This window comes from Gossypium raimondii, chromosome 12, assembly GCF_025698545.1.
Source record: "Gossypium raimondii isolate GPD5lz chromosome 12, ASM2569854v1, whole genome shotgun sequence".
Taxonomy (NCBI): Eukaryota; Viridiplantae; Streptophyta; class Magnoliopsida; order Malvales; family Malvaceae; genus Gossypium; species Gossypium raimondii.
This window is the reverse complement of record NC_068576.1, coordinates 14408305-14552483: the sequence shown is the minus strand read 5'-3', so window position 1 is coordinate 14552483 and position 144179 is coordinate 14408305. Positions and strand designations below refer to the sequence as shown.

Sequence of the window (144179 nt, the reverse complement as noted above, 5' to 3'; positions counted from 1 at the left end):
GTTTAAATAAATGTTTGTGATTTTCAAGTTATTTAAGGGAGAAAGGGAAATCACGTCAACAATACTAAAAAATATGAATAAATCAAACGTTGCACAAAAAAGATAACTGAAATTTGGCCTCTATCAGTCAATAGCACCAAAATAAGAAAAGAAAAAGTAAAAGAGGTTTGGAGCAAACTCTATTATTATTGAAGTTTAGGGTTAGAAAGATAGATAGATAAATTTGCCCCTCTTTTTGCCAGGAGCTCATGTTTTTTTAACTATTTTTGTAGGAAACGTCCAGCTTACATTAATGTGATACTACATAATATTTCGAATTTGTGATATAACTTTTCTTTTTATTTATAATTACCAAAAGGGTCTATTTGATAGCATTTAAAATATGGGTAATTTGATTATTGTTTGAGATTAATTTTATAAGCGGATATTCATTAATATATATTTGTTATAATAGTACTTCAATGTTTTTCTCCTTATAGTTTTCAAATTGTCATGTGTCTATCTGAATGAGTTTTTTAATGAAAAAATGAACTTTTTTATATATTATTGGTGAAAATTTTTATTTTTGTATGGTAGTTTCTTCCAAATTCTTGCAACTTCATATAGCGACAATTTTGACTTTTCGGTCATGTGTTATATGGGTTTCCTACAACATTCTTCCAGATCCGTTGAACTTTGGCTTTTCGTTACTTTATTTTTAAGTGCACATATATTATGTTAGTGTCTCAAATTGATGAGACGGTTTATGAGGTGTGTCAGGGAGAAGTATTCATTGGTATTTATTATTACTCACTCATAAATTTGTCATATGTGAAGTTGGTAAATTTTATTAACAAAAATTTTTAGGTTGTGATTTGTGCTGATACTTTGAACGTATGCAAATCCATCTAAGATATCTAAATCGTTTATTGCAACATATTTGGATTGGATCAAGGAAATTGACTTTCCTGTTTCAAAGAAATTGGATCGGATTGGGTAACTCAGAAGCATATCTTGAATCTTCAAGACTTATGGTGGACTTATTAAAGGTATTCTCGGAGTGAATTATCATGTTGTTTTAATGGGAAGATTGATTATAATTTATCTAATATGTTAGCCAACTTCAAATCCTTATAAATTGAGGAGACTTGTATAGGTAATGTACCAAACTGAGAGCACTTATTTTTGTTCATTAAGGAACATTTCTTTGGAGTGCATTGAGGACAAAATCAAGTGTGTTATGTGGTTTATGTCTTAAGTTTTTAGGGGGGAACTTAGAAGAGAATTATTTAGATCTTAAGTGCAAAAGTGAGGATTCTAACTTTTGGAGTGTTAGAGCTTGTAATCACTTGTTGTACAAAGTATTAAGATAGTAGATTATCTTTCTAGGCAAGGCCCCACAGACGTAAGGAAATCAAACTAAACATATTATTGTGTTTTACATTGTTCTTCATTACTGCTTGAAGCAGTTGACATTGCTTAGTTTTGCTTGCAAATATCATTTTTAGTTCTACCACTTGGTATCAAAGCAAACCACTTAACACATTTAATAGATTTCTAGCATTTGTATTTGCATGCAATGGAAGGTTCATTAATGTCTCGTCCCCCCATGCTCGATGGTGCAAATTATACCTACTAAAAGACAAGAATGATGGCTTCTATCAAGTCTATAGATGTAAGAGCTTGAAGACCTGTTCTTACTAGTTGGGAACGCCCACTCACTGAAGTCTCTGGTGTCAAGACACCTAAATTTGAATTGACCTAAACTATTGTAGAGGACAAACTTGCTAATGCTAATTCAAAAGCTCTTTATATAATTTTCTATGGTGTGAATGCCCAAGAGTTTAAGAGGACTTCTAAGCATACCATTTCCTAAAAAAGCTTGAGATATCTTTGAAACAACACATGAAATTGCTAATAGGCTAAAACAATCAATGTTGCAAATGCTCATTTCAAAATTTGAAACTTTAAGGATGCAAGAGAATGAGACAAGTGTCAAGTTCTATGCCAAAATATGAATTATGCCATATATATTGGTTTACTTTTAACAGAAATTAATTAAAATAATTTGAGTTGCTTCGGTAAAAGAATCTAACATCTCATGTTTAGATCCGGCGATTGGGTCAGGTAGGGTGTTACCTTACAAATATTGTTTTTAGTTCTATCACTAACTTATTTCAATAAAATCTTTGTAACAACCTATTTTTCAATGGTGTTGGAACTAGTAGTTTCAAGAACACAATTCTGACTAGCTAGTCAATAAATATTATTTATTTAATATTTATGAGTCTATTATAGTTTAAGTATTAAAATATAGTTTCAGTATTATAGTTAGTAAATATAGTTTCATATTAAATGGCTACAAAAATCTGATTGACGGACTTAAGTGGTAATTATACCATATAGATAAATAGATGGTCGATTCATGCATGTTTATAATTGAAATTTTTATTGAATTAAAAGGGTAAAATGGTAAATAGGTAATTAAAAACAAAAAAAGAAAACCAAGTTACTATCTTCTTTATTCAAACATTTCCCAATCGAAAAAAAAATCATTTTTGTACAAGGAACATTTGACCAAGCTTTGTTCTTCATGCATGGTATGTGTTTGATTCCCATTTTTAATGATTCTTACGTTTTTGTGATTGTTGTAGCTTAATCTAGCTAAGGGTTAATTCGTAAAATTTTTAAACTTTTTGAAATGTGCCATTGTTGAGTTTGAACTATTTTTCAAGTTCGATGGTAGATTTATAAGCTTGATAGTTAAATGAGATTGTTTTGTAAAGCAGTTTTTAATGATTTTAATGTTTAAGGACTAAATAGTTAAAATTGCAAAACTTCATGGAATTCTTGTGAAATTATGATAATGATAGGCTGTTTAGAGACTAAAAGAAATTCGGCTAGAATGAATAAGGATTAAATGTGTTCAATTTGAAAGTTTTGGGTTTAGGGACTAATATGCATAAAGTGTGAAGTTTAGGGGTAATCTTGTAAATTGTTAACAAAGCGGCTTATAATCATAAGTTTTATTATTTAAGTTGTTTGAATCGATTAATTGAATTAAAATTATTATTTAGATCAAGAAACAATCAACCAGACTCAAACGGTGGAAAAGCTAAGTTAGTGGAATAGTTGTCGGCATCGTATTCGTAACCGTTTCTCTTTAGGTAAATTTGTATATTGATTGAACTTATTAATTGCTGTTTTGGGTGAAAGCTTGATTTATATTTATGTTACGTATAGTTTAACATGATTATTATGTGGTAATTATTGATTTGGATTAAATTGCATTAATGGCTAAATTGACGATTATGTTTGAAAAATGAGAACTATATGTATGTGAATTTGAGAAGGTATAATATGTGCAAATTTAAATTATTTGAAAATGAAATGTGACCCGTATGAACCTCGTGAATGCTTAGGATACAAATAACATGTCATTAGGGGTTATTTACAGTTTCGGGTGTTGGTCTTGGATGCCCTACCGATGGTTGAGGTCTTCCATTTGTTGTGGATTCTCCACAGTTCGTGTGAGCAGCATCGTGTAGCCTAACATCCTGACCCATAGCTCATGTGAGCAGGCTTATTTCACATCTCGTGTGAGCAGGCTCATTTCACATCTCGTGTGAGCATATACAGTTACAGTTACAGCTTGTGTGAGCATTTTTTTTGAGCATCTGACATTGTTTCATTTGGTTCATCGGGTGATAAACGTGTAAATGAAATGGATATATGAATTCGCTATATGGAATTAGACATTGATTGGTGGAATTTAACATAGGACATTGAAATGGAATGTGATATACAACATGAATACGAAATGGATGAATTGAGTTATATATGTTATTTATGAATGTTATATGATATGATATGGTTATAAATGTTATATTTGTGAACTTGCTAACCTTTTGAGGTTTGTGGTGTGTATAGGAGACAAATGAGCTTACGAGTTGTTTAATGAATTTTTAGGTATGAATTGTTTAGTTGAATCCTATTCAGTAAGTTTGAGTTTACGTTATATACGAGCTTACTAAGCATTGATTGCTTATGTTCGTTGTATTTCTTTCTCTGTAGGTTATCGAAAGTCAAGGTCAATTGGAAGTTCAAGTCGGAGCGCACACTATCCGTTCTTTGACTCAGTAGAAGTTTAATCATTTTGGTTTGGTTATAAATGGCATGTACTAGGAGTTTAAAGATCATATGTAAATAACTATGTTGTGTTATGTTTGGTTTTGCAAATATGGTAAATGTGCTTTTTAATAAATACTTTTAGTTTGGTTTGCTCATGTATATATAAGTGGTGTGATTCATACTCTTGAAAGTTTGGTTTTGAATGTGGATTGAGGTTATGAGATGCTTGATAGATACATGTTTTGTAATTTGAGTAATGATGTGAATTTGGAGTTTAATGTTCGAATTGTGGTGCTAATGAGGGCATATTGGTTTGGCACTTAGGTTGAGTGTTTTGGCATTTTTTAGGCATGCTTGAATGTGTTTTGAATGTGTGAAAATGGTTGGAAATGGTTTGGCTTGGTACCTAAGAAATGGTTGATGAATTGACTTGTTTTAGAAGTTATTTTAGGTGCACACGGCCTGGTACACAGACTGTCACACGGCTGTGTGCCACACACAATCACCCTACACGGCCACGTGGCCTATTGATTTTTGGTGTAGGGTTTTCCACACGGTCATAGGTTGTTACACGGTATGGAGACATGACCGTGTGTCCCCTTAATGCGGCTTGAGTTCTCATACATGATTTGGTCACACAATCATGTTTTTGAGCCACATGGACTGGCCATACAATCGTGTGACCACTTTTTGTAGTTTTTTTCCATATTTTTTTTGTTTTGTTTTAGATTCTATTTGTTTCCAAACTAATTTTAGGGTTATGTAAGCTTTATCTAAGTCATGTATTCGTATATATGCTATGAGTAATTATTGTTTATGGAATTTTGATATTTAAATTAAATTTCGAATTGTATTAGATTGTTATGGAATTTGTTAACTATCGTAATACTCTTTAACCCTAATTTGATAACGGAGATAGGTTAGGAGTGTTACAATCTTGCCCAACAAAAACAAACTTCTACTCCTTAGCAACATACACCTCCTCAATAGTGTACTTTTGCTCCTTAGTAGCTACTCATTAATAAATTTTTCATCCTCGACGGAAAAATTTTCCTTCTTAGTACCAAATTTATTATCATTAGCAACAAACCCTTTCTTCTCAATGAAAACTTCTCTCATTAGTAGTAAACTCCATCTCTTCAGTGACAAGGTTCTTATCAGCATTAAACTATCCTTCTTCAATCGTAAGATTCTCCTCATCAATAACAAGCTTTTGCTCTTCAACAGCAAACATTTTACTCTATGGCAACAAAATCCTGTTTTGTATAATTATTTTCACTAATTTTCTCCCACTTAATTAGTAAAGCCCAATCCCTCAAGGAATGCAATTATGTCAAAAAAATTGGCTTTCACAAACCTTCTTTATGGATACTATTACACTAAACAAATTGTATTTCACAAAACTCCTTCAATGGATAATATTACACCAAACAATTTTACCTCTACGTAAAATAATGGTAAACAAAAAATCATTCATAAAATACAATTATACCAAATAAATTCATTTTGATAGAAATGCTCCCAACCACATAGTATAGTAGAGAAAAAAATCTTTTAGAGATTACTATTACGTCAGACCATTTGACATTCATAAAAATGCTCCCAGCCATGAAGCGTAAAGTAAAATTCCTCTAATGGATATTATTACACCAAATAAGTTGACTTCCAAAAAAATGCTCCTAACCATAGAGACTAGTAGAGTGAAATTCCTTCAGGGGATACTAATATGCTAAACAAATTAGCATTCATAGAAATGCTTTCAACCACAATCTAATAAAGCAAAATTCCTTCAAAGGATACAATAACATCAGATCACTTGAGTTCCAAAGAAGTAATCATAACTACAAAACCTAAGAGTGAAAAAAAACTTACTGCTTAGTAGCAAAATCCTACATTGCACAACTCCCATTCCCAGCCACAAAGCCTAATTGAGCAAATATTCCTAGCCACGAAGCTAGTTGAGCAAGAATTCTCCAAAGGATTACGTCAATTCACAAACTATGTGCAAAATATTGCTCCACTAGAATTGGTTGAGCACAAATCCTACAAGGGATATGACTAAATTTTTTACGCTTCCACATCTTCAATTTGCTCTTGCTCACCTCAGTCTTCACTTAATCACTTTATAACCAACCTTAGACCTAGGAGAATTATTATTATTTCAAGATATTAATAAAGCCAAATATACGAGTCGTCAAACATTTTCAAGCATTAATGAGCTAGCCAAATATAAGACAAAACTAACCCATTGCATGAAGCCACTTGGCAAACCAAGAATAAAGGATGTGCAACCCTTGGACCAAACATATTGGCAACAATTTTCCTTTTAAAAAAAGGACTCTCTTTTCTCCATTTTCTTTACTAAACTTATTTCCTTGCTTTTCTTAATTATCAAACACTTATGTTGAATTAAGCATCGGAGAGTATTTTAAAGCACAAGCTTCGGTGCCTCCTAGCTCACCTTTGTCTTGCAAAAACTTAAGACACTCCAATCCCATTTTGTTTTCCTCTAAGAACATCTCTAATCCAAATCTATAACCAAAAAAAAAAAAAAATCTCTCTCTCTCTTACTAGGCATATTTCCCTTACTTTTCTCCATTACCAAACATTTATACTGGCTTAAGCATAAAAGAACATATGGAGCACAAGTTTCAATGCATAAAATTCGGAAGCATCCAATCTCATTTTGCCTTCCTTGAAGAACATCTCGAAACCTGATCAATAAGAAAATGTACAAATAAATTCCACAAACAGTATTAAGAATTTATCAACGATTTCTTTTTCAATTGAATTTAAAAAAAATATATATTTTCAAATATATACTCTCCTGTCTCAATACTTCAACTATTTGAAGTATTTTAATTAATTATATTTTATAAAAATACATTTAAAAACTTTTGTATAATAAAATATCAAAATTTTATCCATAATAAAATTTAAAAATGTGTAAAATTAGAAAAATTAACTATTAAAAATAAAAACGTGATAAATTTAATGAGACGGGGAATACCATCTTGAGACTAGCCAAAAGAGATCATTTTAATAACTATCCTATAAGAAGTCAGTTTTAATAATAAATTATTTTATTACTCGTTGAATAATCAATGTGCAAATGAGCGAGTTCAAACTAGAAAAACCATTCAAAAAGTTGAACCTAATCATCTATTAGTCATGTGGTATTTATATTTTGACTTTTTTTTTAATGCATTAGTACTATTTATTTATGAAATTCAACCAAGGATCATTACAAATGAACTGAATTCATGTAAATGTACAAATGGGGCGATGGAGCTGTTGTCTACATTATGGAAAGCCAGAAATGAGCCTGGCTAGCTTGTATTTATAACTCACTATTTATATACTTGTAATAAAATTATATCATATCAATTTTTATGGTATTTTATGTTGCCACCGTAGCCTACTTTACCCAACTTGAAATTCATTCAAAAAAGGAAAAAGTAAATGAGAACGTGAGCCGCCGTCAAAATGACAGTTTTTATGGGAGAAATGGAATAGCGAAAATAGAACGGGAGAAGTGGGATGCTGTCGGTTGTCTAAAATTACAACAGGACCGACGTGATCCAATGAGGCGACGGTGCCCCCACGTCTAATTCTAACAAATATGAAGCCGGAGGAGGTTTCGTAGATATTGTAAAAGGAAAAGGAATTATAGTCCCATCACAAAATCAAAGTGCACACCTTGCAATGATGCAATGTACCAGCTGCGGCTTTTAGTGTTGCATCTGTCAATATCCATTCTAAATGCATTTGGGACCTCATGGGTCCTTCGGGGCCTGCCGCCCATACCTACTCTGCTTTCTTTGAATTTCAACCTTCCCGCTGCTTTCGCTCCTTCCTAATTTCTCAACTTTGTTGTTTGCTTTTGATTACACTATAATTAAATGGTGGTTTTTTTCCCTTCTATTTGCGGAGTATTATTACTAGAGATGACACTTCGTATATTTTGAATTAATCCGTTTTATATGGAGTTTGAAAAGTGACTATAGGACAAGACAAGTAATTTTTTTCTTTTAGATAATAAATATAAAACTATTGTGATAATAAATTTAATAACATCTACCCCATCCATTGCCATCTCTAATTCACTACAGGAATTTAAGGTTTTAGCGGCGTTTTTCCAATAAGTAAATTAATAGCGGTGTTTATCAGAACAACGCCGCAAAAAGTCAAGCATTAGCGGTGTTTATAAGAAAAATGTCGCAAAAGATCAAGCATTAGCGACGTTTATGAGAAATACGCCACAAAAGGTCAAACATTAGCGGCGCTAGGAGAAAAATGCCACAAAAGGTCGACAGTGGCTAGGAGAAAATTGCCGCAAAAGGTCAAGCATTAGCGGCGCTAGAAGAAAAACGCAGCAAAAGGTCGAGCATTAGCCGCGCTAGGAGAAAAACACCGCAAAGTATAATTTTATTTTAAACGAAACGGCACCGTTTTGCTATACTCAGTTTTATCCCCAACTTACACTTGAAATCCCTTATTTTTTCCCCTAAAAATTTTCCCCAAACCCTTAATTTCCCAAATCAAAATCCCCAAATTATCATCCGACCATCCGCTGCATCACCGTCGACTGTCCCCTCTGCCGCATCGCCATCAACACTCGTCTGCCTCATTGCTGTCGACATCCTCTGCTGCATCGCCGTGTAAGTCTTCCTATGTATGTTTCAAATGCAAAGAACAGTCGGGGTTTCTGCATGCGATTATTTTGGTTAAAATGGAAACGTTTTTTAATAAGATTGCTCTTCATTTGCTTAGAAATAGCTCCCTCGTTCTTTCATCTATTGTTCGGATTTGATTTTAGCATCGAATTTGATTTTGGCATGCATCAGATTTCATCTATATACGTGTTGAACACATTCCCATATTCGAGACTCACACCTGAGTTTGAGTAACATAGGAATTACAAAATGACTTGGTTCTAGGTGGTGATGGAAATTCCTGCATAGTTATCCAACATGGAAATTTCGTGCTTTGCTGTTTCACTTATCCAACATGAAGCTAGAATACGAACTGTTGTGATAATTTACGGTCTCAAACATGATAAAACTGACAGCTTGGAAAACACTAAAAGGTTCATTTATTCCTTGTTGACTTATTATATTTTATCATTGAGACCGAGTGCATATACCCTACTGCAATGTGAATTCATGGTGGACATATTGTTATGGTCATATTTTTACTGAACCTTACCAAAGGTGGGTCTGTAGGTTCTCTCTTTGCTAAGCAAAGGATTCTTGCAACCAAAACAGAGGAGAATCAGTCAAATAGATAGTGTCAAGCAGGCGGCGCAGTGGTGAATCAGTATAAATCAATGCTGTTGGATCTGTGGTCAGTGATGTTGATTCTGCGCAATGATTGGCCCTCAACTAATTGAATTGTGGTATGTCCTTATGATCCTTTTGCTACTTCTGTAGATTGTAGAACTCGTGAATTGCTGCCACACACTTGTAATGCCATTGATCGAGCAAATGTAGATAACCAGTAAGTGTGCCATCGATTCTGGCTTTCTATTTGGTAAGCAATCAAGAGACAACCCATGTTTTTGATCAATAGAGAGCATAATGATTTTGTATTTGGTGTTTCATGCTCGGTTTGTCCTGGACTTCTTAAAATCATGAATAGGCAAATTGCCCCAAATCCAGATACATGGCTTAAAAGCTCAAAAGAATCAGAGGATGAGACATGCCTTCGAGCTTTTGTGGTCAAATTTTGTTATAATACAAGGAGAAAAATTATGTTTCGTTTGGCTGGTTAGTGTAATAACGTGAAGAAAAGTTTATTTAGCACTTAAGTACTAAAATAATTGTAATGACATCAGTACTAAAATAGTTCACTGTTTGATAGAGAAAAATGTTGAACAAGTGTATGAAATACCACTTTTATCCTTAATGAAGGGAAAAAACCTAATAACTTAATTATGTTTTTCGCGACTTGATAAGAAAATTTAAAATGTACTTCTATAAATAGTCTTTATTTTTATTTTTCAAAATGATATACCAAATATATTATTTTATAAAACTACATGCTAAAGTTTCATAATTTTTTATGTGCCTATGAAAAAAGTTTAATTCAAAGAATATTTTTAAATGGTTTTATAAAATATTTATAAAATAAAACTCAAACAAAATTTGGCATGTAATTTTATAGGAATAATATATTTGGGAAAAATTGAAAGTTATTGCTACTTCTTTTGAATACTTTATAAAATTTTTAAATTATATAATTTTTCATAAACCCCTTGATATCTATTTATTAAGAAATTTTAAATAAAAAATTATCTATTTATTAAGATTTTGGGGAGGATATGCACTGCCAGTTTCTTGAAATTTTGGACTTTATTTATGCAGGTGTAAAAATTTTAGATGTTTATTTGTGATTTATTATATATATGTCTACTGATTGTTGGAAATGCCGGAAAAGTTGAAAGTAAAAATAGTGCAAAGCCTGAAATTCTCTCAAGCATATGCGAATTGCTGTGTTTTATAAAATTGGGCTTATGAACTAAAGATGTTAATTACCTTATCTTCATTGTTTGCATGTATAATTTTATCCTTAACAATGTTTTAGAAAAAGTTTTGTTATTGACTCGGAGAAGGGAAAAATAGTTAATAGTTGTTGCAGTTTGCTTTGTTCGCAGCATTCTCACTCGTCATGTAAGTTAATTCACTCGTAATTTTACTATTTATACTCTTTTATTTTTCATTTATTTTATTATTTTCGCTATTATGGAGTTTTTTTTTATTCTTCTTGTAGCATCCCAAAAATTTTGGGCGTGCTTTGCTCACCACAATACTAGTTGTTGGAATCGACTCTACCATCTAATTTACAATTTCTAAAACCTGACAAATTTCATTTTGTGAAGTATGAGAGTGCCTTATGTTTGTATGTTAGTTATTATATATTAATTCTTCGTTATGAAAACTTTAAAATCATTTTCCATTATCAGTGACTGTTTGTGAAGTATGAGAATGTTTTATCAATGGATTTAGATTTTATACAAAATTTCACGAAAAGTTAAAAAGGACTCAAAATTATGGAATAATAAATATAAAACGATTATGATAATAAATTTAATAACAGCCACCCATCCATTGCCATCTTTAAATACTATTTACATCAACGGCAAGTTCACAATTCCCTACGTCTAAAGACTTTATGATGCTACAAAAAGACTACATTAAATTACATTATCGTCAAACTGAAAATTGTCGGCTGCATGCAACTTTTAGCCAATGAAAATTTGCCTTTGGTTCGTTGAGAATGTACTGTTTCCAATTTTATCAAAGGTGATAGTTTTTTTTTTGAAAGAAAAGAAATGCTCTACAAAAAAAAAAGGAGATATTTCAAATAAGTGTAAACTTTTCTTTCTATCAAAAAATGCAATGAGATCAGTTTCAATATATATATTTAAGGATATATTTAAGAGATCAACTCTCCACTTTCTGCAAGAGTTGAGCTATGCACCTGATTATTACTAAGTTTAAGCACTTCGACAATGAATCTTTGATAGCCCCCAATAACTTTCATGTTGTCTATCAACATTAATATTTTATCATAATGCCTTTCTTACATCAATAACACACCATCAATGATGTCCCACAATTCGGCTTCAAATACTGAACAAGTTCCCAAATGACAGTTAAAACATTACTCCTTCTGCAACAGTGCATCCCATGTTAATGTTAATAGCTCCATCTGATCTTAATTGGATCCACCTTTCTGCCTCCACTAGACCTACTCTAGATAATCGCCTCACAGAATCCCCATTGCGAACAGGAAAATATTGCTTAGACCAACTATAAGCATTTTTGACATTTTCCTCTTCACTCCATGGCACACCCTGAAAGATACAAATATTTTTGTTCTTCCAAATATGCCACGCAACAATGCCAAAGAAACTCGACCACTCAACATTCCTCATAATTAAATTATGATGAATTTGCAAATTAGATGTAAGTTAATCCTATAAATTACCTAAAAAGAAATATGTAACAGCCCGTTTTTGAGTCTGATCGGAACAGTGGTTTCGGGACCACTTAACGGAGTAAAAATATTTATTATATTATTTTAATAAGTTTTACAACATGATGGAATTATAGTATAAAAATTTCATTAAGAAATTTTATCGTTTAAATACTTAATTTGATAAAAAAGACTTAATCGCATAAAATGTAAAAGTAGCATGCTATAAGTTAAGAGTATTTATTTGCTGATAAGTTGAATGAGAAGTCCTTATTATGTTATTGGACCAATGATAGTGGTACTGGTCATAAATGACCTTAAAATATGTGAATTATGCTTTTATTTCATTAAGGTTAATTTGGTAAAATGGTTATTAATATTGAATTAAAGTAAAAACAAAACAGAAAGTGGCAGTCTTTTTTTTTTCTGTAAGATTTTGAAGTTTAGAAAGCCAAAGTCATGGCTTTTACATTCGTCCAAGCTTAGATTCTCAATTAGGCTATGGTTTTTATTCTGTTTTTAATAATTTTTACGTTTTTGAGATCGTTGCTTTGTATTCTAGCTAGCCTGTACCTCAATTTCTGAAAATTTTGATGATTTTGAAATGTGCCATTGTTGAATACTAGTATATTTTGAAGTATTATGCTAGATTATTGATGGGTATTGAAATATATACAAGTTTTATAAAGTAAATTTTGAGAAAAATGAGCATTAGGGATTTAATTAAAAAAATAGAAATATTATGTTAGAAATGTGAAATAAATGAAAATATGGGCTGATTAGAAGATATATAGTATTCGACTAAGAATACGTATAAAGAAATTTCGTATATTTTGTGTATTTGTGAATTAGGATCAAGATAAACAAATACCGGAACTTGATCGGGGGAAACAAAAGTTAGAAGGGTAGACGAAAGTATTCGAGCAAAGACGAGGTAAGTTCGTGTAGCTAGAATTGAATTATTAAATATTTGTAATTGTCCAAAAATGAATGTATGTAAGTTGAATGAATGATCCTCTTGAATTTTAAATTATCGATATACTATTATATTACTGTTTACATGAATGCAAATGAAATGTTACAAATACTATATACGTTATATAGATTTGGTATAATAATAGGCATTGAATATGAAATTTTGAGTATTTAAATGTATGTATTTAATTATATTATATATATATATATATATATCTACACATATGAATTGAGAAATTGAGCTATTGATTTTTCATTGCTTAATTGATGAAATTGGATAATACCGAGCCCGTTTGAACTTTAGAAAATCGTCGGATACGAGTGACTTGTCACTAGGGTTACCGTTTGGTCGAGCTCTTGCATTTGTTGCGGACTCACCACAGCTTGTATGAGCTTACCGTTTCAGCTCTACGGAGCTTACCGTTTCAGCTAGATAGAGCTTACCGTTTATCAGCTCGGAATGACCTTACCGATCATGGCTCGAAAGAGCGAAAATGACAATGGATTGACGAATTTCTGATAAATACACTTATAGTGTATCACCCGTGTATCCCTCGATGTTCTAATAGGTTCAACGGGCATAATTACTGTTACTGATCATATGAATAAGTTATATAATTATTTGGATGAATTACCATTGATATGTATAAGTTACTATTGATACGGAAAAATTTTTGTTATTACTGATGAATTACAGGTTACACGAATAGGATGGAATTGATATAAATGCTATATGATTTACATGAATTATTTGTTTTATGAATATATGAATTATAGGGACGACATGATATATTTAGCTATATGACTAACTCGTGGACGGTAATGTGAATAGACTTTGTGGACAAATGAGTTGATTTTAATTGTTTTAAATGCTTAAATGTTAAATTGGTAAGTTTAATTTTATATTATACGGCTTACTAAGCTTAATGCTTACTTCATTTATTTTCTTATGTTCTATAGATTTCGGAAGCTAGCTCGATTTTAGACTAGGTCGGAGATTTGCTATCACACTATCCAAACGATTTTCGGTACTTTTTGACCTTATGTAAATAATGTAAATATGGCATGTATAGTTAATTTTTGGTATGAATTTTGGGGTTTGATCAAGCTATGTGATGAGGGATTTACCAAAAAAAGCCAATTTTTTTTATAAAATTACCGAAATAGGCCGTTTTTTTAATTATTTACCGGACTCGGCCATTTCCCCTAAAATCGCGCCACGTCGGAGCGATGTCAGGGGACGGGGCAGAAGGTCGCGTCCACATCGGTAGCGACTGGCGACGTGGACGCGATGTGGACGCCACGTGAATAAGGCTCAACGGTTAAAAAATTGACCGTGCCCCCCAACAGTCAAATTTTTTTTACTATATAAACCCCCACCCTTTTATTTTCACAAACAAATTCAATATCAATTTCTTTCAAAATTCTCTCAATTCCTTTCAAAATTTCTCTCAATTCCTTCAAAATTTCTATCAATTTCCTTCCAAAATTCTCTCAAACTCTCAAATTCCTTCCAAAATCCTCTCAATTTCCTTCAAAAATCTCCAAATCCATATTAAATTTCTTTTCCATTAAGTTTCATTTTTTAAGAAAATTTTAAAATTTTTATTTTTTAAATAATTTTAAATTTTTTAATATTTTCAACAATGGCCGGATCATTGATTCGTCTTGATAGGAATTACATATCGGTGGAGCAAATAAACATGGTAAGTATTAAATTTAAATTTTAAATTTTTTTTAAAGATATTTTTATTTATGTATTTTTAGATATTTATTAATATATTTTTTGTTATAAAAGGCTGAAGATCGGGTATTGGAATGCAATATTCGGAATATGCATGCTCCATCACCGTTAGTAGAGAACTACCTGCGGGAAGCGGGATTTTGGCACGTGGCGACGGTAGGCCGGGGATGCAAGTTGGAGCCGAAACTGATCAGTATGTTGATCGAGAGGTGGAGACCTGAGACGCACACATTTCATCTTCCATGTGGAGAGTGCACTATCACTCTAGAAGATGTCCATCTGCATTTGGGATTGCTTGGTGGATGGGCACCCAGTGATCGGGTCCGCCTAATCTAGCAATTGGGAGGCGGTGTGCTACGAGCTTTTGGCGCGCTGCTCGGATAAAATGGATGGAGGTAAGGTAGAGATGGGTGGTTACGTGCCACCTTCCCGTGCCTGAATGAAAATTCAACCGAGATTGAAAGAATCCGATATGCTCGATCATACATTCTTCAAATAATTGGAGGCTATCTCATGGCCGACACATCACGGCCGTGTACATCTAAGGTGGTCTGCTAAAACTCGTTGATTTTAGAGCACGGTGAATTTAGTTGGGGTCCGCCAGATTGGCAACATTATATCGGGAGATATGCGGGCGACCAAACCGAGGAGAGCAAAAATCGGAGGTTGCCTCACACTCTGCAATCATGGGCACGGTTTCGCTTTCCATTTCTACGCCCTCGAGTGAACCACCCATATACATTCCCACTGTAACGAGGTAAATTTTATATTACATTTTGAAATTGATATGTAGATTTTGTAAGAATAAAAGAATGCTAAAATTTATTTAATTAGGTGGAACCATCCGCAAGTTATCGTGGAATACCGATCGAACTTGAAGATATACGGCTTCTATTGGAGCAACTCTCGAGGTATAAGTATTATTGCAAATAGATATTTCCATACATTCGCTAGTGGATTGATATTTAGTATTTAGTATTATGTATATATGTAATATTTCTATCATGTTCATGTAGTTTCAATGGACACCATACGAGGATTCGACAGTCCGGGCAGTAATCTCGGAAGAGTTTTTACAAAATTTGAACGCTTGGCACGTGAAAGTGGTGTTGATCAACTATGCAACCGTGGAGCCCCACCGCATGCATGAGTCCTACGACGCTTGATGTAGACAACCGATCCTCGGACCACGAGGAGTTTGACGAGCACCACAAAATCGACCTTCGGCTATTAGGTACGGATTGGCCGTTGTACTGGTCAGTGTACACAGAAATGTGGGAAAATCGGAATGAATATCTACCTACTCGGGAACCAATCATCGTTCCCGAGTTAGCGTGCATTCCAGAATACATGCCATGGTTTAGGGCCCATGGGAAGCCGTATTTACTTACGCCGGAGGAGAGGCGGCGGCAAATACGTGTCGGAAGGGAAATGTGCGGGCCTCAAAATCCAAGGGGACAAAACTACGAGGGCAGCCCCTCAACGAGGCCCAAACATTCACCCGGTTCATCATCAGCGACCATGCAATCACCGTCCCCAACGAGAGCACCAACGCAGTCACCTGGCGCAGCAATTCAACAGATGATACCCACGCATTCACCTTTCCCTATGATGCCAGGTATGTTTCCTAGCCCTTATATGTACCCTAACCCGTACATGTATCCTTTTCCGAATCCTATGGCAGGTTGGAGCCAAATGCCCGGATCAGCTCCATTTCCTGTAATGCCGAGCGAACCACCGATAACTAGGCCATCGGCGCAGGAGGGGTCGCAAGGGGGGCCGTCGGGGAGCTCTCCTTTTTACCAATCGCCAGCAACGCATGGCTTTCAAACTCCGTCGCCGTTCATGATGCAAACACCTCCACATACACTATTCTTTGAAGGTGGATCATCGTCCCAAGTCCGACAACCAGATGCCGAACCGGAAGAACCAGAATCCCCACCGGAGGAACAACAACCGCCGCTGGAAGCTAGAGAAAGGAGGAATCCAATACAGAATCGTTTAACGACCGCCATGTGGAACTGAATCCCCCGGTCATAGACATTGATTACCGTATTAAAATTAATCATTTGATGTAATGAATTAGAAGTTTATGACGATGTAATACAAATAGAATTTTTTCCGAGTTATTTTGACATTATTTGATTAAAATCCTAACCCTACTTAATTAAAAATCCTAATTTAATTAAATTAAAACCCTAACCTAACCTAATTTAATTAAAACCCTAACCTAATTTTATTAAATTAAAAACCCTAACCTAACGTACTTAAATTAAAAACCCTAACCTTATTCAATTAAATTAAAAACCCTAACCCTACTTAATTAAAAACCCTAACCTAATTTAATTAAATTAAAACCCTAACCCTATTTAATTAAAACCCTAATTAAATTGTAGTTTTACATAATGTTGGATTTCGTAAAATATTTTGACTGGTACTAACATTTAAGAAATTGTAGTAATTTGATAATTTAACCAAAATTTAATACAATTATCAATACATAATTGAATAAAATGTAATTTCTTCTATAATTACATTCAACTATTGCGATTAGGGCATGATCGACTTGTATGGCCTGGGTTCCTACACCATCCGCACAATTTCTGTTGACTAGCTGTTTCTCGGATATCCATATTGTTCCGTATTCTAGTGGAGAAAGGTCGACCTTTCGGCTTGCGACGCAATTCTCTATCCGGTAACAGCTTAAAAGGAGCAAGAGATACGGGCGGCCACTTACATTCATCTGGGACCGGTGGGAAAACGTGTCTCCATACGTTGTACATGTTTTCTAATTTGTACACTTCGTCCACATAACTCAGCGGATCCAGATGGAGATTCTGACAGGCTGTTCCGTATTTTGTAACACGCTAACCGAGTGTCGGCCAGGGGTCGTGTATACATCTCGAACACCGGACGGAAGTACATCATTTGGTGACGTAAATTGTACATATAACTCAATATAAGTTGCTCCGCTAGCAAGATGAGTCTGCACCATTGCCTCCAAGCTACGAGCACCTTTTATGTCGAACGAGTCATATGTCACCGGATCAACAGAAGAACAAAATCGATACGTCATTGACAGAACTTTCATTGGCGTGGTTCCGAAGATTTTACGCCTAATTCTTTTACGGAGTTCTGTCAAATCTATGTTTTGGCTAAATGACAGTCGCACCGTATTCTCCGACAAAAAACAACACCATTCTCGGTGTGGCAAACCTCACCATCGTAGTAAATAACAGCACTAATACGTTCACTCATTTTGAAACTCTAAATTCCCTAACCCTAACCTAAAATGTTTCTGCTCTGAGTTATGCATTCTAAGAAAATTCTCTGCCTAATTTATAGCCTCAGCCCAAACTTGCTACTATAGCGAAATCGCGTCCACGAGGGCGCGATTTGACACTATTTGCTCAGAAACGTCAAAAAAAATTATTTCCTACATGACCAACTGTAGCGAAATCGCGTCCACGAGGGCGATTTCACAATTCTTCTCATATAGCATCCTCGGTATCGCCGATTTTATACTATTTCCTCGAAAACGTCAAAAAATTATTTCTCACATGACCATCAGAAGCGAAATCGCGTCCACGAGGCCACTATTTCACAATTTCTTCTTAAATAGCATCCTAGTAGAAGCGATTTCCCACTATTTAACCGTAAACGCCAACTCGAAAAAAATTTTCCGGACCCTAACTCTTAAAAGCTCGCACCTAAACCCTAAAAGCCATAAAACCCAGCGTAAAATCAAGGTCAAAATCGCGTTCCGATATCGCGCTAAGTGACAGAGGTTGCGTCCACATCGGTAGCGACTGCCGGCGTGGAAGGAAATCGCGCCTCAAGGGAGCGATTTCCTTCCACGTCGCCAGTCGCTACTGAAGTGACGCGACCTTCGCCTGCCCCCGACATCGCTCCGACGTGGCGCGATTTTGGGGTAAATGGCCCAGTCCGGTAAATAATTAAAAAACAGGCCTATTTCGGTAATTTTATAAAAAAATTGGCTTTTTTTGGTAAATCCCTCCTATGTGATATGGCTTGAGTTGGAAATGTTCAGTTTAGAATGGAAACATTATGTGTTATGTTCATTTTGGGTGCACTTTGATAAATGGTATTTTGGTATATTTGAATATATAATGCATTGGTTGTGATTTGATATTTGCAGGGAAGGTTCAATAGTTATAAAGGGGTTATATTCAAATTTTTCTAAAAAAAATAAAAAAATGAATGAAGTCAATTAGTAAGAATTTATATGAATTTATGATTATATATGTTTGTTATTTATTTAAGAATTACTGTATATTATCCGAGATATCTGGTAATGCCTCGGAACCCGATTTCGGCGACGGTTAGAGGTTAGAGGTGTTACAAAATAAGTCTGCTTCTTTGGTGGAATGATTTGGGACCATATATCTTTTGCTACAATGCAATCTCTAAGAGCATGAATTACATCCTCCAATTCATTACATATATTGAACATCTCGTTCTGCTACCAATTTCACACCTTAGCCGTTTCGCCTGAGTAAGCACTTTTTGAGAGTCAACCAAAGAAAAAGTCGAACCTGTTGAGGCCCCTGAACCTTCCATGACAGATATTTTAGGATTATTGAAATTTCTTTTCTTTTTCTTTTATTATTCAATGTTTGAATTGCTGTTTAGTAATAAAAAGTATTTTGCTTAAACTTTCGAATACCGAGTAAAGTTGGCCATGAGTAAAGAAGGTACAAAAATCAGATTTCACCCATAAACAAATTTCATACAAGCTACGTATATATTTTTAAGTAAATTACAATTAAAATCACTAAATTATTACCTCTTAAACAATTTTACTTGAAATATACAAAATCTTACATTCTCAAGTAATATAACATATGCACTAAATTATTTTATATTCCGATAATATTATTATTAAAAATAATCATTCTGAACGAAAATTAATAAATTATATTATAAAAGTGAAATGCAAAAAGTTAGAAAACATATAATGTAAAGTTTAGGTAAGCAATTTGCTCAAAGGCACAATCACAAAGGGAAGTTGCGATGTGTTAGGTGAAGTTGACAGTAATCCACCCACCGGGGGGTTGGCTGGCTGGCTGTTCTTTAGGTTGATGATGATCATGTTATTAAATTACGAGTATTATTAGTAGTTGGATGAGATGAGCTAATTAATTGAGAAAAATCAATCAGACTAACATTTAACCACACTTTTGATTGAAAGACGGTACACCAACGGCACTGCACTTCTCTTAAGTCACTTCGCTACTTCACCAAAGAATCAATCCGGGAATGATTAGTCAAGGATGTAGACCCCAATTTGTTGTGGGTGTATTCATTCCAAATTTTATATTTATTAAATAATTTGATTTTTTTACAAGTGTAGAAGATATGATTCATGTTTAAGATAAAATCTGGGCCCGGCCTAATATTACCACTGCCCTACAACTATGTATCCCCATCTAGGAATGGGCCTCCACTCATTCTCATGACTTTGACATTAAGTTCAATTTCTTTTTCGTCCCCATTTCTAGAGGTTTTAATGGGCTGTCATAACAAAATTTCAGGTTCGTTTGATAGATTTGGGCCCGATTTGACACGAAAAATGAGTTTAAAGTTTTGCTCAAACTCGGTTTAGATAAAAAAAAGCTAAAACTTGAGCTCGACCCGACTTGCCCGTTTTAAAATTTTTTTATATAAAAATAAATTTAGAAAATATAATACATCAAAAATACTAAAAATATTGAAATAAATGTTTCACAACAAATTGAAAATAAATTAGAAAAAGTCCTTATACTTAAATAGTACTAAGATAAGTGCAACTTAATAAGCCTCTAAAGTAGTAGTAAAATTAACAATAAAATAAGAGTTATACAATATCCAAACAATAACAACAAAATAATAGTAATGTAATATTGAAATGACAATAAAACAGTAACAAAACAGTGGAAAAATAACATCAATTTTTTTTGTAAATCCGAGCCGGACCCGGGCGAAGAAAAACTTACCTAAAACTCAACTTATTTTCTAAATGGGCCTTATATTTTTTGCCCAAACCTTTTTTTTTTTGGACTTATATTCTTACTCAATTCCTTTTACTTTTCAAATATACCTTTGAGTCGTGCTGGATGACTTCATCCATGATTAGTTCTTCGTATGACGTTAATTTTGCAATGAAGTTGGCACCAATTCATTGAGATATATATTCGTTCAGAAAGAAAAAAAGTACATATACATATTATGAAATATAGCCAAATAGAATGCGTTTCTTTTATCTCTCCCAGCTTCAACATAGGACAGGTATTTGTTTGGTCCCGTAAGTCTGGTTGAATTTGATATCCACATGAAATAATTTTATATATGTTATGAAATCCACTCCAAAATTGGCACTAAAATCAGGTTTAGAGTTTATGCCATTTCTTCTTTCACCTTCTAAAAATTTAACCTCCCAAAAAACCAAGATTATTATCTGAACAATAAAATGTTCAAATAAGTTTTTCAAACTCGAGTTAAGTAAGCAATTCTTTATATACATATATACTAGGATAAAGTCTCAAATTTATGTTAGGGGTTAAAATTAAATTATAAATTTTAAGGGTTAAAGTACAAAGTTATCATTATATTAACTAATCTAGAATTTTAAGGTGAGCAAACTGAAATTTCATCAGTTTAGACAACTAAGATTTAATTTTATCATGGTATTAATATATAATTTTAAACATAATTCTATGTTATTCATAAGCATCTCTAATTATAACTCAATTCTAATTAAGAGTTTGAATATTTGAGTTAGAAAATTACCACATATGATCAAATTATTGAGATGTTTACTTGTAGGAGAATAATTGATGTATCGTCGGTGCATAAGTCTCATGTATTGTCAGTGAATAATAACATGACACCTTAGCATTAAATAAAACAAAAAAAAATGGAGGGCTTATAAATAAATATTGATAACTTTATTTAAACATAATTAAATCGTTATTAATTATAAATAAATGTTAAAACCCTAAACCCTTAAACCCAAGATTCTAAATCCAATAGTTATTAATATTTTTATAACAGTTACAATTAAAGTTTAATTATGTTTAAATAAAATTATTAGAATCTTTTTACAAGTACTCCATATTTTTTGTTTAATTTAATAATGACGTGTCATGTTATTATTCATTGATAGTGCATGAAACTTATATATCAACAGGGCATCAAATATTATTCCTTAATTATATATTAGTGTAACACCCCTAACCTGTTTCCATCGTCAGATTAGGGTTACAGAGTCTTACAAGGCAAAACAGAACATTTCACTTCATTTCAGAACAATTAAATAAATAATTTATAAGCAAATAAGAAACAAAATCAATTTATGGTATAAATACACTTACGGGCCTTAAATCGAGGTTACGGGGGCCTAAAAATAGTTTGGGATCAATCTAGAACTAGTTTGAATTAAAACAGAAAAATAAGCAAAAATTTGAAAATTTTGGAAACAGGGGTTACATGGCTGTGTGGAATAGCCCAGGCCGTGTGGCTTCCCCACATGCCCGTGTGGCCAGATCGTGTAACTAACTGTGACCGTGTGAAAAATCGTACATTTAAAAATTAATAAAACACATACATCCTAGTCTTATTCCACACGGCCATGTGACTCATGTTTCTAAAATTTTCAAATTTTTGCATATTTTTCTGTTTTGATTCAAATTAGTTCTGGATTGATCCCAAACTATTTTTAGGGTCTCGTAAGCTAGATTTAAGGCTTGTAAGTGTATTTACACCATAAATTTATTTTGTTTGTTATATATTTATAAATTATTTATTTAATTATTCTGAAATGAAGTGAAATGTCCTGTTTTGCCTTGTACCACTCCGTAACCCTAGTCTCGCGATAGAGACGGGTTAGGGGTGTTACATTTAGTGGTATCAGAGCTACGATTTAGTCGATTCTCAGATTGAACATAGCGTGTGTGAAGTTTAGAAATTACACCATATAAACCTGTGATAGTGTGATATTATTGATCCGATCTAACCTCTATTTTTCGTATAGATTATAAAGATGCTAGCAAAATCTGATTGTGCTGACACTGATGAAGTTAACATAATGTTCCAACTAATGAACAAAAAACAAGTCGTGGTTTACCAATTCCACCAATGTTAGAAAATAAAGTTAAAAGTATTTTCTTCGATTTAATGGGTTATTGGTTCACGAAATTCATGCGAACCAATCCTGTGGCTCAACAACCTCCACCCCCTGTAGCACCCCTTGTTGTACCTCTTGTGGTACCTCTACCTTCTCAAACAATTGAAACAAGTAAACGGGTTCCTATTGATAAAATCCGAAAGAGTGGGGCTGAAGAATTTAAAGGTAGAACATATGATGATCCAACTAAACCTGAGTATTGACTCGAAAATATTCAACGAGTTTTTGATGAACTTGCCTGCTCCCCTAATGATTATCTAAGGTGCACTGTGTCGTTTCTTAACGATGAAGCATACAGTTGGTGGACCACGTTGACAGAAGTAGTACCGAAAGATAGAATTACTTGGGATTTCTTCCAAGCTAAGTTTAGAAAGTAATATGTCAGCAAAAGATATTTAGATCAAAAAAAGAAAGAATTTCTTGAATTGAGGTAGGGAAATAAATTAGTAGCTGAATACGAGAGAAAGTTTGTGTATCTCAGTAAGTATGCTCGTGAAATTGTGCCGAATGAAAAAGAAATGTGCATTCATTTTGAAGAGGAACTGAGACTCGAGAACTTTTTGTTTTATCCGGTCGTGCTCAAAAGATGGAAGAAGTTTATAACCACAAGAAGTTAAGAGATAGAAAAGCTCAGGATTTTAGTAAAAGAAGCTTTCCTAAATCATTTTTAGCACCCTTGTCAAAGAAAAACAAAGAAGAAATTCACCGTACCACTTTGGCATATGGGTTTTCGAGAAAAAATAAATCGATTCAAAATGATTCAAAATATCATGTTAAGCCTGTCGATAGTGTGAGAAGTGTTCGAAATGCTCCAAAATCGGCTTTTAAACATTGCGAAAAACTTCATTGAGGGGAATGCAGAACGAAGATGGGTCTATGTTACAGATGTGGCTCAACATATCATTTTGTATGGAATTGCCCCAGAATGGCAGGAGATAATGATGAATGAAGTGATAGACAGATGTCGACACCTCAAAAGGGTAAACGTCCTGGTCAAAGTAGTAATACTGGAGTTAATCGTACTGAGAATAAAGATACAGTTGCCCATTTTGAAGTTAGAGCGCCTGCATGAACATACGCTATTCGAGCCAGGGAGGAAGCTGTAGCGCCTGATGTTATTGCTAGTATTTTCTATCTCTTTGATGTTGCTGTATATGCACTGACTGACCCTGGGTCAACTCACTCGTATATTTGCATCGTTTTAGTAACATATAAGAATTTACCTATTGAATCAACTGAGTTTGATGTTCAAGTTGTAAATTCACTGGTTAGAGCGTGCTAGTTAATTTAATATGTCGTAAGTGTCCACTGAAAATTCAGGGTTGTGAATTTCCTACTGATCAGATGTTGTTACCCTTCTAGGAATTCGATATTATTCTGGGAATGGACTGGTTGACATTACATGATGTTGTGGTAAATTGTAGATTGAAACGGATTAATTTAAGATGTCAGACGTGTGAAATTATTATAGTTGTGTCAGATAGGTCAAACAGTGTTACCAGAATTATTTCAGCTATTTCGGCATAGAAATTGATTCGTAAAGGCTGCATGACATTTTTAGCCTATATACTTGATACTCGAGATTCGGAGTTGAAACTTCATCAGGTACCGATTGTGAATGAGTTCATAGAAATGTTTATTGAAGAGTTACTGCGATTGCCGCCAGGATAGGAAGTTGAATTTGTTATTGATCTGACGCTTAAAGTTGCGCCAATATCGATCTCGTTGTACCAAATGGCACCAGCCGAGTTGAAGGAACTTAAAGCACAGTTACAAGAATTATTAGACAAAGGTTTTATTTGGCCGAATGTATCTCCTTGGGGTGCACCTGTGTTGTTCGTGAAAAATAAAGATGGGTCGTTGAAACTGTATATTGATTACAGACAGTTGAATAAGGTTACAATAAAGAATAAATATCCTTTGTCTCATATCAATAATTTGTTTGATCAGTTGAAATGTGCGATAATATTTTCAAAAATAGATATGAGATCTGGTTATTATCAGTTGCATGTAAAAGATTGTGACATACCAAAAACTGCCTTTCGAACTCGTTATGGCCATTATAAATTTCTGGTGATGCCTTTCAAATTAACTAATGCCCCTGCTGCTTTTATGGATATGATGAATCAAGTTTTTTAGCCTCATTCAGATAGATTTATTGTTGTATTTATTGATGATATATTGATTTATTCTAAAGCAGAATCCAAGCATTCTCAACATATAATAACTGTGTTATAGGTTTTGCGTGAGAAATAATTATATGCAAAATTCAGTAAATGCGAGTTTTGGCTTCGCGAGGTTGAATTTCTTGGTCACATAATTTCTGTAGATGGGATCTGTGTCAGAGTAAAGTTTCCGCCATTGTTAATTGGAAAGCTCTGAAAAATGTTACAGAGGTACGAAGTTTTCTAGGCTTAGCAGGTTATTATCGCTGCTTTGCTAAGAATTTCTCTAATTGCTTCACCAATGACGAGATTGTTACAGAAAAATGTTGAATTTATTTTGTAAGACAAGTGCCAAAAGAGTTTTGATCAGTTGAAAAATATGTTGACAGAAGTGTAACACCCCTAGCTCGTATCTGTCGTCAGAACATGGTTACAGAGCATTCCCAGAATTTACAGAACACGTAACAAGCATTTCATATCATTTAATATTCATATCATAAATCAAACATAATGTCCCTTATATGAGCCCTCGAGGCCCAAAACATCCATTAGAAACAAGTCGGGACTAAACTGGGTATTCAAAATTTTGTTTTGGAAAACATTAAAATTTTTCTTAGGTATATGGGGACACATGCCCGTGTGGTCAGGCCGTGTGTGCATTCAAAATAGAGGCACACGCTGTATCCCAGCCCGTGTCCAAATTAGGGTACTCTCTGACTTGAGTCACACGGTCAAGCCACACGCCTATATGCTAAGCCGTGTGAGCATATTGACTTGCATTAAATAGGTGCAGGGGTCATACGACCAAGCATACGCCCGTGTGCAAGGCCGTATGAGGAATTTTGAGCATTCTGTTTTGAAAATTTAAAGGTTCAGAGGGCACACGACCGAAACACACACCCATGTGCTAGGCCGCATGTCACAAACGGCTGAGACACACGCCTGTGTCTTTTCCCGTGTGGACGAAAATAGGTTATTTCCAAGCCACATTTTTCACCCAAACTTGTCTTCCACCTACACTAACACGTTAACTCATTCACAAGCCAATACAAGACATTTAAATCAAGCCAAAACCAAGTCTTATGCATGACATATTACCTTATATATTATCTCAAATCAATCATCAACATACCTATATGTTTTTCATCTATCAACCATACCAAACACTCACCTCAAACATGATATAGCCTTTTATTTACACATCAAAACATGTTCATCACAAGCCATTCCAATGGCTAGTTACAACCAAAACATTTACATACCGATATGGGCTAATTAACCTATACATGTCATTATAACCAAAGTTATTTTACTATATATACCGAAATGAGCTGAAGGATAGTGTTAGTGATCTCCGCCAAGCTTCCAACCCAACGAGCTTTTGAATTACTATAAAACAGGGGAAATAGAAAAAAGTAAGCTTTAAGACTTAGTAAGTTCGTATAACATGGAATTTAACTTACCAATTAATTTACATTTAAGGTAAGCAAACTAAATATGCTCTAATCAAATTGGCCAAATTCCTAAACACATATCCTCATCAAGCATGTTAGTCATGTAATTCATGTAATAGCCCATCATCATGGATGAACAAAGTCATCAAGTAAGTTCAACATACATGTAATAATCATTTCATGCTTCAGTATATCAAGTAATATCATTTCCATCTACTTCATGTATATAAAGGTAACAGTTCGTTTCGAATTTATATTCATATCAGAATTTTTCCAATTGAATCATTTAAAATATCGATGGATACACGAGTAGTACACACAAAGTGCACAAATCAGTAATCCGTCAATTCATATTCGGGAATGCTCATAAGCGCACCTAATCAAGAAGCTCTTTCGAGCCATATAATTGGAAGCTCATGTGAGCCAATAACGGGTAGCTTCGCAACACATGGAAGATCACAACCAAATCGGGATGCTTATAAGAGCAATTAACGGGAGGCTCGTGAGAGCCATATATCGGGTAGCTCAAGAGAGTCAATATCGATATGCTCATGAGAGCTAATAACGGGACGCTCTTGCGAGCTGTGATGTGTCCGCAATACATGCAAGACCACAACCAATTTAGTAACCTTGTATCCATTGAATTTCTTTTGTTCAAACGAGACTTAGCACTTGTCAGACATTATCGAATATGTGATCCATTCTTATACTTGGAAATTTTATACATTTCACATACATAACATTCAATTCAAACATATAAATATACAATTTAATTACACGAACTTACCTCGACAATGTTCGTGTACACAAAAGCTACTAATTCGTTACTTTCTCTTTTCTAGGATCTAACTCCATATTTGATCTATCTGGATCTATACGAATGAAATTAACATCAATTTATATTCAATTCAATTCAATTCACATCTTTGAAAAAATTACCATTTTTCCCCTATACTTTTAATTAATTACAACTTTGCCCTTAGTGTCAGAAAATAAAATTCATGCAATTTATTCCTTATTTCAAGCCTAGCTGATTTTTATATGTCACAATAGCATCCCATGTATTTCATAAAATCAGAATTTTTCCATGAATTTTCTATCTTTTCAATTTAGTCCCTAAATTACAATTTCATCAAAATTCTCTTTACAAAAGTTGTTTATCTATCAACAACCTTTCATTTTCTACCATAAAACTTCATAATTCATGCATACTCATCCATGGTAAAACTCTATTACTTTGATAACTTTGCAAATTAATCCCCGAGATAGCTAGATTAAGCTATTATGATCTCGGAAACATGAAAATTATTAAAAACGAGACAAGAATACTTACCCAATTAAGCCAAATAAGCTCGCTCAAAACTCAATTTCCATGGCTAGGGTTTCCATGTTTTTGTTTAGGAAAGATGATATAAAATGATGATATTTTTATAATTTAATCATTTATCATATTTTATTATTTCACTTTCCAATTTAGTACTTTTCTTTATTTAATTTTCCAACGATGACTAATCATACTTATCTACTAACTCCTCTAAATGGTCTATTTACCATATAAGGACCTCAAATTTTGAATTCCATAGCTATTTGATCCCTTTAACTACTAGAATTCAACTTTTTCACTTTATGCAATTTGGTCCTTTACATTCAATTAGACATGTAACGAATAAAATTTCTTTATGAAATTTTTATACGATATTTAAATCTTAATGCAGACCATGAAATAATATTAAAATAATTTTTTCTTACAGACTCGAATTTATGGTCTCGAAACCACTGTTCTGATCTCACTAAAAACGAGTTGTTACAACTCTCCCCTTAAAGAATTTTCATTCTCGAAAATCTTACCAATAAAGAGGTTCGGATATTGCTTTCTTATAGTTTCCTCCGGTTCCTAGGTAGCTTCTTCTATTTCGTGTCTTTGCCAGATGATTTTTATTAAAGCTACCTTTTTATTTCTCAGTTCTTTCACGCCAGAATTTTGATTGGTTCTTTGCTGTAAGTCATGTCAAGTTGAATCTCGATATCTGTCGAAGATATAACATGTGAAGGGTCTGACCGATACCGTCGTAATATAGACACATGAAAAACATTGTGAATTTTGTCAAGTTCTGGCGGCAAAGCTAATCGATATGCAACAAGTTTTAATAATTTCATACGGCCCAATAAATCGTGGACTCAATTTTCCTTTGCGGGCAAACCGAAGAAATTTCTTCCAAGGATAAACTTTCAGAAATATTTTGTCGCCAACTTGAAATTCTATCTCTTTACGTTTAAGATCCGTATAAGATTTCTGACGATCAGAAGTTGCTTTCAAGTTATCTCGGATCACTTTCACATTTTCTTCAGTCTCGCGGATCAAATAAACTCTATGTATCTTTGTAACACCCCTTATCTAAGACTGTTGCCGGAGTCGAGCATGAGGCGTTACTTGCCTTAACTTAAAAGTTCGGGGCATAAAATTTTACTTTTGAATTGATTTCACTATTCACAACAAAACTGTCCACTTGCGCAACAGTTACTAAATTAATTATAACTTGAGCTACAAAACTCAAAATTTAGATCCGTAAATTTTCTTTGAAACTAGACTCATATATATTTTACCTTAAAGTTTTTCAAAATTTTTGGTTTAGCCAATTAGTACAGTTTATTAGTTGAAATCTCACATATTTCACTTATCGACTGTCCTGACCTCTTCTCACTAAAATTTAATTATCCCATTGTACAGGCTTCATATGGTGTTCTCACTTGTTTCTAAATAAAATAATCTCAATAAGGAATCTATAATTATAAATTACAACTCATAACTATTTTTTTACAATTTTTAATGATTTTCCAAAGTCAGAACAGGGGATTCTGAAAATCACTTTGGCCTTGTCTAACTAAAATGCAAATATCTCAGAATACATAATTCCTTTGTCTACACTGTTATTTTTATATAAAAATAGACTCAATAATATTTAATTCTATATCTCATCCACCCTATAATTAATTTTCTACTATCCTTGGTGATTTTTCAAAATCACGTCACTACTGCTGTCTCAAAATTGATTCACTATCAATTTTTACATTTTCATGATTTCTATGCATAATTTATCACTCTTTTCTTGCTGAAATATTGCTTCTCAATTGATAACATAATATGTTCTTAACTCTTATAACTCACATTAATTTGCTATTTATGCTTTTACCTGAACTTTCATGAAACATAATTTGTTTACTAGCCCGTTGAGCCACATTGGAATAATAAGGATACTTGGGTCTCTTTTCTGATAATAACATGCCAAAGCCATGTCCTAGACATGGTCTTACATGGGATGTTTTCTGTACTGCCAATGCCATATCCCAGATATGGTCTTACATGGGAGTTCTCATATCGGTGCCCATGCCATGTCCCAAACATGGTCTTACGGGGGACCTCTCATCTCGATGCCAACGCCATGTCCCAGACATGGTCTTACATGGGACCTCTTATCTTGGTGCCAACGCCATGTCCCAGAAATGGTCTTAGGACCTCTTTACCCAAATGTCATGACATTTGTATCCGATACATTCCTTATGTTTCAACGAGACTTTTTAACACCGATTCTCCGTCATCTCATACTTGAGTCAACATTAAATAAATTCATGAGATAAATATATAATTGCTGGAAAATGACAAAATTAATAATAATTATTAAAATATTATATTTATTTATCGTAAACTTACCTCGGTACAAAAATGTGATCAAATCTAACACTTTGGTCCTCAATCTTTTTCTTTCCCCGATCTAGCTCCAGATTTCGTTCTTCTTGATCTATAATAGCAAATTTAGCTTATTTAATACTCACATTCATCAAAACAGTGCTTGAATCAATTTTGACAAAAAATACAATTTTGCCCCTAAACTTTTACATATTTACACTTTTTCCCCAAAGCTCGGAAATTAAACTTCATCTCTTATTCTTATGTTTTATAACATGCTAAACATTTTCCCCTTCTATGATAACATCAAATTCTTACTCGAACACTTATGAACATTAGGTATTTTTGCTGATTATGTCAATATACTCGTTTTCACTTAAAATCGACTAGCAAAAGTTGTTTAACATAATTCCTAGCTTCATATTCTACCATAAAACATCAAAATAAACATATTTCACCTATGGGTATTTTTCCAAATATGAACCCTAGGTTAAATTATTGCTAAAATAAGCTAAATTAAGCTATCGGGATTCCCAAAACGTAAAGAACATTAAAAACAGGGCTTGGAATCACTTACTATGAGCTTGAGAAAGTGAAGAAACCCTAGCTATGGCTTCCTTCAAATTTTAGCAGCAAGCAAGGATGATGGACATAATTTTTACATCTTTTTCCCTTTTAATTCTATTTATTTACTAAATGACTAAAATGCCCTTACTTAAAAAAAATCCTATTTCACTTATCTCTTGTCCATTTTTTTCTATCACTAACTAATGGTCTAATTACCACATAAGGACCCTTAATTTATAGTTCCATAACAATTAAATACCTTTTACATATAAAACTCAACTTTTGCACTTTTTACAATTTAGTCCTTTTGACTAAATTGAGTGCCTAAACGTCAAAATTTTTGAACGAAATTTTCACGAAATCTTTTCGTGAAATTGTAGGCTATAAAAATACAGTAAAAATAATTTTTTCTTCATCGAATTTGTGGTTCTGAAACCATTGTTCCGACTAGGCCCTAAATCGGGATGTTACAATCTTTTTCTCATTGAGCTCAGTCCAATACAATGAAGTTCTACATTTACGACCATACAGAGCCTCATACAGTGCCATTTTAATGCTTGACTAAAAACTGTTATTATATGGGAATTCAACTAACTGTAAATATTTCTCCCAATTGACTTCGAATTCTAGTACACAGCACCGAAGTATATCTTCAAGAATCTGAATCACACGCTCTGACTGACCATCGGTCTGAGGATGAAATACGGTACTGAAATGTAATTGTGTACCTAGAGCTTCTTGTAAATTATTCTAGAATCTGGATGTAAATAGCGGATCTCTATAAAAAATATTAGAAACTGACACACTATGTAATCTGACAGTCTCAGAAACATATAATTCAGCCAATCTGTTAAGTGAAAAATCCATACTACCGGAATAAAATGTGCAGACTTCGTCAAACGGTCGACGATTACCCAAATGACATATTTCTTTTTCGGAGATAGGGGTAACCCAATACAAAGTCCATAATAACTTTTGCCCATTTCCATTCCGGTATCGTGACTAGCTGTAACAGTCCTGAAGGTACCTAGTGTTCAGCTTTAACTTGCTGACATATCAAACATCGATATACAAATTTAGAAATGTCGCATTTCATTCCCGGCCACTAGTACATCTTTTTCAAATCATTGTACATTTTATTACTCCCCGGATGAAAAGACATAGTACCATTATGAGCTTCGTGTAAAATTTTCTATACAATTTCTGAATTCTTTGGTACACAAACTCTGCCTCTGAACAACAGACAATCATCGGATCCTATTTGAAATTTTGAGTCAGAATTCGTTTCATACTGTACCTGTTTAGCTTGCAACTCATTATCATTTTTCTGAGCATCGCAGATCTATTGTAGAAACATCGGTTTAGCTTTTAACTCAGTTAAGATTGAGTCATCATCAAACAATGACAATCGGGTATTCATTGCTCATAAGGAAAATAGAGACGTTCTACTCAAAGCATCTACAACCACATTTACTTTTCTCGGATAATAATCGATAACCAAATCATAGTCTTTCAACAATTCAAGCCACCTGCACTGTCTGAGATTCAAATCTTTTTGCAACATCAAATACTTTAAGCTTTTATGATTGGTAAATATATGACACTTTTCACCGAACAAGTAGTGCCACCAAATTTTCAGCTTAAATACAATAGCTGCCAATTCTAAATCATGTATCGGGTAATTCTTTTCATGCGATTTGAGTTGTCTGGAAGCATAGGCTATTACTTTACCCTCTTGCATCAAGACACACGCTAAACCATTCAATGATGCATCACTGTATATCATAAATTCCTTACCCGATTCAGGCTTAACTAGAACTGGTGCTTTAGTCAACAAGGCTTTCAACCGGTCAAAACTTTACTGACACTTATTAGACCATTCGAATTTCACATCTTTCTGTAATAGCCGAGTCATTAGTGTAGCTATCATTGAAAAACCTTCTACAAATCTCTAATAATATCCAGCTAATCCTAGAAAACTTCTGACTTCAGATACATTTTTCGGTGGCTTCCAACTAACAATAGCTGAAATTTTATTTGGTTCAACTCTAATGCCTTCATCAAATACTATATGTCCAAGAAAACTAACTTTCCAAAGCCAAAATTCACATTTTCTAAATTTAGCATACAGTTGTTTGTCACGCAAAGTTTGCAGAACAATTCTCAAATGCTCGGCATGTTCAGCCTCATCTCGGGAATATACCAGAGTTTCATCAATAAACACCACCACAAATCTATCTAAATATGGTCTGAAAATTCTATTCATTAAATCCATAAATACAGCAGGTGCATTAGTTAAGCCAAACGGCATCATAAGGAATTCATAATGTCCGTACTTGGTTCTGAAGGCTGTTTTTGGCACATTTGACTCGTTCACCCGTAACTAATAATAACCAGAACAAAGATCAATCTTCAAAAACACAGTGGCACCTTTCAACTGATCAAACAAGTTATCAATACGAGGCAATGGATATTTATTCTTGATGGTAACTTTGTTGAGTTGTTGGTAATCGATATAATCTTAAGGATCCATCTTTTTTTTAACAAATAGAACTGTTACACCCCAGGGTGAAAAATTAGGTCGAGCAAAACCTCTGTCAGTCAGTTCTTGCAACTATGCTTTCAACTCTTTTAACTCTGTAAGAGCCATTCTATATAGTGCTATAGATATTGGTGTTGTTCTCGGTACAAGATCTATAGCAAATTCGACCTCTCTAACTAGTGGTAATCCAGGTAATTCCTCTGGAAATACATCAGGATACTCACAAACCACTGGCACTGATTTAATCTTTAATTCAGACACTTTAGTATCCAATACATAAGCAAGATAAGCATCATAACCTTTTTTGACATTTTTGTGCTGACATGACTGATATCACATTAGACAACCCATCCAATTTATTAGATTCAATACAGAGCATTTCACCATTTTGACAATTCAACACAATATGTTTTTGTTTACAGTTTACCACAACATCATGCTAAGCTAACCAATCCATACCCAGAATTACATCAAATTCATCAAATGAAAATAACATCAAATCAACTAAAAAATAGTAATCTCGTATCATTAACGGACAAATCTTGCAAATTTTATCCACCATCACATACTGGCCTAGGGGGTTTGATGCTTGAACCACGAATTCAGTGGACTCGATAGAAAATTTTTGATTAGATACTTAATTCATGCAAATGTATGAGTGAGTTGAACTGGGATCAATTAAATTAGTTATATCAATATCAGTAGGAGAAAAAGTACCAGTAACAACATCTGGTGCAGAGGCATCCTCACGTGCACGAATAGCATAAGTTCTGGTTGGTGCTCATGGTTCAGATATGATAGTTGAATCTTTTGTCGTACCCGACTACCACGCATATTGTCGGGATAACGAGGTGTTCTACCTCTTGTAGCGGGGTTGCTCGATCTTGATGTTTGAACGATATCTTTTTCAAGCTTTTTCGGCAGTCTCTGAGATTGTGGTCAAAGGAACCACATCTAAAACAAGCTCCACTTTTCATGCGGCACTCTCCAAAATGCAGTTTATTATAGTGCTTGCATCTGGATTTGGTGTTTCTAACGCTACCCGCACTTGCTACAGATGCAGCTTGGGATCTTGAACTGGAGCGTTGAATACCTCTATCTCTACCTGAATATCCCGTAGAGGTAATGGAATGGTCATAATATTTCTTTGATTTCTTCAATACCGATTGATATGACTTTCCCGTAATTCTTTTACTTGAAGTTCTAGCTTCCATCTCAACTTGCTTTTTCTCTTTACTAAGATCTTTGGCTTTATATGCCCGGTCAACCAGTACAACAAATTATTTTAGTTCAAGAACCCTGACTAATAATTTTATGTCTTCAGTTAAACTTATTCAAACCACTTACACATTGTAGTTTCAGTCGGGATACATTCTCTGGCATATTTACTTAACCGAACAAATTCTCATTCATACTTAGATATAGTCATGCAACCTTGTTTAAGTTCCAAGAATTCTTCACGTTTCTGATCAAGAAGCCTCTGACTGATATATTTCTTTCAGAATTCGATTTGGAAAAATTCCTATGTAACTCACTCTTTCAGTACAACAGAAATTAAGGTGTTCCACCACTGGTAGGTTGAATCTTTTAACAGAGATACAACACATTTCAAACATTCATCCGATAAACAAAACAATTCATCGAGAACCCTATTAGTAATTTCTAACCAAAATTCAGCTCTTTTAGGATCATCTTCAGCTATAGCTCTGGATTATTCTACCCCATATTTAAGGATTTTATCAACATGAGGCTTACCAGCTCCAATAAGTTCTGTACTTTTAGGCATTTCAGGAACCAATTTAGGAATAGGAGGGGGTGGAGGTTGTTGTACAGCCGAATTTATTCTTACAAATTTTGTAAACCACTCATTCATCATTTAGAGGAAGGCTTCTTTTACCTCTCCTCCTCAGTCCTCAGATACGAGTCTTCTACTACTTGAGGCTGCTCTTTGCACAGAAGCTTGAGCATTACTTTGAGCTTTTTCGGAATTGGCTCGGTTGGATGACATTATATTAAAAACATATTTTAAAATGGTCAGGAGATATCACACTTTCACAGGTTATAGAATGGCATGTATAGCTAGACTAGTACATGCTACGTTAGTCCGAGAATCGACTAAACTGTAGCTTTGATACCAATAAATGTAACACCCTTAACTCGTATCTGTCGTTAAAATAGGGTTACAGAGCATTATCAAAATTTAAAGAACACGCAACAGGCATTTCATATCATTTAATATTCATATCAGAAATTAAACATAATGCCCTTTATATGAGCCCTTGAGGCTCAAAACATCCATTAGAAACAAGTCGAGACTAAACTGGGTACTCAGATATTTTTTTTTGGAAAACATTAATTTTTTTTAAGTACAGGGGATACACGCCCATGTGGTTACGCCGTATGGCTCACACAGCCAAGAGACACAACCGTGTCTTAGGCCGTGTGTGCATTCAAAATAGGGGCACACAGCGGTGTCCCATCCCATGTCCAGATTAGGGTGCTCTTTGACTTGGGTCCACGGCCAAGCCACACACCGGTGTGCTAGGCCGTGTGAGCATACTGACTTGCATTAAATAGGTGCAGGGGTCACACGACCAAGCCACACACTCGTGTACCAGGCCATGTGAGTAATTTGGAGCATTCTGTTTTGAAATTTTAAAGTTGCAGGGGACACACGACCAAAACACACGCCCATGTGCTAGTCCATTTTTCACACATGGCTGAGACACATGCTCGTGTCTCTGCTCGTGTGGATGAAAATAGACTATTTCCAAGCCACATTTCTCACCCAAACTTGCCTTCCACCTACATTAACACTTTAACTCATTCACAAGCCAATACGAGACTTTTAAATCAAGCCAAAACCAAGTCCTATGCATGACATATTACCCTATATATTATCTCAAATCAATCATCAATATACCTATATGTTTTTCATCTATCAACCATACCAAACACTCACCTCAAATATGATATAGCCTTTTATTTACACATTAAAACATGTTCATCCCAAGCCATTCCAATGGCTAGTTAGAACCAAAACATTTACATACCAACATGGGCTAATTAACCTATACATGCCATTGTAACCAAAGTTAGTTTACTATATATACCGAAATGAGCTGAAGGATAGTGTGAGTGATCTCTGCCAAGCTTCCAACCCAAGGAGTGTAACGCCTTAAAATTTCTAATTTTGTTATTGTGAAAATATGACACAAATATCTGTCAGCTTTAGTGGTTATGTGTTCTGGGAGTGTTTGGGAGGTCCCAAGTTCAAGCTTTCGCTTGGGCAAATTTTGGTATTTTGAATGAATTAGGCATTACTCTTGTTTAGTAGGCTTTCATTTGATTGTTGGGTAAATTACATCAAAATGGGCCTACTGGTCTGGTGGTTAAATGGTGTGTTATTATAGTGGAGGTCTTGTGTTCGAATCCCAATGCAGGCAAGGGTATTATTTTTTTGCTCAGATTTTGGGATAGAGTTGTGTAATAGGGGGATTCTGAGTAGCGGATATGTAGTGAGAATTAGGGGAGAAGATTAAGGGGTTTTGGGGATTATCGAGATTTTTTTTCCCATAACCAAATTTTGACTGTTTTTTCCAAAAAAAAATTCTGCCGTCTATTCTTCTCCCTCTCCTCTTACCGAAATTCTCTGAGTTTTTCCATCTTTCTCTTCTTTATCTTCTTCTTGATTTTTCCCTAATCCAGTTATTTTCCTTCACTTTTGCACGCGGTTAGTGGTCGTTTAGTTTTGGTAAGTGTTTCTCTTTGTTTCTGTCATGAATCTCTTAACGACTGAAGTGGTAATGTTTTTTCTCTGTGATTTGGGCGTAGGGGGAGGCTCGGATAGGTGAATTCAGTGTTCTCATCTTAACAATAGTTAAACGGAGGGTTATCGTCGGTGGTAAGTTGGGTTTCTGTTCGTTTTTGGTTGTCAATTCGCTTGTAAATCTATTAAATTGATGTTGAGTGTCTTGATTATAGGCTTTGGGGTGCTCAGGGACTGTTTAGCTTCAACCAAAACCAGGTGTGTACCTGAAACGCAAAAAAAAAATGATTTAGTGAAAAGTCGAAATTGCTTGCTGTTTGGACAGCAGCAGTAGGCTAACTTTGAAAAATCACCGTAAATTGTGGAAATTGAATTAGAGGATGAAAAAATTATGGAATTAAATCTTATTAAGTCTAGTTTCTCATAGAAGAAACATTGTAAGTAATGAAATTGTAAATCATGAGATATAATAAGTTTTGTGTGACAAGTCAGAATGAATTCAGGTTCCCTTGTTCTAACTGTTGAAAATCATCAAAAATTGGAGAAAAATAATTAGGGGTTAAAATTTACATCTTTAAATTATTACTGAATCTATTTTCAATAGAAATAAATGGTAACAACATCCAAACTTTTTACTAAGAGATAATTAATTTTTAGCAAAGAAAGGTCGAAGCTATCAAACAGTAGAACAAAGGTAAGATTGAGGATTTTACATTGGCTAAACCAAAAATTCTGAAAACTTTATGGTAGAAAGGTATTTGAGTTTAGTTTCAAAGACATCAAGAAGACCTTAATTTGGAATTCTGTATCTCAAGATATAAATAATTTAGTAACAGTGAATCAAGTAGACAACTTTGAAGGAACATGTAAGTAAATAGTGAAAACATATATGAATATGTAGTTAACACGTGTTACATTAAAAATGGACCACGCGGCTAAGGCCAATTTGGGCTGAGTGGGCCACACGGGCGTGTGAGCCCATTTTCACTGAATTGATTGCTAAGGTTGCACGGGTCGCACAAGTCAACTGTGAACCTACTGTAGGGTCGGTAAGCATTACTTAGACCCCTATATTTGTGATCTGACTATCTGATTTCTATACCGAGCATGAAATATGAGATCTGAATGTATGTACTATTAATTGCATACTGGCATGGTATATTTTGTATGTTGCATTGCATCGGGGTGGGTTGATGATATTTAGAGGAAGTGTCTGAAAGGCTATTAAGCCTGTTATCTGACAGTTCAGCTACAACCTTCTGATTATGTGCCGCATTTCAGTACAACATGGTGTGTAGGGATGGGTGGGTTGATTTAATCCCCACATGGTGTGTAGGGTTGGACGGAGATGGTGTGTAGAGGCTGGTAGGTAGGATTCAGATTTAGTGTATCTGCATTCTGTATCTGATATGGGCCAAGGCCCTAATGTATTTCTGAGACTGTATCTGGATGGGCTAAGGCCCCAAACTAATTTTGTAATGGGTATGAGCCCCAGACTGTATCTAACTAAATTCTATTGATTATCTGTATGCATGTTTTCTGGGGGGATTACACACTGAGTTTACGAAAACTCACCCTTTCTCTATTAAATATGTACAAGTAATCCCTAGACTTGACGGGTCGGTGCAGCGAAGGGCTCGACGGTGGCCACACTTAAATTTTAGAGTATTTTCCATTAATTCGTAAAATTTATTACTTATTTGGGGTTTTTGATGTATCTTCTGGACTATGGACTGGTTGGCTTTAAATATGGGACTTTATACTTTTTTTTATGGATTTTTTAAAACTGCAACTCCACAAAACATGGTTTTTTTTGAAAACTAAAGTTTTTCGTAAATGGAAACGATTTTCCCTAAATTAATTGGTTACAAAATCTTCCGCTAAGAGACAAGTTTAGCAAATCAACTAGTTTTTTTCAAAATAAATAAAAGCTAACTTACCGTAATGGTTTTTAAACTTGACAATCTTGTCTTCAAATCCTTTTCTATGTGACATCTCCAGATTCAGCCATAATGTCTAGGCCGGGTTTGAGGTGTTACAACGAGCTTTTGAATTACTATAAAAAAGGGAAAATAGAACAGAGTAAGCTTTAAGGCTTAGTAAGTTCGTATAACATGAAATTTAACTTACCATTTAATTTACATTTAAGGTAGGTAAACTAAACATACTCTAATCAAATTGGCCAAATGCCTAAACACATATCATCATCAAGCTTCTTAGTCATGTAATTCATATAATAGCCCATCATCATGGATGAACAAAGTCATCAAGTAAGTTCCACATACAAGTCATAATCATTTCATGCTTCAGTATATCAAGTAATATAATTTCCTTGTACTTCATGTATATACGGGTAATAGTTCGTTTCGAACTGATATTGTTTCATGTATATACTAAGTGTACAAATCTGTAATCCATCAATTCATATTCGGGAATGCTCATAAGAACACATAATCGGGAAGCTCTTTCAAGCCATATAACTGGAAGCTCATGTCAGCCAATAACGGGTCACTCCGGAGAGCCATATATTAGGAAGCTCCGGAGAGCCACTAGTCGGGAAGCTCATGAAAGAACCTTTAATTGGGAAGCTCTGGAGAGCCATATATCGGGACGCTCATAAGAGCTACAGTGTGTCTGCAACACATGCAGGATCACAACGAAATCGGGATGCTCATAAGAGCTATTAACGGGAGGCTCGTGAGAGCCATATATTGGGTAGCTCAAGAGAGCCAATATCGGGATGCTCATGAGAGCTAATAACGGGACGCTCTTGTGAGTTATGGTGTGCCTGCAACACATGCAGGACCACAACAAATTTAGGAACCCTGTATCCATCGAATTTCTTTAGTTCAAACGGGAATTAGCACTTGTCAGACATTATCGGATATGTGATCCATTCTTATACATGGAAATTTTATACATTTCACATACATAACATTCAATTCCAACATATAAATATACAATTTAATTACACAAACTTACCTCGACAATGTTTGCGTACACAAAAGCTACTAATCCGTTACTTTCTCTTTTCCACGATCTAACTCCATATTTGATCTATCCGGATCTATACTATGAATTTAACATCAATTTATATCCAATTCAATTCAATTCACATCTTTGGAAAAATTACCATTTTGCCCCTATACTTTTAATTAATTACAATTTCGTCCTTAGGATCGGAAAATGAAATTCATGCAATTTATTCCTTATTCCAAGCCTAGCCAATTTTTATGTGTCACAATAGAAGCCCATGTATTTCATAAAATTTAGAATTTTTCCATGAAATTTTCATCTTTTCAATTTAGTCCCTAAATTAGAATTTCATCAAAATTCTCTTTACAAAAGTTGTTTATCTATCAACAACCTTTCATTTTCTACCATAAAACTTCATAATTCATGCATACTTATCCATGGCAAATTAATCCCCGAGATAGCTAGATTAAGCTATTACGACCTCGAAAACATGAAAGTTACTAAAAATAGGACAAGAATACTTACCCAATTAAGCCAAATAAGCTTGCTCAAAACTTAATTTCCATGGCTAGGGTTTCCATGTTTTTGTTTAGGAAATATGATATAAAATGATGACATTTTTATTGTATAATCATTTATCCTCTTTTGTTATTTCACTTTCCAATTTAGTCCTTTTCTTTATTTAATTTTCCAATGATGACTAATCATACTTATCTTCTAACTCCTCTAAATGGTCTATTTTCCATATAAGGACCTCAACTTTTGAATTCCATAGCTATTTGATCCCTTTAGCTACTAGAATTCAACTTTTTCACTTTATGCAATTTGGTCCTTTACATTCAATTAGACATGTAACGGATAAAATTTCTTTACGAAATTTTCATACGATATTTAAATCTTAATGCAGACCATGAAATAGTATTAAAATACTTCTTTATTTTGGACTCGGATTTTGTTTTCGAAACCACTATTCCGATCTCACCAAAAATGGGTTGTTACAAGAAGCTCCTGTACTGTCTTAGCCTAAATCTGTTGTTTATAGTTATGCATCGCTTAGTGGCTTAGGTTTTGTTTTGATGCAAGCTGGAAAGTTTTTAGCTTATTCTTCTCGACAGTTAAAATCACACGAGAGATATTACTCGACACACGATCTGAAATTGGCTACAATTATTTTTGCTTTAAAGATTTGACGACATTATTTTTATGGTGAGAGATGTCACATTTACACTAATCATAAAAGCCTGGAATATTTGATGACTAAAAAAAGAGTTGAATTTGAGATAGCGACGGTAGCTCGAGTTGTTAAAAGACTATAATTTAGTAATTGATTATCACCCTATAAAGGCTAACATTGTTGGAGATGCATTAAGTCAAAAAATCATTGTTTGCTTTGAGAGTGTTGAATGCTCAGTTGATCTTGAATCATGATGGTATATTCAAAGCTAGACCAGTGTTTCTTCAGAAAATTCGAGAGTTGCAAAATGATGTCCTGGAGTTAGTAGCTAAACGATATCATATTCAGACTGATCCATCTACAGAATTTAGTGTTTGGGGGTATGGTATATTGTACTTTCACAATAGATTGTGTGTTTTGAATAATCTGGAATTGAAATGAGACATTTTGACTAAAGCTCACAGTAGTACGTACTCTATTAATTCAGGTAGTACGAAAATGTTTTGTGAAATGAAACAGATGTATTGGTGGTCGGGTATGAAACGAAAAGTTACTGAGTTTGTAGCTAAATGTTTAGTTTGTCAACAGGTGAAAGCTGAGTATCAGGTACTATCTGGACTATTACAACCTGTTATGATTCCTGAATGGAAATGTGAGCGAGTCACGATGAATTTTGTTTCTAGATTGCTTGTATCATCAAGAAAGAAAGATTCAATTTGGGTTATTGTTGATAAATTGATGAAGTCAGCTCATTTTGTTCAGGCCAGAACGGATTATTCATTTGAAAAATTAGCTGAGTTGTATGTGTCTGAAATTGTTAGATTACATGGGGTACCAATGTCTATTATTTCTAATCGAGACCCTAGATTTACTTCTAGATTTTGGGGTAAATGTCACAAGGCTTTGGGTATAAAACTCAATTTCAGTACAACATTTCATCCGCAGACAGATGGACAGTCAGAACAGGTAATACAGATTCTGGAAGACATGTTATGGTGTTGCATTCTCAAGTTTAACAGAAGTTGGGAAAAATATTTTCCATTTGCTGAATTTGCCTATAATAATAGTTATTAGTCCAGTATTAAAATGAATCTGTTTAAAGCTTTATATGGTAGAAAATCTATAACATCGTTATTGTAACACCCCTAACCCATTTCCGTCGTTAGATTAGGGTTACGAAGTATTACTAAACAATCAAAAACATTAGAACCTTGTATCATTCAAAATTATAATCATATCATAAATTATTCATGCACATGCATATAGTCCCTGAATAAAGCCCTCAAGGCCTTAAAAATAGCCTAAAAACAATTTGGGACAAATTTGAATTAGTTTGGAAAGTTTAGGAAAAAGACATAAAATCTACAAAATAGGGGTCACACGACCATGTGCCTCACATGGTTGAGATGCATGCCCATGTCTCAGGCCATGCAACAATCGAACTAGGGACACACGACCATGTCCCAACCCGTGTTCTGACCCGTGTAACTCTCTAAGTAAGGTCACACAGCCGTGTTACACGCCCGTGTGCCAGGCTGTGTAACTCACTGACTTGCACCCTAAATAATTTATCAAATGACACACGATCGTGTCGCCAGGCCGTGTGTCTCACACGACTGAATTACACGTCCGTGTCTTAGGCCGTGTAGACCCAAAATATATCTTAAACAACAAGTTTACCAATTCAAGTTTACTTAGACTCTAAGTAATCCATTTATCACCTGAAAGACCTATTCAAAGCGACATTAATCAAGCTAAAAACATGCTAAATCAACCATCATAATTGCCTAACCAATGTATCCTCATTGATACCACAAGTATATACAATTTTACAACAAAAGGAACTATCATTCAAGGCATTTTCAATCATACCATCTCAGATTCAACCAATATGCCAAACATAGGCATCTCAATCACAATATTCCAAACACACTTACCATGAGCTTGCACTTAAACATCATAACTCATTCACATATATCACATAAGTTGACTATTTGCACTTAAGATCATATTTTAACCTTTTACATATCAAAATAATAGTAATGACATACAAGCCTATTACATGTCATAAAATCCAAAATGAATGTTCCAAAAACTATGAAAAATGAGTGGATAGTGTGAATTGAGTGCCAATCCAACTATCCAACCTTCAAAGTCTCTATAAGAACAAAAAATAACACAAGTAAGCTCATTGAAGCTTAGTAAGTTTGACATGCTAAAACAATAAATCTTACCGAAGTAAGTACAATAAGTCAAATAATAATACAACCATATGTGTGTTCCCTGTCATCCACAATCTCAACCAAGTGAATTTCAAAATTTTATTCAAAGTCCAAATACATAACATAACCATCAAAACCACAAAACAAGTTACATTACGGAGATTACAATCTGATGAACGACTTACGAATACGAGTACATCAATATTTCAACTGAAACACACAGATGCCCATAAGAGCTAAACCATCTGAAACACACCAAATGCTCATATGAGTCAGTGCACCCGATAACACACTAATGGCTCCGAAGAGCAAGTCCAACAGAAACATACCAAAATAGGGAGTATAACATGAGAGTTTGCAACAAATGCTAAACCTCAGTCTACTTGGGAAACAGATATATAGAACACTCCACAATAAACTCCACTCCAATCCGCCATAACATACCATATCTTAATTGTACTCTATCCCACGTTTAATCCGATCCAAGTATTGAATTTCAAGAACTTTTCTCAAATATCTTTACATCATTTATAATCAAATATATCTATTATATCACATTATACCATCAAAAATTTCATATAAATGTTAAATTATAAACTATATGAACTTACCTAGACTGAGTTGTAGTAGTTGCAGAAGTTTAGGGACTATTCTGTGATTTTTCCTTTTCCACGAATATCAACAGGGTCTTGATCTAAAATGTAAGATTTCTCAATTATTAGCTTACATTTCACCTTCCAATTCACTTTACATTTTATACCCTTTTATTTTTTAAAATTTACATAATTACCCCTAACTTTTACAACTTTTCAATTTAGTCCCTTAACTCGAAAATCATCAAATTAACCCTTTTTCTCAAGTCAACATTTTATCTGAATATACTAGGCCCTTATACATCATTACTAGACATCAAATTCACTATCAAACCCTAAAATTTTGACATTTTCACAATTTAATCCATATATCAAAATCTAACAAAAATCACTTCACAAAATCACCAAATACCACATCAAAGCTTCAAATACATAGTTATCATAAAAAAATTCAAGATTCATCAATGGAAGCTTCTAAAATTATTAACAGATTCAAAAACGAAGGTACAGGCTAGTTGGACCTAGTTGCAACGATCTCAAAAACATAAAAAACACAAGAAACGGGTATCAAATTCACTTACATGCAAGGAAAATAGGTTGACCGATTCTTCAAGCTAAGTTTTTGGTGGTTTTCAACTGTGGAGAAAGGAAAATGAAGAAGAAAGACTTTCTTTACTTAATTTTATTTTTTTATTTTATTTTAATTACAAAATTACCATTATACTTAAATTATTTTCAATTTTTCATTAAAATTCACTCCAAAATCGTCCACTATCAAGAAATAAGGTTTATTTGCCTTATTGGCCCTTCCACATTTATTAGTTAAACTATTTGATCATCTAAATGCAATAATTACTATGTTTTGCACATTTTACAAATTAGTCATTTTTCTTTAATTAACTATCTAAACGTTAAAATTTCTTAACCAAATTATAATACGACTCTAATGGCTCCATGAATATTCTAAAAATAATATTTACGAGTCTATACGACAGAAATTTGTGGTCCCAACATCACTGTTCCATCACCATTGAAAATTCGGCTGTTACAGTTATACTAGTACGAGTTGAGTGAATCCAAATCAGTAGGAATTGATTTGATTTGTGAAAAGTAAGATAAATTTCGAGTTATTCGTGATTTCTTGAAAGCCGCATCAGATCGTCAGAAGTTGTATGTAGATTAAAGGAAAGGATATAGAATTTGCCATTGGGGATGAAGTGTTTTTGAAAGTCTCACTCTGGAAGAAAGTACTATGTTTTAACAGAAAAGGAAAATTGAGTTTGAGGTTTATTGGGCCATATGAGGTGATTGAAAGAATCGGTCCTGTAGCTTACAGATTGGCTTTACCTCCTGAGCTTGGAAAGATTCATAATGTTTTCCATGTTTCGATGCTGAGACAGTATAGATCATATCCTTCCCATGTGATTACCCCCAGTGATATTTAATTACAAAAGAATATGTCGTATTTCTGAAAAATCAGTGAGAATTTAGCTCGAGAAGTAAAAGAACTTTGGAATAAGCAGTTATCGCTAGTAAAAGTTTTGTGGCATAAGCATTGTGTTGAGGAAGCTACTAGGGAAATCGAGGACTTGATGAGATTACAATATTCTAACTTATTTTCATGTCACAATTTCGAGGACGAAATTTTCTAAGGGGGGAGAGTTGTAATAGCCCATTTTTCAGTGGTGTCAAAATAGTGGTTTCAAGACCATAAATTTTGACATGTCAACCTGTAAATGTTAATTATATTTACGAGGTCATTAGTGTCGTGTTAAATTTGGATCTAGTAATTTTAATGTTTAGATAGTTAATTAAAGCAAAAAGATTAAATTGTAAATACTGCAAAATTCAATTAATATTTAGTTATTAGTTAAAAAGGGTTAAATTTAAATGTGGGGAAAGCATAATGGCAAATATACCATTAATTTTGGTAGTGGACGGCATGAGGTAGTTTGGTAAGAAATTTTAATTAAAATAAGGTTAAAATAATAATAAAACAAAAGCAAAATAAAAGTAGGGGTTGTCATCCTCTTTACTTTTTTCTTTGGTTTGGCCGAAACACCATTTTCTCTAAGGCTTGGGAGTTTGGTTTTTATTATTTTTGAATGCATGTAAGCTCAATTTGTACTCATTTCTTGTAATTTTTATATTTTTGTGATTGTTGTATTAAAATCTAGCTAGTACAAGGACTAATTTGTGAAATTAGCAAAGTATAGAAATTATACCATTGGTGATTTTAAATTATTTGGATGTTAATTGGTAGAAAATGATGTTTTGAGTGTTTAATAGAAATATTTTTAAGTGATTTTGTATAATTTTCAAGTTTAAGGGTTTAATTTAAAATGAATTAAATTAGACATGATTTTCTTGTGAAATTTTAGCATGTGAGGGCTGATTTGGGATATTTATAATTTTTATAATGGGTATAAAGTTTAATTGTAGAAATAATCATGTTTTGGTCTTAGGGACCAAATTGAATAAAATGTGAAAATTTTGGGTTAATGTGAAAAGTTGTAAATAGAAAGTTATATGTAATAAATTGAACGGTATATTAAATTGAGGCTACTAATTGAAATAAATCATATCATAGATCAAGAACAAGTAGATAACCGAGGAAAAAGGAAAGTACCTAAATAGTCCCTGAATCTTTGCCGTTACTACAGTTTAGCCTTGGTAAGTTCGTTCGATTTATTTTGATATAAATTGCAATATAAATTGAATGAGTTGTTGAATGTTGAATGTTGAAATGAATGTTTTACTATTAATTTAATATGAATTGAGGTAATAAATTGCTTGGATTTGTTTTTTTACAAAAATAACTCCTGAGTTGGACGAACGTAGGATAGAGTACGATTGGCATGTCAATATGTTATAGTACGAGCTGTTCAATATTTGTTTGAGATGAGATGATGATTCCTGTTTGTTTTTTTTTCACTGAATACACCGAAGTCCAGCATTTGTTGTGGACTATCGTGTTATATTTACAATGTTTCTGGCGTGTTACCGAGGGGCAGATGTAAAGCCTTCGGGCTTGGCACTTGGTACCGAGGAGTGTTATTAGTTGGATTAGATCGTTTGAGCACTTGGAGTGTTTCAGATGGATAATTGTGCACTCATATCCATATACCGTTCATCGGGCAATGTTTCTTGTTATTGAATTGTTGAACAATTATTCATGAATCTCTTGATAGCATTGCGGTTTGATCGTGAATGATCTCGTACTTGTTTATGTATAAACTCACCTATTGTGGATTATGGTTGATAGGAGACTCTGACTTTTAATCTTGTTATTAAAATTTTTATATTTAATTCTGTAAGCTTTATCATTTTAACTGTTGAACTTACTAAGCTCTAATGAAGCTTACTCGTGTTCTTTTCTGTTCCTTATAGATGACGTTTTGTAGAGTCAGACGATCGAATCAACTTGAAGATCACACTATCCAGATACATTTTGCTAGATTTTGATACATTTATTTTGGGTTATATGGCATGTAATAGGTGCTTTTGTATATGTTTAGATACTTATTACAAATGTTATGTTTTAAGCTTGGTATAAGTTTACTTGTGTATGTGTCTTTAATCTTGGTGTGAATATGTTCATATAGAGTTGTTTTGGTCATGTGATATAAACCTTATTTAAATGTTTGAATCATGGTGTGAACAGATGTGAATGATTAAGAAGAAATGATAGGTTTGGCATGAGTTTCATATATGAACTTATGAATTTGAATGCACATTAGTTGATGTGTCATGTGAATTCAGGTTGATAATTGAATTGCGGTGTCAATGAAGACACATTGGTTAGGCACTTAGGTTGATTATTTTAACATGTTTTAAGCTTGTTTAAATGTGTTTTTAAAGTATGGAAATGGTTGATTTTGATTTGGATTGGAACCTAAGTGTTAGAAGAAAGTTTGCCTTGTTTTAGAAGCTTTTTAAGGTGCATGTGACCTTGTAATCCCTGTTTCCAGAATTTTTAAATTTTTGCATATTTTTTGTTTTGGTTCCAATTAGTTTCACTCTAACCCAAACTATTTTGATTCAAAAAATGATATAAAAAACAAATGAGGTTTTGGTTGAAATGATAAGGTTGAGTCATTGAAGTCTATGGTGTCTTATGCTTGATTCTCATTGTGTAAGTGTATTTTTCTAAATTTTGTATAAAATATAAAAAAAATCCTCGTAATAATATTTCTTACTTTGTAAAGGGAATGAACGTTCAGTAACTTCCTAACTAAGTTGAGACTCGATTAATGGGTGACACCAACTCAATCAAGCATGTAATGAATACTAGATTATTACAAACACATAATGTGGGTGAAGATTTTATGTAAAAATATACTTATAAAAATTGATATAAAGAATAAATGAGGTTTTGGTTGAATTGGTAAATTAAATCCTATCAAGTGTATTTTTTAAGATTTTACACAAAATATAAAATTATAAAAATACTCTCATAATAATTTTTCTATTTAATAAAATTAATGGGTTTTGATAATTTTTCATCTAAATTAAAATCCAATTAATAGGTAACACTAATGTTATACCAAGCTTTATTTGATAATATATTTTGATATAACAAATTAAAGTGTTTTTAAATAAAAGTTAAAATTTTGAACCTATTACTTTGAACTCTTAGAAAATTTTTAAATCAACCTTTAAATAAAGTTAAAATAATTTCAATCATGTCACACCCCAAAATTGAGCTGAGAAGTTTTGAGGGTAAATCAAGAATTTTGGCTCAGAATGGGTTCAGAAATTTTGAATTGTGGTAACCCGAAATTGTTTGTTTATGGCTTTTTGAAAATTGAAAAGATTTTTGAAAATAATGTTTAAAACATTTTAAATTTTGAAATAAGGACTGAGTTGTAATATGGTCTAAATTATGAGTTTTTAAAAGGCAATTAAACAAAATTTTAATTTTCACCCGATTTTCCCCTCCATCTTTATAAAACCCACATTAGTCTCTTCTCCATTTAATTTTGATTCCCAAACTTTATTCCCTTGATTTCTTTCGTTCTCCCAACATTAAACCTCCATAGTATTTCAAGAAAAAGCACTCAAAACACCATAAATTCCTCCAATGTTAAGTTTTTGGGTTTTTCGAGTTTTCGATCAAACATTTGATTTTTCATCAACTAAGGTAACAATTCGATTCCTTATTAGTTTTTGATGATATTTGATCTTTTAAATTGATTTTTTTAGCCATTAAATCTCATGTTTTAAATAAAAGTCGAAAATTAGGTCGTTAATGGCGGATTTCAGGATTTTGGGTAAAAACATGGTTTCAAAGTGTTTTTCAATTAGTTTTGACATGATTAGAATATTTCTAATTACTTTAAAGTTTCGTTGAATATTTCCAATGTTTTAATGAATTTTCTTGAAAATTTCCATAAATATGTCAAAAATTTTGATACTATGAATTGGGTAGTTTTGAGTAATTTAAAGCTTGAGAATCAGTCGTAGGTGAATAATTAGATGAATAGAATCAGTTTTAGGCAAAAAGATTAAGTATAGACCGAGATAATTTAAATTTAAATTTGTTATGTCGAAGGTTTTGGTTACTTGAGAACTTAGCTTAGACTTATGTTTTTTATTGCTTGAGTTGAGTCTTTAACTAATTTTTGAATGTGTTGTTGTGTGAATTATTGTGTTAAAGCTTCAGATTCATTAAGTCCATCTACGAGTTAAGGAAAGGCTAGTTTGAGCTTTTAGCATTTCGACAAAAGTGTATTTGGTGAATGTTTGGAATCACTACTTGTAGACATGATTCATAGTGTGAATTGGGAGCTTAAGAATAAACTAAACCCCTATCCTAAGTTCCGAGTGTAAGCTTTCTATTTCCCTTACTTTATTTTGGCAATTATGTGATTATGTGAATAATTGTGGATTAATTACTATGATGCAATATTGTGATATGAGACATGTGTGATGACTATTGTGAATTATGTTGGGTTGTGGGCATGATATACATGCCTAATGACAGTGATAATGGTATGCTAATAGTGCAAATATGTAGCGAAAGCTAGCAAAATTTCGGGAAGTATATATGTGTTAGATTATGGAATGTGATATTACTATGACAGGTAATATGTGAGAATATTTGTATGTGATATATGATGTTTAACACCAATATTCCGTTTCCATTGTCAGAATAAGATACAAGATGTTACCAGACAAGTTGGAACAATTAATAATGAATTACATTCAATAATTAATTAAATTCCATAATTACAAGTAATACTCAAAATGAAAGAGATCATTCAGTTTCGGGTCCTAAATCGAGCTTTCTAAGCTCTAGAATAAGTTACAAACATTCAGTAATCAATTTAGAGAAAATCAAAACATTCTTGAAGAAATTAAAAATTTTCAAGTTAGGGGTCACATGGCCGTATGTCCAGGCCATGTGATAGAGCCTAGCCCGTGCGCGATCTCACACGCTCGTGTGCATGGACCCTGTAACTCTCTGATTTGGATCACACGGCCGTGTCGTAGGCCGTATGACAGCTCGTGTCCTAGGTTGTGTGAGCCAAAAAATGTCCAATTCCAAGCTAAAACTTCACCCTTTTTTCTTAGGTACCTAAACACATTCAAATACACAATTTCCATGCCGAAACCAACTCCGAACACACTTAAACATGAAAATAAATTCAACCTATATCAACCAATGTGCCATCATTTCACCTCAATGCATTTCATCACACTTCACTTCCAATTTTGCAAACACAATCAAATTATATCTATACATAACAAACATCCATTTCATTGCAAACTTTAAGTTAAAAATTTACCAAAGCATCTCATACTTTTACCATCAAGCCACATTAAGTAACATGTAGGTTTTTCACAAGTCATTTAAAACACATCACAAACATAGGTATATTACATCAAAACTCTATAAGTGTCATAACCTATATAAATAGCCTATTACATGCTATATAAACCAGCCAAAATTAAAGTCTACCAAGATTCCTGGATAGTGTGATTTCCACGTTGATCCACCCTTCCAAGCCCACAAATGTAATCTACAAAATGAACCAACAACAGGTAAGCCTAATTAAAGCTTAGTAAGTTCGTTCGAATATTCATTAAATTGAATCCTCAGCAATCACTATTTCTATGGAGTAGGTACTGTTGGTAGCAATATTTCAGTGTTCATTTCCAACCATCAATACTTATGATCCCATTTAGTAGAATCAGTGTATAACTCTTGTTGAGTAGCACTCAGTATAATCAGTAAATTTTTACTCGCTGGAATAGTATTCAGTATATTTTCAGTAGGTTTTGCTCGATTGAGCAGTATTCAGTATATTCGGTAAGTTTTGCTTGATTGAGCAACATTGCAGTATATTTAGTAAGCTTTGCTCGATTGAGCAACAATTCAGTATATTCAGTAAGTTTTCCTCGATTGAGCAACAATTCAGTATATTCAGTAAGTCTTGCTTGATTGAGCAATAATTCAATATATTTAGTAAGTCTTGCTCAATTGAGCAATAATTCAGTATATTCGGTATTCCATTTTCATTCCAAAATAATATAAACATTTGATATATAACCCAGTAAGATTTCATTTACATAAAATATAAAGTCATTATTAGTTTAACTAAGTATACGAACTTACCGGACTGATTTGTAGAATTTCCAAAGTACAAGGACTACTCTATAATTTTCCCTTTTCCACGATCGTCCACACGTTCTAGATCTAACACAATAGTTTCATTCAATTAACTAATTCAGCAGTAAAAATAAATCACTTAATGCAATTAAGTACCTTTTTGACAATTTATAAAATTACCCACAACTTTTCACTTTTACTTAATTTAGTCCTTAAGCCCTAATCATGTAAATTAATCATTTTTTATTTAAACCCAATTTCAACCTAACAACATTCCATGGTCTTCTAACAGTCCTTATCCACTATTATTTCACACTAAATACAAACACTTTTATCATTTTAACAATTTAGTCTTTAAACGTTAAAATCATTAAAAGTCACTTCACAAAATAGTCCACCCAAAAATAAAACTTCATAATCCATCATAAACTTCAAGAAAAAACTCAACTCATCAATGGAAACATTTATAACATTTAACAGTTTTGCAAATTAGTCCTTGGAATAGCTAGATCAAGTTAATACGAGTTAAAAAACATAAAAATTACTAAAAATGAGCATTAAAATGCTTACCAATCAAAGCTTCAATCAAAAAGAGCAAAACCCTAAGTTTTCTAATCTTTTTCGTGGAGAAGATAAGAGGAAATTGTCAAATTTCTTTTAATTTTGATTTTAACTTAATATATATTGGTAATTTTGTAATTTTTACAACTTTCTTAATTAACTTTAATTAATCAATGCTTAACATTAACTAAACCATCCACCTATACATAACACCAAAACCATCCACCTATACATAACACCGTCTCATTCCACTAACTAAATTTCCATGGTAAAATTATTCATTTAGCCCCTTTAATTTAATTACACAACTTTTTCAGTTTTTACTATTTAGGCCTTTTTACTGACTTTAGAGACCTCACAAATATTAATTAAATAATATTTTCGAATTACTATGTTGAAATTATGATCTTAAAACCACTATTTTTGACACCACTAAAAATCGGGCTGTTAAATGATGTACTGATTTTAATGCACACATATGTGATCGGATATGTGATGGCACAATGAGCATTATTGTGGCACTTAAGGTGCAATTAAATGTGAATCTGATAAGCATGAATTGTGTACAAGTTGTGATTTAAATTGATGAATATTAATAGAGATTACGTGTATTAAATCAGTAATTAAAACTGTGTAATTGTGGATATTTTTGCCTTGTGATCTCTTGAAACCTTTGGATTGTAACACCCCTAACCCACATCTGTCATCTGGTTAGGGTCACGGGCACTACTAACCAATCATAACATTTAATTACAACATAAACAACGGTGAAAGCTGACTATTAACATCATATTATTCAGAGAGCAGAACATGTTAACTTAATACTTCCATATTATTATCTTATACATTCGAGTAATGAGATATACTATGCAATGCTAAATCTAGTCTTCCAGTATTTACACTTTTATCACTATTTATCCCTTCTTAAAAGTTAGAAGTTAGGTTCCCAGCAATGTTATTTTAATTATTTCCATTAGTGCATTAAATTAGACACTGCCTACTGTCTTCGATGATATTAGTAGAATGACCTACTTCATCTAATTTAGGTTCGCTATTTCATTTAAAACCAGGGTAGAAATACTTTGACAGTCCTTAATACAAGTTTATGGGACCTTAAAAATAGTCAGAAAACAAACAAGGGCTAAATTGGAACAACTCAAAAAGTGTAGGGAAAATTTGAAAAAAAACTTAAAAAATGGGTCACACGGCCTAGCCAAAGCCATGAGGCTTTCACAGTTGGGACACACAGCTGTGTCATAGCCCGTGTCTAACAATGCTACTTTGATTTGATCAAACAACACCGGTTTGATTTTCAACTCAGCTATCAAGCTTCCATCATCATTGATACTAAGTTGAGCAACCATCGTTCGCAATTCAACTACTATCTTCCTACCCAATGCGTCAGCAAGGACATTAGCTTTACTAGGATGGGCACACACCCATGTGCTAGCCCGTATTGATTTCCCACCCTGCTTCCCAAATACACGAAAAAACCTAATTTTTAGACTTTCGAAGCATTCTAAAGTTTATAAATACCCATTAGAAGAAGACATAAGGGAGCAATCAAAGAAGATCGAACAAAACACTCGAAGAACACCATCGAAATCAACTCAGAAGCGGATCTCCATCAAGAACGAAGATCTCCTTTTAATTTCTTTCAAAGTTTTATTGAGTTTCTTTATGTCTTGTGGTTTTTTTGACTTTGAGATGTTTTCATTCAGGATTATGAACTAAATTCCCTAGATATGTAGGGAGGATGAAACCTATGATGAATCATTTTATTTAATGTCTGTTTTTACGTGATAAATACTTGATTCTTGTTCTCAATTATGTATGATTATTTCTTGTTTTAATATTTTTGGGATATTAATTAATGTTTAATGTGCTTAATGCAGTGGAGCAAAAGTCTCCGTTTAAGAGTAGATCTAGCATAATTAAGTGGAGTTGCATGCAATCCTAGAAATAGGACGACATAAATCTACCGGATTAGAGTCAAATCTAATAGGGGAATCTATAGATCGAGTTAATGCAATGATAGGGGTTTTGAATTAGAAAGAGATTTCAATTAATCAACTTAGAGTTAGGTGTTTTGACTCTTGAAAAAGATATTAACATAATTTAGGGAATTCTACGGATCAAGGCACAAGTAAATAAATCATTTAATTCATATTCATAATAAAAGGTGAAGTCTAGGTGGATTCTTTCTTGGGTATTGTCTATCTTATTTGTTAATATTCGATTATTTCTTTTATTCACTTTCTCTTGTGTTCTTAGTTAAATTAGCTTAGTAAATTTAGATTAAAACACATCACCCCAAATTTTCGGCTAAATAATAGAAAAACAATAATTACTAATACTTTTAGTCTTCATGGATACGATATTCTCTACTCACCATAGCTATACTATTGTTCGATGGGTGCGCTTACCTTTGTCATATTTATAGTTAGTTTAGTGACCATCGCTTAATCTTATTTTATAATTTAATTTTATTAATTAGTAAACTTATTTGTTAAAGAGTTTTTTTATATATGGTAAACGATTGTTTATATAATATGACCGAGCACTCATTGTCAATGTTTTTTTCTCAATCATTCTCTTTACAACCAGGATGAAAATTACAATTGTTAAATAATTATATAATCATTTGGATTTCAGTACTTGAGTTTTTATGATTATAGCTAGTTTGAACACTCCAATATCTGTGGACGATGGGTTTAATGAATATGAAAGTGCTCCCAAACATCAAAAGTCTACCACTTCAAAGGTGTGGGATGAAACGACAGAGCTTGAATGTGAGAAAAAAGAAAATTGAATGCAAAATGTAATCATTGTAAGAGTATCTTTTTTGCTAAATCTTCTAGTGGAACCTTTCATTTAAGACGTCATCTAAATAGTTATTTGAAAATTTTTAATAAGGACATCACTTAATACACCATAGCCACTCAACCATCCTTAGGAGGTGGTCCATCTATAAAAAAAACTACAAGTTTGATGCTGATTAGTGTCGTCGAGCTGTTTCTACTTTTCTTATGTGTGGCAAGCATTCATTTAGGACAGTTGAAGAACTATGATTTAGATACATGATGAGAATTGCTAGTCCTAATTTTCAGAATATAAGTAGACGTACAGTTGCTAGAGATGTCCTAATATATTATGCAAAATAGAGATATCATTTTAAAAAAGAGTTGGCTAAAGCACCTTGTAACACCCCTAACCCGTATCCGTCGTCAGAACAGGGTTACAGAGCATTATCGGGGTGTATGGATCAATCAGACAGAAATTTCTACTGTTTCATTACATATCAATATTCATAATAAAATCAATCAAAATCATATTTGCTGTACCTTATACGAGCCCTCAAGACCTGAAAAACATATTAGAAACAAGTCGGGACTAAATTGAAAACTCAAAGAATTTTTTAGAAATATTTAAAATTTTCAACATTGCAAGGGTCACATGGCAGTGTGGCCATGCCGTGTGAGCATTTGAAACAAGGACACACGGTCGTGTCCCAATCCGTATCTGTGCCCGTGTAACTCTTTGACTTGGGTCAAACGGCCAAGCCACACGCCCGTGTGCTAGGCCATGTAAGCATACTAAAGCCAAGCCACACGCCCGTGTGCTAGGCCATGTAAGCATACTAACTTACACAATTTAAAAGATACAGGGGACACACGGTCGTGGGTCACACATTGCTGAGACACATGCCCGTGTCTCTACCCGTGTGGACAAAAATAGGCCAATTTTCAATCCACATTTCTCACCCAATTTGACATCAACCTAACTTAATATTTTTGCACATCAATTATCACCACATAAAACTAATAAACCCTTAGGCACCTCAAATGTTAACTTAAAAACATATCAACCAAGTATCCAAACATACCTAATTAATTTACCTAACCAAGCTACCAAAGTTCACTACCATTCAAATACATACATACATATAACACTCACACTGACATCACAATTATACCTTAATCTCATACCACTATATAAGTTGATTATATAAACAAAATATTATTTATAATATTTACATAAGCTAATTTTTGACCAAAATCATATAAAAGCCTATACATGCCATATAAATTGTATTTAATGTTTCAAAAACTATCGAGATAAGCTGGATAGTGTGACTTTAGTGTTGATCCGATTGTCAAACCTTCTGAAAAATCTATAAAGACATTAAACAATACAAATAAGCTTAATGAAGCTTAGTAAGTTCGACTGTTTAACAAAAATTTTACCGAACCTACTATAACAAGTCAAATAAATACAATCATTCATGTCAATTCCCTATCATTTACAACTTCAATTGCTAAATACATTCGTATTCAAATCAATGCAAAAATAAATATCATGTCTTTCAAATTCATTAAATAAATCACTTTACCAAAATCTTTCCATTTGAAGAATGACTTATGGATATGAGTACATCGTCAACAAAAGCTCATAAGAGCTGGTTCTCCTGAATAAGTCAATAGAAGCTCAAAACCTGAACAGAAGCTCGTAAGAGCTGAATAGACGCTCGTAAAAGCTAATTCACCCAATTACGCCAAACAGAAAGTAAAACACGAGAGTTCACAACAAATGCTGAACCCCATTTTACTTGGGTAAAATGATGATATCTCCTTCCAATACCATCTTACAGTAAATTACAAATGTACTTAAATCCCGCGTTCCATTCAAACCAAATATCAAATTCAATATTATAATTCCAACAATAATTAATTTTCCAACAATAGAATAAATGCATAATACCATTCATCAAATTTATACAAATATTAAATTTTAACCGCATTTAACTTACGGATTGAATTATAGTAATTGTAGAAGTTTAGGACTATTCTACTATTTTTTCTTTTCACAGTATCTACATGATCTTCATCTAAAATATAAAATTATTCATTTATTAGCATATATTCCATTTCCAATTCATTTCACAATTAATCCCTCTTATTTTTCAAATTTACACAATCATCCCAAACTTTTACAATTTTTACAAATTAATCCCTTAAATAGTTAATCTATCAAATTAACTAATTTTCTCAATCAATAATCTATCCAAATATTCTAGGCCTTCATACAGCCCTAATAAACCTAAAATTCACTATCAAACCCGATATTTTAACCTTGTCACAATTTAATCCTAAAATTAATATTTAACAAAATCACTTTATAAAATTATCATACAACACAATCAAAGCCCTAAATCCTTGTTATTCGTCAAAAAATCTAATATTTATCAATGGAAACTTCCAAAATTTTTAATAAAATATAAAACAAAGGTATGGTTTAGTTGGACCTAATTGTAACAATCTCAAAAATATAACAATTACAAGAGACGGGTAATAATTGAACTCACACGAAGCAAAAATATGAAAAACCAGCTTAAGCTCTCTCTCCATGGCTGTTTTGGTGAAAATTGAAGAAGAAATGTCTAGAAAACCTATAAATTCAATTTGTTTTATTTTTAATTTCATCAAAATTACCATTTTACCATTGAATCATTTTAATTTATTAATTTCTCATCATATGCCACATCATCTTTTAATTTAGGTTTATTTATTACTTAAGTCCTTCCTCTTTATTAATCAAGCCATTTAATCACTTAATTATTATAATTAGTAAGTTTTGCACCTTTTTCAATTTAGTCTTTTTAATTAATTAACTATCGTAACGTTAAAATTTTTCAATGAAACTTTAATCCTACCTTAATGGAACTCCATAAATATTTATAAATTTTTATGGCTCGGTTTATAGAAACGAGGTCTCGATACCTCACTTTCTAAAACCACTTGACCTAATAAATCATTAAAAAACACAAATTACCATTTCAAAAACCTTTTTAAAATCATATTTGACTCGTAAATATTAAATAATAATATTTACAAACTTACTCGCCGAATTTGGTGGCCTTGAACCACTATTTCTGCCATCACTGAAAAATCGGGTTGTTACAACTCTCCCTCCTTAGAAAATTTTGTCCTCGAAATTATTACCTGAAAATAGATTTGGATATTGTAATCTCATTGATTCTTCAGTTTCCCAGGTAGCTTCTTCAGAACCATGTCGATGCCACAAGACTTTTACTAATGGTACTCGTTTATTTCTCAATTCTTTGACTTTTCGGGCTAAAATTTTCACTGGTTCCTCCAAATACATCAAATTTGGCTGTAACTCAATCTCACTATGAGAAATCACATGTGAAGGATCAGATCTGTACCGTCTCAGCATCGATACGTGAAACACATTATGGATTTTCTCAAGTTCAGAGGGCAAAGCTAATCTATAAGCTACAAGGCCTATTCTTTTAACAATTTCATACGGTCCAATAAATCTTGGACTCAGCTTTCCCTTCCTGCCGAACCATAACACTTTCTTCCACGGAGAGACTTTTTAGAATACCCAATCACCAATAGCAAATTCTATATCTTTTCTCTTCAAATCCGCATACGATTTCTAACGATCAGATGCAGCTTTCAAAACTATCCTGAATAATCCAAACTTTATCCTCAGTTTCTCGGATCAAATCAACTCCTACCATTTTGGATTCACTCAACTTAGACCAATACAATAGTGTTTTACATTTTCTCCCGTAAAGAGCTTCAAATGGTGTCATTTTTATACTAGATTGATAATTGTTATTATATGCAAATTCAGCTAATGGTAGATATTTTTCCCAAATACCTTCAAATTCAAGTATACAGCATCTCAACATATCTTCCAAAATCTGAATCACTCGTTCTAATTGCACGTCAGTCTGTGGGTGAAATGTTGTGCTGAAATTAAGCTTAGTGCCCAGAGCCTCATGAAGTTTGCTCTAAAATCTCGATGTAAATCTCGGATCTCGATCTGAAATAATGGATGTCGGAACTCCGTGTAATCTCACAATCTCAGATACATATAGTTCCGCTAATCTCTCAAGTGTAAAGTCTGTTTAGACTAGGATAAAATGTGTCGATTTAGTCAATCTATCAACAATCACCCAGATCGAATCTTTCTTTCTCAGAGTTATAGGTAAGCCAGATAAAAAATCCATCGTGACTCGTTCCCACTTCCATTTAGGAATCATAACAGGTTGTAGTAAACCCGTTGGTACCTAATGTTCTGCTTTCACCTACTGACAAATCAAACACTTAACTACAAATTCACAAATTTCCCGTTTCATACTCGGCCACCAATACATCTATTTCAAATCATAATACATCTTCGTACTACCCAGATGAATAGAGTACGTGCTATTGCGAGCTTCAGAAAGGATATCATTTTTCAAATCTAAATTACTCGGAGCACAAATTCTATTGCGATAACGTAATGTACCACTATCATCAAAACTGTAATCTGAACTCAAATTATTCTGAACCATCATCGTTTCAACACCAACTTCGAATCGTCATCTTGCAATTCCCAAATTCGTTGTAGAAACAGGGGTTTCGTTCTCAACTCTGCTAATATAGAACCATCTTCATTAAGAGCTAAATGAGCACTCAATGCTCGTAGTGCAAACAATAACGACTTTCGACTAAGTGCATTCGCAATACATTAGCCTTTCCCGGATGGTAATCAATAACTAGATCATAATCTTTTAATAATTCTAACCACTGTCTCTGTCTCAAATTCAATTCTTTCTGAGTCATCAAATATTTTAAACTTTTGTGATCTGTAAACATGTAACATTTAACTATAAACACGTAACATTTATCACCGTATAAATAATGTCTCCAAATCTTCAAAGCAAATACAATCGCGGCCAACTCGAGATCATGTGTAGGATAATTTTTCTCATGCAACTTTAATTGTCGAGAAGCATAGGCTGCTACTTTTCCTGACTGCATCAGTACAAAACCCAAACCATTGAGAGATGCATCACTATAAACAACATACGCTACTCCAGATTCAGGCTGAGTCAAGACTAGAGCTTCCGTTAACATTTTCTTCAACTGATCAAAACTCTATTCGCACTTATCGGACCAAACAAACTCAACATTTATCTGTAATAATCTAGTCATCGACGAAGCAATAATCAAATTTTTTTTAACAAAGCATCGGTTGTAACCTGTTAAACCTAGAAAACTTCTCACTTCTGAAAAATTTTTCAGAGTTTTCCAATTTATCACAGCAAAAACTTTGCTCAGATCAACTGAAATCCCATCAGCTGATACTATGTGACCGAAAACTCCAACCTCACGAAGTCAGAATTCATATTTACTAAATTTTGCGTACAACTACTTTTCTTTCAAAGTCTGTAGTACGATCCTCAGATGTTGTGCATGCTCGGATTCTATCTTAGAATAGATTAGTATATCGTCAATAAACACAATAACAAATCTATCCAAATGAGGTTGAAAAATTTGATTCATTAAATCCACAAAAGCAGCAGCGGCATTAGTCAAACCAAATGGCATTACCAGAAACTCGTAATGACCGTAACGAGTTCTGAATGCATTTTTTGGCACATCACAGTCTTTAACCTTCAATTGATAATACCCGAATCTGATATGTATCTTCGAGAACACTGCGGCACCTTTTAATTGATCAAACAAATCGTCGATACGTGGCAAAAGGTATTTATTTTTTATTGTGACATTGTTCAACTATCTGTAGTCTATACACAATCTCAAAGAACCGTATTTATTTTTTACAAACAAAACAGCTGCACCCTAGGGAGACATGCTCGGTCGAATAAACCCTCGATCTAATAACTCTAGCAATTGTGCTGTCAATTCTTTTCGTTCAGCTGGTGCCATACGGTATGGTGATATTGATATTGATATAGTTCCAGGAATCAAATCAATCACAAACTCAACTTCACGATCATGAGGTAAACCTAGCAATTCTTCAGGAAATACATCAACGAAATCAATAACAACTGGTAAGTGATCTAGCTTTGATTCTGAATCTCGGGTATCAAGGATATATATTAGAAATGCTTCGTTACCTTTTTTTTATCAATCTCTGAGCAAAAAAAGCTGAACTAATTCTAACGACATCTTTCGGATCCTCAGACTCAACTGAAATCATTTCCCCTGCCTGACATTTCTAATCGATTCGTTTCTGTCTACAGTTTACCACAACATCATGCAAAGATAAACAATCCATACCCAAGATAATATCAAATTCCCGAAAGGGTAACAACATCAAATCAACAGGGAATTCACAGTCCTTAACTTTCAGTGGACAATTACGACAGACTAAATTAATTATCACACTTTGACCTAGTGGATTAGTAACTTGAATATCATAATCAGTAGATTCAATAGGCAACTTCTTTCCCATTACTAATGCAGTGCAAATATAAGAATGAGTTGACCCGGGGTCAATTAATACATCCACAGTAACATCGAAGAGATAGAATATACCAGCAATCACATCTGGAGTAGTAGCTTCCTCTCTAGCTCGAATGTCTACTTTTCTGAGAGGTAGACATTTGCTTTTCTTTCTGATCTTCTTCCTTTTTTGGCAATTTAGGACAATTATGAATAAAATGGTCAGTTCATCCATACCTATAATAGGGTCCCGTTTTACCTCTACACTCACCAAGGTGACATTTTCTGCAATATCTACATTTGGATTTCGGAGCATTTTATACACAACCCACACTATCAGTCGGTCTAGTAAATACTCTGAAATCATCTTGAATCATCTTATTTTTATTCGAATGTCAGGCACTGAGGTAGCTCGGCTAAAATCATCTTTAGTCTTTTTCGTCGGTAATGTCGAAAATGACTTGAAAGAACCTCTCTTGTGAAATTCTTGATTTCGCCTATCCTGTTGTATGTTACGGTTGTACAGTTCTTCCAATTTCTATGCACGATCAGACAAGACAAAAAATTCTCATATTTCATTACCTCTAATCATCATTCGAATTTCATCATTCAAACCATCTTCAAACCGTATACAAATTTCTTCTTCAGTAGGCACAATTTCTCGAGTATATTTATTGAGATACACAAATTCTCTTTCATATTCAGCTACTGATCTATTTCCCTGACATAACTCAAGAAATTCTCTCTTTTTCTTGTTCAAATACCTTTTTTTGACATATTTCTTTGAAACTCGGTCTGGAAAAATTCCCAGGAAATTTTCTCCTTCGGTACCACAACTACTATTGTCGACCACCAGCTATACGCTTTCTCTTTTAATAACGAAACAGCACATCTCAGAAAATCATCAAGAGAGCAAGCCATTTCTTTGAAAACCCTTATTATATTTTGAAGCCAGTACCCAGCTTTAACTGGATCATCCTCAGATCTGCATTGAAATTCTTCAGCACTACACTTTCTAAGTTTCTTAATTGGAGTACGTTTATTAGGTTCAATCATTAGAGGAGATGAAGGTGCAACTAGAGGTACAAAAGGTGGTATAATAGGGAGTGGAGGTTACTGAGCCGGATTTCTTTCTTGCATAAACTCACTGAACCATTGGTTCATATATCCAAAGAACATATTTTTAAGTTCACGTTCCTAAGCCGAAGAGATCGGGACATTACTACTCGTCCCATGTTCAGAAGTCGGTACTTTACTGTTAACCTCATCATTGTCAGCACGTTCAGATCCTTCTGACATCTTTACAGTTTATAAAAAAACAAAGGTTAGATCGGATCATACACATCACAATATCACAGAATTATATGGCATGTAATTCTAGACATTTCACATGCTACGTCCAGTCTAAGAATCGACTTAACCGTAGCTCTGATACCAATAAATTTAACACCCCTAACCCATATTCATCACGAGAACAGGGTTACAGAGCATTACCGAGGTTTACAGATCAATCAGATAGAAATTTCTAATGTTTCATTACATATCAATATTCATAATAAAACCAATAAAAATCATATTTAATGTCCCTTATACGAGCCCTCAAGACCCGAAAAACATTCAGAAACAAGTTGGGACTAAATTGAAAACTCAGAGAATTTTTTAGAAATATTTAAAATTTTTAATACTGCAGGGGTCACATGGTCGTGTGGGCATTTGAAATAGGGACATATGGTCGTGTCACAACCCTCGTCTGTGGCTATGTAACTCTCTGACTTGGGTCACACGGCCAAGCCACACGGGCGTGTGGCTTAGCCGTCTGAGCATACAGACTTACGCAATTTAAAAGATACAGGGGACACACAGCCGTGTCACTTGCCCATGTGGACAAAAATAGACCAATTTTCAAGCCACATTTCTCGCCCAATTTGGCATCAACCTAACTCAATATTTTTGCACATCAATAAGCTGTAACAAGGTATTCAAATCAAGCTAAAAATCAAGTCTTAAATATGAATTATCACCACATACAACTAATAAACCGCTAGGCACCTCAAATGTTAACTTAAAAACATATCAACCAAGTATCCAAACTTACCTAATTAATTTACCTAACCAAGCTACCAAAGTTCACTACCATTCAAATACATACATACATATAACACTTACACTGACATCACCATTATACCTTAATCTCATACCAATATGTAAGTTGATTATATAAAAAATATTATTTATAATATTTACATATGCTAAATTTTGACCAAAATCATACAAAAGCCTATACATGCCATATAAACCGTATTTAATGTTTCAAAACCTACCGAGATAAGTTGGATAGTGTGACTTTAGTGTTGATCCGATCATCCAACCTTCTGAAAAATCTACAAAGACATTACACAATAAAAATAAGCTTAATGAAGCTTAGTAAGTTCGACAAGTTAAACAAAAATCTTACCGAACCTACTATAAGAAGTCAAATAAATAAAATCATTCATGTCAATTCCCTGTCGTTCACAACTTCAATTGCTAAATACATTCGTATTCAAATCAATATAAAAATAAATACCATGTCTTTCAAATTCATTAAATAAGTCACTTTACCGAAATATTTCCATTCGAAGAATGACTTACGGATATGAGTACATCGCCAACAGAAGCACATAAGACCTGGTTCTCCCGAATAAGTCAACAAAAGCTCAAAAGCTGAACAGAAGCTCGTAAGAGCTAATTCACCCAATTACGCCAAATAAAAAGTAAAACACAAGAGTTCGCAACAAATGCTGAACCCCGGTTTACTTGGGTAAAATGTTGATATCTCTTTCCAATACTATCATACACCAAATTACGAATGTAATCAAATCTTGTGTTCCATTCAAACTGAATATCCAAGTCAATATTATAATTCCAAGAATAATTAATTTTCCAACAATTGAATAAATGCATAATACCATTCATCAAATTTATACAAATATTAAATTTTAACCGTACGAACTTACCTGGATTAAATTGTAGTAATTGTAGAAGTTTAGGGCTTATTCTACTAGTTTTCCTTTTTCACAGTATCTACGGGATCTTGATCTAAAATATAAATTTATTCATTTATTAGCATATATTCCATTTCCAATTCATTTCACAATTAATCCCTTTTATTTTTCAAATTTACAAAATTAGCCAAACTTTTACAATTTTATAATTTAATCCCTTAATTAGTTAATCTATCAAATTAACTAATTTTCTCAATCAATAATCTATCAAAATATTCTAGGCCTTCATAAAGCCCCTAATAAACCCAAAATTCACTATCAAACCCTAATATTTTAACCTTTTCATAATTTAATCCTAAAATTAATATTTAACAAAATCACTTTATAAAATCATCATACAACACAATCAAAGCTCTAAATCCATGTTATTCATCAAAAACATCTAATATTTATCAATTAAAATTCCAAAATTTTAATAAAATAAAAAAGGTATGGTTTAGTTGGACCTAATTATAACAATCTCACAAACATAAAAATTACAAGAAACGGGTAAGAACTGAAATCACATGAAGCAAAAATATGAAAAACCAACTTAATCTCTCTCTCTTATGGCTGTTTTGGCTAGAAATTGAAGAAGAAATGTCTAAAAAAACCTTTAAATTCAATTTGTTTTACTTTTAATTTCATCAAAATTACCATTTTGCCATTGAGTCATTTTATTTTATTATTTTCTCATCGATGCCGCCTCATCTTTTAATTTAGGTTTATTTATTACTTAAGACATTCTTCTTTTATTAATCAAGCCATTTAATCACTTAATTATTATAATTAACAAGTTTTACACCTTTTTCAATGTAGTCTTTTTTAATTAATTAACTATAGAAACATTAAAATTTTTCAACGAACCTTTAATACTACCTTAATGACACTCCGTAAAACTATTTACAGCTTAGTTTATAGAAATGAGGTCCCGATACCTTACTTTCTAAAACCACTTGACCTAATAAATCGTTATAAAACACAAATTATTTCAAAAATCTTTTTAAAACCATATTTGACTCGTAAATATTAAATAATAATATTTGCGAAACTTACTCGCCAAATTTGGTGGCCTCGAACTACTATTTTTTTACATCACTGAAAATTGGGCTGTTACACACTTGGTTTAATTTGTCTAACTTCTGATAATTGGAACTCAAAGCATACTAATGATGAATATATTTACATTACTGCTCATTGGGTTTACAAGGATTGGAAGCTACAAAAGAGAATCATAAGGTTTAGAGCTTTATTTCCACCGTGTGATGGTTTGAACATAGCGGATGAGCTTGTTTTGTGTTTATCTCAATGGGGTATAGACAACAAAATTTTTAGCATCACTTTGGATAATGCTTCTTATAATGATGTTAGGGTTTCTTGTCTTAAAAATCGTTTTCGTGTGAACCGAGCTATTTTGTGTAATGGTGTTTTTTTTCAAGTTAGTTGTTGTGCACATATATTGAATCTTATAGTTAAAGCTAGTTTAGAACTTGTTGATGATGTTGTTGGTAACATCAAAATGGAATTAAGTGCATAACAAAGTCAGGAATTCGTAGGAAAATATTTTATGATGTGGCCAACAAAAGTTTTCATTTGAATGTGACCAAAAAGTTTGTCAAGATGTGTGTGTGAGAAGGAATTCTACTTATTTGATGCTTGAATCTTCTCTTTACTATAAAGATGTGCTCGATTATATGGGCCAATGGGATAAAGATTATCAAATATTTGCACTTTCTAATGAGGAGTGGAGAAACGTTGCTATTCTTTGCAAATTTTTGAAAGTATTTTATGATGTGACTTGTGTTTTTTTTTGTTCTAATTATCCAACGACCAATCTTTATTTTGGAGGAGTTTAAAAGGTTCACAAGTCTTGCTTTGTGACACCCAAAACCTGACCAGGATAGACCGGCCCAAATTTGAAGCGTTAAATTAGCCGCCTAAGTGACTCTCCAACTAATAACCTCCCAAGACACACCCCGACCTTATAACACCTCAATCTTATCTATTTATTACTTGTTTATTAATGCGGAAGCAATTTGTGAACCAATTTTAAACTTTTTATAAGTAATTTAACCTCAGGCATTATTGTCATTTTATCACCTACGGTTAAATTAACCCAAATTTAGATTTATACATTTACCAATCCGCTTTTAGACAATTCATCTAAGCCCTAAAAATTTCAGCTTAATCCGAGTTTATTTTCTATGTCTAATTCAAGTTTTATCATTAAGGACTAAATCGTAACAATTTCAAACTATTAGTACTATACCCGAATATTAAATTGAGTGTGTTTCTAACAAATTTTATCTATTACAAGTCTAACCCTAAAATTTTATTAAGTTTCCTTATCATTTCAGGCTCTAATTAGACCTATCAAGTTACAAGACTAACTTGTAATTTAAACAGACTAGAGAACCAATTTAAAAAGATCAGAATTCAAACCACCAACAGTCCACTGTAGTTTTTTTTGTGCAAAATATTCGATTTTAAACCCAATTTTGAGTATTTTAATGGCTAATTAAACTCGATTTAGCTACAATTAAATATCATAAATATTCATACACCTTCAATTGAATTTATTAACACCAATTAAGCCTCTATTAAATAGAATTAAACATTCAATTACATGCATATCAACCACCGGTGATTTCAAACAAGTGGCGTACCTTAGTCGCTAGCAAACCATTCCACGAAAACTTCATTTAAACAATTGTTAGTGTAAACATCATGCCCCACACACCGCGTTATCAATCACCGTACTATCAAGCAACAATACACCGTAAATTATTCAATAATAAAACTCAAGCATGCATATATGATATTATAAAACCATCCAAGATTAAAAATGTCCAATTTCCAAGTCCAATTACAACCAAAATTAAACTAAGTCCCGGAAGTTCCACAATGCCCAATTAACATCTCTAAAATGTGTAACTAAATCTCTACCAAGCCTTAATCTTTTGGAACTCTCTTGCTTAGCTCCTCAGCTCCTCAATCCCATTGGTTATCTACATGAATGTGAGGGTGTGAGCTTACAAAAGCTCAGTGAATGTAAATAAAATGATGAGTAAATTATCAGCCAAATCATGCTTAAATTGAAACCAATCAAATACAAATTTTCAATCACAGTATCAATCTATAATAGTTCAATGTCATATGCTCAACCATGTATCAAAATCATAATTAATAATGGCATATAATCATCAATTTAGCATATGATAACACTCTAGAATAACGTATTTTTATGTATTAATTATGTATTTATTCTGAGTATGATCCTGCTAATTTGAGCTATTTACGATCTTTTATCTCATAGGGACTAAATTTGAGGCAAAAGCAAAATTAAGGGCCAAAAGCGTGAATTTAGAGATAAAATGGTCCAATGTGCGACACAAGGAAAAGTTGGTGCCAAAAGTGCAAGTATGGAGGACACAAGGGTTGAAATGCAAAAAGAAGATATTTTATTCTATCAGACTCTATTTTAATTATATTAGGATAATTAATATTAAGGATTATTTAATTTTAGGATTTTATTTTATTTATCTTTATTTTTATTCAATTAAATATATTTATCTTTTGGGAATTTAAGTAGGATTAGACTATCTCCCCTAGCACTATAAATAGAGGGTGAAGCGACTCAAAAGAGATCCATCTTTTTTTGTAAACACTCTCTCCCCAAAAATCTAGGCTTTTGTTCTTCTTATATTTCCTTTCAATAAAATCTCTATTTTTATTATATTTATTTTCTTTTCCACCACAACCATGAGCCACTAAACCCATCTAGCCGAAGCTTGTCGATATTCCCCAAAAAGGGTTCTTGAGACTTAGAGTCCGTGCTTACCCTCCTCACCGAGTATTCATCATTTCTCTACACTACGGGGCTGACACTTTCGTCCATGTCCCTTAAGAAGTAAGCTTTTCAACGTATGCAAAGGCGGCCGCTTTGTATGTTTTGGGAATATTGCACAGTTGGTTCATTAGCTTACTGCGTCAGAGGTTGGCGATCCAAAGAGACAAAATGGTGTGGGAATCGCCATTGAGAAGCGTTGATCTAGAATAAAATGATCCCACAGAAGCGATTGTTGGCTAGAGTCAGGTTCCACTAAATCGTAAGTCTAAATCCTTGGAGCTGGTGGTCGTAGGTGTCCTCTTCCACTATAACTGGCTTATTCGGTTTGGGAAGGATCATCTAAAAGCTGAGGATTGAACCCAAGGCGGAACGAGACAACTAGAGGCTGGAACCTCCCATAGGAATTTCCTTTCTCTCAACTTTATTTTTAATTTCTCGAATTTTTGATTCAATATTCTTAATTCTATTTTTATTTTATTTTTCTTTTCCAGATCCAAACCTTTAATTCTGTTATTTTCTTATTTTTTTTCTAGGTACGGAGGTTTTCTTGGGCAAGATTTTGTCTGGGATTTCACAGAACAAGACATTGTGCAAATCTAGTCCCTAAGGATTTGACCTATTTCCCTTTTACTATTCTTTTTCATTTTTTATTAGGGATAGGATATTTTTGGTTCTTTCAATGAGCACATCAAATTTTGGCGCCGTTGTCGGGGACTGGCAACGTACTAATCTTGTTTTTTGTTTCTTATGACCAGACCTGCTCTAGGTATTCTTGCGTTCGATTCATAAACTGAGAAGACTGCTAGAGCCAATCGTAAGGAGACAAAGTTACAGAAAAATCAGTCAGCGGTGGTTGGAACTCAAAGTAACCCACTGCCAGAAATCGAAGTCGACGACGAAGTTGAGTCTAGGGTCAATGAAAACCCTGCTCGAACACTTGAAAGCGAAAAAGTAGAAGTCGGCTCACCAAAAGAAGTGCTTAACGCTAGGGTTAACGAAAACCCGAATCTAGCACACCAACCAATGGCTCAAACGATTCGGCAACTAGCCAAAGCTCCGATAGAACAACCGCCATTGTGCCTCGCATATCATACTGTGGATACTGATTTTGAGTTGAAGTCAGGTTTAATCCAGTTACTGCCAACTTTTCATGGGTTGCAAAATGAAAATCCCCACAAGCATCTGAAAGAGTTTCATATGGTTTGTCCTAGCATGAAAACTCAGGGGGTAACTGAGGATCAGATTAAATTGTGTGCTTTCCCTTTCTCCATAGCAGATTCCGCTAAGGAATGGTTATTTTATTTATCCCCTGGATCTATTACAACTTGGGCTAATCTATCTTGTTTGTTTCTAAACAGATTTTTTCCAACGTCTCAAGCAGCTGAGCTAAGAAGAGAGATCATTGGAATAAGGCAAAAAGAAGCTGAGTCCCTTTACGATTATTGGGAACAGTTTAAGAAGTTGTGTGCAAGCTGCCCACAACATGGTATGACGGAGAAATCTCTCCTCCAATACTTTTACGAAGGTTTGAAGCCCATGGAGATGAATATGGTAGATGCCACTAGTGGAGGAGCATTGGTCAACATGACTCCCCAACAAACGAGAGACTTGATCTCCATGATGGCTGCAAATTCTCAACAGTTCCGAGCCAATACTAAACCCCCTAGAAGGGTTCACCAGCTAAGTAATTCAACCTTAGAGGATAAAGTTGATAGACTTACTAATATGATGAATTCTCTTCTTGCAGAAAAAGCGAAGACAGCCCGATTATGCGGAATATGTGCTACACCTGATCATGCAACTGATGCATGTCCCAGTTTGTATGATGATACCATGGCCCATCTGGATGCTGTGGGAAATTTCCCTGGGCTGCCAGAAAGGCGATATGACCCCTACGCTAATACCTACAACCCAAGGTGGAGGGACCATCCTAACTTAAGTTATGGGGCCAATCCACGAAATAACCAGCCATACCAAAATCGGTTTCCACAACAGCCGCAAGGTTCAGGTAATTTTCTAAAACCATGGTCAATAAGTTAGCAGCTAATGTTCTTGATTTTCAACAGAAAACTCTTAATTTCCAAAAAGAGACGAAGGATTCCCGCGTCCACCAGAGAGTTGACCACATCGATCGAGAAATTGACCTCTCAAGGGAAGCTGTCGTCACAAACAGAACCAAACCCTAGACAAAATGTAAATGCAGTAACGTTGCGGAGCGGAAAGGTACTGGAACCAATTCCTGACAGAAATCTTGGCCAAGAAATCGCCCAAGAAAAACTCGAAAAAGACGAAAAGGTCCGACCGAAGCCTCCATTGTCAAAAATTCAACCTCCATTTCCAGAACGATTCAACCAGTGTCGAAGAGATAAAAAGGACAAGGAAATCCTCGAAACATTTAGGAATGTCGAGATCAACATTCCGCTGTTGGACGCCATCAAACAAATACCGCAGTATGCTAAATTTCTTAAAGAGCTTTGCACCAACAAGCGAAAATTAATAGGAAATGAAAGGGTGAATGTTGGTGAGAATGTATCTGCAGTGTTACAGCAGAAAATGTCGACAAAATGCAAGGATAGGGGCATGTTTGCAATACCATGCAAAATAGGCCATCTGGGAATTAAGAAGGCTATGTGTGATCTAGGGGCTTCTATAAATGTAATGCCGTATTCTATTTATGAATCACTTAGCACGGGTTTTTTAACAAAAACAGGTGTTATCATTCAATTGGTGAACAAGTCCATTATGCATCCAGAAGGAGTCCTCGAGGATGTTCTGGTAAAAGTTAACGAGCTTATTTTCCCTGTAGATTTTTATGTGATCAAAATGGAGGAGGATAACACTCCTGGATCTTCAAATCTCCTGCTGGGTCGACCATTCCTCAGTACAGCTAATACTAAAATTGTCGTTCGAAGTGGAACTCTCATGATGGAGTTTAATGGGGAGATTGTAAAGTTTAATGTCTACGACGCCATTAGCCATCCCAGCGAAATCTTGAGCGTAAATTGCATCGACATAATTGACTCTTTAGTGGAAGAGAATTTTAAGTCAATTTATGGAGATAATTCTAAACTTGATGAATTTGAATTTGTTAATGAGTTATTATCTCCAAATACTAAACTGTTACCTTTTGTTATACAGGAACCAAAGTTAGAAAAAATTCGCAATGATGCCTACGAGAATGCTCGCATTTATAAAGATAAGACAAAGTTGTTTCACGATAAGAGAATAACTCAGAAGCATTTTTCGGTAAGACAAAAAGTTTTACTTTATAACTCCGTGTTAAAGTTATTCTCAGAGAGTAAAGAATCTGGAAAGTGGTTCGTAGTCAATGGCCAGTGATTGAAGCCGTTTTATGAGAATTTTCAAGCCCACGGTTGAGAAAATCCATTTGGAACCACCATAGAACCAATAACGGCGTCGAGCTAAAGACGTTAAACAAGCGTTTGTTGGGAGGCAACCCAATTTTTATTATTATTATTTATTATTTATTATTTCTTTCTTTCTTTACTTTATTTATTACTTTATTTTATTTTATTATTTATTACTTATTTGGATATTAATAAATTTTTCTTCTTTTGCTTAGATAAAACAGAGCGAAAATGCGAAGAAAACTGTTGAGCAACGCTTACAGCGTATTGAGGCCCGACTTGAAACCTTTGGCCAGCAACTGATCGAGCTCATTGCCATCATATGCGATCGACAGTAACAACACAGGGATTTTTTCTCAACTTTTCTACGTATTTATTTCTTTTCATCCACATTGAGGACAATGTGCTTTCAGTAGGGGGAGGTACTCTTCGTTATTACTGTAATTTTCTGATGTGATTTTGGTTGTTGTTGTTGTTGTTGTGATTATTTTGGCTAGTGTTACTGCTTGAGGATCCATTTTGTCCATATTTATTTAGAATCTCCTGCCTCTTTTCATGCCCAAGATTTTTACCAAGAATTTCCTACTATTTTACCTACAAGCATGATTCTTGTTTTCTGAGGAAATTACGGATTTTCCATAATTGATGTCATCTCCACTGTTTTATTCTTATTAGGCTAAAAATAATTGTGATTCATAGAGTTAACTTTATCTTACTTTTCGTAAAATTGATCAAGTTTAATACAAAGTGGACACTTAATATGTTTGAATGCTAAAATATGTTCATGACTATTAAGGTAATTACTGAAACTTATTTTTGACATTTGATTGTTTTTCTCTAAAGTCCTCATAAAAAAAGTTATTAATAAAATGTCGTTTAATGTTTCCATGCTTATGAGTGCAGCTTAAAAACATGACTGGCTGAGTAACCGGGGTAGGGTGCTTGGGTTGTCATCCTATTTCCCATCAAAAGGTTGTGTGACGTGTTAGGTAAAATTCCACTAACCGGAATTAATTTTTAAGAACATGTTGGGCTGAGTAATCGGGGTGAGGTGCTTGGCTGTTATCTCTCTTCGCGTCACAAGGTTCGATGTGTTCTTAAGAAAAAATATATAATTAGGAGTCTACTGGGCTGAGTAACCGATGTGGGGTGCTTAGCTGTCATCTCTCTTCGCGTCAAAAAGTTCAGTATATTTCTAAAGCATAAAAAATATAAATAATAAATAAATAAAAAGAAAAAAAATATAATTTGGGGACTAAAGGAGGAAACAAATAGGGTGTCTTGGTAGTTTGACAATTTACCTAATTTTCATTAAATAATTCAAGTTGATTCTAATTTTTGTGTGTATTAATTGGAAAATTTTTCTGTTTTACTTAAAGCAAGCTTAGGGTTCTCTTTATTTTTCATATGCATTTTTGACTGATTTTTATAAAACTTTGGAGTAGTATTTCTTTTATTGCAAAATCTAACTTTCACAGTAGATAGGAACCATACTTGAGGGCAAGCATGGGCTAAGTAGGGAGAATTTAATAACACTCTAGAAAAACGTATTTTTATGTATTAATTATGTATTTATTCTGAGTATGATCCTGCTAATTTGAGATATTTATGATCTTTTACCTCATATGGACTAAATTTGAGGCAAAAGCAAAATTAAGGGCCAAAAGCGTGAATTTAGAGATAAAATGGGCCAATGTACGACACAAGGAAAAGTTGGTGCCAAAAGTGCAAGCATGGAGGACATAAGGGTTGAAATGCAAAAAGAAGAGATTTTATTCTATCAGACTCTATTTTTACTTATATTAGGATAATTAATATTAAGAATTATTTAATTTTAGGATTTTATTTTATTTATCTTTATTTATCTTAAATTAAATGTATTTATCTTTTGGGAATTTAAGTAGGATTAGACTATCTCCCCTAGCACTATAAATAGAGGGTGAAGTGACTCAAAAAAGATCCATCTTTTTCTGTAAACACTCTCTCCCCAAAAATCTAGGCTTTTGTTCTTCGCATATTTCCTTTCAATAAAATCTCCATTTTTATTATATTTATTTTCTTTTCCACCACAACCATAAGCCACTAAACCCATCTAGCTGAAGGTTGTCAATATTCCCCAAAAAGGGTTCTTGAGACTTAGAGTCCGTACTTAGCCTCCTCACCGAGTAGTCATCATTTCTCCGCACTACGGGGCTGACGCTTTCATCCATGTCCCTTAAGAAGTAAGCTTTTCAACGTATGCAAAGGCAGCTGCTTTGTATGTTTTGGGAAGGTTGCACAGTCAATTCGTTAGCTTACTGCGTCAGAGGTTTGCGAGCCCAAGAGACAAAATGGCGTGGGATTCGCCATTGAGAAGTGTTGATCTAGCACAAAACGATCCCACAGAAGGATTGTTGGCTAGAGTCAGGTTCCACTAAATCGTAAGTCTAAATCTTTGGAGCTGGTGGTCGTAGGCGTCCTCTTCCACTATAACTGGCTTATTCGGTTTGGGAAGGATCACCTAAAAGCCGAGGATTGAACCCAAGGCGGAACGAGACAATTGGAGGCTGGAACCTCCCATAAGAATTTTCTTTCTCTCAACTCTATTTTTAATTTCTCGAATTTTCAATTCAATATTCTTAATTTTGTTTTTATTTTATTTTTTGTTTCAAGATCCAAACCTTTAATTCTGTTATTTTCTTATTTTTTTCTAGGTACGGAGGTTTTCTTGGGCAAGATTCTGCCTGGGATTTCACGAAACAAGACATTGTGCAAATCCAGTCCCTGAGGATTTGACCCTACTTCTCTTTTACTATTCTTTTTCATTATTTATTAGGGATATGATATTTTTGGTGCTTTCAACGACCGCATCAGCATATAACATTTGATACATTTATATTGGCATATACAATCATGGCTTAATCGGGTGATCATACATCGGATAAACGGATCTCCTTACTCTCAATCAGAATCAGAATCAGTCCCGAATTGAGCAGGCTAAGGCCACACGCTCCCTTATATCACCTCAAATCAGTCCCGTTGAGTGGAGACACAAGCTTAAAGCTCTCTTATCTACTCCAAATCAGTCCACCTAGAGCCTCATTGCTCACAAATAACATATCAATATGGTGAATACTCAGAAATCCTATGGCATGACAACTATATCAATTGGATCCACCATGCTATACTGCCAATATAACCAATCAATCATAACATAATTTCACTCAATAATGTGCTCAATTTAAAGTGCCAAAATGCAATCTAAATCATGTAACATAGCCATTTTAACATCAAATTAAATCTAGCATACCGATTACCTATTATCAATGTTCATTTATCAATTGAAATATTAACATACCATGAACCAAAAACTCTAGCATGCTTGCTTAGTTCACCATTATAATCAATTAAATCAAGCACATAAAATCACTAGATGCTCACTTACCAACACTTAACAAAAATTTCATCACCTAAACATATATCAACAATATTACAAAATTAACCAACCAAAACTCAATTAAATATTTGCAATCAGTAACTAATCATCCGATTAAGCATAAGTGATGGTCAATTTACCAAATCGCCCTTTAATAGCACTCACCACACAACTAACTCAACCACAACCAAGTGATCAACCAAGCAAATCCAAGCTTCAATTTCAATTAGCTCAATCCTTTTCAAGATTCGGAGCTTCAACAGAGATAAGATAGATATTACCACCTTTCAAAAGATATAAAAAACACAAATTTTCATCAACTAGGCTACACAAAATTCTCACCCAAAGTTACCTTACCAGATTTGTATCATGAAGTCGAAAACTCGATCCATCACAAAATCGATCACTCCAGCCCTCCTAATCACTTCCAAACATCAATATTAGAGTAAATAAACATATACTAAGCATCAATTTTACATAAATCAATTTCATAAAAATCTGAAAAATCAGTTCATGAAGATGATGAAATTCGAATTTCTTTAAATTACATTATAATACATGTTTAATCTTGATAAATAAAATCAAAAACCTTTTAACATATCCATTTTGAGTTGGAACATCCATTTATTTATGGATTTCCTCTCAAAATTCAAGATCCACCATTAAAGCACCTTAAGCTTTTGAAAAGATGACATTGATAAAAAATCATGTAATTATCACTCAAATCATGTAAATATGCTTCTAATCATCATAAAAATAAGTTTATAAATGATAATTACCTTTGATTCATTCTAAATCCTTTGATTGAAAATTATGATTCAAGAATCTTTAGAAATTTCAGAATATTTTTGGCTACTTTTGTGAATAATTTCGGGTGAAAAGAGAGAGTATTTTGAGAACGAAATTTGTTGAATCTATTCTCTGATGATAGATCTTTAAAACCATGCAAAGAAAACAAATTTTATAGCTCTCTAATCTGATGTAAATGGTGTGAAAAGTAGGCTAGATGCATTGTGTTTAAAACTGAAACAACCCACCAAAAATTTAAAAATTGGGAAATTTGTCCAATGGCCACTCCCACATTTCCCATACTTTACCAATTGATCCTTTCCCTCCAAAATTCTAAATTTAAAGGTTTATTTGCCAAAAAAATACTCCAAAATTTCCCTTATTTTACAATAAAAATTAACCAAAATAAAAATTAACCCCCAAAAATTTTTTTTTTCAAATTCTTTTTTGACTCAAATTAATTATTTTCACTAATAATTATTTAATTACTTTAAAATTAATTTTCCAAATATATTTTTATTTTTTTGAATTATTATTTAATCAATTTTATATAAAATTGACCTCTTAAATTAAATTAAAAAATTACTATTAACCCGATAAATTCCTAAATTCACGCTTGAAACCCAAAAAATATACCCAAAACTAGTAGACCCGGTTTAGGGATATTACAAGCTTGATACAATTAAAGGTCCTCATTATTTTTTAACTCCAATGGTTAAGAAAATGCAAGAGAAATTTAATAAATATTGGGCTGAGAATTCGTTGATATTGTCATGTGCTGTAATTTTAGATCCTTGTTACAAGTTAAATTATGTGCAGTATTGCTTTACTACAATCTATGGTATTCATGCTTCAGATTTTGTTGAAATCATTCTTAGCAATCTTAAACTCTTGTTTAATGAGTATGTTAAAAAATCCAAATCCACGTCTTCCTCCTTGGCTGGGAGTTCTAATGTTTCGGATAATAATCCTATTGATTCTAGTTTGCATCAACACAATGTTAATAGTGCTGATTTTGGGGGAGATTTTGATGAGAGTGGTGATTATAAATGGTATTTAAATGAATCTAGCACTAAGATTGAAAAGTCGTAGTTGGTTTGATGAGAGTGATGATTATAAATGGTATTTAAATGAATCTAGCACTAAGAGTGAAAAGTCACAGTTGGACATTTATTTGGAAGAACATGAGCTTGAGTTGAATTGTCAAATAGATGTTTTGGATTATTGGAGCAAAAGTTTAGTTTGATATAATGAGCTTTCATTATTGGCTCGTGATCTTTTGGCAATTACAATATCAATTGTAGCTTCCGATTCGGCTTTTAGCATGGGTAAGAAAGTTATCACACCTTTGAGGAGTTCACTTAAGCCAAAAACAGTTCAAGTTGTTGTTTGTTTTGATGATTGGATGAGAGCTAAGGAATTTTCAACGGGTAATTATTATTCTCGTTTTATTGTTGTAATTTTGTAACATTTTATCAATTTGATTATCTAATTATTTATTCTTATTTCATGTTAGAAATTGGTTGCAAGAATGATGAGGACGATGAGGATGATGTTTCTTCGATTGCTTTTTAGGTTACCTTTCTAATTGTTGACAATTTAATTTAGCTTACAATTTATAGTTTGTTATAAAATTAAATATGTTGATTGGTTAATGTATAGAAATTTTAGTTGGTTGATTATATTTTGCAGGTTTTTGGTGTTGTTTTGGTGTTGCTAGTGGTGTTGTTTTTTGTGCTGTTTTGGTGTTGTTTTTTGTGCTATTTTGATATCATTTTGGTGCTGCTTTTTGTGGTGTTTTATTGTTGTTTCGCGCTATTTATTATGTTGTTCCGTTGTCGTTTTAAAATTATTTAGATATTGTAGAACATTTGTTTTATTATTAATTTTGTTATTATTTTACCTCTAACTTGTTACTATTTTAATATAACCACTTTTTATTGTATTTTCAATTTGTGTATTGTTTTAAGAATTGTTTTAGTATCATTTTTTATTTTTTTATTGTTTTAATATTTGTTTTTATGTTTTTAAATGTATTTGATTTATTATATTTTAAATTTTGTTTATTAATAAAATAATCTAAAATTTTAATATGGATTGGGCTGGGCTCAGGCTTAGCAATTAAATTTTAGGCTAGGCTTGGACAAATTTTTAGGCCTATATATCAAGCCAGGCTAGCCCCGGGCCTAGAAAACGGGCCTAAAATTTTGTTCAGGCATTGCCCGAACTCGGCCCGGCCCATGATTACCTCTATGTGTAACCATTGACTTAACACTCATCATGAACATGTTTTCATTTGAGTTATCTTGGGACAATCTCTCTGAAAGTCATGCATGACTAGTTGTCCTTAAAAAGAAATCTCATCTAATGAACCCACATGACAAAGTTTACCTTAGGGTGTAGCCAGGGTAGGAACCAGCTCGAAACTTTATCATGCTATCACTTAGGGACCACCAATGGAGATCATAGGTCTTGTTCAATGACCTTTTCCCACTCAATATTTTAAAAATATGCAAGGTATTTTTTATCCCAAATTTCAAGAATGATCATATAATAGTCCTAGTGGCATTCTTACCTAATCTAAATGACATCCTTCCAACATATGCATGGCATGCTATGGCAATTTTATAATATCCATTCATAAGAATCAATCAATCTTAAAACAAATAATTTTGATTCTCCACATATTTTCTTTTAAGGGAAAAACCAAAGAAGTAAATGAGAATCATACACCACGTAGGGTCCCAAGAAAAGGAGGTGAGTCAAATTTGACCATTTAAAAACCAAGCCTTTCCTAGCTAGAGCCAATCCTAGACATGCACCTTTTCATTACCACACTTCTCACAGTTATTAAATAACCTAAAGAAGTGAATAGAACAATACAACACATGTATTTTCTCATTACCACACTTCTTATTTTTAATCGATCAACTGTGAATCATCTTATATATATATATATATATATATATCACAATTATAACATTGCATAATATTATAAACAATTATAAAGCAGATATACAAAGAGATAGGTCATTAAAATAAAATTGTCAGCTAAGGTTTCCATGGTTCTACTTCTAAAAAATAAATGGAAAAATAAAATTACACAACTTTTCACCACAAGTCATTCCTTGAGTCTTCCACCACCATCATATCTTTTACTCGTCACGGACTCCTTTTGGAAAAATTACATTTAATTCTTATGTCCGTTTCCGGCTCACAAGAATTCTATGAATTTTAAAAAATATATCCCTGCATAGATATGATAGTCCACTGTCTATTTCCTAAGAACCACAACTTTGGTAAAAAATAATTATATAACAAATATATAATATCGCATCCATTCTCGTATATAACTCAAAACAAGTATAAGATCTAAAGAATGCCATTTTCTATGTAATCAAAATAGTGAATCTCGTAATAGAGAGCTAGGTGATGTTTTCAAAATGATTTTCAACTCATTTTGACATGATTAAGAGCTTTATAAATTGGATTTAACAAATTCTTAAATAAACTGTATGAATCAAATAATTTTCTTCTTTGAGATGGAAATGAAGTGATTTTTCCGAAAAAGGTTGATTTATGAAATTGAGTGAAATTAATAGCTTAGGTCTATAATTAAGCATTAGATCTGATGTTAAGAAGTGAAAATTGAGGATTTATTATTTGAGTTAAAATGAATTAATTTTAAGATTTCAGTAAGGCAAGGTGAGCTTGCTAGTTTTGTGAGGGTCGGGAGTTGTTGTTTGTTGTTAGGTGATTATCTTCTTTGTGAATGTTAGTAATTTGTATATTCTCATGTTATATGTAAAGCCACTCAACGCGAAGGTGCATTCACGAGCAAGGACAACGGCAATCAGGTGGTATAGGCTCTTCATGAATTGTGAGCCACGGGTGAGTGCCTTTGTATATCGCATTTAAACACGAGTTCACATGACTTGGGAAAGTCAGGCAAGGCATGCGAACCCTCCTATTTAACGTGCGAACCCTTTTAAATTGTAAAGCTTAATTATTAGTTTGGTACATTAAGGACCAAATTAAATAAATTGAAAAACTATCATGAATTATTGGTAGGAATAGAAAATAGAGGGTCCCTAATGAGATTTGGTGAAATTAGATTTTAATCTGAAGCTTTAAATTGAAAGTTATGCTTATCCCGATTTTAGGGACTGAACTGAATAATTTGCAAAAAATTTTAAAAATTGGTATTTGATTCTTTTTTATTGAGATTTGTTAATATGATGTGTTTTATTATTATTCATAGGTAACGACAACATGGAATCATCGAGAGGGAGAGGAAAAATGAAAGTGATCAATGAGTAGCCGAAAATTTTAGTTTGTACATTTATAATTTAAAGTCATATAAATTGCTTGTATTTTCACATCACATGCATACGAGAGTAACGAGGTAAGTATATAGTAATGGTATAAGTTATTGGATCGATTTTGAATGTGAATTCTCATAATAGATGACTAAATTGAATAAAATATAAAATAGTATGAATCGCTTGAAATATGAATTTTGCTATGGAATTGAGTTAGAATATGTATTGATTGATATGAAATACATACGTTATGTTAATGAATTGATTTATTATAGTGTATATGATTGAAATCTTTGATATGTGTACTAAATTGGAATTGGAATTGAAATTTGATACCCTATTAACAATTCATGCTGAGTAGGATATAGTTGGCATGCCATATGAATGAATTGTGTACGGATTTATACGCTTATGCTCCAAGATGCACCTCTTGCACCAGGATGCACTTCATGTGCCAGGTATGCACTTGGTGCGCTAAGATGCACTTTGTGTGCTAGGATGTGCTTTGTGCACCAGAATACACTTTATGTGCTACTTTACCCTACTTTAGGTTATCTGATGATGCACTTCGATGCCAGTTTGGTGTGTTGGATGGATGATCCGAGTATCCGTTCGAGTCCAAGTCAAGTTAATAGGGATTGTAAAATGTAACTTGGTGAATGATATAAATGTGTACAAATCCATACCATTGAATGAATCGTACTTAATTGTGAAAGAAACGTTGAAATCACATAGTTGAGTATACAAATCAAATGAACCAACCCTGGGAGCCTAAACGGGTATGAATGAGTCAGTAGAATCCAAAATTTAGTAAAGAATGTGATATTAAAAAGTGAATTATGTGTTATTAGATGTAAGTTATTTGTGGAAAAGATTTATATTGAATGCTTAATGTTGTAATTGGATTGGATTGAATAAAGATTTGGTTTTATGCATACTTACGTATAAATTTTGATGATGAAAAGTACGGTAACCAAATTGAAAGTTAGTATAATGTTATATGCATATAAATATACATGTATGGAATTGAAATGTTTTACTACTTCTTATGTTTTAAGCTTTGGTTTATAAATGTACCACTAAGCCTATAGCTCAGAGTACGGTTTTTTTTTCTCCGTGCATAGGTTCAGGTGATTCTCGAATCCTCGAGAATTAAAGCTAGCATCCAGATGATTGTTTTTGACTCAACAAAGTTTGTAATGTACCCCTTTCGATTGTAAATGGCAAGTACCTAGGGTTTAATTCGGTTTTCTATAAAAAAAGGTCAAACTTGGAACTTAGTTGCTTAATGTCATTTCGAAGTATTGTTTTGGTATGTTCTACCTTATATACTGTTGTAAAAGTTTTGTTTGGTTGTGATTGGGATTATATAGGTTAACACAAGTCTTTTGAACTTGTTTCAAAATGGTCATTTTTTTTAAATAGTGAGTCATGTTGCAACGAGGAATCTCTAATGTCGCGACGAGAAACAAAGCAAAATTCTAAGTGGTGACATCATTGCTCGAGGTCACGATGAGCACTGAACAGAGAGTTGCGTCACGGAGAGGAACCTGTAACGTCACGACGTCAACCCAAAACTTCAAAATTTTTACAATTTGTTCTATTTCGATCTTAGGTTAGTGAAAGAGCTTTCGTGAGCTTGTATAAGACCAAAAAATGATTATGTATTGTTTGATACACTTGTTTTAGTTACATTTATATGTTTAAAGGTAATAATTAATAGTAGTTTGATCATAGTTGCTTCGGTAACGAATGTGACACTTTGTAGCTCGAGTCCAACAATCGGGTCGGATATCCGGGTGTTACAGTCCAAAATTGAATTCATCTTCAATTTTGTAAATATTATTATTAAATATTTACAAGCTCAGTTTACAGAAATGGGGTCCTAAAATCAAATTTTTCGACACCACTAGAAATCGGGTCATTACACTTCCTAAAATTTTAACCTGGTACTTTATAATTCAATCCAACTCGATATTTGTTTTTTTTATTTCCTAAATAACATCTTTAATTTTTTTAATTAAATAATTTTCTCAACCCATTTCTAATTCTATTAAAATCATGATGACTTTACAAGAAAAGAATCTATGAGAAAATATATTTAGTATTTCTATATTCAACGAATTCACTATGAGTAAATAATTTATTCCCTTTTCAAACTTCATTTAATTCAAAAATCATAAATTTATTTCTAGGTCATTTTCATTTTGGAGAAAACCACATTCATTTCCAATTTTTTCCCATTTATCCAACTTTATCATTTATGTTCATTTGATTCAACATGCGATTAGAACTCAAATGTTTTATAATTAAGTTTCAGCTTTTAGTCTATTAATTATAAACTCATTTAGTCACAAAGTCATTCCACCATAGTATTGTGACTGATTTTTCCCCAATAGCATACCATTACGAAAGCCACTCGACTAATGCTTGTACAATGACCTTGTCATAAATGTGTTACCCTTATAAGATATACTTAATCTCTTTGGGATAAATTTGCTCTCCCAATATTATCCTATTTTATGTCATGGTAACCATTACATCTTCATGAAAATTCAATTACTATCAAATAGTAATCAAGTCATTCATCACAAAGACGAACGACCCGTGGTCACGTTCACTTTTCATCAACCATGTAATGGAAATAAGAGGATATCATTTACTCATATTTCAGGCTATAAAATCCACTATTGTGAATGACGCTACATACTGCAGAAGTCGTATACCCAATACACCAGCTCTCATTTCTTTATCTATTTGAACTCAAGTTTTTACTTACATCAAAGTATACGAGTCACACTGTTGGGAAATGTGTCCATATTGTAGTAAACATGTAATTGTTTTCTATATATTTGAAAGATGAATAAATAAACAAATTTCACATTTCATATTATGTCTTTTGTATTTTTGTCTTTCATATTTTGCATGTATAGCGAAATTGTGACAAACAAATATTAGTTCATTGATTGTCTAAGTTCAAATTGATGATAAGTGGCATTGTAAAAACGTTTACATTGCGAGAAAGACATCGTACTTTAATAGATAATCTAAATGAGTTTGTAATCATGTAAAAGAATCAAAGTGAGCATTTGATTCAAATATTAAGAATGATTATTATGTCGTCTACAATTCCAATTGAGGAGATGGCTAGTCTTGGCTATCGAAGCAATTGACTCCACAGGTAAAGAAATAGATGTATTCATTGACAGAATGATACATTGCACTGGACCCGAGATGAATTAATTCTGAATCCATTTGTGAATTAATTCATTTGTGACATTCATGGTGTGATTTACCTAAATCTTGAGTTAGCCACTGACCATGTGTATGTAACTCATGTGCTTTGATATAAGTGGAGGGTTATGGTCTAAAGATGATTGGGTCGACAGCCTGTATGTTGGGTATATGACTTGTGAATGGCACTACTTTACTAGTAATAGTGGAATTCATAGCTCAATTAAAAAGTTAACAATATTCTCTCATTGGCATTGTGTGGATTGATACATATGGAACGTGGTCACGTGTTGCTTGTTCTAAAACAAGCAATTTATCAGTCATTTATTGACAGTGATCATATTAATCATTAAGAAGACACAATGGTGACAATGAGATAAAATAAGATTGTATTGAGTGAACAGATTTAACTCAAAAGAATTAAGGTTATCATATGAGGGTAACACACACATGACGAGGTCATTAGGAAAAGCAGTTGGATGAATTGCTTTTGTAAAGAGTATACAATAAGGAGTTTTCAATCATGGTACTTCTTGTGGATTGACTCCATGATTAAGTAATTGTGAATTATCTGAACAATGCTTCTGGACATAATTGCAATTACTAGAGCCTAATTATATATGTCTAATTGGTCCCTCCGCTAGCTCAACAAAAGCTCGATCGGATTGCATTTAAATTAGAAGAAAATTCTACGACTTTGGAAATAATTTAATTGAGTCGATTTATTCAATGTGGAATTCAATTGGGCGATCGTAAAATTTGTTTAACTAGAGAATTTGATTAAAGAATTTTCTTGAAAAATTAATTTCAAAAATCTAAGTGATTTTCGGGTAAATTAATTTTGATCAAATAAAATTAAATTAATCGAATTAATTAAAATTAATATGATACTTTTGGAAATTAATTTTCAAGTCAGGCAATTGGCCTAATGGGTAATTGAACTTGAAAATTTGACCTAAGATCAGAAATTAGGCTAAGAGCCCAAAACCGAGACCAATACCCAAAAACTGGTCGAGTCGGACCAACAGTTCAACCGGTGGCTGGACCGGACCGATCAAGCCGTCATTGGAACCGGACCAAACCGGCAAAAACCAAATTAGCTCGGGGTGCCAACGACTGCGACGGTAACATTTCGGTGGCCGAAAAATGGTCGCAACGGTGGGTCTTTGATGGTTGAGTTGCGGAAGAATTACACTCCTACTAGGACTCTATTAAAGAATTTGAGTTAATATTAACTATTTCAAAAATAAAATTATTTTAATAGATTTAATATTAAATTTATTTTAATACTTATCTTAATAATATTTTATTAAATTAATATTAAAGTGATTATCTTAATATTAAATTTAATTTAATGTTTATCTTGTAGATAAATATTATATTAATTTAATAAGATTTAATATTAAATTTAATATTAAAGTGATTAAGTTTAATCATAGTTGAACTATCTAAACTCTTCCTATATAAAGAGAGCCTTGGGTCATTATTTATACACACTTGAATTCAAGAAAAAGTTGTAGAGAGAAAATTCTCTAAAGAAATTATTTCAAAATAATTTAGAGATATTTTTCTTATTTATAACCTAGCCCAAAATTTTAGAAAAATTGCAAAATTACCCCACTCGTAATTTTTGTGAAAAATTTTCTAATTTGAAGCGAACCCATACTCGGTACATGTGAGCTTGAAGATACTGGAGAAGACTACTCGGTCGAAGCATTCATCCTAGACAAATCAAAAAGGTACAATTTTAATTAAGTGTTTAGTACTTTAGATATCACAACCAAGTTCTTGTTTTGAAAAAAAAATTTAAATTTTGGTTTTTCCCTAAATTTATTTTCCGTTTTGTTTTCCAAACCTGATTTTCCAACACACACATACATAGTCCGTCATCCACTCAAGATTAATGTATGCCACACTTTAAACTTCACAATTGAATAAATTCATAAATGGATTCAAGATCTATTCTTCTTGAGTCCAGTCCGGTGTACTGTCAGTCTAGTCAATCACATCTATATCTCTATCTTCCAGGAGTCATTCGCTTCGATGCTCAAGACAAGGCATCTCCCCAATTAGACTTGACAGACGTCATATTAATCTTTCAATTAGTTTGCTCATTTTCGATTAGACTAAGAACATGTTTAGGTTGTATACCAATATAAATTGTCTTTCCGTATTACGATCCGACCACATAATATCGTTTAATATTAGTTTAAACATTAGACAACTAGTGAGCCAATATTTGCTTCTACTTTGATTTGCATGCAAAAAACACATAAGGACATTATACGAAGTATATTAATGTAATCCATAAATTGTTTCATTAACCAATCTGCTCGAAAAAAATTACAAGTTTACAAACGAATATACTACACTCAGGGTACCAGATCCAACACAACCCCCTTCAAACGACTCTAATTTTTTCTCCAAGAAAGAAAATTTGGCAAAAAAAAGTTTGAAAATCATCCCCACAATCTAAAAAGCTTGTTAAAACTCTTTTAAAAGAAAACTCGAGAAATTCTTGAAGAGAAAAACTCAAAAAGAATTTTATTAACTCAAAAGAAAAAAGTTTCTAAATGAATTGATGAATTTTGTACAATGAAGAGACCTTTATATAGGTTAGCAAAGTACACCTAAATAAAACTCTCAAGTCCACTAAACTCTAATTAATCTAAATAAGAAGCAATTTTAAACTAAACTTTCTTATTGACATAAACTCCTAAAAAAATATCCAAAATCTGGAAGAAGTAAATAATAAAATAATAAAACTTAATAAATACAATATTGGGCTCATATATAATAAAAATTAAGCCTAAAAATTGAACCCAATATGATTTAAACTTGAATTAATATCCCGAAAGTCGTAACTCCATAATAATCCCGTCCAGAAACTCTGCTTATACAATCTTCACTAAAACAATTATAACTTAAGTTCTTGAACTCGAAATCAAGTGATTTAAAGTGAATTGTGAAGCTAAGAGGCAGATCTTCGATTAATATGAGACATATTGGCCCAGAAATGCCTAGGTCCTTTCCAAAGATGCATCACAAGTCAAGTGATTATAACATGGCTAGGTGTGTGGGCTTGATTGGGGTCCTTGAAGTGTAACGCCTAAGCTTGTTAACAATTTCTACATGGACTTGTCATCATGGATTGAGATTTAAGTCCACGTACAAAATTGATCCCTTTTAATTCATCCTCGCTTCGTATTGAACTCCAAAATCTGTTGTCTTAGATCTTTAAATTTTCTTCTCGAAATTTCTCCATGAAAAAGTCTTGAATGAATAAGTTGAGTTTTGACTTCAACTGCTTGAATTTGGATCTTGTGATTGGGCATTGAGGGAAACTAAGCCCATCATTATTATTTTTAGATCTTACTCACTAAAAATCCAATTAATGGATTAATGACTGTCACTTGTGTCAAAATTAAAATTTCAAAAAATGAAAAAATAGGGACTTAAAATGATCTAATTGTAGAATAAATACTAAAATAACTGTACTATAGTACATGACTAATAATTGAATATAACCAATCAATTTTAATTGCTAATATTCGGTCGAGACAAAAATCGACAAATTCAAAAAGGATAAGGATTAAATTGACCAATTTGAAAAGTACAAAGACTAAATTGATCGAATTAAAATACAACAAATTCATAACTTTCATATAGCATTGAGACGGGCAACAAATTTAACCTAAATTAATTAAAAAAGCACTTAACATCGCATCCTAAACTTGCTTATAGAGTTTTTTACTTGAATGGGGTGAATTAAATAATTGTCCTAAGTATAATATTTTTTATTAATAATTAATCTAAAATTATATATATTATTATTAATGATTAATATTACTTATTGTTAGTAGGTTCTATCCAACTAGTTCAATTATATAGTTGAAACAAATAAAAACTATATATAAAAGAATATAAAACTATTTTTTAATTTTATTTTTATAATATAATAAAAAGTAAAAGATATTTTATTAGTTGAATTTTTTTATTTAATGATAAAAAATTCTCTTAGTAAATTTTAAAAAAATTAATTAAAACCTTAAGAAAGACATATACTATTAAGTCCTCAATGAAAAAATAATCAGTTAGGGTTTTTCATTAATAAAAACCGTCAGTTGATCGATTTGACTGTTAAATATGTTGATGTGGCAAATGATGTTGACGTGGCATGCTAACATGGAACTGAGATGATCTATACTTTGAAAACCAAAAATAGATGGTACTAGTATATTGCATGCTTCATAACTTCATTTGTAAGTGGAATCGAGATGATCTATACTTTGAAAAGTATATGTTAATGATGCAAATTCAGATTCAAATGATGAAAAACTTAATCAAAGACCAACAAATGATGATAAATAGTATATGTTAACTTTTAAAGGAATAGTCCAACAAATATGAATGCTAAAGCAATTAGATAAAATTTTGTATAATTTTCATTTTTTATTATTTTTATTAGTAATCGTATTATTTACTATTTTCTTGAACTAATATATTACATATGATGATTTGATTGTAACTTTTATTACTTGTCTATAAATTTTTATCATGCAACAATTTTTATAATGATTAATATTTAAAAATATAAATTATGTAACTGTGTAACATGATATAAAGAATCACAATATAATTACACTCTATTAATCAAACAAATTTAAAAATTATTATTTTTATAATTACAACATAATGTATTTTATTCAAATAGTTTGTACTGTCGATGTAAATGCCTAAGAGACAATGGGTAACAAAATTCTTAATTGTATTACGCCACGTAACAATGTTGATCACACTGAAAAAAGCAAAGGACTTGTTTTAAAATCTATATTAATTTATTAAAATTTATGTAAATGTAAATATTATTTAATATGTTTGTGACAGCAAAAAGTTACCCAAAAGTAGTAGTTTAACCAAAGTAGTTTTTAAGTATTATATGAAACGATGAAATTCACAATGATATAGACATACAGTAACTACCATAACCATAACCTTAAAAGTATCTTAACCAAATCACACATCATAGGTTCATAATTACATTGCTAATCCACACATTAAACCAAGAAACAAAAACTCACAAAAATGGCAAAACCCGAAACCTCAACACTCAATTCCTCCATAGTTCTCACAAAATACACATAAAAATAGTACAAACCCAAAGCATCCACTAAAAAGAAAAAGAAAAAAGAAAACCTCATCTCCTGCAGCGGGTAATCCTGGAGCATCCTCTAGAGTAAGGGTGGACTGATCCATGTGCCTTGAAACAGTTGTTGGTATAATAAGACCTTCCTGATCTTGGGGGACATGGGATTCTATTAGCAGAAAGCGCCGCGTACGAAATGTAATACCTCATTCTCGTCCAAAACAAAGATCTACGACTATGCCCAGTTTCCTCTTCACCATCTACCTCTTCTTCACCTTCATTGTCGTTTAAGTCACTGTAAAGAAACACAGAAAGCGGCCATTCCAAAGCATCTCTCATCAGCTTCAAGCTTGTCTCTTCAACTTGGGCATCCACTTTCGATCCCCACAACACAATGTAAGAGATGAAAAGGAGCAAAAGGAGCTTGCTGAGAAGTGAAGAAGAAGCCATTGTCAGTAACAAGTTGCTTGCAAGGAGAGTTTTGGATGAAGAAGAGAATAATTGAAGTGGTTTTGGTTTTGGGGTTCGGTTTAAGGGGACAAATGGGGTCACAATCAGCACAGAGATGATTGATTTACAGCTGTGCTTTCAATCGATGCCCTCCATTACCGCGTGCTTCGGTTCTTGAGCCAATCAAATGGAATTGATCGTGTTCTGTGTGGTAGCGTTCCATGGTTTTAGATTGGCTTTTGCCGTTGATTTTGTGATGTTTGTGGGTGCATTATTGGCTCAATCAAGGTCGATTATGTATTATGTTTATGATAGGGGGACATGGTGCACATGCGATGGAGGGGATGATGGAGATGGACGCGGCTGGCCGCTAGCCTGACGTGGTCGAACTACATTGGGCCCCTTGATTCTCTTTACAATTTTTTTCTCGAAATGTAATTTTGTTGCAATTAAAGGGCTAATCTTTAATTAGGCTTATAAGCATTTTTTTTAAATTAGGGGTGTGTTTGTTTGGTGGAAAATGTTTTCCAGAAAACATTTTCATTCATTTTCGGTGTTTGTTTTGTGTAAAATGATTTCTATAGGAAAACATTTTACAAACACGGGTAAAATCCAAAGTAAAATTTTGGAAATTGTCTTACCGATTTCTAATCCGTAAGACATTTTCCCTTTCTCCTTTCTCTTCTAAGCAGTCTTCTTTCTCTTCTAAGCAAATTTTCTTCCACATCCTCTGCCTCCTCATCTCCGTTCGTCACCTCACCTCACCATCTCCGCCCGTCATCTCCGTCAACCGCCGGCCTTACTTGTATTTTAAAGAAACCTTAAAAATTAGCGACCACAGTCAAGAAAAGAAGACCCGAAGCGGTGGTTCTCTCTCATCATCAATGTATTTTTTCATTTAATTCTTTTAAAATCCAAATTGTTTGTTGAAACTTCCATTGTTGAATATTCCGAAAACATTTTTTCATTTAATTTTCACCGATTTGATTCCGAAAATCCAAATTGTTTGTTGAAACTTCAATTGTTGTAGTTTTTTTCTTTTCTTTTTCTTTTTCCTTTCGAATTTCTTTGCTTTGATGTTTTTATTTTGTTATGTTTGAGATGATGATGTTGGAATCATTTACGATAAAGAGTCTTCTGAGCGACAAATTCGATTCGGTAGTGCCAAAACGATGTCGCTTTGTCCGATTCACTGAGTTAACTGACTTACCCAACGGAGGTGCTTTCTAGAGGATTCATGCTTGGAGGAATTCAAGTATGGGAGAATAAGGAAAGTCTTGAGGATGCTAAAAGTGAGGTTTGAAGTTGGTGTTTTGAGTCTTGATTCGGTGACTAAGTTGGGCGAGTCGAAATGCGAAATAAGGGCGAAAGGTGGAGGTGGAGATGGTGCACCCATGGCACGAGTGGATAGAATTGATGGAGAGATTAGTGCAAAAAAATTATTTTGATCATAAAAGAAGAGATGATGAGAAGATGGTGGAAGACTTGGGATTTGATATGGCTAATGTTGTTGAGGAAGTCAAGGATGATGTTGGAATTGATTTTAAGGACTACAAGACTGCAAACCGCTTGTATCAATGTTGGTCCCTCTTTAGCGATCTTACGCTTCTTTGGTTTGAATTAATATGTTCAATTTATGAAAAAATTGTTTATGGAAGGACTTATTTTGAACCACTTGTTTTGATTAGTGTTAGTTTGCCTGGCTCTGAAATAGAAAGTTGATTTCAGGTCATTGTCGAGACAGGATATTCAAATTTTGGTTGGTTTTGGATGCGGGATCTTTGACAAGAAGGTGGTTTTCTCGCAAAACTCTTGAGGAAATGTGTCCACCTTGATGAAGGAGATGTAAGTATTGATTCTTTTACTCCTTTTTTGTTTACTAATATATAATGTTGCTTTCTTTTTGGTGTTCTTCATATTTCAATTTTGCGGTTTTTTTATGCAGAAGATTGCCATTCTTTCTTTCTGTTTTCGATAGTGATAAATTGTTTTGTGAATCAAGTTTGTAGTTCCTGCAGTTTGAGGAATTCTTGCGAGAGAGGATACCTTCTGACGAACAAAGAGGATGAGGCGCGAACTATTGATGTTATGCATGTCCTAGTGGCCTATGGTTTTGATTACGTGAATGGTTCAATGGTAAATGAATCATTACGAAAAAAAAGTCTGTAAAAACTGTCGCCCGTAAGTTGCTTTATGAGGTTGTAAAGTTGAGTGTTGTTCCTATAGATCCAAATTATTACGAATAGTGAACATTTGTAGAAGTCCAAGTCTCAATTTTTCATATGGACGATGCACCATTGTATACATTTGATCCATGGCCGCATGTAGCAACTAGCTATACTTCATGGGTTCAAAATTCTAAAGATAACTTGTATAACCTTTTGCGAATAATGACCGCAGTTAAATCGATTGAGGGAATAATTGATCAAGTTGAGGAACAATTCATGTCTCTTGGCTGCACCACGAGTTTTGGAATTTCACGATCAATAGATTGCGTGATGGTTGGATAATTGACGGAAAAGTACATAATATGCTTGGTTATCAATTGAGGTGAAATACGATCTCGTTACATCATGAATTTTTTCTCCGGTTCCTTTCGCCATTGTAACAATTTTGTTATTTGAAAAGGGCAAGAAAAGGGAAAGTGAAATGATGAGCAATGAGGATAGAGATAAGCGTTTGTCATTTGCGGGTAGAGCTATCTTTGTATGATTCCTTTAGTAGGTATTGTTTGATCCTTAAATCTTTGTTCGAAAGGAGCGGCTCATGTACTAAACTTTTAACTTTTGGCATTTGTTGGAATGGCATTGGAATGCCTAAGGATATGGTTAACACTGCAAATACCAACCTTATCTTTCATTTTGTATTGGGATTTTTCATTAGATACAATCGATATGATCCACTTTTGTGGATGAAAGTGCATTTTCATTTCAAATTAGATATTTTTCTATATTTTCTATATATTGTTCTACTTCAATACATTACTAGACAAGTTTTTGCTACTTAGTTATTAAACTACAAATATGTTGATTAGTTTTTACCATTTACATGTGATGTGAATGAATCTTATAGGATTATTGTCAATCTTGAACAATTAAACCATTTGATTGATATATTTAATTTGATTTATTTATTTATAAATAAATTATTGCAATATATGAAAAACAATTTAAAATATAAAAATTATTAATATGTATATAATTTTATTAATATATGTAAAAACAACTTTTTCGAAAAATATTTTCAGGAACTACCAAACAACAGAAAATATTTTACACAGATTCATCCAAACACCAGAAAATATTTTCAGTAAATCATTTTCCAGAAATGTAAATCATTTTCCAGAAATCATTTTTCGGAAAACATTTTACTGGCAAACAAACAGACCCTAGAGGTAAATAGGTTTTTTTAGATAGAAATAGAAATTACGTTCAGTTGTGCGCGTTTTCCTTCGACGGTCAAATCCAATAGCTCTTTGAACATTGGTCGTGTAACGATAAAAAATTTAAAAGGGGCAATGATCATTCTTTTTACCGATAAATACGCCTCAAATTTATTTATTTTTCACTCATATTCTATTCTCTCAATTCTTTCTAATTTCCTAACTCTCTTAACTTTCTCAATTTTCTGAAGTTCTTGTTCTAAATTTTTCAATATTCTCGTTTAAAAATATTAGTTTTTTTTTAATTATTATGTATTTTATTCGTTCGGATTAAGTTTTCACGAATAGCAACCTTTCTAATTCGTTTCGATGGCAATCACATTTCTGTCACTTAAGAGTAATGGTAAGATGAAAATTTAATTTTCGTTATTTTCGATTAAGTTAAATTTAAATTTTTTTTTTTCAATTGAAATATTTTTTATCATTATAAATAAGCGGATGATCGTATTTTGGAGGCGTTCATACATAATTTGACAAAGCCTCTGATCACTGAAATTTTTGGTTACTTGCAAGAGGCAGAATTCTTGCATACGTCTCATATGCTTGGGGGCTACAAACTCGATCCTAGACTCATCAGCGCGTTGGTGGAAAGATGGAGGCCCAAGACACACACTTTCCATCTTCCATGTGGCGAGTGTACAATCACACTAGAGGACGTGGTGTTACAATTCAGTCTACCGATGAATGGGTCAGTCGTCATGGGAGCAACGATCGTTCCTGGTAAAGAGGATCTCTGCACTGCATTATTGGGGAAGGTCCTGAACAAGTTTGATGGTGACCAGATATCGATGAATTAGTTGGAGAAAAATTTCGATAAGCTTCCTCTGCACGTGACTGAGGTTGTCAAAGAACAATACGCCCAAGCATTCATCCTTCAATTAATCAAGGGCATTTTAATGCCCGACAAATCTCGAAATTTGGTACACATAAGGTGGCTATTACACTTAGTAGACTTCAAAGAATATAGACAAATAGTTGGGGATCAACCGTGTTGGGCACATTGTACCGAGAGTTGTGTCGGGCTATAGAATCGGATAAGATGTCAATCGGTGGTTGCTTGCTCCTACTGTAGTCGTGGGCCTGGTGGCGGCTATCATTTCTACGTCCCCGAGTGAACAACCCACACATGTTTCCGTTGGTGACAAGGTAAAAATTATTTATTAATAAATGCATAGTTTGTACAGTAAATGTTTTTATTTATTATATGTTTGAAATAAAATATCATTTTTACAGGTGGAACCATTAGCCGAGTTACGTAGGACTACTCGATGGGCTAGAAGATATTAAGTTGCTGTTAGATCAACGCTCGGAAGCCGAGGTTAATTACATATTCTTTCGAAACTATATTAATTACACAATGATTTGTAAATATAAAATTTTGTACATAACGAAATTTAAAATTATGCATTTCAGTTTGAATGGATACCATACACAGACACCGATATCATATTTTGCATCCCACCGGGAGTGTTGGGAAATCGGGGGATGTGGGACACAAAGGTGCCGTTGATAATGTACACGACGGTGGAAATGCACGAATCGGGCGGTGTGATGCGGTAGTTCGAGTATCAGTAAAAAATTCTACCGACACCGCGAGGCTTAAAGGAGCTGCATAATGTGGACATGCGGGGGAAGAATGACGAGGATTGGCGAAAGGTTCACAAGGACTACATCGAGGCTTGGGATCATAAGATGGAATTCTTACCCATCCGTAAATCTTTTTCTCAACGGACATGATAGCCTGTTTGGAATACTTGTCATGGTTCAGAGTCGCTGGCAAGCCATATCTAATATCAGTAGAATAATGTCAGAAATCCTAGGACGGGAATCTTGGGACTCGCCTTCACCATCGATAGAATAATGTCATAAATCATGTCAGAGTCTAGCTTGGGATGATCCTGACTTGCACCTGTCGCAACACAAGTATGTGGACAGAAAAATTTCTTTATCGTCCATAGCCCAGTTTTCTTCCATAAATATGCCATGCTTTTTCACTTGCACCTCCTATCGCGAATTGCACACTTTACACTCCACCTAGGCGTACTTTCTCTAACCTTTTTTTTCAAAAGTACGTGTTCGTCCAATTTTCCAGTCGTTTTTAAACACGTTTTAAATATATTCCTAGAAGATGTTAGTCTTGCAATGCGTTTTTGACTACGGGAAATTTCTACTTTGCAATCCAACCCTTCCCTCACGCCTATAAAAGGGGTCTTCCACTCCATGCTTCATTGTCCCTCAAACATCTTCTTCTACAACCTTTCCATCCCTCATCTATAAAACACTTCTCCGTGTTAAAAAATTCCATCGCTAAAATTTTTTAATTGATGTTCGAGGTATTATTGAGTCGTCAGTAATGCGCTATCGCTCCGAGTCGCACACATTTCATTTATCTTACAGAGATGGGACCATTATCTTCGAAGCCTATCCTTTCGGGCTAACAGCGCTTGCCATTATTAAACAACCCATTAATAACTACAACTACTGTCACGCTAGCCCAAGTTTGACCTCTACTTTTGCTGAAACATCTGCTCTCCCTCTGAGAGTCCTCTTGTGTCCACCTCGGTGTCAGCCTTCGGATAAGAATAAAATGCTAAAGATACCGACTGTGTGGAATTAGAGAAAAAATTTACATTGATTACACCAGACATGGTCTTACATGGGATGTTCTCATGTTGGTGCCCATGCCATGTCCCAGACATGGTCTTATAGGGGACCTCTCATCTCGGTGCCAACGCCATGTCCCAGACATGGTCTTACATGGGACCTCTCGTCTCGGTGCCCATGCCATGTCCCAGACATGGTCTTACAGGGGACCTCTTATGATCTTAAGGATGCCAATGCCATGTCCCAGACATGGTCTTACATGGGATCTCTTTACCCAAATGTCATGACATTCGTATCCAGTACCATCCTTATGTATCAACGGGACTTTTAAATTTTAATTCTCTATCATTTCATACTTAGATCATCATCAAATAAATTCATAAAATAAATTCATAGTTGCTGGAAAATAACAGCATTGATAATAAATATGGAAATATTGCATTTATTTACTAGTAAACTTACCTCGGTACCAATTATAGCCAAATTCACCAACTTAGTCTTCAACTTTATTCTTCCCTTTGTCTAACCTCGAGTTTCGTACTTCTTGATCTAAAATAGTAAATTTAACTTATTTAATACTCACATTCAACAAAACAGCCCTTGACTCTAACTTTTTCAAAATTACAAATTTGCCCCTAAACTTTTACATAATTACATTTTTGCCCCAAGGCTCGGAAATTAAACTTCATCTCTTATTCTTATGTTTTATAACATTATGAACATTTTTCCTTCTATGGCAACATCAAATTCCCACTCTAACATGTACTTATGAACATTAGGTATTTTTACCGATTATGTCGTTTTACTCGTTTTCACTTAAAATCGCTTAGCAAAAGTTGTTTAACATAATTTCTAGCTTCATATTCTATCATAAAACATCAAAATAAACACTTTTCACCTATGGGTATTTTTAGAATTTTTGGTTCAGCCAATTAGTACAGTTTATTAGTTAAAGTCTCCCCTGTTTCACCACCTGACTGCCCTGACCTCTAGTCACTAAAAATAAGTTTTCTCACTGTAGGATTTTCATATGAAGTTCTTACTTGTTTCTACAGAAAATAAACTCAATGAGAAATCTATACATATAAACTATAACTCATAAACATTTTGTACAATTTTAATGATTTTCTAAACTCAAAACAGGGGACACCAAAACTGTTCGACCTGTCTCACGAAAATTCACATATCTTAAAATATAAAATTCCTTTCACTACACCGTTATTTTTCCATGAAAATAGACTCAACAAGATTTAATTCCATATATCATTCACCCTCTAATTCATTTTATACTATCTTGGGTGATTTTTCAAAGTCACATCACTGTTGCTGCCTGAATTACATTTCTTTGCAAAATTTTATCCTTTCATGATTTCCATGCATAATTTATCACCTAGACTCTTATAACAACAAATATCTTCATACTTAACCATTTTAATAACCATACATCATCAAATACTTACACACCATTCTTTAGCAAAATCATAATCACAAACATACAAAATAACTAAATCCCTATACATGCCATAACTCAAACGTGATTCGATATAAAATACCGAGCAGTTGTGGTTGATAGTGTGGACGATCTCCGACTTCTTTAGGATCCTTGAAGTAGCTTTGCAATACTATAAGAGAAAGAGAAATAAAAGAAGTAAGCATAAAGCTTAGTAAGTTTACTAGCAAATATTTTGAAGTGATGGATCAAATTAATTTAATTAACTAAATGCAAATGAATTAACCTAAATGCAATGAATGAAATGCAATGAAATGATTTTAGCAGCAATTTCACAAGTTTTAACAACAATAACATGCATAAGCTAGAACAATTACAATACTTGACTCAATTCATCTTTCATCATGTTTAACAATGTTCCAAAAAAATTCCATGGCAACTCGATCTTTCTTTAACTTGGAATCTCATATAAGTTCTTTCAAAGTCTTATACTTAAAAAAAACATGTATATTTCTATGTCCATATTTTACTAAGCATTCCTTAGAAGTTATGTGAAGTAACAAGGACGTATTAGGTTTGAAACAATTTAATCACATAAACCTAAAGTTATGTAAGGTAATAGTGCTCTCTCGAGTTATTACGAACCTTTAATTTAATCGAATTAGGATCTAAATTAAGCATGCATCTTCCAATTATCATGTCCATTAATCGCCATCTGATTAGGATTGATCAACTAATTCTAATGCATCAAAACATATTTTTATGCATGAATAACATGAATGATTTTAATTGGAAACATGAACGACAGATGCACAGAACATCGTAAACATGAATCAAAATGAATTTTATCAAACTATTGCAATCATTCTAGCTAAAACAAAATTAAGTCACCATCATTAATGGAAAAAAAATTAAACAATTTGCAAACATATTTGAATAACTAAAAATAAAAATAAAGAACAAGGAAGAAGGAACTTTTTATGATTTTGGCGATTCTCTGAAGACTGATCGTGGTGGTTTCTTCCAATTCTCATGATTTCTCCTTCGCAAACTGCTCCTCAAGGTGGTTGGCCAAGAGAGTTTTTCCTAAGGAAAATTCTAGCTAAAGGAAAGTGGGGAAATGAATGTCTTATGTGTGGAAGGGAGGAAAGAAAGATGAGAGAAAGATGATAGAAATGTGAATTGAGGGATGAATGAAATGGGAGATGGAGTGGTATTTATACTAGAGGAATGGCTTGGGAGTTTACTAAAAATAACATGGAGATCCCTTGGATTTCTCCTTTTCTTGGCCGGCCATAAGTTGTGGAGAGAGGGTTGAGTGGTTGATTGATTCATGCTTCATTTTATGCATGAATCATGCAAAGGGTTGGACGGTTTTCAAAGGTTTAGTTGGAGGTTGATTTCTGATTTTTTTCACACATATAAGGACCTTCAATTCAAATATTTCAAACCTAATTTGGGCTAATTTTCATGCCTTGGTCGAATTGGGCTCTTCTCCACTTGTTGGACAGTTTTGACAACCCAACTAGTTAGCAGACTAGCCCTTCTCAGCAACCAACTTTCAACTAGGTCAAAGCAATATTTCCGAGCCCAATTTATCTTCTTTACCGTCCAAAGTATTGGATAATCAACTCACTTATATGTTTCTTCAATTGCTCCCAACATTGAGTAATTTTAATGGTCCATACTGCAAAAATTTAACAAAGAAATTATCATATAGCATAATTCAATGAAATTATGTAAAATTACAAACTTTACTTGAATTATACCCAATGTCTCAATATGAACCAAAATTACATAATTAGCTATCCAAATGTTCAAGATTTGCATGAATTCTAAGTAAAAAGGTATTATAAAAGTCTATATAATTTAGACTTATCAATGGTCCTATCTCGCCACGACATATAAAATGTATGTGTTATGAGGCGCATTATCACATCCCCGACTCCTCAAAACTACCTTTGAAATTTCCTAGTTTTTGTCAAAAATCCTAAACCCAAAAACCCTAAACCTAAAAATATTAAAAACTTTAAACCTAAAAATATTAAAAACCTTAACCTTAGGAGATAGAAAGGGAAAACGTGTCCAGCTGGGTGCGCTTCCCATTTCTCTCTCCAAAAATAGCCTATTTCCCTAAGGCTCAGTTTGTTTGCCAGTAAAATGTTTTCCGAAAAATAATTTTTGGAAAATGATTTACTTTTCTGGAAAATAATTTACTTTTTTGGTGTTTGGATGAATTTGTGAAAAATATTTTCTGTTGTTTGGCATATTTCCTGAAAATATTTTTTGGAAAAACTGTTTTTACATATATTAATAAATTTATATACATATTAATAAATTTATATTTTAAATTGTTTTTACATATATTGCAATGATTTATTTATAAATAAATAAATCAAATTAAATATATAATAATACTCAATTATTAAGCTACAATATTAATCGTCATAAATTGAAAACAACAAAAGTCAAATAAATTATTTGTAATTGTGTTATAAAAATAAAAAACAAGGATTGAATAATTATAAATTAGCTTCCAAACCACAATTAATACTAGAAATTAATAATATTATCCCAATGCATAATTAGTAGTACACCACATAATAACAACAACATTGTTCAAGTGCATAACTAATATTACACCACATAAAAGTATCAATATCTTCAACCTTGAGAAAATTTTTGAAGCCAAATTTTTTTATGCTTCTTACTTTTAACAAAAAAAGCTTTGGCCTCGGATTCATGACTCACTAGATAATCAAACACAGAACATAAGAAGTCATCATCAAATCCTTCTTCCTCCATCGACATCACTTCTTCGTAAAGATGTGGTGTCTTATCCGCAGTAAATTGCTCCAAAGCATTAGCAATTTTGCCAAGTTGTTCACCCACAAATTTAATTTGTTCATCAACGATACTTTCTTAAACATTTTTTCTTTTACGTTTGGATGTGCCAGATGAAGATACATTTTTTCTTACCTATTCAGCCTCTTCATTGTCGCAGTCTAGAGGCACTGAATCTTGGTTACCATCATCCAAATCTATGTCAGCAAATGTTCTGGCAAAACTCCCTGTTGCCATATTTTTGCCAACAACCAAAGCCATTTCATCATAATGATCAATGCTTTATTCAAAAATGGTTCATACTTCTTGTGTGCCTGTTGGATATTATGCACAATTAGAATAACAAGTAAAAAACAATTGAAATATACTTAACATATATATACATATATTACCATCACTGCTGCATCATATGTCGCTCTATCACATGTAATCATTTTCATGTTATCATCCCATCCAAAACCACTTTCACCTTGAATTGAGCATATAATCTGCCACTGGTTTTTTACAGTCCTCAAATGATTTTCCACATGCTTCGCTCGTATTGGACTTGAAATCTTTCAGAAATAGCTTCGGCAACTCGATTAATAGAAACTGCTTTGAAAGTATTAGAAGGTTTATTTTCTCTCTGGGCCTCCTCTACTAGAATTTCAAAAAAGAAAAGATGTTCCATCAGTTTTGTGCACCTGAATTGCTTGGAGGTCCGTTCTTTGTTGCCCTTACACATTCTACATTAATAATTGTCATTGTCAATCATTTCAATATCCAACAAGCTTAAAACATAATAAATTCAATATCCAACAAGCTTAAAACATAATAAATTCAATATCTAACAAGCTTAAAACATAGTCAATATCTAATAAATTCAAGACATAATAATTTCAAAATCTAATAAACTAAAATGGAACCTATCATTATCCAACCAACATTAACAAAAAAAAAACAATTTTTAATACTAAACATACATAACATAGAAACAATAACCCTAAGCCTTAAACCTACCTAATATTTCTAACCATATAATTAGTCCACATAGTTTGTGCAATTTCGTCTCTCTTAGCAGACCATTCTCTTGCTTCTTCTCTTTCTTCTCGCTCCGTAAGAGTTGGTATTATCAAATCAGACTCAGGCTCTTCATATAATCCTTGATTAAGTAAATCACTAGGATCAACTCCCATTATATGATTATGAATGATACAACAAGCCAAAACTATATCTACTTGAGTTTGAAAATTCCAAAATGGTTCAGCATCTAATACACGAAACCGTTTCATCAAAATCCCAAAACACGCTTAATAGTGATTCGTAATGATGAATGACGAAGATTAATGAGTTCCTTTGCATTTTCAGGCCCTTGAACACTAAACTCTTTTAAATGATATCAGACACCACGATATGGGGTAATATATCCATTTCGGATGCCATATCTAGCATCATCAAGATAATATTTACCTACAATTTTACAAAACATAATTAGTACTAATAAATTATGAGCTTACTAGATCTATTTGGTATTTAATGATAATTATTACCTTATGAAATTCTTAATCCTCTTGGGCGTGAAAGTGCATCACTTAAAATACGAGAATCATGTGCACTACCTTTCCAACCAGCTAGAACATAGGAAAATTTCAAATCAAATGTAATGGCAGCCAATACATTTTGTGTCGTCCCCCCTTTACGACTACGAAATCTTCCTTGAATGCTAAGTGGGACGGATGTAGGAACATGAGTTCCATCTAATGCTCCAACACAATCTTTAAAATAAGGATAAAACCTTGGATTGTTTCTGATTTCACTAGGAGTTGACTCATCAGGTAATCTAATAACTAGTTTGTACAATTTCAAAATAGCTCTCAATACAACCCTAAAGTAATGGTGAACTGTCTCAGTTGATCTATAATATCTAGATCCAATCACTCGAAAACTTACATTATGACCAATTATATGTAAAAATATAACTTACTCCCTAATATTCATAGATTTAGTTTATTGTAACAAATTATTCCTACTAAGAATATCACACAAATTAAAAAAGGAAATCGGTCTCATCCTTATCACATCAATACAATGCTGATCACCACTATATAAAATACTATTAATATAATTTTCTCTTTCATAATCTCGATTCACACGAGGGTGAGAAGCAACTTCCTTCGTAGTTTTTAATTTTTTAATCCAAAGAGCCCCAAAAGCTAAAATGAAGCCACGACTCCGACAATTGCATTTTGATCTTGATTACGATACATCTACACAAAATAATGCCACACAAATATTTGATCACTACAAAAAAGATGCAAGATTTTCATAAGTGCTTGTTTTCATTGACGTTATCAAAACATTTCAGCAAATAATCCGCTACATCGTTCGATAGAACTGCAAGGTTTATTGATAGAAAAACACCAATCCACCCAACTCGAACTTTGACACAATACACAGATTTCAAATGTAAATCTAAATTGTATATATTTCTAATCCCAAACATAAATCTAAATAAGTGGTTTGATATGAGATTGTCCTTGAAAAAATACAAAAAAATCCAATTATTTAAATCTTAGGATTTTGAATTTATATTATGTATTTTCTAAAGAGTAGGGACTAAATTAATAAAAATTATAAACATTAAGGGTTAAAAAATTATTTTATCTTTTTATACTTGCCACATCAACAACTCTAATAGCAAAATTGGATGGAGGGACTAAGATTTTTAAATAAAAAAAGTACTGGAAACATGGTAGTAGGCACCATACTGATACCGGCTGGTACGTACCATTTCAGTCAAAATGTCGATGCGTTTCAGCCTGTTTCAATCAATACCAACTTGTATTGGTAAGTACAAAATTTTGATATTTTAAATCAATTTTTAAAATTTTTATATTAACCATTTTAATTTTTCTATAATCATATTTAAAATCAAAAGTTGTTAAATTAAATTATTCAACCTAATTAATAATCTTAAAACTTATATTTATATGTATATAATTAAGATATATTTACATGTATATAATATATAATTTAGTAAGAAACTAAAAGTTAGACTATAATTATATATATGAAAATATTAAAATGTATTATAATTTATCAAAAAACTAAAAAACTATATATATGTGAAAAATATTTTAAAACATGAAGAATGCTAAAATAATGCCTTTGAAATATGTCAATTTATAAATAACGCCATATTACCGACATGAAAATTTCACTCAATAGAGCAAAAAACAAGCCATACCTCCAACTATAAATAGTGTTCCTATTATCCAAAAGTTAGCATACATCCATAATACCAAAATGTTGAACAGTCCTACAATAAAGAGGCCGTGTGTAACCTAAATCTTGAAAGCAGACTCAAGACTCCACAAAACAAACGAGACCGGACTATCAGCATCATTCTAAAATTTCTCATTGTGCACTGATAAGATTGATGCCATAAAGTAGAATAAAGTTGGAACGGGATAGCATAAATCCACCTAAGTCTTAGAAAAGCCTAAACATTACATGTTTACCCGAACTTTTAAGCTACTCTAACTTTAAAAGAAAAAAGTTCCAACATTCCATTCAAATTTCAACATAATAAAAATCTAATTTGTTTACCACTTTCAACCAAATGAATATAACCAAGAACCCATTCTTCTTTTTAAATAAAAATAAATAAAGCTACAGACTGTACCAAAAATCCAATTTAATGTAATTGCCAAATATAAAACCTAAACTTATATATATATATATATATATATATGTATCACTTACAAAAGCAGGATTGCAAGATAAACAAAGTAATACAATTTCAATACCAGCCTTGAAATGACAGTTCTTTATACACTCAAAAAATTTTTTAACTCTCCTTATCAAACCAAATGGTTCAAAATCCACAATTCTACATTGCCTAAAAGCTTAAAAAACCTAGAAAAACCAACAAAAACCCACTGGAAATCAAGTTTTTTTGAGAATAAAAAAACTATACATAGAATTTTGATATATCTTACTTCAGGGTATGATTTCCAATCAACACAACCATCAGATTCTAGAAATGAAAAAATTCAAGCATCTTTGCTAAGAATCTAACCTAATAAACACATCAAATCAGCATCGAAAAATCAAGCTTAATTCTATGACTTTATCAAACAAATTTCAAAGATAGATCAAGGTTGACAAGCATAAAATCCAAATAAATCAATCATCTCAACCTCATTTTGAGTAAAATCAACAAGTAGCTATCCCAAAATAAAAGCAAAACACAAGATTTTAAGGAAACAATACATTACCATGCTTAAAAGCACATAAAGCAAGCAAGACACGGAAATCAAGCTAAGGAAACAACTCCACATTATTACAAGAAAAGAAGCCGAACCCAATCTGCTACACGATTGAAACCCTCTCACTAAACAGATCAATCTTTTTTGTTATTAATCCTTGTGTATGAACAGGTGTTGCAGGATGACAGTGAAAGAAGGAAGAAACTGAATCTTCTAAAATATGAAGCTGTATGCTACTCATCAGAATTCTCAGTTAGTTGTAAGGCTTTATTTTTCTATATTAAGTTATTTCAATAATGCATCAAGGACTGGAAAAATGGAAAAATGTTTTAGTTGCAAACCATGAATAAGTCTTACATCAGACAATTGTTAAATTTTTTTGAAAGGTGCTAATTGTTTGTCAATTAATCTTGCAGCTCAAAAGGGAATTAACACTTAAAAGTACATAAAGCAAGCAGGACATGGAAGTCAAGCTAAGGAAACAACTCCACATTATTACAAGCAAAGAAGCTGAACCCAATCTGCTACACGATTGAAACCCGTTTGTACTTTGGAAAAAAATCACCGTGGTGAAAGGACTTAACCACATGCAAGCTACCAGAAGGGGAAGACAGAAGGGGATACCAGAAACAACAATAAAAATTCCCAATTCGACATAACCACATGCAAGCTACCAGAAGGGGAAGACAGAAGGGGATACTTACAATATCGACAATGGGCCAACTTTGGGACGTTTAGATCCTGTAAATTCGTGAGGGGAAGACAGATTGAAGAAGGAGAAGGACGAAAAGAGGGAGGGATTTTCCGAAAAATGTCTTACGGAAATGAAATCGGTAAGACATTTTCCCTAAACTTAGGCCATTTTACCCGTGTCTTGGAAAACATTTTCCAAGTGTAAAAGGTTTTCAGGCTTCCAAACACTGTAAAATCAGGAAAACATTTTCCGAAAAATGACTTATAAGCCTAATTAAAGAAAAACCCAACATATATGGCTAATTTAGCCAATTAAGAGAGGTTTTTATTTCAATATTGCATCTTTTTTTTTTTGATGTAGTTGTTTTGAGATTAATATTTAAAATGAGTTTTAAATCAAAATTCTTCATGCGTCATTAATGTTAATTTTAATTAAGTTATTTATAAATCAAGAAATTACCTTTTTATAATTTTTTATAAAATTATATTATCTTTAATTAATTTAAATTAATATGAGTTAAATAATAAATAAGAGAGTTCATTCATTGTAAATCATTCATATAATAATGTTGTATTCTAAAACAACTCTATTTTTCTTAAATTGCATACCAAACCATTCAACATAACTTTAGAAGTTTAGAAGTCTGGAAATTTGCAACTGGTCTAGAGAGAAGATTTTAAAGATTAGAAATTTTCTTCAAAATCTCAAAAAACATTTGAAAACATCAAAAATTTGAAGACTAAAAAAACAAAAAGCCGAATTCGTTTTAAAGAAAGCTACTTTTGGATCTTGTCTGATCTAGAGAAATAAGGCTAAACTCATTCTTCAAGATCAAGTCTAAAAAAGCTCTTAAAGTGGAATCATTCATTCATGATCAAGTCCCATAGACCCTTAAATCAAAGCTCTTCATGTTTCGGTTGCATCAACACAAAAGAGATAAAATTTATTTTCAAAGTCAAGTCTCGAAAACCTTTAAAGCAGACTCAACCATCCAAGATCAAGTCTCAAAAACCTTTTGATCCAAACTCTCTCAAAACTAGTGTTCAAGATCAAGTCTCGACAACCTTGAAGTGAACTTCATTTATTCCAAATTAAATGTTCGTTTTTTTCACTTTTTTATTTTATAGAAAATGTTTTCATCATTGTTCTTTGTTTGGCTTAGTAAAATGAGCTAAGTTAATATAAAGGTAAATCGGGAAAACCCATGTTTTTATGTAAAATGACTTGTTCTTTTATTTTTTGGAAGATATTTTACGATCCTTGATAAGGACGAACACGAAACAAAATCGTAAGTTTGTCCAAGTTGCAAATTTGGCCTAGGGCTCTAGTCGAATGAAGTAGAACTTGGAGTTTGATACAATCTGAAACGCAAACAAATCTAAGTCAGATTTAAGAATTAAAAAGAGAAACAATTAAAACAAGTAATAAAAGATAGAAAAAGAACAAGGAATCCAAATTAAAGATTAGAAACAATTAAAGAATATCATAACACAATAGCAAATCAACGAAACAAGATAGATGGAAAAGATGGAAAGTGGCGTGTAAAAGTCTTAAGGAGTCTTGGAAACCAAATAAATTCACAACCCCCTTTGAACGACTCTAATTTTTCCTTAAAGAAAGAAAAGTTAGTAAGAAAAAGCTTGAAGATGATCCCCACAATCTGAAAAGATTTTTAAACTCTTCTAAAAGAAAACTCAAGAGAAATTCTTGAGGAGAAAACTCAAAGTAAATTTTTTGAGTTCAAAGTGAATAATGAATGAATTGATCAATTGTGTATAATGAAGAAACCTTTATATAGGTTAGCTAAGTACATATATTATTTACACTAAACTTTCTTGTTGACATAAAACTCCTAAAAATCTAAAATTGAATAAATAAATAATAAAACTTAATAAATACAATATTGAGCTCATATATATATATATATATATATATATATAATTAAGCCTAAAAATCGAACTCAATATTATTTAAACTCAAATTAAAAGCCCGAAACTCATAATTTTCATAATAATCCCGTCTAGAAATTCTGCTCACATTGTCTTCACTAAAACAATCATAACTTGAGTTCTCGAACTCAAAATCGAGTAGTTCAAAGTGCATTGCAAATCTAAGAGACAGATCTTCGATTAATAGGACGACATATTGACCCAAAAATTCCTAGATCCCTTCGAAAAATTCCTAGATTCCTTTTAAAAGTGCACCACAAGTTAACTGATTATAACATGGCTAGACATGACGTGACATACTATTTGGCGACATCACAATGTGGAGAAAATCTCGTAGCGACGTCGGCTCTGTACTTTTCAAACTTTGTAATTTGGCCCTTGTTTGATCCCAGGTTAACTTTAAAGCTCACGTAAGTTCGTATTAAGCTCAAGAAATGTTTAAATTTGTTCTGAATGACTTATAAAATTATAGATAATGATTTTCAACTTGAATTATCCGTTAAAGGTCTGTAACTGTTCTGTTTGTAGTGTAGCACTCTGTAGCTTAGTCTTGGTGATCGAGACGGGTTAGGGTCGTTACACCTTTAATCAATAATACTAAGTTAATAACACTCTTCATCACAAGCTTAATCAAAATTTAAACATATTTAATAACAAGAATTTAATTGTTAAATACTTAATCATTCAAATATCATGTAAAATACAACTAAATAAGAAAAAAAACTAATGTAAAGAAACCTTAAAATAATAATAAATTTTCTTTCTAAATAAATATAAGAATGTAAAAAAAGTGAAAAGAAAACATACCAAATATGGTTTATATAAATTTCTTGACATTTAAGATTGAAAACTCTGGTAAAAAGCTTTAGAATTACCAAAGAACTTGAGTTGAAGTCTCGTTATAAGTAATTTTAACTTTCTTTTCGGTGAGGATTAATTTTATAATTTTATTGAAAAAAAATATTGAAACACTTTGTCTAACCGAATGATTAAGGAGGAGAGGTCGGATGAGACTTTGATTCCCTTCAACAATATCTGCTTTTATTTCTTTTTGCATCCAAATGACCAAATCCAAATAGAAAAAATAGAATAAAAGAAATGAATTTGATTAATCAGTAGAGATATTTACGATTTTTTTAAAGTCTATATTTATAAATATAAGGAATATAAATAATATACACTCTACTCCTAATAAATAGTAGAATTCTAATGAATATCAAACTTAATGATAAAATTGTATTTGAATTCAAGTTTTGAATAAATAATATAAACTATACTCCTAATAAATATTAGAATTCTATTGAATATCAAACTTAATGATAAAGTTGTATTTGAATTCAAGTTTTGAATATCAAACTTAATGATAAAATTATATTTACTCTTGGTCTAGAGAGAAGATTTTAAAGATTAGAAATTTTCTTCAAAATCTCAAAAAACATTTGAAAACATCAAAAATTTGAAGACTAAAAAAACAAAAAGCCGAATTCGTTTTAAAGAAAGCTACTTTTGGATCTTGTCTGATCTAAAGAAATAAGGCTAAACTCATTCTTCAAGATCAAGTCTAAAAAAGCTCTTAAAGTGGAATCATTCATTCATGATCAAGTCCCATAGACCCTTAAATCAAAGCTCTTCATGTTTCGGTTGCATCAACACAAAAGAGATAAAATTTATTTTCAAAGTCAAGTCTCGAAAACCTTTAAAGCAGACTCAACCATCCAAGATCAAGTCTCAAAAACCTTTTGATCCAAACTCTCTCAAAACTAGTGTTCAAGATCAAGTCTCGACAACCTTGAAGTGAACTTCATTTATTCCAAATTAAATGTTCGTTTTTTTCACTTTTTTATTTTATAGAAAATGTTTTCATCATTGTTCTTTGTTTGGCTTAGTAAAATGAGCTAAGTTAATATAAAGGTAAATCGGAAAACCCATGTTTTTATGTAAAATGACTTGTTCTTTTATTTTTGGAAGATATTTTACGATCCTTGATAAGGACGAACACGAAACAAAATCGTAAGTTTGTCCAAGTTGCAAATTTGGCCTAGGGCTCTAGTCGAATGAAGTAGAACTTGGAGTTTGATACAATCAAACGCAAAACAAATTTAAGTCGATTTAAGAATTAAAAGAGAAACAATTAAAACAAGTAATAAAAGATAGAAAAAGAACAAGGAATCCAAATTAAAGATTAGAAACAATTAAAGAATATCATAACACAATAGCAAATCAACGAAACAAGATAGATGGAAAAGATGGAAAGTGGCGTGTAAAAGTCTTAAGGAGTCTTGGAAACCAAATAAATTCACAACCCCCTTTGAACGACTCTAATTTTTCCTTAAAGAAAGAAAAGTTAGTAAGAAAAAGCTTGAAGATGATCCCCACAATCTGAAAAGATTGTTAAAGCTCTTCTAAAAGAAAACACAAGAGAAATTCTTGAGGAGAAAACTCAAAGTAAATTTTTTTAGTTCAAAGTGAATAACGGATGAATTGATCAATTGTGTATAATGAAGAGACCTTTATATAGGCTAGCTAAGTACATATATTATTTACACTAAACTTTATTGTTGACATAAAACTCCTAAAAATCTAAAATTCGGAATAAATAAATAATAAAACTTAATAAATACAATATTGAGCTCATATATATAATTAAGGCTAAAAATCGAACTCAATATTATTTAAACTTGAATTAAAAGCCCGAAACTCGTAATTTTCGTAATAATCCCGTCTAGAAATTCTGCTCGCATAGTCTTCACTAAAACAATCATAACTTGAGTTCCCGAACTTGAAATTGAGTAGTTCAAAGTGCATTGCAAATCTAAGAGACAGATCTTCGATTAAAATGAAGACATATTGACCCAAAAATGTAACGGCCCTGTTTTAGCTAAATCGGAACAGTGGTTTTGGGACCACAAATCTGAGGTTAAAATATTTATTTTATTATTTTATTATGGTTTACAGCATGATAGAATTATTGTGTGAAATTTTTGTAAAGAAATTTTACCATTTAAAGGCTTAATTCGATAAAAAAAAAACTAAATCGCGTAAAGTGCAAAAGTTGTGTTGTATAAGCTAAAGGTATTAAATAGCTATAGAGCTTTAAAGGGAGGTATCTATATGGTAATTAGACCATTAGTGTGTTAGTGGATGATAGTGGTTTGGCAATGTAGTAATTTTTAAATATTATAAAGGTTAATATATTAAATTAGGTATTAAATGAATAAATAAAGAAAACATAAAGCTTTCATCTTTATTTTTCTACCTCAACCGAAAGTTCAAGCAACAAAGAAGCCATGGATGCTAAAAAATTTCAGCAAGTCAAATTCCTTGCATATAAGCCCTTAAACTATCAGTTTCTTATAATTTTTACGTTTTTGAGATCGTTGTTTCGTAATCTAGCTAGCCCGTGCCTCTGAATTCGAAATTGTTAAAGATTTTTAACATGTTGCCATTGTTGAATGCTTGAGTAAATTGATGATTTATGATAGATTATGAATATTTGATGTTAGATTTTCATCTTTTATAAAGTGATTTTTGAAAAAATGTCAATTTTGACTAAATTGTGAAATGTGGAAATTTAGTGGTTAAAATGTGAAATAAATTGAAAATATGGGCTGATAGTAATATATGGAAAATTCAGCTAGCTTGGGTTTGTGTTTAATTTCATGAAATTGTGATTTTATGTGATAAGGACTAAATTAAGAAAATGTGAAATAATAGGGGCAAAAATGTAATTTTGCTAAAATGTGTAAATTGTGTTAAATTGAATGAAATGATGATTAAATAAGTAAATTTTGATATTATCTAGAATGAGAAAAGCGGAATTGGGATCTAGATCGAGGGAAATCAAAGTATCAGATTAGTCGACCTAAATTCGTCGTTTAAGCGAATGAGGAAGTTCGTATGTTTAATAAGCATTAAATTATACATGTTTAAATGCTTAATTGAGATAATTATGGTGAATTCTTAAATATTGAATTTAATTGTGATTACAATGATTTGGAAATGTTCGACGGAGATTTGACAAAGTAAAAGTCCCGGTTGAACTTTAAGAATAGATATGATACAAATGTCATGACATTCGGGTTACTGAGATTACGTGTAAGACCATATCTGGGATATGGCATCAACATGAGAATTTGTGTAAGACCATGTCTGGGACATTGGCATCGATATGTGATTTCGTGTAAGACCATGGCTAGGCTATTGGCATCGATACGAGATTACATGTAAGACCGTATCTGGGATATGGCATTGTTACGGTACTATGTGTACGAGATCCCCGAGTATCCTTTAGTATTCCAAATGGTTCAATGGGAAAAGTGGATGAAACATGGTTATAAGTGATGGTACAACGAAAGCAAGGTATTCGTGACAGAAATCAACAAGTAAGTGAAAGTTGAGAATGAAAGTACGATCGAGTTAAGCAAGACAGGTACGTACAGAACCTATGTGAGAATCGAATGAAAGTGAATTGGTGAGTTCATACCGTATCATGTATATCAAATGAGAAAAGTATGTGTTTAAATATGTTTTATACCAAAATGTGCTCATGTGGCTATATGGAAGTATGAATTGAATGTTATATGAGAATTAAATTGATTAAACTTGAGAAAGCTAATGTTAGTTATGTAAATGATTATATGATTGAGAATGAAATGAAATATGATCTATGTGAATCGCATAGATGAAATATGATACGTGTTATGAGGACATATGGAACTGGAAACGAAATTTTATCAAATGTATGAAAGAAATCATGAAAGAGTAAAATTTGCAATAAAACAGTTTTGGACAGCAGCAGTTTTATAACTTTGAAAAATAACTAAAAATTGTGGGAATCGCATTAGAGGTTGAATAAGACATGAAATTAAATCCTATTGAGTCTAGTTTCAAATAGAAGAAACAATGTAAGCAAAAGAATCTTGTATTATGAAATATTTGAATTTTTGTGAGATAAGGTTAGAATGATTTTGGAATCCCTTGTTCTGACTTTGGAAAATCATTAAAATTTGTATAAAAATAATTATGGGTTAAAATTTATATGATTAAAATTATTAATGAGTCTATTTTCAAGAGAAACAAACGGTAATATTATCCAAATCCCGTACTAAGAGATAATTAATTTTTTGAGAAGAAGGGTCGGAACTGTCAGACAACAGAACAGGCACGACTTTGAAGAATTAAATGTACTTATTGGCTAAACCAAAAATACTGGAAATTTTATGGTAAGAAGATATGTGAGTCTAGTTTTTGGAAAATCAATCGGATCTTAATTTGGAGTTCGGTAGTGCAAGATATAAATAATTTAGTGACTATGACTCGAGTAGACAGCTTGATATGAACATGAGTAAATAGTGGAACTATGTGAAATTTTGATTGTATTATCTTGAGAACATGTTGTGAGGATTGGTAAAAGCAGGTTAACAGATTGCTTATTATTTACATATCAACTTACTAAGCTTTATAGCTTACTTTGTGTTATTTTTCTATGTTTATAGTGTTTCGAAGGCTCGCTCGGGTTGGAAATTGTCGGAGATCCCATCACACTATCCAGTTATGGTTTCGGTAATTAAAAGATTTGAAATTTTGGTTAAGTGGCATGTATGGGCTAGTTGGTTTGTTAAGTGTATAAGTGATTTTGGCTATTGGTGCCTATATGATTGAAATGTATTGAGCCATGAGATTTGGCTTGTTTATAATGTGAGGTTTGATATGTAGATGGCATTATAATTAGTATGAGATTGTGGTTATTTGGTAAGCTTTAGTAAAGTTATTGATGCATTAGTGGAAGTGTCAAATTGATATTCACGATTGATGAATAATGGTATTTATGTGTTTGTTTATATTGGTATTGAGAGGTTAGGTTGCAATTGAGATTATGAAAAAGAAATGGAGTATTTTAGGTCTAAAAAACATTGATTTACATGCCTTATTAAATTGATTTAAATGATGATTGTTTGGTTAAATAATAAATCATACTGATTTGGTATGTTTGTGGTTAGGCAAAAGTTTGTGTATGAATAGATGAAATGGTTGAATTGGTATGGCATGTTTGATGCAATTGTGGTTAATGTTTGATGCATGAATTTACAATGTTTAAGCTGCCTATTGTGTACAAAAATGGTATATTTTGTGCTTGTGTAGGGTTGACCCTTATGGTTGGCAAATGACCTATATTCGTCCACGCAGTTGTTGACACGGGCATGTGACGTCTGTTACTAGAAAATTCTTAAAATTTCGAAAATTTTTATGTGTAACCAATTTAGTCCCGAACCTTCTAAAAGCATGTTTTAGATCTCGTAGACCTATTTAAGGGACAATGTCATTTATGAATGAATGTGATATGATGATACATGATCAATGTATATGAAATGTTTGTATAATGATGTAAATTGTTCGGTAATGCCTCTTAACCCTAGTCCGACGACGGATATGGGTTAGGGGTGTTACAAAAAATGCCTAGATCCCTTCCAAAAATTCCTAGATTCCTTTTAAAAGTGCACCACAAGTTAACTGATTATAACATGGCTAGACATGACATGACATACTATTTGGCAAAATCACAATGTGGAGAAAATCTCGTAACGACGTCGGCTCTGTACTTTTCAAACTTTGCAATTTGGCCCTTATTTGATCCCAGGTTAACTTTAGAGCTCACGTAAGTTTGTATTAAGCTCAGGAAATGTTTAAATTTGTTCTGAATGACTTATAAAATTGTAGATAATGATTTTCGACTTGAATTATCCGTTAAAGGTCTGTAATTGTTCTGTTTGTAGTGTAGCACTCTGTAGCTTAGTCTTGGTGAGCGAGACGGGTTAGGGGTGTTACACTTTTAATCAATAATACTAAGTTAATAACACTCTTCATCACAAGTTTAATTAAAATTCAAACATATTTAGTAACAAGAATTTAATTGTTAAATATTTAATCATTCAAATATCATGTAAAATATAACTAAATAAGAAAAAAAAACTAATGTAAAGTAACCTTAAAATAATAATAAATTTTCTTTCTAAAGAAATATAAGAAAGTAAAAAATAGTGAAAAGAAAACATACCAAATATGGTTTATATAAATTTCTTGTCATTTAAAATTGAAAATATGGTAAAAAGCTTTAGAATTACCAAAGAACTTGAGTTGAAGTCTCGTTATAAGTAATTTTAACTTTCTTTTCGGTGAAGATTAATTTTATAATTTTATTGACAAAAATATTGAAACACTTTGTCTAACCGAATGATTGAGGAGAGAGGTCACATGTAACTTTGATTCCTTCAACAATATATGCTTTTATTTCTTTTTGCATCCAAATGACCAAATCCAAATAGAATAAAAGAAATGAATTTGATTAATCAATAGAGATATTTACGATTTTTTTAAAGTTTATATTTATAAATATAAGGAATATAAATAATATAAACTCTACTATTAATAAATATTAGAATTCTAATTGTCGAAACCTTTTTTTTGTAAAATGGGGTCGACTTGGATTTTGAAAACAAAAACGAACATGGGAGTCGCCACCAATCTTTTATTAAGGTGTGATCGGTTCATCTTGAAAACGATTTTAGGTCTACGAATTTTGAGAAAATAGGTTCGAGAGTTAGTTACGCACGAGGAAGGGTTAGCACCCTCGTAACGCCCAAAATCGGTACCAAATTGATTGTTTAATGTCTTGGTGTCGAAAATTTGAAAAGATTTTAAAAGAAAACTTTTTAACTTGAATGAATTAAAATAATAAAACATTCTTATTTTAAAGAAATAAAACATCACACTCAGTGAGTTACGGCGCAACATTTTCAATCTTCAAATTTAAGTTTGTCTTTTGATTTTTAAAACTCATGCATTTAAATTTCAAAAGGATATTCGATTATTTGGGCTAAAAGAGAAAAATTGAAACCCAGTAAGTTAGGGCACGATCAATCGAAATTCCCAAATACAGAATATTGCCTTTATTATTTTTAGAAAAACCCTCATCTCGAGAAAACAATGTGTCATATCCAATGCGTTAGGACACGACATATTGATTTCCCGATAATGAGCTTTTATGTTTTTTTTATTAAAGAGCATTCCCGATTATTTAGATTCAACGAAGAAAATTGGAACCCAATATGTTAGGGCTCAATCCTCTCGAAGATCCCAAATATCGAATATTGCCTTATTTTGAAAGCCTTTGAACAAAAATAGTTTTAATGCCTTGATAAAACCAAATATATTTTCTTTTTAAAAAATGATAAAATGTTAATATACAACATAAAACAAATACTTTAATATGAATTATATATGTATATGTATTTACAAAGTATGTATATATATAAGTACAATATATAAGTAAATTTGAAAATATGTGTATGCATATATTAACACATATATATAAGTATACATATAAAAAAAAGAATGAAATATATAAAACAAAAAAACTTATAATAATTGTCGAAACCATTTTTTTAAAAAGAATAAAAATTAGTTGTTGACTAAAAAACAAAAATTAGGAGTCACCACCAATCTTTTATTAAGGTGTGATTGGACCACCTAAAAACAACTTTGGTCTACGAGTTTAAAAAAAATGGGTTCGGGAGTCAGTTACGTACGAGGAAGGATTAGCACCCTCGAAACGCCCAAAAATTGGTACCAAATTGATTAATTAATGTCTTGAAGTCGAGAGTTAAAAAAATGCGATCCTTAATTAAATTAAATCGTTTATTAAGACCTTCTCATTTTGAGAAAAAAAAATATCACACCCAATGCGTTAGGACACAACATTTTATTTTCTTCATGATGAGTTAGCCAAGAAAACTCATGTAATAAAATTTAAGAAAATATCTAATTGTTTAAAATTTATGAAGAAACCGCAACCCTATACGTCAGGGCACGATTTCTTAAAATCCCAAACATTCAATAGTTCCTTTATTTTAAAAAATCTTTATCTCGAGAAATCAACGTGTCACATCCAATACGTTAGGACACAACATATTGAATTCCCGATGACAAGTTTTATTTTGTTTGATTAAAGAGCAATTCTCGATTGTTAGATTTAACAAAGAAAATCGGAACCCAATACGTTAGGGCTCCATTTTCTTGAAAATCCTAAATACGAGTATCATCTCTATTTTGAAAAGTTCTATTTTTAAAATCGAGTAAAAAGATGACGTAATATTATAATATATATATATATGCCACAATAAGTACAACAATAATAAATATAACAAATGGCATAAAAATAATGTATACAAATAAATAAACGAAACTAATTTACATAAAAAAGGTGAACAATGGTATGCAAAGTATTAAATAAACAAGCAAAATAATATAATGAAAACATAAATTTGGTTCCCAAATTCCCAAAATATACTAGAAACTTGACTGCTCAAAAAAGAATTTCATAATTGAGTAGGTGACCTAGTTAAGAATGACACCAATACAAGAAAGTGCTTTATAAATAGTATATATATATAGCTAGCCCTCTTTATAACAATCATATGCTATAACAATATTTTGCTATAACAAACAAGTTTTTAGTAGAATTGATTTTTATATTTTATTTTAACCTATATAACAAATTTTCACTTATAATAGCAACTTCTATAGTTATGACGTCGTTCTTTATTAAATTAGTTTTTATAACTCGTATATTGCCTAAAATTATAGATATATATATGTAAGCCTATTAATTATAATTTATTAAATAAAATGATCTTAATTAAAATATTATTTTAATAAAGTAATTAAATTTCACATGAAAATGTTCTGTTAATCACAATATTTTATTAAATGGAAATAATCTTTAATGAGTGAAATTAAAGATATAAACTATTAAATTCTTTAATTAAATATTCTACGATGAATTTAGAATATTATAAATATATAAATTGAATACTTGAATTTAATAACTCATGATAAATTAATTAATTTAATTTGATAATTCATATTATATTAATTGTGATGAATTTCTTAATTAACTAAGTGAAATAATGTAAAATAAATATGTAATAACACATACAACTGCTATACAACTTTTAGCTTTGTTTATTTGATTTCCACGTTTTTTTTCATATAATTTTCAACTTTTTTTTATTTTAAAAAAATTGATGATGTGAAGTTTATTGTAAGTTTAGTACGATTATTTTTATTTTATAATAGCTTTCTATAACAAATAAAATTATTATAGAGAGGAGATCGTAACGGTAAGAGTTAGTGAGTTACCGACATAAATGTACAATAATGCGGGAATTTATGACGAATTCGAGTGATTTGCGTTAGGCTGTGCCTGTTAGCCTTAAATTTCAGTAGATACCAATTATTTATAGGAAAAAGAGCTGCAATCCAATTTCCTCAATGTTGGGGCCATTTTAATTTAAAAAAGAAGGTTGGGCCTTTTATGGAGTTACCTTAGTTGACTTTACCCGAAGTGCGAGCAAGACGCTCATGGTTGCCTTGCCCATAACCAACCAAATTTAGCCCAAGTCAGCTACAAAGGAAAGCAAATGGGGCCTCTCAGTGATAACGACTAACGATTCAAAGCGGCAGGAGCGAGCGAGGGAAGGGAAGGGAAGGGAAGGGAAGGGAAGGAAAAGGAGGGAAAGAGAGAGATCTTCTTCTGCAAACTTTGGGGTTTTGGTTGGGATTGGTCAGGTCAGGTCAGGTCAGGTCAGGTCAGTGAGCGCTAACAAAGAAAGATGAAAACCAAAAACTCTTTTTATTTTTATTTTATAATTATTCTCGTCTAATACTACAATGAAGAGCTTTCTTTGTCCTTGAATTAAAAATTTCTTTTTTCGAAAAAAAAAGATGGCCAATTTGATTTCCTTTTTGGTGATGATTGTCTGTGAGAAAGAGCGTGTGCTTATTATTTGCAGGAAGAGAAAGAGAAAGAGGAAGAGACAGTGTGTGCGAGAGCTTTATTAAGAGAGGATCTTTGTGAGATCTTTTGTTTTGAGTGTATTAGGGATTTCAACGATTTTCGTTTCTCAGCTCGAGTGCTTCGATTTTCTCTATGGACCGGAAGCTTGTGGTTAGTCTCCCCTTCTTAATTTATGAAAGGTTAGGTTTTTGTTAATGGGGTTTAATTTTATTTTCTTGAATTTGATTAATTTTCTTTTCTTAGGTTTTGGGAATCCCGTGGGAAGTGGATACTGAAGGTTTGAGGGAATATATGAGTAATTATGGTGATTTGGAGGATTGCATTGTCATGAAGGTGCCCCCCCCCCCTTTTCTCATTTATTTATATTTATTGCTTTATATCTAGGGAAATCTGCAATTTCCTTCACTTAACTAGCATGGTTGTTATTTCTCTCTGATTTTATATATTCTATCTTAGTTATGTTGAAGATTTGTAGAAAAAACTGTAATTACTTGTTTTTTCTTATGCTGTTCATTGATATTAATGTTCTTTTTCTATTATATAGGAGCGATCCTCAGGCCGATCTCGTGGCTTTGGTTATGTAACATTTGCATCGGCTAATGATGCTAAGGTAATCATCGGCTCTCTCTCTCACATACTCTTTTTCTTTCTCTCCCTTAACTTTAAACCATGTGATAAAGAAAAATAATGCTTTGTTTTTCATTTTCTATAGAGTGTGCTATCAAGAGAGCATATTCTTGGGGAGAGATTGCTGGAAGTTAAAATAGCTACTCCAAAGGTTTAACATAAACTTTAGCAGATACCTTTTTATTTGAAAACTTTTATGGGTTTATTATTTCTTTATTCATAGCTTCAATTTTTTTTACCGTGTTGACAGGAGGAGATGAAATCACCTGTGAAGAAAGTAACCAGGATATTTGTGGCCAGAATTCCACTATCAGTGGATGAATCAACCTTTCAGAGGTAATTAAGTGCAATATATGAATCATAGTATTGCTTTTCTTTTTCACTATTTGCTCTTCATTCTTTGAACATGGTTTATCAACTCTACCCAACAAACCATGGCTTTGTCTTCTTGAGCTGTCTAATTGCACCCGAAGGGTAAAGAACAAATGATAAGTTAATTTGTCTGTTATGCGAAGATTAACATAACAGCAATATATTCTTCTTCGCAGACATTTTGAGGAGTATGGTGAGATAACTGATTTATATATGCCAAAGGTACTACTCCCTTCTTTTCATATGTCTATGTTCTGCTTCTGGTTGCATGTAATAGCATTCTTGGTAGAGTTCTCTGAGATTATTGTTAAGTATGAATTTCACAGGATCAAGTCTCAAAAGCGCACCGTGGATTTGGCTTTATCACTTTTGCTAGCGCAGGTCAGTTTATCCTGTTCCTGGCATAGCACCTTTCAGTTAAATTTCTACATCCAATGGTTTGCATGCTTGCATTTGACCTTTGGGTTATTTTTTTTGGTGTCTACTAGATAAAAGTGCTATGAGCTATATTCTTATCTGTTTTTCTAATTGAAAATCTAAGTTGTACAGTTAAAAATAATTTATTACTTTTCAAACTTAGTTATGTATACTGGCTCTTTCCCTCCTCTCCTGCAGTCTGACAGTTAGAAGATGGGTAATACTTATTCATTTGTACAGGTTCTGTGGAGAATCTGATGGCTGATACACATGAACTAGGAGGTGCTACTGTAGTAGTTGATCGAGCAACACCCAAGGCAAGTTAAATCACAGCCAGTGCTGTTTCGTTTTAACAATTTACCTGTTTAGTAAAGGACAAAGCACAAATTTGTTTTCATATCCTATTCCCCTGGGAGTTTCACATATATACTCGATATATGTGGCGATAATACCACTGTTTTGATATTATATTGACAGGAAGATGATTTCAAGCCTATAAATAGAATGTCACAGGGGGGATATGGTGCATATAATGCTTACATTTCTGCTGCAACTAGATATGCTGCAGTTGGTGCTCCTACCTTGTATGACCATCCTGGCCCAGTGTACGGAAGTAGGTTCCTTACCTAGCAGAGACTTCGATTTATGGAATTACAGTTTATTCATCTTATCCTTCTCTCCCTTTATGTTGAACTAGGAGGGGAGTCTAGTCGAGGGATGGGAAAAAAGATATTTGTTGGCAGGCTCCCTCAGGAGGCTAATGTTGATGATCTACGCCACTATTTTGGTAGATTTGGTCGTATACTAGACGTTTACGTTCCTAAGGTAAAAGTGATAAAATACCAAGTAGCAATGAGAGATGAATTGAGCCATCTTATGAAGGTTTGTGTTCTCTTGTAATGTAGGACCCCAAGAGATCTGGCCACAGAGGTTTTGGTTTTGTAACATTTGCTGAAGATGGAGTTGCGGACAGAGTATCTCATAGGTCTCATGAGATTTGTGGACAACAGGTACCAGGAAACAAGCTTTTATGTTCTTTCCTCACACTTGATTGCCACCTTAGATCTGAGGCCTGGTCATGATGCTGTTACTTTTTATTCATATTTATGAGTATTTATGCATGATAGCATGTCAAACAGACCAAGTTCTTTGATAATATGTTTAATTATAACCTGTGGTAATAGCCATTTTTCTGGTTATGGGAATTAACTCTAGTTCTTAGATTATGCTCTGAAATTTTTAGGACTCAGTTATTATTTACCATTATGGATTAATTGGAAAACCTCAATTTATTATCTTAATTGATGTGATAACTGCATTATGAACTAAGGTTATCATGGACTCTGCATGCTTTTTTAATGCCAAAAAATGAAAAAGAAAGACTATGACCATGTAAAATCTGGAAAGCATAGCAGTTTCACTTGAAAAGGTTTTGAAATTATCTTGCAACAATTCCAAAGATAAAATAAATGGTTAAATCAAGTTAATTAGTCTTATCTGGTTCGCAATTTTTCCCAGGATTGAAGATAAAGTGTACGTTTACAGGCAAGCCTGCTTGTCTACAGTTATTTATGTTCTTCAATTATCTGCGAATTCTATGAAATGCAATAAAAATGTCATAACTTACGTTAATTTGAACTCTAATAATTTTTTTACACATGAACTTGCTATTCAGGTGGCAATAGATTCAGCAACACCTGTTGATGATGTTGGCCCTAGTTTCATGATGAATCCTGTTGGACCATTTAGAGGTTTTGGTGGTCCAATGCGCTCCTATGGTAGGATGTACGGAGGCATGCTTTTTGATGATGTGAGTATGCATGTGTGTTACAGAAACATAGTTCCTTCTCTTTTATTTCTTTAAATTTTTTTTTTTTTTGGGGGGTCGGGGAAGAGTTCCTAAGTCCTTACAATGCATTGTGCAATTTTTATTTAGCAGTGGAGTTACGCAATGGGGGGTGCAAGGCCGTCGAGAGCAGATTGGCGGTACCGGCCATACTAAAGTAGCCTTGGAATTGGCGTGAAGATCTTCTTGGGATGTCAACTTTGAACAATCTAGATCATTACCCTGATATCATTATCAATATCTTGTATTCTGATTATAAATCATGTCGTATCAGCCATACATTTCATTGTGTAGAGAAATATTCAAGCTGAAGTATCTAATTAATGAATTTTAACATTGTGGTACCTATCTTTATCAAACACTTCCATCTGGAACTTACCATCAATGGTATGCAAGTTACAAATATTTTGCATGGAATTGTTGGTATACCCTGTCATACATTAAGCTGGTATTTTTATGTTTCATCACTAACTTATCAGACAGTAAAGCAAATATATAAGCCAACCTATTCTTGTTAGTTGACATTGCAAAGCATAAAAGATGATATTTCCTTTAAAAAAGAACCAGAAAAAATCACATCCACTAAGAACAAGAAGTTGAAATCTGCAGTCTCCTGGACCATCGAATCTAGAAATCTTAAGATAATTTACATGGAAGAGTAGGGAAGCCGAGAAACCAGCAGCGAAAAAAATCCGGAAACAAATACTCCATTGGAAGCTAATACTTTATGGAAAAGATTTGAGGATATGGACATAAGATTTGCAAGAAACTAGAAACCATGGCAGGTGAAGCAACTGCTGAGAAAACTCATGCGGATATGGAAGAATGTAAACTTTGGTGAAGTCTTGGGAATCTGTTCATCCTCTTTTCCTGATATGGAACTCCTCATTTCTTGAGCTTTCACCTGAGCCGTTCTCAGCTTTCTCAAGATCTTATCCATTGAAGCTGATCTCTTCTTTTCTAATTTCATCTGATATTAAAATTCAGGAAAAAGAAGAGATTTTAAGAAGGTTTAAACAGTTGGATAGAGATAAAAAGTGACAAAAGTAGAAATCCTGTGTGCATGTGAACCTCTAGTTTACGTATGGCTGCCTCAGCTTTTGCCCTCTGCAGATTCTCCCAAGCACTGATCTTTGCTTCCTCTCTTTGCAACCTGTAAAAAATCCAAGTTAAGATCTTCTTCTGAAAAAAAAAGATCCTCTATATTTCTGGTACTTTAATTTCACTCAACTACTCCCCAAGTTTCTTTCGGATATTGATATTAATGGTCCCCTGAAATCATGCAGTTCTACCTAGGAACTCAATGTCGGAAATTTCCTGGGAACATTAAACACCAAGCATTGAATGACCCAACTTACCCTCAAATTAATCCAACTATGGTTTCCAGGGATGTTGGGAAGTGTAGTGGCCCCTACTATTTAATGTTACACGTCATAGGAAATTATTGGGACTCTAATATTATATGAAAGTAGTGATCTTGGTCCCTAATTGAACTAGTGAAAATTACATTTTAAACTTCATTAAGCAAAGCACAAAATGAGTTCATCGGATTTCAATTAATTGTGTTTATTATGGACGTCTCCTGTTTTAACTGGATGATGCAGGCAGAACTTGAGGAAGAATGCAATAAAAACATACTTTGAAATGCTTGTTGCTGCCTCTGCGATATCCAGAGATAAAGCAGAAGTTGGGGCGCTGTTTCGGTAGAAGCCTTCAAAATCCGGCTCGCCTTTCTTGATTCTTCTCGATCCATGCCTTTTTGACCGGTTAGTAACAGTGGCTCGCTTGTCTATCTGCACTTCCCTGATGTCCAGTTTAGAAGGATGATCATTGTTGTCCACAGCAGGAAGAGGAAGGATAGGGGGAGGTGAGTGGCCGAATGAAGACCTCTCTCTAGTAGATGAGTGGCTGCTACTGTTGTCCGGGCTCATTTGCGTCGCCATATCCCTCCGCGAAGCTACACGACACAGCATCATTTCGGCATCCTTGATTTCATCAAGTTTTTCATCTGCGACAATTTGATATCCAACATCAGAAGTTTGAAACCAACATGAACAGATATAGTCTTCTTATTACAGTCGCAGCAGCTCCAAGCCACAAACTAAAATGCAATATCAATTTGAAGCTAACGTTTTACAGGATCTATTAAAATTTAATCGTATTTCATTATCTACTAGCCTCCAAGGCTCTATGTTCCTCAAACTCGGATACATAAAAGAGAAATGAAGAGCTGGTGGAACAAAGTTCACCTACCAGATGCAGCCTTAAGAAGTTCATCATTTACAATTAATCAGTACTGATTAGATATTTAAAAGAAGTGGGATTGACTTTTAGAGTATCTTCTTTGCAATTTGGAAAAATTGGGTTTTGTGGGGGTTAGATTATCCTACTTCATGTAGTTGAACTTCCATAATCAGATCAGCCTAAGATGAAATTGCAAGCAAATGAAGCTCAAAACAAAGGAAGAACAGTAATACCTTGAGAGCTTGGCAATGAAGACTCACTGACCAAATCTGACGACCATCCAGGTATAATAGCGGATCGTGCTACATTACTATCACTCTGCACCATACAAGATTGATCGCCGTCAACATCTCCAGCAGCTGCCGCGGCTCTACAACCAAGATAATGAACGGAAACCCCATCAGCCATCAAAACCCCAGTTGAAAATGGAGACCCTGCCATCAAATTCGTCACAGTCCCACTCCCTCCACCATCAAGCAAGTTCATGGAAGGCGAGCAATTGGAGTAGAAAGCAATCCCAGGGGGCACAATCGGCCCACTTTTAGACTTTGGCCGCCTCTGGAGATGATAGTTTACGTTCTTGCTAACACCATAACCCAAAACAGGGCTACAAATCCACCTCTCAGCATCTTCCCATTTGGAAGGCAAAGTTCTTCCACTGTAAAAAGGTGTCAAAGATGAAGCACTGATATGTCTTCTGCTATTGCCATTGCTGTTAGCTGAACGCGCCACTCGCTCTGAACTCCAACCTTTTTGACTCACCACCGCCCCATTATCACGGTAATCTGAACCTCCTGGGCTTGGAAAAGTACCCAGATGGCTCAAAGAAACAGACCCTTTCTTCATTCACTCTCAATCACCCCCAACAGTCTTAGCCTGATACCTCACCCAGTGCCACAAAGAGCTAGACTTTGAACAGATAAAATTGATTATTCGGTTTGCCGGCAAGACTGTCTAAAAGGGTCATTGAGACAATGAAAGAATTTGTTTGAAAGCTGGTTTTTACTGTTGTTTGCAGCTAATTATATACCCCTTTTTTTTACATTAATTTATTATTTTGGGAAGCTATCCGATCCTTGGGTACAAAGATTTGTTTGCATCTAAGACAAGCCTCATGAAGGGTTGCTCCATTGAGAATGAAAAATGCCAAAACACAGCTTCAAATCATTGATTACAAAAGCTAAGAATGTTGACGAAGTAAGCATTAGACGTTTTTATCAGCAGTATCTGTCAAAGACAACGTTATTTTCATCGTTTTTATACATAGTCCTTTTACTTTTTTACTAGTTGAAATCTCAGATACTCAAGTAAAACCACATGAATAAGACAACAGAAAAGCCACCCAAGAAAAAGGAAAAAGAATCCATGGGTGACCAACAAGAACAAGGAGGCCATATACTTGGACTTTGAAGATTGAAATTTAAGAACATTGTCCACACATTTCCCATTTTCATTTGTTTGTTCCTTGTAATACAAGAAATCACTTAATCTCTGTTTGTTCATGGGATTGAATATTTCTGCATCTTTACCTGCCATAATCAATAATTGAACTCTTTTATAAAAATAGAATATTTATATATTTCTTAATTAAAAAAGCATATCCAAATCAAGGCGGATCCAAGGGTCTTTGGTCCCTCGTTCTTTAGCATCGTAAGGGGAAATTTCATTTTACTCCTTCCAACATTTATAATTTAAAATTTTTATCTCCAATCATAACATAAAATTTGATATTTTCATAAATGATAACTTTTAGTTACAATATATTAATATATTTTGTAAAATGAAAATAATTTTTAATACATGAAATTACATTAATAAATTTTATTAATGACTAATATTATTAATACATTACAGTTTTAATAAAAATTAAATATGATGTGCTATTTGTGTCTCAAATGGGTATATTTATAAGTGTATAACGACCGCTCTTTTAGAAGATCCAAAATTTTGATAAACAAATAGGGTTGCTATTCACTATATATTAAATTACTCATTCACTTAAAACTATCATTTTTAATCTTGACTTGTAAGGAGCATTGGTTAATATGGGTTCAAACCATCCCCATCCTAATATATTAATCAGGTCTCTAACTTAGTTATCAAACTTTCATATTAATATTATTAATATAAGTTTATTACCATCAAATTTATATCCATTATTAGATAATTTTAAAAAATATATTTTAAACATAAAATATTATTTTACTTACGACAAAATTTAGTATATTATTTAAAAAATATTTTCACCAACCATATATTTTTTAAAGCAAATATATTTATTTGCTTAGGTGATTTATCTAAAATTACAAATCATTCTTGATTACTTAACTAAATCTCATTACATTTTAATTTATTTGAAATTTTCACTGTTTAATCCTTCTTCCCTTTACTAATATTTTCTTCATTTCATATTTTTGCGACTAAATTATAATAACCTTAGCATCCAAGTTATTCCACAAATGTATTATTTTGATTGGCTCATTCTCAAAATATAACTATATCTAATATGTTAGATTTTAAAATAAAATATTAAAAAAAAAAAGAAATTGCAATACTTGGATGCTAAGGTTATTATAATTTAGTCGCAAAAATATTTTTACTATTTTATTTTAAAATCTAACATATTAGATATAGTTATATTTTGAGAATGAGCCAATCAAAATAATACATTTGTGGAATAATATAAAGTTTAACTATAGTCTAATATTACTTTTCTTAAAAAAAAACCTAAACTCTAAAATTATTTGGAATGGCCCAAATTACATACATCATAATATACTTTGGGATAATATAAAAGTAATATATTTTTACACTAACTCAAATTACATGCATTTTTTAGAATGAAAGTACATACATTTACATTTATATTTTACGTAAAAAAATCTTTCCATGTTTCCCATTTTATTTTAATTTGGAAAATAATAATTTTTGGAAATAAGTTTCAACATAATCACTTAAAAAATATATAATTATACTTGATTGAGTCTTAGTTCGATTGACATGAGCATTGTCACTAATGTAGAAATATCTTAATTTTTTCTAAAAAACAACCCAAATTTAAATTTTTTTAATAAAAAAAATGTAGGACCTCAATTAAGATGTTAAATATTTAACGTGAAAATTTAGTTTACAGTTTTTAAAACATGCAATTATAATATTTGTATACTTACCCACTGATCGGAAATGAAGTTCTGGATGTTGGTTCACTCCCTTCTTTTGTTCTCACTCTTCATTTTCAAGAAAAAACGCAAACTTTAACAGGTAGGGTTTAATGTTAATTAAAAACCATAGAAAATGTAAATATGATTGTGTGGTCCAATGAGTTAATATTGCTGCAAACTGATGCCCATATTGCTGAGTGCAGAGCAGTGGCCTGAAGCTAAATTTGTGAAGGATGTAGACATCACGTAAAATTATTATTATAAAACTATATAATATAGTGCATTATAGAGAGATAGACTTCCCATTCCAAGTGATATATTATTGCACCGCTTTCTAATTTATCTCTTTCTGGGGTCGGCATTTGCTTAACCGATAGAAGAATTCATTGAGTTATATTAGTACATTGGTTGAAAAAGAAATGTAAAAATGAAATTTTAATTAGTAATTATTTTTAAAAATGATTAGATATATGGTTATGGATAGAAAAAGTTTATATTCAATTAACCAGGGACATGAAACATTATCAAGAAAAAATGTAATAGTATAGATTTATAAATTTGGATTGATTTAAATAAAATTTAAAATTTATATATTAAGTTGGATCAAATTAGTACACTACTCCCTCCACCACACCCTCTAGTTGGTCTGATAAAATTTTTTGGACACATGCAACAATTGGACGGTTTTCGGTTAATAGTACATATAATATGTTAAAGCATATACGTGGGATGCAAGAGATACTAAGTGGAAAGCCATCTGGAAGTATCAAGGATCGCATCGTGTTCACTTCTTCTTATGGCTCATTCATAGACAAAGATTGCTTACTAACCAAGAACGTGTATGAAGGGGTATTGGACAAAGTATATCCTACCCAGTCTGCCACCACAAGATTAAAGATATCTTACATGTCCTTAGGGATTGCATGAATACTAAAAATGTTTGGAAGTACTTTGTGCCAAGAAATTATAAGCCACAGTTTTTTTCCCCGGGAAACTCTCCGATTGGGTTAAAGCAAACCTAGAAAATACTGGATGGACGTTGGGGAATAAGGTGACTTGGTCTACTCTTTTTGGTTTGTTAGCGTGACGCATATGGAAAAATAAAAATCTCTTTGTGTTCCAAGGTATATCTTGGAATTTTATGAAAACTATTAAGATTTCAGTGAGTTGGGCAAAACAGTATAACATAGTGCATAATTTATAACTGTCCAGAGGAGATATATGAGTATTTCTTGTTTTCTTAGAACTCTTTTCTTAGCAAGTCTTCCGATTGAACTTTGTAATCTTTATTTAAAAGAGATTTTGAAAGTGAATAATACATATAAGATTAAACATTTTTTTACGGGATTTAAGATTCTTTCTAACAAATCTTAAGGCTTAAAATTCCTTTTGAAGAGTTCCACTTGTTCATCATAGGTTATTCGTGAGGAAGAGGTAAAAACGAAGAAAGAGCCTTGATAAGATAAATAGTTTTCTTGTGAAACATCTAATGACAAGATCCATAAGTTGGGATCGTAACAACTTGACTTCAGAGCTAGGAGCAATGGGAAATTCCATTATAAGGGGGTATGATGTGATACAACAGGGTATATGAGTACTTCGAGGATCGAACCCAAAGGAGTTGACGATTAAGTGAATTCTAGTTACAAACATGCAAATAAAGAGTCTAAAAAACTACTCACTAGATGATATAGTATGGCAGGTCATTCAAGAGTGTGATTATACCAATTAATTAACAAAAATTTGCAAATGACCAAATTGTAAAGAAAATAAACTACACGACTATCAAATACAAACAAATATGATAATAGAGGACGGTTGATTGATTACCATGTGGTTGGTTGACTTCCGACTTAGGGATATAAATTGCTATTACTCCTAAATTGGTTTCAGTTTACGTTTAGGCTTCACCTTTACCAAATTAGACAAATTTATTTAGTTTATCTCTCGAATTCATCGACTAACCCGAGACTTATCAAATTGATGCCCAATAAGATCTCCTCTCGGTCTCACTTATCTTGATTTCCCCTTAGGGGCGTTAATATTATGTTTTTAAGTCTATTTGATTTAGTCCAGTTTTGCAATTTAGTTCCCAAACCCAAAAATCAATTACCCAACATTTCCATCAACCAACCTCAAAATATCTAGCCACTCATTACCATTTCTAAACTAACAAACAAAAAGGAAGAACACATAAAAGCCATTGACATAAAACTTGAACAAAAAAGATGAAAGTTGTGATTTTTACCTGGAAAGAGTTGAAAGGAAAACAACTAACAGCAAAGTAAATGAGCAAAAATAATAAATATGATATTTTTCATGGATGAAAAGAAAGCAAACTAAAATGACATTAAATTAGAGATTAACATGTGACTACAAGCAAGTTCAAGGTACTAAACATGTAAATAAACCTAAGCGATAATAATAACTAACTTAACTACCTAAGAAAATGCTAAGAAACCAAGGAAATTGTAAAAAACTAAGTTATACAGCTATGGAGAAGACTAAAACTTAGATAAAGTGAAGAGAAAAACTAAGGAAAACTGTTCTAAAACATGTGTCTAATGGCCTCCCCTCTCTCCAGCCAATTTTTGGCTCTTTTTATCAGCAATTCTAACCCATTTTTCTTGACCAAAATGCCCCTCAGCGTATCTTTTTGATTGGTGCTTCGGTTGAATAAAGAATACCATTGATGTCATTTTTCCCTTCACGACAGTGATATCGCGATACCCAGGGTTTGGATATCGCGATAATTTCAAAATGGGAGTCCTCCTTGAAGGGTATCGCGATACCACTATAGGTGGTCATCATTTTCCTCTTCATTTTAGGACTATTGAGGGTATAGTGATACCCATGATTGGATATTGTGATGCTCCCTCTTTAGTGATGTTTTTGCTCAAAATTTGCCACCGTCGAGTTCCTATAACACTCAATCGATCGTTAGGATTCAAATGGCGCATTTGGCCAATTTGAGTCTCAAAATAAAGAGAAAGTTATTAAAGAGAGTCTACAAACTATGCTAAACTACGAAAAAAGATACTAATTTGCTAAAAAACAAGCTCCTTAAGTATAACGGGGAAACCTAATTTGACATATCAAATTACGACAGATCAAGTCATGAGATAAGAATGGTGGATATAGTCTAGTTAGTTATAAATTACATGTTAAATTAGCATGATTAGCTAAATTATGATTTGGTTTATTTTATTTTTAAATTATGTTAGAACCACTGAGCCCTATTTCTCAACGTACGATTTGTTTATTTTTGTGTGCAAGTAACTTTAGATCTTAAGGAATCGAGGAGTACAACAACATCCAAGACTCATCAATTCTTGACTCAACAATGTTTGTAGTGGTTTTGTTATGTTTTATATCAAGTTGGCATGTACCAAGAGTCAGAGATATGTTCTCTACTAGCTATATGGTTGTATGAAACTCATTTTGGCATGTTGATACTAAGTTTGAAGTGCTGCTCACATAGAAAGTAAGTTGATTTTCATGTATGGATTTGATAATGATGTGTTTATGTTGTAACCATATGTTTAAAAATGTTTAGATATGCTTAGAATGATGTTTAGAACTAGTTTATAATGTCATATAATGTGTTGAGATGATTTGATAATGTTTTAGATTAAATTAGATGAGTTTTTGGGTCACTTTTGGGTTCTGGAAAACTTCTATGTATATAAATGGTCAAATGTATCGGTACCAGTAAGTCAGTAGCCAAAAATGAACAGTAGCAAGGACTTCTATTGGTATAAGTATGTCAGGATAGGGCCATTTTCCTATTATGCCTTGTTTTGACCCTCGAAGACCCAAATTTGGTCCTAATTATCCCCTAAAACCTAAAACTCAATTAAAAATTATTCAAAAGTTTTTAAAAGACATGTAAATGTTATAAACCATATGATTGTTTTGTTTATTTTGATATTTTATTGATGCTTATGTTGACTACTTAAGAGAAGGTCGTTCAAGTTACTTCGGCAACGAATGTAGTGTCTCATATTCGGACCCGACGATCGAGTCAGGTGTGGGGTATTACAACAAGAAAGGTAAAATCATTGGGAAATGAAACCTCAATGTTAATGGATTTCCTAGGCTTTAAAATGTCTTCATTCTTGAAGCTTAGAAGGCCAACTTGATCATTATCAGTTAGTTATGCGATAAGAGAATGCTTGTTAAATTCACTAAAAACTAGCGTTTAGTAACCATTTGTTCTACTAAACTTGTGTTGGAAGAAGCTAGGACATTCAACAACTGCCACAGATTGATTCAACCTTTGCAATGTAACAATACAAGCGTATGATACATCTTTGTCCATCTTAACGCTCCTAAGATCGAGGTGGATCTTTCTTGGAGCTCATGAGCTATCTTTTTCCATCTTGATGTTTTAAAGCCCAAGTCTGATATGAGTGTTCCTTAATTAGCATAAGCTATCTATCGTTATTTTGATTTTTCAAATTCTTTGATTAATATTATTTGGTTGTCAAAATGGATACATAAAGCTATCTTTTTTTCATATTGATGCTTAGAAGGCTTTGATAAATCTTTCTTGGCACATGCTCTACCTCTCACCATGTTAATGGTCCAAAGTCTAGAATTGGTCTTTCTTATTCATCAAATTTTCTATCTTTCCCAATGTTAAGATTACAAATTTTGAAACTATTCTTCATTTAACATTGCATGTTCTACATATCTCCACATGGAAGTTAATAGGTTTGAGATGAATTGTCACTAGTCATGATGCACATCGCATGTTCTATCTTTTGCCATGTTGATGTTACAAAGTCTTAAACAAATCTTCATTTTTATGGTTATTACAAATCTTAAAGTCAATACAAGTATTTACATGGCGACTCCCTTAATTTCCTCGATGAAAGTATACCTTACAAGTCCTTGAAAAAAGCCACGTATTTTTAAACACCTATCCAACTTCTTCATGTACCAAATTTATCATGACTTTATGTTCTCAACATGGAGATTTTATTGAAGATAACTTCTATTTTAGTGAGGATTGTGACAACTTGAAAAGCTCCAATTCATTGAACTAGTAGGAAGCGAAGATACGCAGTGTGGAATATGTCAAATTGATAAGTGTGTAATTTCTCAATTTATTTTTGATATTTCTCCTATTAAATTATATTATTTATACTTATATTTTATTTATTATTGATTTAGGGAATAATTAGAGAAAAAAGAGTTTAAAGTTTATTTTTGACAAGTTTATGTGTATTGGACTTTCAACACAAGTAATTATAGGTATTTACATGGCGGCTTCCTTAATTTCCTCGATAAAGGTCCATACACTTACAAGTCATTGAAAAAAGACATGTGTTGATAAACACCTCTTTAGCTTCTTCATGTTTCAAATTTATCATGATTTTATGTTCTCAACATGGAGATTTGATTGAAGATAACTTGTATTTTGGCGAAGATTGTGATGACTCAAAAGGCTCCAATCCATTGAAGTGGTAGGAAGCAAAGATAGCATTGTGGAATATGTCAAGTTGATAAGTACTTAATTTCTCAATTTATTTGTGATATTTCTCCTCTTGAATTATGTTATTCAATTTCTTAAATATATTATTTATACTTATTATTTATTATTGATTTAGGGATTAATTAGAGAAAAAGGAATTTAAAGTTAATTTTTGACTATTTTTTGACTTTCAACATAGTGCATCTTCCGTATTTTATCCATATCTTGAGCTATGGAACTCTATTTTAGGCTCATGATATACTTATTCTAAAATAATCAAAATATCTAACCAAAGTTATTTCACAATTCAAGCCCGAAAAATCTTAAGAAGGAACCCAAAAATGGCCTGGAAGTTTGATGTAAAAATTGTCAAGAAACCTTGAAATTTTTTACTTTCTTTAATTAATGATCCATTTTATTATTTTTCCCAATAAGCAGACATTATTAGGTTCAAACTTGGGAGAGACCCGGGCATAACCACCTTAGTTTGATTCAATAAATTTGTGAGACACAATTTGTGCTTAATTCTTCTTTGTTCTTTAGTATTCATGCATTTTCTATTTTAATCACAATTGCTCAAGTTTGTCAAATATGTGGCCAGTATTTGATAGCTTAAAACGATTGCCTTGTTAATTAGAACAATTAAATGTTTAATTCATTCTAATACTAGTGACGAACTAGATAAAGTGCTTATGTCGTAGTTTACAGTTATGTGGTGTGGATGTGTGATCTAGCTTAAATAAACCATGCTGAGTTGAGCTTGATGGTTAGAATTAGGTCATTCTCATTATTGGATGTGTGATCTAGCTTAAATAAACCATGCTGAGTTGAGCTTGATGGTTAGAATTAGGTCATTCTCATTATTAATGTTGTCATCAAGTTAAATCTTAGGTGTTGAATTACAAGGTTATTATTGATTAGGGAAGTAATTGCAAACGAGCTAACTCTTAGTTACCAACCAGGTAATGAGAGATTGATTGTCTAGCGTTGAGTCAACAACTAGAACTAATTTATTAAAAGTATTGAAGACATATTTGTGTTTATGTGTTAGAACTATAAATAATATCTAATATCAAATTAGAACTGTAAACCAGGATCTGTCATGTCAAATCATCAAGAATAAATCAAGAACAAAACTAGATGCGGAAGCGTACCTGAATTCATCGATTTCTTGAAGTCTACGGATCTTGGGGTTTTGATGGGATATTAGAAAGTTACCTTGTGTGAGGACCATAACCCTAATATATATAACTTTGGCACATTAGCCCTAATTCCTAATTAACCTATTATTAATTAGAAATTGATTAGAACTGAATTACTAGAGCATCTACACATATTTGACCCATACTTTATTTAATAATTAAAGCCCAATAAACCTTAACCAAATTAGATCACTTTTAATTTGGGCTAACCTATCATGATAGTAAATAATAACATGTAATTACCCTTATTATATATATGTGATGTCCATATTTTCCAACAATCTCCCACTTGGACCACACATATATATACTAATTACTCTATAATTACATGTCATTATATAACCTTATGAGCTCAAAAATTTTACTATCATATCCAAAAGGTATTCCGAACAATCTTGTCCATTAATTATGTTAACATAGGACCAAGACGACTTTCGTTACATAAATCGTAACTAAATCCGTCCCTGATAATGCATATTAACACAACTAAATGACATAGATCAAGTATGGATGTGTAGCATGGAAATTACATGCAATATGATCTAAACATGTCTATTTCCAACTGGTCCTCCTTAAACCTTAGTGAGATCAAACCTTACCAAAACCAAAGTGTGAATATACCAAATAAGTTTTATTTCTGCAAAAAATAAACTTAATACCCGTAAACTGAAATAACTAAAAATGTATCTATAACATAAAAGCATTTAAAAATACAAAATCTCACTAAAACCAAATATCTTTAAATGATATTACACCCATATGAGCAATGTGCTCATGAAAAACCTCAGGTGTAGTCCCTTAGTAAGCAGATCCTCAATTATGGAGTTTGTCCCAATATGCTTTATAGACACCTAAGACTCTGAACTTTTACTTTAACAACCAAGAACTTAAATTCTATGCGCTTTGACTTTGATGTGCTCTTATTCTTATTGGAATGAATGACTACTAATTATTGTCACAATTTGCACCCTAGTGACAAAATTTTGCATCAATATTCCATCAAAATTGGAGTCTGTATACTTGATGATCTCTAACTTATCAGACCTCCGATATGTGAGCATGTAATCTTTTGTTCTCTGAAGATACCTCATAACCCTCTTGCTTGTTAACCAATGGTTCATACCAGGGTTGCTTAAATATCTGCCTAACATCCAAACAATGTACGCAATGTCCGGATGCGTAGATACTTGAGCATACATTAGACTCCCACTCTTGGGATGTAGAGAATCTTATGCATTTCCTTAATCTCAAAATCATTCTTGGGGTATTGGTCGAGACTTAACTTATTATTGACAAGCAGTATGTCATTAACATATAAAACCAAATATAGAACCTTACTCCTACTGAACTTATTGTATATGCAATTATCGACCAAATTCATCTCTAAATTGAATGAGATAATCATTTGGTAAAAGTTGTAATACTATTGACAAGTAGTCTGCTTAAGCCCATAGATGAAGTTCTTTAATTTGCAAATCATTAACTTTGCTTCATTAGACACAAAGTTTTCTAGTTGCACCATATAAATGTATGATCAATGTTACCATTGAGAAACCATTAACTTAATATTCATTTGATGCAGCTTAAGGTCAAAATATTCCACTAAAGCCATCATAACCCTTTCTCTAGTGGACCTTTTCTAATGACATTCGTTCTTGAGGTTGTTGAGTTTGTTTTCTGTAACAATTACCTCATCTTGAATAAGGAGTTCTTCAACATTGTCTTATTGAGGTTCTGGATTCACTTCTTGATCAATGATAGGTACGAGAATCTAAACATCGTCAAAAGTGATAGCAGGAACTAAGTTAGAATTTAATTCCTCTTCAAAAGCAATGTCTCTAACTTTATTTCTCCCTCCAAACTCAACATCCTCAAAAAAATGTTGCAGTTCTTGTCTTAAAAATATTCTTTATTGTGGGATCATAAAACTCATAGCCCTAGATCACTCAAAATAACCAATAAAGTAGTTGTTCACTATTTTGGAGTCCAATTTCCTTTCATGTTGCCTATAAGGCCTTGCCTCAAGTGGACACCCCCATATGTGAAAGTGTTTTAGACTAGGTTTTAGGCCTGTCTAAAGCTCATAAGGTGTTTTTGCAATTACTTTAATGGATATTCTATTTAGAATGTAAATTGTTGTCTTTAGAGGCACTGGCCAAATGAGCACTTTCACACTTATCATGTTTCAACCTTTCTTCCTTTTACACACAATAAGAAATGAGATCATTTAGAGTCCATTTCTCTTATTGACAGACGTAACCAATTTTAAATTGGTTAAATTGTGCAGGAAGCGATACCAAAATCATAAGAACAAGTAATTCCTCAAAAAGCTTGATCTTAAGTTAAGTCTTGAGGTAACATGTAACATCTCCATAATGTACTCCCCCATGTTTCCTTGACCCTTATGCTTCATAGACATCAAAGAATTCAGAAATGATTTCATATCAACCTTATTATTTTTAGCAAAACGTTTCTCAATTTCGTTAAGGAAACACTTGGCCTGAGTAATCTTTTTAGATTTTGTGCCCCTAAAGGCTTCTGGAATGCTGTGTTTCATAATCATTAGACTCATGCGATTTGAATGATCCTATCTCTCAAAATCCCTCTTAATATCTAGGGTGCTTTCCGCAATGAGAGGTGTAGGTTGCTCTTCCCTTAGTGTAAGGTCTATGTCCATACAGCCAAGCACTATAAGTAAGCCTCTTTTCCATTACGTAAAATTAGTCCCACCAATCATGTGTATAGAATTTATATTAGCAGATATTGTGGCAGCAAAAGATGAACTAGCTGAATATAGAACAAAAACAAATAAAAAACAAACTCAAATTAATATTCACAAGTAAATAATAAATTCAAGATAATGACTAATCCCATCTCAAGATACCAAACACAACATTGATATCAAGTCTTTGGACAGTAATATTAACAGTAAACGGTACTCTTGTTACAGCAATTAAACATTGACAATAAATTATGTCGAACAATGAATTAATCTTTTGGACTAACTTATTGTCCCCATAAATTACCTTATAGTTGTCACACATTTATCACCACAGATGTCGTTGAAATTATGCCAAATATTAACTTACCTTTGGGTCAATTAATAAACGCATGAATCACAAAAACATATAATCATCTTGATATTTTAAATAAACTAATCTACACAAAAGAGGTCACTTTGGCGACATTTTGTTTCTATTAATCTATTTAAAATATTAGACATCCTTAATTAAAACCTAAAGCCAAAATCAATTTATTTATTTCAAAATATTTCTCTTAATTTCATGTTTCAATCAAATTAAAAATTATAGTATATATATGTATATATATTTATCCCAAAACAACATACAATGATGTTTGCAAATATAATAATAGTTGAATAAATCATAAACCAAAATAATTTGAATAAAGGTAAACCTCATCTCAAGATATCGAGACATTCCATTAATATTTCATCTTTGGACAAAATATTAACTTGTAAGTGATATATTGGTGTAATAATCAAACATTGACAATAAGAACAATTCGACCCATAAATCTTCCTTTAGGCCAATTTATTGCTCACATGTAAAACCGAATAATTGTCACATGTTTATTACCATAGTTGCACATGTAATATTATTAACCTTCATTTGGGCCAATCAATATTAACATAACTTAAGTTACATGCATACAACCTTTTATATTTAAAAAAATAATTTATACAAAAAAATCACTTTGGTGACTTATTGCTTCAATTAAGTTATTTTAAAATATATATAAATATACAAATATTCAAATTTAAAATTTCTCCAATAGTCAAATGTCAAATTTTTTTATTGCTTTATAGACTTTGGAATAACCTAAAATAAGGTTGTCTTAATAATGCAATAAAAACTGAAAACCTTAATCTTTGACTTTTTTTTGTTGTTGTTCTAAAACCATATATATCAAAACCAAATGAAATAATGTAATGGTTCAAAGCCAAATAATTAACAAGAACATGTATTTATAATTTTGGCATAGACAAAAACACCAAAGCAATTCACGCATATACATGTATTCATAATCAAATAGAAAAACTTACCCTGAATATACCATGTAAATCTAAAGTTGTATTTATGATTAAACAGAGATTCACATGAATACTTGAAAAATATTTTCAAGTAAATAAATCTCAAAAATAAAATCATAATAATTGGTATATCCCACAATTCAAACTATAGATCATATCATCATAATCAAACAAAATATTGTAGAACCAAACTTAAAACCAAATACTTTAAACATATATCATGATTAACATCAATTTGCATCAAAACCTAATTTCATCATAATTAAACCATAAAATATAACCCTGATTGACTTGCCTTGCATATCTCAAGTAAATCCAAATCCAAAATATATGCTTAAACTAAATATGATGAAAAGAATAATCATATAAACTCAATAATAAATATCAATGGACTAATATTATTCCCACAACCAAGCCAAACACAAATAAAACCTTAAACATGCCACTAACAAAACTTTTACAATAAAATTAAATATTCTATTTATCCTAAAGTCGCAATAACTAAAACCCTTATTATATATGTGATGTCCATATTTTCTAACATGATGATCAAATATATAAATTAAATGGAGATATTACCTTAACCTAGAGCTTTTTACCATTTATTTTCCTAAAACTTTTAATTATAATTTTTCGTTTTAATTTTTAATTAGAATATAGTTTTTGATTTTATAAAAAACCCTCATTTTTTTACTTTTTTCTCAAGAAATAAAATTATTATTGATGTATGTGGATACGACTGTCCTTATTGCTTTCTACTAATCTCATTGAAGGTTATTATTATTATTTTTTATTATCTCGACAGCCTAACACTAGTTTTCTTCAAACCACAATTCTAAATGTGAGGGGCAGCATACTCAAAGGAGACAATGCATAATATTTCTTTTTAAATCGATTGTAGAAAGTTGGTGATGAAATATTATGGCAGCACTAAGCGTTTTAATATCGATTAATGTCACTTCCATAGTTTTGAAACGTCATTGCTTCAAGTCATCATTTAAGTCGAATGCCAAAATCCCAACAAGAGAACATACGACGATCTCACATTAATAGTTAATCCCATGGTTTTGATTCATGGTTGATTGTTTGGATTAAGGGGAGTATAAAGATGATATTGGTTAAATTTCTTTGGTTGATGTGCTGCTTTGTTTTTACAAAAGCCAAATGCAACACTGATTGGAACTTAAGTAACATCTATTTTACTATTATAACTTGTCTTATTTAGTTGATATATTTTTACAAAAATTGTTTGGAACTTTTAAATGTTTATCTTTGAAGACTTTTAGTAGCTTATTATTGAGAACATATTGTATAAGAATCAAGCAAAGTAAGGATTGTCAAAACTTTCAATGTGATCAAGTTCTCATAAATAATAGATTTGATCTTCAAGGAATTTGATGTTAAAAAAGAATATTTGTGTCAATATACTCTTTATTGAAGACATATTTGAAAGCTACTTTTGAGGAATTAGATATTCACATTGATTGTATCTTAACGGGCCACGATATGCTTATATATAAGACGGCTTGTTTAGGTCTAATGCATGAAAAGGAGAGCACTTAACTTGTTCAATGATGAATTGATTTTCAGTGCATATTTGTATAAGTAAACTATTTTTTATCAGTTTATAATTCCGTTTTTAGGGAGAAAGGCTTAATGAGAAAGTGATCTAAATTGAAGTATAAAATTGATATTGCAACTTATAGAGTGAGTTAAATTTAAATCATATCTTATTTTTATTAATTTACAATAGATTAATTTTAAGTAAGACTCTACAAATTTAAAAATTTTCGAAGTAAGCAATCAAAATTTTGTATCTCTTATTTTATAAATATTAATCAGTTGGTCTAATTGCAATTAAATGAAATCTGAAAGGCAAATTAAACTAATTGGTATTTGACCAATGTCCTTAAAGTACTCTTGCGACAGTGAATGGTTCATCGAATCAGCATCAAATAAACAATAATAATCCGACAGGAACAATATAATGTGTTTTCCCATAGGAAACATTGAAATGCAACATAGATCGACGGATTCATGTACAGATTATATAAATATATATTTAAGATGTACTTTTTGGGTCCCATTTCCTAGAGATTTTTGTCCATGAAAATGATTTTGTAGTCAAATTATTCACTAAATTTATACAACATTAGATGATTTTTAGCTACCACGATCTTGAATTTCTTCATCTTTAAATGTCATCAGTTTAAATATTTTCTATATCTTTTGTGTGTGTAGAGAGGATTTAATGTTACCCAAAGCTGTTGGACCTTAGAAAGTACGTCAGTAATAGTTGCAGAGTTTGAATTTTAAAATTTATATTAGATTTGGTAAAACGGGTTAGTCAAGTTTTAAAATTTTAAGACTATTTTTATTTGGATTTGAGCTAATTTTTGTTTGATTTGTTTTGGATTGAGTAGTTTTGGGGATCAGGTTGTTTGAATTTGTCAGGTTTTAAATCAGGTTTGTGTAATTTTAACTTATTTGTTTGAATTTGGATAATTTCAATTTTAAATTATTTACGTTTAAATAATTTTGAATTTGGTTCAATTCAAGTTCTTGTTAAACAAATTCTAGTTGTTGGATTATGATTAAATCGAATTAAATTGAATTGGGTTATACTATCAATTAATAATTAATTTTTCTAAAATGGCATTGCTTATTATGATTTCTTTTTTTTCACATTTATGTGGATTAGTTGGGAAAATTATTAGTTTATTGAGTGAGTTTTGTAAATTATTATAAAAGAAATGAATGTAATGCATAAGAAATAAAATGAAAAGAAAGGTTAAGAAAATAAATGATATATGTGAATTTTGTTGGGATAATTAGTAAAATAAAGAAACTTTTACGAATTTTGTTCGATTAAACCGTGGAAAAGAAATGAAATAATTAATTATAATGATCTTTTAGTTATATCATATTTTATAGAATAATTTAGGTAAAATATTACCAGGATAAAATGAATTTTCATATATTGAAAGAAAAATTACTTTCATTTCCATGGCTTTCACTCAAATTATAGTAAACAAAATTTGAAAAGAAATAAGGCATATTCAATTCCATTTACTTTCCCTTAATTAAATACAAAACAAAATGTGTTTCTTTCTTTGCTTTGTCTTCCTTTATTTTAGTCCAATATAAATATAGGGTCTCTACCATTATAATATATATATATATATATATATATATATAATCTAAGTAGACTTCGTCAAATTTTACTCAAACTAAAAGATCCGTAATAACCTAATTTGGTCGTAAAAATTAACTTCAATTCATCAAATTTGAACTCAAAATAACTTTAATTTGAAATGATTCATATAATGACACGAATTCTTTGTTGGTATAAAAAATTTGGTTTAACCGAATTTCTTAAACTGAGCCATTTTGGGAAGTCAAGTTGAGAGGTTTTTGGAAATCGGCATGGTCGTGGTTTAGAGATTTGTTAAATAGTAAATGATTAGTAATTAGAATTATTAGTTGTCTAATACTGAGAATTTAGAGAGTAAGGCATATGGACTAGATTGTAACGCTAGAAAAATTGAAGGGGTCAATGTGAAAAAGTTTAGAAACTATGATTTAAGATAGGAGAGGTCCTTAATTGGTAATAAGCCCAAGTCCTTCATAGGAAAATTCCCCTTATGAAAATTTATTAGGAGGGAACTATTATCTTCATTCATTTTGGCAATAAGAGTTTTCCAAAATTAACCATAAATATTCTCTGAAAATCTCTCAAGTTTTTTTACATTCTCAATTTCAACATTTGATTTCTATTAAATCAAATCTTAAGGTGAGTTTACTTTCCATTAAGATCTTTCATTAAATAATAATTTTCAATCAAGATTTTGAACATCCTACTTTTTATTTCTTGGCAATTCACGTTAGTTTTGGAAAAGATGAGTTGTTGATCTTTTGATTTGTTGACTTAATCCTTATTTTTATAGCAATGTAAAGTTTTTTTTAACCCTAATCTATTATTTTTCTCCATTGAAAACTGCTTTTTCATTTTATCTCTATTATTTTCTTATTTTTGGCAATTTTACGAGTAGAGAGAGAGAGAGAGTGTGTCTGTGTGGTGGATTTTGAGTGTTTAGGAGTACTTCATTTTGATTCTAAAGTTAGGTTTTCAGTTTAGATAGGTTAGATTAAAGTTCTCGAGTTTCGAATAGAAACAATCAACTTTTCATTTGATCAAATTGCATTTCATGAGTAGTTTTAGGTGAATTTATGGTTTAGTTATGTTCTATAGTTATATTTTATTGTTTTGATTGAGGATTGTAGTGAAAGAAATGGTTGAATCCTCCAAGGCAAAAAGGAAGGAGAAAGTTAGTGAGGTTTGAAGGTATCGATTTATGCTAGCTCAATTCAATTTTGTAGTATAATTTTAATTAAGTAATTTAATTGAGGTTTGAATATTAATGATGGTTGTTGACATAATGTGTTCGCATGTATGCATTCATGGTGTAACGAGGATCTTATAGAAATGCTTATTAATTGATTTATGTTTGGGTTTACATAACGTACATGTGGCGGGTTTTTAATGATGCAGGTGTTATTAATAAACATTTTAATAATAAATGTCCTATTAAAAATGTTAAAAATAATTTGGGTATAGTTAATATGTCATAGGGTTTGTGTTTTATGTTGGAGGAAGCATTTGACATTTGTGTGTATCTCATTGGACACTTGTGCGCATTTACATTAACACATGTATGCATTATTCATGAGTGTTAGGGGAAACGTGATTTTATATGTATTAAAGCATTTATGCCCATTGGCACTTGTGCACAATATTGTGGAGTGTTAGGGTTCCATATATCCATACTCAGATTCCATAATTGATTAATAGCGGTTAAAATTTTAATACGAATTGATGTTGAGATGATGAAATTGACCGGAAGATTATGGTATATGAAATTATGTTGATACGTAGTAATGACATTGCTAAAGTGGTTTTGATTTGAGATAGCCTGTTGGGTTGACAATAAAGAAATTTGCTAGATGATGGTAAATGATGTTATACTGATTATATGGACTGTCATTGATTGATGTTGCATTATTCCTTAGTATGCCCTTATTGTTCAATGACTTTATATTATGAATTTGCACCATGTTTGGTTGGGTGTATTGGCATAGCCATTACACCCCTAATCAGTGGGCCCCACTTAATCCCTCTTTATTCCGTCGTTTGGTTCAATGTATTGCTAATATGCGTGTAATACATTACTTTTCTAATCGGTGAAAACCACCGATTTCTAATCCCTCTCTTTTACCCAGATTAGCTGCCGCTTCAGTTTACCCTCCCTGTTTTACCCTCCCCCGATCCCCTTTGTTTCTCTTCTGTTCATTCTAGCTTCAGCCGATTTGCTCCCAGTTTATTTTTTTTTTCCTGCCGATTTGCTCCCAGTTTATTTTCTTTTCTTTTCTACAGAATAATTATGGGTTTTTATTCATTTTCAGGAACGAATACCCATGGTGACTCTTGCCACTACTTTGGGAAGAGAGGGAATCAGTGCTTTCCGCTTTGACTTTGCTGGGAACGGGTAAGAAGATAACAGGAACAGTGTTAATTGGGAAACAAATCATGGTTTAAAATAGAATGTTTTGAAATTTCTGAAGTTGCAAGTTGTTGATACAAACAATGGTTATTAAGGTTATTTGTGCTGTTGGCTTCCAGGGAAAGTGAAGGTTCCTTTATGTATGGTAACTACCGCAGAGAAGCCGAAAATTTACTAGCTATCATTTGACATTTCCGCAAGAACCAACGTCTAATAACTGCAATTCTTGGCCACAGTAAAGGTTTGTTTCATATATATAATTGTGACATGAATCAGTGTAATCAAACTTTATATGAAATGAGCACAGGAGAGAATTGTTGAGTTCCATTCTTTTTTATGTGTGCATGAAAATTTTCAGTCAAGTTTTTGAACTCAGTGCTATGAAGGACTTTGATTCTAGGAAATCAAAAGTTCGCCCCTCAACCATAAGAGAAGGGTTACTTTGTTATTGCTGAAAAGTAAATGCAATCTGCTGATAATAGAGTTTCATGCTTTCTCATATTTGCTCTCTTGTTCTTTGAGAGAATCTGATGTTTTTATTCATTTATCATTACTTTTTTATGTTTCTTTAATGCTGAATAGGGTTCCTGTAGGGGGAATGTGGTGCTTCTCTATGCTTCAAAGTACAATGATGTACCCACCGTCATCAATATTTCTGGTCGGTTCCATTTGGAGAAAGGCATGGAAGGTCGATTGGGTAAAGATTTTTTACAAAGAATTAAGCAGAATGGGTTTATTGATCTTAAGAATAGAAAAGGTAGCTACTGTATTATGCTTCATTTTCCCCAATATTTTTATGTGAGGTTCTTTTGTCACCCTCCAATGGACAATTTTTGTGATAAACTAGTTATCGTTTTACCCGAAACCAAACATTCATTCATTCATTTATAGGACAGTTTGAATATCGTGTAACTCAAGAAAGTTTGATGGACCGATTAACCACCGCCGCTTGTGCAGCATGTCTTTCGATTGATCAAAATTGCAGGTTAGGAAAAATGCTAGCATTGATTTCTTTTCTGATGTTCATGATACAACCGGATCAGTTGCAATGTCCTGGATATACTTAAATTTGATCCCCATCCTCTATATCGATTCAAAGAGTTTGCATTTGGAATTATTAATATGCATTTTCACTAAATATGTGATTAGTGGCATATATTTCTTACTTGTTTGCCATTATATTCGTGGTATTAACCATTTATGGATCCATGGATAAAATTGTACCACCAAAGATGCCCTGAATTTGCGGTTTATACGAAATCACAAGTCGCACATAATTGAAGGAGCGATCATGAGTATACTGCACACCGTGATGAGTTAGCTACAGATTGTGCTCGATTTTGTAAAGGCGATTCGTGAAGACGAAACACAGCTGAACTTCTGCAATCATGCGAAAAAGTAGTTAATTTCATCAAAGCTCGAATCTGAAGATTGTGGGAACTTGTATACAAAGGTTTTAACATTGTATTGAAAAGTACACACTATTAAATCCAAAATAGAACTCAAATTGTTCATGTAAGTATTCAGCAAATCTAAAGTTTGAATCTTAATCATTTGAAGCCCCTTTTATTTCCCTAGTTGTCTATCGTTGTACTTGAAAAACTAAACTCCATTCCGAAAAACACAAAGAGCAAGACATTACCGTTGCAGAAATTCGGTCGCTTCAAATTATTTCTACTAAACACTGGCTTATAGTAAATGCTTATGTTTCATACATAATAAGCAAATAAATACAAAACAAGCTCACAAGTAGTTCCTGGACCAAAAAGTCACGGCTCAGGAGCTCAAGTAATATTACTCTCTCACGTTCAATTGATTCATAACCGAGTTTTGATTTTGATGGTACATACAGACCATGCTTAACATGAAGAGTAGAGAGGACTGCAGCACCATCTACGAAGCGCAGAAAGATACAACAGATAAACAAGAAGTTCCTCTCATTGCC

The 144179-nt window shown here is 32.6% G+C and overlaps 5 protein-coding genes and 1 non-coding gene across 10 annotated transcripts; 4 read left to right on the top strand and 2 right to left on the bottom strand.

The window, feature by feature from the left end:
• Window positions 1-15928: 15928 nt before the first annotated feature.
• LOC128035455 (uncharacterized) lies at window positions 15929-16834 on the top strand. The gene is made up of 2 exons (XM_052625197.1): window positions 15929-16427; window positions 16494-16834. The coding sequence occupies exons 1-2, from the start codon at window positions 15929-15931 to the stop codon at window positions 16832-16834; spliced, it is 840 nt and encodes a 279-aa protein (XP_052481157.1).
• A 49469-nt stretch (window positions 16835-66303) lies between these two features.
• Window positions 66304-72165, top strand: LOC105800930 (uncharacterized). Its single transcript, XM_052625196.1, has 5 exons — window positions 66304-66390; window positions 69258-70441; window positions 70526-71456; window positions 71598-71705; window positions 72043-72165. Exons 1-5 carry the CDS (start codon window positions 66304-66306, stop codon window positions 72163-72165), a joined length of 2433 nt encoding a protein of 810 aa, XP_052481156.1.
• A 16387-nt stretch (window positions 72166-88552) lies between these two features.
• LOC105763368 (protein RALF-like 34) lies at window positions 88553-89369 on the bottom strand. Its single transcript, XM_012581592.2, has one exon. It carries the CDS (start codon window positions 89181-89183, stop codon window positions 88785-88787), a length of 399 nt encoding a protein of 132 aa, XP_012437046.1. The 5' UTR covers window positions 89184-89369; the 3' UTR covers window positions 88553-88784.
• Window positions 89370-116765: 27396 nt separating this feature from the next.
• On the top strand, window positions 116766-120877 carry LOC105763367 (uncharacterized). 5 transcript variants are annotated; one of them, XM_052625092.1, is made up of 14 exons: window positions 116766-117062; window positions 117267-117421; window positions 117515-117604; window positions 117816-117881; window positions 117984-118049; window positions 118149-118234; window positions 118447-118492; window positions 118597-118651; window positions 118928-119008; window positions 119169-119300; window positions 119385-119512; window positions 119593-119697; window positions 120363-120497; window positions 120624-120877. In XM_052625092.1, exons 2-14 carry the CDS (start codon window positions 117404-117406, stop codon window positions 120687-120689), a joined length of 1074 nt encoding a protein of 357 aa, XP_052481052.1. In that variant the 5' UTR covers window positions 116766-117062; window positions 117267-117403; the 3' UTR covers window positions 120690-120877. The 5 variants fall into 5 exon arrangements, with proteins under 5 accessions (XP_052481052.1, XP_012437041.1, XP_012437042.1 ...); XM_012581587.2 differs by having other exon boundaries at window positions 116771-117052; window positions 118928-119004; window positions 119165-119300; XM_012581588.2 differs by having other exon boundaries at window positions 116771-117057; window positions 118928-119004; window positions 119165-119300.
• Window positions 120878-121057: 180 nt separating this feature from the next.
• On the bottom strand, window positions 121058-123914 carry LOC105763366 (uncharacterized). The gene is made up of 4 exons (XM_012581586.2): window positions 123011-123914; window positions 122172-122541; window positions 121605-121686; window positions 121058-121503 (listed from the first exon to the last, which is right to left on the bottom strand). Exons 1-4 carry the CDS (start codon window positions 123621-123623, stop codon window positions 121303-121305), a joined length of 1266 nt encoding a protein of 421 aa, XP_012437040.1. The 5' UTR covers window positions 123624-123914; the 3' UTR covers window positions 121058-121302.
• Window positions 123915-140965: 17051 nt separating this feature from the next.
• Window positions 140966-143593, top strand: LOC105762001 (uncharacterized). The gene is made up of 6 exons (XR_008191928.1): window positions 140966-141010; window positions 142137-142219; window positions 142354-142479; window positions 142828-142991; window positions 143126-143219; window positions 143421-143593. It is a non-coding gene; the product is annotated as an uncharacterized LOC105762001 (transcript).
• Window positions 143594-144179: the final 586 nt, after the last annotated feature.

Bases quoted from the DNA above. Each gene is read 5' to 3' on its own strand.
- LOC128035455 (XM_052625197.1), top strand. From the start codon at position 15,929: ATGCAACCGTGGAGCCCCACCGCATGCATGAGTCCTACGACGCTTGAT. The intron at 16,428-16,493 runs GTATGTTTCCTA...ATCCTATGGCAG, and splicing joins ACCTTTCCCTATGATGCCAG to GTTGGAGCCAAATGCCCGGA.
- LOC105800930 (XM_052625196.1), top strand. From the start codon at position 66,304: ATGGGCCAATGGGATAAAGATTATCAAATATTTGCACTTTCTAATGAG. The intron at 66,391-69,257 runs GTATTTTATGAT...TAAACTGAGAAG, and splicing joins TTCTTTGCAAATTTTTGAAA to ACTGCTAGAGCCAATCGTAA. The intron at 70,442-70,525 runs GTTTCCACAACA...GATTTTCAACAG, and splicing joins AACCAGCCATACCAAAATCG to AAAACTCTTAATTTCCAAAA.
- LOC105763368 (XM_012581592.2), bottom strand. From the start codon at position 89,183: ATGGCTTCTTCTTCACTTCTCAGCAAGCTCCTTTTGCTCCTTTTCATC.
- LOC105763367 (XM_052625092.1), top strand. The intron at 118,050-118,148 runs GTTTAACATAAA...CCGTGTTGACAG, and splicing joins TTAAAATAGCTACTCCAAAG to GAGGAGATGAAATCACCTGT. The intron at 120,498-120,623 runs GTGAGTATGCAT...ATTTTTATTTAG, and splicing joins GAGGCATGCTTTTTGATGAT to CAGTGGAGTTACGCAATGGG.
- LOC105763366 (XM_012581586.2), bottom strand. From the start codon at position 123,623: ATGAAGAAAGGGTCTGTTTCTTTGAGCCATCTGGGTACTTTTCCAAGC. The intron at 122,542-123,010 runs GTATTACTGTTC...AAATTGTCGCAG, and splicing joins TTCATTGCCAAGCTCTCAAG to ATGAAAAACTTGATGAAATC. The intron at 121,504-121,604 runs GTTCACATGCAC...TTTTAATATCAG, and splicing joins CAGCCATACGTAAACTAGAG to ATGAAATTAGAAAAGAAGAG.